We start from the raw sequence: 144,179 nt of genomic DNA on the forward strand, positions 1-144,179 counted from the left end.
ATTCAACGATGGAGGACTGGTCTCGACATTCCGCCCGAGCAATTTCCAGCGAAGCGGAATTTCGACCGGGTCATTATTGTTCTCGGCGGTCTAGAGACAATTTCCATCGGTTTACTCAAATCTGGCTGGCCAACTCTCTAGGTAAGTAGAAAGAGGGACAATGGAGAGCGAATAGGTGGGATAGAGAGAAAGAGAATGAGGGAAGGGAAAGAGGGTGGATAGTGGCACGTGAGGTCTGCAATCGTGGCATCGTGCATGGGGCAGGAAACAGACGAAATTTGACATCAGGCTTGACCAGTGGTATGTAAGAGATAATTGATGACGTTACGGTTCATCGCTCGCTACTCGGTTACCGGACATAGACAAATATTGACAGCTTCCGATCACAGAGCCGCTAGTATCCTTTGTAGGTAGCTCACGCACACGATCCTCCGATGTCTGTTCGGTTTTCCTGTCGAATCACTTCGCTTAGTCTCTGGTACGTTAGTAAATCAATGTCCCCTGGACGTGCATGTCGAGCAAGTTTCGTAAATTAAAGTGGCCTCGTTTGTTCCTATAAAGCTTGCCTGTGGCTATTGGTTGCACGTGACGTCGCGCTCCACGCTTTGAGGACAAAGTGGCAGTTTTCCCTTTACCTTACTTTTATTATAGTCGGTCGTGCCTGTCTTCGTGCCACTCCGGCCGGAACACAAAATTGCAGCCGGAAACTTAAGCCCGGGAATTTGGAGGGTTCTCCGGCCAGTAAATCGGAGAGGAAGTACAGGTGACCGAACCTTCAGCTCGGGCATAGCTTCGAGAACATCAGTGACTGTACCGCGTTGCATTGTTCATCTTTAATTGTCTGTGCGGTTCTCACTTCGGTATTTTGCAAGCGAGTGCACCTTCAAAGGAAGCACCGTGGCAAATCAGTTCATAACAAGTTTTGCAAAATTCGATTAGGTACCTTCCTTATTCTGGATCGTTTGCGGTGGGACAAAGGGACGCTTGTTATCTAACTGTTATTGTTCTTGTACTCTGTATAAGTGCTTAGTATCTCTATCAAATTCATTCTAAAACTTGCATCGTTAAATTCTGTCTAACGAACAATATCACTTATTCGTTCAGTATTTTGTTTCATTTTATGACAATAGTATTATCAAATAAATCTTGGAGGCTGACATTCAACCGCTTGAAAATATTCGAGTTAGCTTGTTTAAAAGCTACTCTCGAGCTTTGAAAGGAATATTGTCAAGGCTGTCCTTGGCTGCTCCATTTTCCATTCCTTTAGGTTCAGCGCCGAAAGAAAAGGAGAGCTTCAAAGGCTCGACCGGCTGTCGAAAAGGCTCATGGTTTACACATCGTGACGGTACTTTCTCGTCAAGGCTCGTAAAAGCTCTCGGGACGATCGACTGTAAAAGTCGGCGACACGGTCAAGAAGATCCTTCTTGATTTTCCGGTTCTCAATTCACGAGCTCGTGAAAAACCACACTCCACACATTCCCGGTCACTGCCTCGTTTATCCATTCCTTTCTATTCTCAACCTTTTCATTGTTCTCTTGACTTCAAGAGACGACAGCAAATTATTCGTCGGTAGTTGAGAATTTTGTTCGCAGTAATAAATTCAATTCTTGATTCTCTTTTTCGATATATTAATTCGAGAACTCGTTTGGAAGTTTGCACGGTTCCATCGAAATTTTCTACAATTTCGAGAACGACCTTTTCAGCGAAATTGATCGTTCGAATAATTTGAACGAACAATTGAATTAATTTGAATTAAAATCAGTTTGCTCGATTTATTTTTAGTACCTTCTCTATTATTCTATAAATGATCGTTCAATCAGATTAAAACGATGCCTAAAATCTATTAAAGTTTAATACATTTGAAAGTAGCAGGAAAAAATAGTGTATCATAAAGGAATTTGATCATCAGCATCAAAAATATTATAGAAGAAGATGGAAGCAAATATAAAATAAAAAGATGAAAGAATGGTTCTTAAATGAAACAGGGGCAAGGTATGACAGGTTATACGTTCTTTTTTCCGCATGGCTCCTTTCGCAAAACTTGATCACACGAAATTAGCTCGTGTCAACGTCGTATCACAGAAATTGTACGGCGAGAAACAGTGAAGATTCGTGTGTGTAGGTGGTATAACGCAGCTACGTAGGTAATAACGGGAGATGTTGAGCTGTTCTGGGCGACGTGGCGCATACGCTCTGCCTATTAGCATACAATTATCTTTATGCTTCTTTTATGATTCATATTTAGTACCAGTCTCGTCCGCTTTTCGCTTCGTCGACCAGCGCAGCTTCAAGTTTGCAACTTTTACGATCGTGCTTGTTTCTAAACTTAACGTCCTCCGGTTCTCACCCCTTATCATCGTTTCTCGGTGCAACGCTGGTATTCTTGCTAAACGTGCTTTTGCAAATATTCGCAACATCGGGGGCGAAAGGGGGAGAAGCTCGAAAATTTGTTGTCGTACGTGCTGAAAATCAGCAACAACTATTGATTTCGTTCACGCTCGTTTTTGTCCCTCGTTACGAACCAGACTCATCCAATGGCAAAGAAGTTCACCGAATAGTTTTTATGGTTTTACATTATTCCAAATATCGATAAAGCGACGCATAAAATATTTAAAATTGGAGAGATTTTCTTCTGTATTTTTTGGTAGAGACAAAATAATTGCACCGTGAAAAAGATTAAAAGAATAAAATTGGATAACAAAGAGGTAGCTACGCATCCCCAGAGTACCATACCATTTCGTACGGTGTATGGGTTTGATCGTGGTTCCAATGACCCGACATTGCTACCGGCTACAGTTGAACATTAATTTAATTAATTCAGATCCATTTGCAGTTGCACGCGAGCTAGCCATTTCGGCATTTATTTTGCGCCATTTGGACTTTATTTTTTACGAAACCCGAGCCTACTATGATTGTCTAGAATATGTGTATAATGGGAAATTTTTTTACCTAATCTAGGTTTTAGCCTCGTTCGTATTTTCATCGTTTTCTCTACTCTTCTTTTTCTCGTCTCACCTTTGTGGCATTATGCCATTTCACGATTCATAAGTAGATAAAGCGATAATTATTTTTTAATGATGAAATGATACTAGACATTTTTTTAACGACACGTGTAATTTTCTAATTATTTTATAATTGAATCTTTAATTAGTTTGTAAAATTCCATTAAAATTTGGTAAGCTGCCCGAGGAAAAACTTTCAGTCTGTTACAAAGCTTGTGACGCTCTATAAATTAGCAAGGGGGGTCGTCCTAGATCGTTGAGATCGATTCAGATTTTAGTAGTTTTAGACCACATCCGGCCGAATGGCTAATAACGGACGTGCTCTGACTACTAATCGGCTTTGTGGAGATTTCCTGATGTACGAAGGGGTGTATGGGCTAAACGCTACGGAGAGTCAAAGGGCAAGATTAGATGCTTACGATGGACTTCTACGGGGTTTGTGCATAATGTGTAGCTCCTCGATAATTTGTCCACTCCTAATAATATTCATCCTATCAAAATACATTCCATTTTCACGTAATTTATAACTAACACGAATAAAATAGGGATTTCTTTGCTAAATCGTATGAATAATTCCTGTAATTTTTATCCGATTACTCTCTTCTTTTTTAAAATCCACTGACTTCTTAGAACCTGATACGGAAAAAGAAACTTGCGAAGGAAATTACGGCGAATCACTATTCCGATTTTCTTTTCTTCCTTTTTTTTTTTGCTTTCTCTTTGAATTAATTTATCTAATCTGAGCAAGTATTTCCGTTGAGACTTCATTTACATGTAATCCGGGAACAGTTGATTGTATCTCTAATTGCTTGGCGGCGAACACTGGAACCGATGCTCGTGAAGTTTGTTATAATATTAATTTCTTATCGTTGATCTTGCGCGGCGACGCTATTCTCCGAATATCGCCAGTTTCACCTTCCATGTGCAAACATACTATGGGAACTAGTTGGTTGAATATCTTGCGATCTCTACGAAGCAGGAAGGTGTAAGTACCGTGTTAGTCTTTGGGGTTACGTCGCTGCTCGCAGAGCTAACTAATAGCCTCTTAGCCTCGGCTTAGGGAGGATCATGCTACAGGCAGCCGCACCCTCCATTGCTCTAAGACTCAGACCGCACATCCTCAGCCCTTAGTGCAATCCTTAAGCCACGCCAGGCCTGCAAACAACCGATCTCCTTCTCGAACGTAGACGATGGATTAACGATAATGATTGATTGGATTCTACATTCTTACCTATCTTTCTTTCCAACGACATACCGAACGACCTGGTCTTAAACGACTTAAATTAGGTTGTTACTCGGATTCTGTTCGTAGATTACATGGACTTGATGGGTATCTAGAGAAAACGATAAATCTTTATTTCGAATATACGTACGAGGCATATGTATAAAAATGCAAGTTAAGAATTGAATTCGTAGAGTTTGTATTTATTAAGAAACAACACGAAAACGAGAGATACCAATGATTCCTGAATTAGTCATAGCTTGATTAAACCGGCATGCAGTTCTAATTTTCATTCGCATAAAGAAGCGGCGCATTCGATGTAATAAATTCTCACAGGAGATGCAGCAAAGATTTTCATTCGCCCGGTTATTCGCTTATTCTCGTCCGGCGTTTCTCGTACAAATGAACCTGTTACCGTAGGGTTTACGCGAAATTTACATTCGCCCCGGAGGTGAAACAGTCCGAAGGAGATTTCTCCCGTTATAGTTCAGTCAACGGAAGGCTGTCTGTGCTTCTTCCCCATAAGCAGACTTTCAGCGAAAGCTCAATCGGTGGATTTGCGGTAACAGTTCGCTCTGTATGCGTTCGCGTATTTCTCAAATCCCTCGCGGATAGTAGGACCATTTCCTTTCGTTCCTCGGATATCGTTCGCTCGCGTGGTAAATACGCGCGTATACGTATCTGTATACATATGTACATATACGTATTACGAATACTCAGAAATACGAAGATACCAACTAGACATCCATTTATTTGATACGATCCCAAGATCGTACATATACACAATTATGTAAACGGTAGTTGTGTAAAATCGTGAAAACTGAAACGTGTAGCTCCATGTAAAAATACATCGATTGAATCCGATGTGAGTGTGTAGCGTGTATGAATCCCACTAAGCGGTAGCACGGTTTCCATGAAAAATCGTACACGAAACTCCAATTGGGCGTGACTGGGTCTAATTTATTTAGTAGCCCAAAGGAGAGACAAGTACTGGTGTGGCTGGACGTCGTCTGTGCCATTGTATCGGCAGCTTTTCAGCGCTTTGAAATATAGTCGTCCTGCGGGCTTGTTCGGCCCTTTACCACGATCCCATGGGCTCGAATTAATTTCGCGAAGAAACAACTGTCCGCTAACGCTGTCTCGCTCTATTCGAGGGAATTCGATCCCAGAAAAATAAATTCCAACCCGCCGGTGAACTCCACCGCAAAACGCTCCACCGGAATCGTTTTTCTCTTTCCTCTCTCGTTTTTTCTTTTTTTCTTTCATTTAGTTTCGACGTGAAATTCGCGAAAAAGTAGGCAAGCGACGAATAGGTACGATCATTTGCAATTCCACGAGGTCAATAACGATACATCAACGGGCAAGTTTAGGTATCGAGAGTATTTCGACAACGTGGTAAGGAGCGCGGCCGGATGCCACGTTGCACGACACGGTTTCTGAATACAAAACGCGAATCTCGCATACGGTCGGTCACCGAATCTATTTCGGTGCTGGTTTACAGAACAAGAAGGCAATAATACAAGGATGGGAATGTTTCGACCAATATTGCGAAAGTTTTCGTACACGGGCTCTTGGTCCGTTAAAGTTCCGCCGAATCTCCTTTTCTTTCGAGCGACTGACGTATGAATAGAAAGGAAAGAAGGAATGCCACTTGATGCTCGATGGAATCCAGACACGTTTCGACGTTGACAGATGTTTGCGAGACTGTACGGCCAACTTCTGCAATTTCCTGTACACGCGAGGATGATAATCGTTAATACGATTTTGTAACTTTTCTTGTTTTACCATTCGAAATTTAAACGATCATAGACTGGAAATTTACACGTTAACCGCTATAAACAAAACATTTGTTTGATCGATGCTACGACGCTACGACGTAGAGGATATTTTAGTCGCAACATTTTTCCGCGTGATCGGGACTTTGACCGCTATCGTCCGATCATTACAATCGAACTATGTATGAACACGGGCAGATCGTATCAATGCTGTTCAACTTGCTATTCGCTGCTTTTATTCCTCTTTACAAGAGTTTCGCGTGTGACGTTTAATCACGCGAGATCATTGGGCACGTAATCGGTTGTAAACGACCGCGACGATAGGTACGGTCGTTCTCGAAGACGATCTACTCGAGACGCTCGTGAAAGACGTTTAACGAACCGCTTAGTAGCCAGATAACGGGATCACGTCACATGAAACGTTACAAGGCTAGTTTCTTTGTAGCCGCCCTGGGTTGGCGCCGAGAATTACACCCTTCGGTGCAACTTCAATGACGTTTTCCAGCATCGAACGATCATTCGATAAAAATCACACTTCCGTACTGGTAAATTCCTTTTTCCCTTTTTTCTGTCGAGGAACCTGCGCGAAACGTGCTATTCTTGCGAAAGATAAACCGTAGCTTATTTTTTCTGGCGGTTCAGCGAGACGAGAGAAGCGCGTGGTGCAATTTTAAAACGCGTCGCCAGAGAAGATCTCCCGTGGGGACACGACCGCGCTAGGTATCGTTTAATCGACTTGTCCATGGTTTCACAGAGGCTGCACGTTCACCAACATCCCGGTAACGACGCTTTTTCCCCGCTTTTTGCCCTCCGCACAATTTTCAGAATTTCCCCATTTCCCACTCCTGTGTCCCTTTTATTACGGTCGTTGCGTGACAGGGTTTTTTAAAATCGAGGACACTGTCCCGAGGATATTAGATACCGCGGTCGGTGCAAAGTGGCCAGTAAAAGGGGCCTGTCGAGTATAAGCGCTGCCGCCGAATCCTGGAAACCCGCTCTACCGTCGGGTCGGCAGATGTCTGTGGAGATCCTGTCGACGTGTAACTACGTATGTAGAGTAACGTGCTTGCCACCGTGCTCAGTAATATCCGTGGTTGGCCATAAAGGGAGTTCGTAAACGACTGGTACGGCTTTCCTCCTTCCAGTCTGTATCTCGCTCTCCCTACATGGAAACGACTATTCGAAACGTACATGCCAGCGTACGGGTGGAAAACGAGGCGAAACGGAGAATGAATATAGACTTTGCTTACTGTTCGTACGTGCCAATATATTCGCGCTAGCTTTCGCGGCTAAGCTGTTCCCTTTCAGCCTAAAATGCAGGTTAAATTCGCTGCGGTTAGGTACAGCAAACATACGATCGGCTCATTGTATTCATTGGCTAGATTGTATTTCATTCGCGTGATAAACGAAACCAAGGAGAATGTGTTTTGATAGAGCACAGTCCAATTTAATTGAGCTCTAACTTTACGGAACACGCTTGTTACTGTAGGAACGTTGAATTGCTGGCAGGCTTTTATTAGAAAATACAAAACGAAATAACGACAATTGTATTTATTGGTGAATTAATAACGATAGCTCTCAGTTTCCTCTACTCTGTAATCATTTATGCAGAACTTTCTCTCGCTTCTGAATCATATCGTATTTCTAAAAATTCCACTTGCACAGCATACATTCTTACCACGTGCTGCCAAAAGCGCACGTAACACTATGCATGTCAAATCTCCACGTGTATTCTCTGAATTGCTTCTCATTCGTTCCTGATATTCCAATATAAATATCCGCTTCAGTACCAATCTCTCGTCATTCATAAATAATTCCTATGAATTCGGTGTATCCCTCACATTATTCCTTGATTGTAAGAATGAAAGGAAGTATTTAACGATTACTTGTCCGTTGCCACTATGCTCGTAATTTATTCATATTGCGTATAGGTGTTTATTAATTTACTGTTTCTATTATAGTTAAGAATGTATAAAAATAAACGACAGAAAAGAGAAAGTTCGTGATTCATTCTTTAAAAATGTGATCCTCCTTATCTTTTTAGCAACTCCTATACTTATCATTCCCTGAATAGCAAATCTAAAATTGAACTGGTCATAATTAAACTTGAAAAATGTATCGGCTGCCTCTAACTACTTTACGTCAGACTATTCAATTTGTTTGAAACGAATGTATTATGTAACGTGAAAGTGTTGTTACAGTTGGCGACGTGAGGTGGTTACATTTGGCAACATTCCGCTTCGCGAGCTCTGATACATCGTGGCTGAAGATAATTAGTAACGAGCTTGATAGCGTTTCACGACGATGCTCGTCAAGAGACGCGCTTAATTGTGAATCCTCAGAAGTGGATGCATCGTGGCATTAGGGATGTTTAAAGGGACGGATTTCCTGTGCGTTTGTCGTGGATCTGCGGGTTTCCGCCCTCGAATACGCCACTTTAATTAGCTTTTCTTCCAACTGGTGTCTATCCTCGTCTTTTCAGAGTTCGACGATCCTTCAGCTAAGTCAAGGATTCGAAGAGTCGCGTAATTGACACGCGAAATTGTCTCACGTGTTTGGCCACCAGTTTATTTACTCCGAAACTTTCGACCGTTTATTGGAGTTCCCGGGTTTCCACGGCACGAAGATGCAGACGAAGCGAGAGGGGACTTCTTCGAATCGGCAAACTCAAAAAGCAAAGCTTGCGATATCTCAAGTCTTAATGGATATTTTGTCAAGATAATTACCGCGTGAACACGGATAAATTTCATTAAATCATTCTTAACGATTTTCCATGGTGATATTATATTTGTGGAAATGATACTCGTGGAAAGACAGTAGTGAGCGAGTAAGAACAAAAATAAATGTTATTTTATCAACAATTAAAATTTTCTTTGATAATTTGAAAATATGTACATGTATTAACGAATCTAAATCGAATTGTAATTAAGCCATCGTGTTTCTGACAGAGCATATTTAATGTAAAATCCCTCTCTCTCAATTATTCGCTTTGTACATATTGTATATATATCTTTTCTCATTTAAAATACTCAATTTCAGAATATTCAAAGGAAGCAACGAACGATACATCATTGGTTTCCTTATTCGATTGTGAAAACACAGGTGAGGGAATTACGTTTTATTACGAGAAACAGAGGAACAAAAATGCCATCAAATTGTAACTACCACTGTAAAATACGAAGTTTCAACCCGTAAAGCCGGATTACGATACACGGTAATTATCCATTTTAATTGCGGACTATACTCGCTGTTATCCGAACGACTGCAAAAATGGACGCGTCCAGAGCGTGCGCGCGTTCATCTGACGTTTAAGCCCTCGAGATTTTCTCTAAAGATTATAAGTAATTACCTAATTATTCGTGTCAAGTTCGCGTCTTAAACGTCATGAGCCGGTAAGAGCAGCTTCTTTCACCGGCGAGAACCGGAGAAAGGGGAACATTTGTGAAGCTGCTTGAGCGCGTTTGCGTTTAAAGTTACAACCTTGAAGAAGTTAAATTACATAGCGCAGTCAGGACACAATTACACAGTATGTTTAATGAATCGTGCTACAACTGACAACGAGGTAATTGTTCGTGACAAAGCAGCTACGGCAATCTGATAAAGCAAAAGCTGGCAAAGCATTTTGTATAAACTGTCTAGCTTTTGAGAAGGATGATCCTGACCATCTAGTTGATGCAAGCCAGCTAGAATATAAATACGTTCAGCACGGTCCATTTATGGTGTAGTCCGTTTTTAAAAACAGACATTAATTTTTTAAGAACGACAGATCGTGGCAGAATGATTTGCAAATATAATTTTCGAATTGCACACGGCCTTTTATGTACGAGACATTACAGACACTACGAAGTATTACACTACAACTGGTTAATCATGTAAGAAGAATTTATAGTACGTCATTCCATGGTATGTTTACTTTTCCTGTTAGTCACTTCAAATTCATCTTAGTTAATCGTATTGTTTATTTAATATCTTTCTTCTACCAAGCTATATGATAATAATCAGCCAAGGCAAAAAAAGAGGTCTGCATATTATTTATTTTTTTTTTTACTCAAAACATTCGTCTTTTATTTTGCCGTAATACAGGTAATACAAATTGTGAAAAACTTGTATAACCCACCATGAGAAAACAAATTGGAAGGAGCTTGTATAACGCGCCGAAAAAAACAAAACACTGATGCCCTCTATATTAAAAAATACATACAAATTAGAGAACGTGATCGAGAAATGGTCCTATGAAAAAGCGCAGTTACTACTACTTGTTATCTATAGGAGACAAAGATAAATACATAACGGACCGAGAAGACCAATGAAAGCCGGTAGTATCACCGTGACTGTCTATTCGTAAACACGATCGCGTGTGTGGTCTGCCTATATAAAAACGCCAGAGATTAAGTATACCGGTCTAGCTATATCGACACTTTGCAGGTGAAACAGACCAGGTGGAGCTATAGGATCTTACAGTTCGATCTGTAAATCCCTATCAGGTCTATCGCGTCATCAGTGAAAGTAAACGTTTAGTTTCGATCAGTCTTTTTCCGGTTTCGCTTCTTTCCCTCTTAGTGTAAACGCGAAGTGTGAGTCGGCTCACCGAGTTAATTGCGCGCGTGTGAGTTTGTGTGAGTTTGTGTGCGATTGTGTGTGAATCCCTGCACAGCATAGAGCGCGTGTGGTGCTTGTTCCTCGTCGCAGAGTACCAACATGACGATAGAGCATGAAAACGACACGAAGGTGAGGTTAAGGAGGACGAAAAGCGTGACACGGGCCGAGGAGATCCAAAAAGCGGAAATGTTGGCACGTAAATCACAGCCTGACAAACCGTGAGTCTTCCATTTTTGTTATACACGACTGTAAACAATCTCAAGTGTAAACGAACCAGAAGTCGATTTCTGTTACGGTTCACGTATACACTTTGTCGTTTCTTCCGATGATCGTTTGAAACTGTCGGTAAAGGAGTATCGCCGAGAAGACAATGATCAACGTCGACGAGAACACAGTTACACAAAATTTTCTGATCCTCTCGAGTTGCTCCAACGTAACAGACAACTTTACGAAACAATACGCATGCGCGTTTCGTTTCTGATCGTGCACAACTGTGAATTCACGATCCCCTCCTTCGAACGCTGCATTCCTTTTCTCGTTTTAGCATACGTTCCTCCACACCGTTCTGTCGCACATCATAATCGATGCGGAGGTCAGTCGGTAGTGTAGTGCGCATACATTTCCTATAGTTCGTTTTATAACATTTCCCACGTCCTTCGTTAATTAATCTGTTCTATAAGTGATCTGAAATGACTCAGGTTAACGATAAAACACCTCTCTTCTATCCAATCGCGATCAGACCTTATTTACGCTTATGGCAGAGTCGTGCTGTTTTTAAATATAGAATAAATAATAAGTAATAAAAAACAATAAAAATATTATATCCTTTTAAGGCTAGCGTTACATCAATTGAAAATTAGTTTTCGCTATTTAAACATTAGATTTGTAACTTAAGTCGTACAAATTTTTATTGATATAAACTCTATATTTCACTACTATTGAAGAGACGATAAGATAAAATTTTATCATTTGGGACAGGGTTAAGGTTCACCTAACGTCTTAGACGTAGTATATATTTACGTTGACAAGTAATTGTTTGATTTCATTCATGCACCTAATCCGATAGAAAGTAGAAGTAGCGACCAACACCGTAACGTCTGAACCGTATTATTATCGAAGAATGTCTGCATAGAAATATGGAATATCTTGGAATACCTAGTGTAGAAATCGAAGACAAATCTCGTTTCCAAAGTTACCAGTTTAAACATCGACAAATTAAGGACTGGTTTTAGGAAAGTGAATAACGCGATAGTCAATATTTGCAGTGACGTGGATGATTTCAGAAACAAAGTTGGAGGTGGGAATAAGCTGTTTAAAGTTCATTCACTAGAACGAACACGAGGACAGACAATCGAATGCAGTCTTGAGTGCACGTCGTGGAAATGAAAACTTTCTTAACGAGCCGTTCGCCTCTTCTAATGGAACTGCACGTCAAGAAAACACAGCTAGATAATTCGTTCTCTAGCTATGGCATAATTATTGAGTTTCGCTCTCCCCACGCTTATGCGTCAGTCCCCATTCCTTTGCAACAGGGAAACTTATCTCGATGCCAGGTTCGCGATAACCGACAGTGATACTCGAGCTTCATGCTCGAAAACAATGGGAACCTCGGCTGAAGCTTCATTTAAAGTTCAAGCAAAGTGAATGACAATTAACTGTCCTAACTTTACGATCAATAAGATCTCGTTAGACGTCTGAAATAAGTAATGAACGCGTTTCGGAACGTGTTGATCGACCAATTTTAATCCGACTACATATTTTTTCCTCGTTCCTTGCATTTTGTAATAAATCAAGCCTTGTCCGTTTTACGCCGAACGAATCGTAATTGTGTGTCAATACTTCAGGCGTTTGCTTCTCGAGTTTTAACGAATTGAAGAAAATATCGTAGTGACGTTTAGTCATCTGATCGTTTAATTCCGTTTTATGACTTAATACGACAGTATTGAACGATAAGAATATATTATTCGATATCTGTTTTGTTATGATAATTCATTCGATACTCACGCGTTTAGAACGAATTTAAAGTAATTAAGGCAATTCTCGAGATTTCAATATGCAATTGTAAATTATCCTACATGTCGTAGATTGCAAGAAAAACGCAGAATATTCTAATGGCGACTTAATGTCGTTAATAATCCTGAAATAATGCTTGCTTTTCTTCGCTCAGAAGATTGTATGTACACGGAATTCTATCATGTTTAGCCGATAACGTTGTTGGTTTATGCACTGAATTGTCTTAAGATATATTTGCACGCTATTAGATTAGACTTTGCTGATATATAAATAGCAATATATCAGGCTTAATCGTGGCTCGCTTCGGTTACACAAACAGAAAGTTGTTCGTGTGCGGACTTGATGGTATTTTATAGCAAAGCGCAGTATTAACATACACGCGTAAATTTTACTGCTACATTTCCTGTTCTATTCGTTGGAATTAATTATGATAATAGATACGCTTAAAAAATCAATACTAATCAAGATAATATTCATACGATAAATTACGTGTAAATACAAATGTATTTAACATATTGTGTAAATTAGAAATTACAAAATAATATTGTATATATAGAATATAGTATGTTAATTTACACAATTCTCTAGTATCATAATTTCAAGGCTGCAAACATTTTATAATCTTATTTTATACGTAATTAAAACGGCAATGCAGCCTCGTTCAATATCGAATGTTATGTTGCTTGTAATAGAATGCAGTCGCAAACGGTTTCTATTAATTAACAAATCAAACGCTCAAAAACCGCGTCCGGTTGGGTCACACAGTATCGCTGTGCACATTGGGTAATGCGAATCGGAACAACAGAGTGCTGTGAATTCTCTTTGTACGAATTACGGAATAATTCCCATAGGTGCGCTTGGAACAAACCGCACACTTCTGTTCATAGTAATTAACAATCTCCTGTCCACTTTTTTTACGCGATAAGCATGCCGTAATTAATTATTCCCCTTTTCTTGCTTTTCCATCGAATGCTATTTATACGAGCGACAATGAGTCGTTTAAACTGCGAGTTAGTTACATAACATGAGCTTTATAATTCAAGGCTGAAGGAATTAATCTCTGAATAAAGCTAATCAAGATATGGCATATCTTGTTTCAATGAGAATCGTAACGTATATATTAATTTGAACTTTTGCCTCCCAAGCTTTTTCGTAACGTCTTCTAAAATAGCTGACGAGGTTAATATCTACTATAGAATGGTTGGCAGCGCGTTTGCTCTAGCATGCTCTTAATTAAAATGTTAATTTCAGTGACGAGGTAGAAGCATATTGTGATAGAGAAAAGAGGCGGCGGTAGACGAGGAGTGCAGGATAACCGGGATATATCGCGGAAATACTTTCGTGAATTCGTACGCGTTCCCGCGAGCAATGAAGTATCATAAATTCATGATCGGTTTACGGCGTATCCAATTCAAAACGTAGATTCCGCGACCTGCCGCGTTCCTGCAATCAGAATCGCTAATCAAAGAATCCTCGAGCATTCGTGAAAGTACCGAGGGAAAGCTATAACTCGCGTTAATATTTCTCCGTAAACAAAAAGGGAGGATGGTCGGCGGCTGGAGAAGCCAGAGCAGTGGGCAAATTCCATTTGTTCAGATTTATGAAGTTTCGCGCGCGCGTGTGGCTTTAATATCTATCCGCCGTGGAAAAAAATTTAATCAAGTCCACGGTCTAATCGAGCGCACGATCAAAAATTAATGCGTTAAAAACAGGATTAAATCTGGAGGAGCGTTAAGACTAAAAGAAAATTCACGAGGCTTTCTCTTTGGATTTTACAGACGCTATGAGACTGGCGGGAAAAATGTTGCGAACAAGGCTCCGCTAAAAAAAAAAGAAAGAAAAAAAGAAAAGAAGTAAAAGGAGACCAAAAGAAATAAACGTAGTCACTTTAGATGGAGTTATCATCTCGTGCAAGCGGACGTTAATTAGCGAAACGAGACGAACACTGGCGAAGGTTGATGATGCCAGAGGCGCTTTATTTCAGAACACATCCTTCCGGCAAGTTCTGTTTTATTAGCGAGAGGTCAGCTACCGAAAACACAGGGAAATCTTCTCTTGCCCCTTTGACAAGCTATAATGACCTGCAAACAAGTCTCTTTTCTTTTTTTTCTCTCTTACTTTTGCTCTCCGCGAAGGAACACCTTTCTACCTTTAGTTGTTTCTTCTCCCCATCTTCGCACTCCTCCTCCACCTCCTCCCTCGCTTCTTGCCCGAGATCGTCCATTATGCCGGAGAATCAGAGATGGCACACCACTCCTCCGTCTCTTAAACAAACGAGCCCTACTGTATTTACCCGTTCCGTGTTTGCCAGATACTTCTTGTTTTCGCCAACTTTGCAATTAGGCGCGAGCGCGTTTGGGTTCGTTGGACGCGGTGAATATCGAATGATCAAACCCTTTGGTCGAAGGAATTCACACGGAAAGCTATGTCTGGCTTGCACGATCTTTCAATTCCAGATTGATTTTAAAGTTTCCGTTTGCACGATCCTTCGATGCGAACATCCAGCTCGCATGTGTTTACTCGTAAATTGAATTTAATCCCCGACGACTTCCGCTCTGGTGGTAGAGCCAGTGCCTATCCGTAAAATATTCACCCAACAACGTCCATTTCAAAGCAAAAAAGTTTGTTATTCTCGCAGTGACACGGCCTGTAATTACACGTTATATAGTTAGACGGCAAAGAATGCCATTAACGTCCAGTATGAACATTTTCCAATATGTCTGCCTGTGCCCTGAAATGACATGCTATTGCTGAAGGGCAATAATCATTCGCTAATGTATAGTCGAATGAGAGGCGGATAACAATGATATCCCAGCTATTTTCCTCCCCATCTTTTTCTCGTATATATCGCGGCCCCTTCTCGGATGTTATCGGTACGTTCTCACTTACTATTTGCTAATATTTCTGCAGTATTTCCAACCGCTGGACTGCTCTTATCCAGTCCCTAGGCTCGATATTCGAATCGATAACAACTTCGAGGAAGCAGAAGGAGAGCAGGTTGGTGATCATTTCGCGGACATTCTTTTGCCTTCTCTCTCCTCGATATGTGCATGTGTATGTACATGGAAATAATCATTCGGTGTTACGGTATTGAACGGCTCGCGAAGGGAATGCGCAAGATTTTCCTCGAGGATTTTAATTTGCCGCTCATGCACATTCATCATCCCCATCCCCAGGCTTCGTATCATTATCACAAGCCTTCGTGTTCGAACTAACACCTCCTTTTCGTAGCTTGCAGCGTGGGGTGTTGAAAAAGCACCAGTATCTAGCGATACTTGAATCTCGTTATTTTCGAAGTTTTCCTCGCTTTCTTATTTCCTTCCTAGAAAATGCATTATTTGTTATCTACCAGTTGTTTCGACGTTTGATTCCGTCTTTTTTTTTTTTCTTTTTGAAGATTCGTCTAGTCAGGCAAAAACTTTTTAATCTTCGTCATCGGACGGACTGGACGACGCGCCACCGTTTCGGCTGACACGACTTCGAAACGAATGAGGATTAACGGTATTGTGCTGTCAATCCGGCCGTCGCTTTCTAGTTTCCTCTTGTTTCCTCCCTTTTCATCGTACGGCTCTTTTCTTCGCGGAAGATTGCGGCGTTGGTGTCGAATCTCGCGCGTGAAATCAGCCGGAAGAACAATGGAAAGCGATTACGTCGACAGAAAGGGACTGAACGAGCGTTGGTGGATTAGGCACGAAGACGATTGCGGTTTTTGAGGCTGGATTCGGTGTTGCCCCGCACGATCCACATCACCGGCCGCGATTCATTCGTCCCTGGAATTCATTCATTCACGGAATCTACTTGTCAAAATCGATTATTGAAAACGGCTAAAATAAACGAATCGCTTTAACTAGAATTAAAATGGTATTTCGCTGCTCTCCAAATGTTAGGCAGGAAATATCGTGGTATTGAAATAGATCCAGTTAAAAGCCGTATCTAAATTTCCCAGCGAAAATTTATTGACATTATCGCAATAAAAATAGCGGAATGTGGAAAAATTCAATCCAAGTAGCCAAGAGAAGAGAATTCTCTTCAAAGTCTAAACGTTCCTAACTTGGACTTTACCCTTGTCGAACAAGGATTTATATTTCCAACAACGAGGCTGTCTTCTTACAACAGGCAAGGGGGGAACCCTGATGAACCTCGGGGATCGTGAACGAAAGGAATGCAACGGCGAAAGTTAGGGATGTCGCGGTGAAAGGATGGGGGACAATAAAACAGGCAGACAGACATGCGGACGGAACCGACAGACAGACAGGGGGCGAGAAAGACGGAATACCGTGGCTCCTGGTAATCGATTCCAGTGTGCTTCCAACTTGGAAGAAGAACAGGACGACGAACAGAAGGAAGACGAGGTGAACGAAAACCGGGCTAGGAAGAAGATCTGTTTAAGGCGCCATTTAATTTTCCTTCATGAATCATTTAGAGTATTCTTCTACCCTCTACTGTTCCTGCTACTGCCCGTTCTCTTTCGTTTGCTCCCGATTCGCCGGTGGCGGCTGGCTGAGCGGCAAGTTTTCCTCCCTCATTACACGGGTAATATATGTATATCCGTCTATCGTTTAAATATTCACGAGGGTTCCGGTGTCAGGAAGATTCGCAAGGCAGATACGGGAATCCTATGAACCTGCTGCCCCGTTCTGCCATTCTACGCCCTTTCGTCTCCGTCCTTTTTTACCCACCCTCCTCTCATCTTCGTGTCCGCTCTTGTATGTACAACGGCTTCCCCACTTCCGTATCCGATGAGACTGACTTGAGATTCGAGGAACAGCTAAGGGGATGAAAGAGAAACGCGAGTGCCGTGCTCCCTTTTGTGGGTGCTCGTCTTTCCCCTCGTCTCTCGCATTTCGGCATCGCATCAAGTGTTACCTACCGGTTTCTTGCGACACGTAGAGTAGCTGTATCGATGCTGGTTCATTCATAGTTTGCGAGATAAAAATATAGAAACCTTATTGAACTAGAGTTGAAAAATAGACTCGATCGAAACATCTTTTATGGATACCGAACAGTTATTTGAAGACGATACCTATAACGAATTGATAACGTCAAGCTTCCCGATAAAGTTAGTAGAATTTGTAAATTGCGATAAAAATGAAAATGAAAAGTTTGTGATTTTCTTCCGTTGTTTCAAAATTATTTTCAAGTCCGTATCTGTAGCCTGTATCTTGTTTAGTTGATTAAGCGAAAATGATACTTTAAAACAGTGAGTATCATTTCTAGAGATTTGGAAAGATCTTCTTATCGAATTATTAATTTCGAAATTGTCCTATAACCGACCGACAATCTACTGGCAGCCTTTCAATTCCGGTCGTATAATAGAAACCACCACGAATGTTGACAGCGTGTAATATACTTTTCATGGACTTGTGCGGTTTAGATAATGGCCGTTGGACCTTGTCCCTTATCGTGAAACGAATTATGAGCGGCCGGATAAGCATGACTTGGATCGTGACGACGCGTATCTCCCGGTATAATGGCATTTTGGTTGCGTCAGACGTTCGTATTAACTTTACGATTCGCCGTGCGTCAAATATGGATTTTGGTGCGTGCAAAACGTGCGCATAATTCACCGAGCAATAAAATGTTACCAGTATACGCCGTTTCGAATATTAATTACGTGGATAGAACTACAATTACTCAGGTTGGCACTGCGGGACCACGGAGCACGTCGCGCTTCGTTATCAGTATCGATAATTTTAATGAGCGTGTAATTAACTAACGATACGCCCGTTCATAGGTCAGGTTTTCGAATTAGACTTTCTCTGTTTAGAGACGAAATACGGTTAGTTTCGAACAAGCCAGAGACTTAATGGAGTTTTACGCATTTTTAAATATCGATCTTCATGTGTTTTTGAGAGAGTTTACCGCGGACAAATGGAAAATTAACGAACTGAAATGAACAAATGGAAAATCGAGGGTAGTCGGAATGATCCGGATTTTTGGACAGTCCGCGTAGATCGGCCAGTTTACAAAAACTTTTCCAGACTAAACCATATTACTCGGTTCGATCGCACGGTTGGGTAATTATACCAAAACATCGTTCGCTATTTCGTTTCGGTGCACCATGCAAAAATACGTTACCGTTCTTTATTCCGTTTCGTGCTACTGGTATGCGCCGATTATTCCCTTCCCTTTCCATTCACGTTTTCACGCTCGCATACAGCGTGTCTGGTGGATGGAAGATTGTTCCCGCGTCGACTTGTCTAACGTGGGAAACAACGATCGGCCACATTTTTTAATTAGCGGTCACAATAACGTCGAGCCTGGTAACGTGATTTTTATACGCTTCCATTTACATGTTTCGTGACGTGAAAATAAGTAGGATTATATTTATGATACAGTGAACTTTTAAATTAATACATTAAGCAACGCAGTAATTTTTAGTACTGCGTAAAATATTTCAGATTTCTCGATAAAAAGTGAACACTAAAATATTCACTGCCACATAAGGTATTTTTCGGTAGTTGACTTTATGTTTGCAATTCTTCTTTATTATATGACTCTGCTGTTAATTCGTTCGTAACTGATTTTTCCTTTTGATATCGAAAGATACATCCATATAGTCCGTCATTTTCCAACAAAAAACTAAATCGGACACGAATGAATCTTAATGACATCATTCCGTGAACTTGATATATACGGCAAGGGAGGGAACGATTCTTGTTACGTTTTCTCGTAAACGAGTCTACCAAGATTATTTTCACGAAAATTAAACCGTGTTTTTGCGTTACAGCGAACGAGGGGTGTCTCTTGTTATCGAATGCCTACGGGCAAAAAGTTTGCCGCCTCGTTTTACGACATCAATAATCGAGGGGCTTATAACACGCGCCATCGACGAGTCGTGTTGAAAACTGCCGTGTCGCGAACTTTCTCACCATGGGAGCGACCGTTTTTTCGCATCTACACGAAAGAAGTCCCCTTCCTTTTAGCAGTAAGAAACAGAGATGCCGGTCCAAAAGCAGTATGCCGAGTACCCGAAAACTTTGAAAAGTAGACGGTAACTTGTGCCTTCTTGTCAGGGGTCATTGGGTGGATCGTCTTCAGCCTCGCGGAAATACATTGTTTCTAACTGATATCGCGACTCTGTGCTCCGAAACATTGCCCTTCCTCTCGCCAGTCGTCAGTGGAATTTTATAAAACAAAGGTTTACGATTATTTCAATTCTAAAGGAATTCTCCGAGCAAAGAGATTCTTCCGAAACAGCGAGTTGCAAACTATTCTTCTCTAGCGGATATGAGATGACTTCTTTCCAAGTTTATTAAAAGATATTTCGCAGAGAAACGAGCAACCTTCATAAATATTAAACACGATCGTAATCACGCCGTGTTTACACCGAATTATTTCGTCAGAATGAAAAGACGATGTAACAGTTGTTAGACCACTTAAGATCTCAACTCGTGCGAACGCGTATAGGTCCCTGTGGTACACCTTAACCATATGCAAGTACTCGAAAGACCGTTTACGCTTTTATTGCTCTGGCCCTATTGTTCAGAGCAAGTTGGTCGCGACACTTTGAACACCCAGTACAGTAGCACTCATGCATATGGAAGTTCTCGGTGACACGTCTGCATCCTGCCATGCAGGCCGTGGCCAGTATCAGAAGTGTGAGATAGCTCTTCCTGTGCGGCTCTCCGGCCGACTCTGTTGGCTTTATCGCGGCTCTATTAATTACCACGATCTGCCATAAATTCAGAGTAATAGTTAGGATTTACTCGAGACAGCGGCCAGGTTAAACGATCACATTAAATGCACATAGTTGCTGGAAATAAGGGACTTCTGTCAGGTAATTACGAGGGACAAACGGCGCAGTATTTCAGGAAAGACTTCCTTTCGCTGTCTTTAATCTTTCGTGGCTTAATCGCGGCATTACGTTCACGGTGCAACTTCTACGCCACTGTACCACTTTTTCATTTTGTTTTATCCAGTATCGTATTGTTCCTTTGAGATTTGGTAGACTTAACGTCAAGGGGATTGAACTCTCCGATCGAGTTGCTCGTAGGATCTTCCCTTGTAAATACTTAAGACTGGTGGCTTCCTGCGATGGTGGCTTAGAAGCCGTTGTAGTTTCAACCTTAATCATGTCCTAATGTAAAAACCAGTTAGAACTTGGTAGACGGACAGTAAGAAGATCGAAGTTTAAACACTGAGTAGCAGTCTATTTTTTGATGGCAGAGAAAATTTCGCGAATGATTTCTATCTAAGGCATAGGTTAGAGTAGACCTATGTATTCCACTTTTAACCAACGCCGTGAACTCTTCGTGCTTTGTTTCGTCTCCCTAAATTCTCACACTCAGGCAAGCACGTCTTATCCGGAGGAAGAACAAGTGTCTCTCTGAACGCTTTATGCTTCGAGACAAAACGCTTTTGAAAAGTTTACATGATGGTCCTTGTCAGCCCTTGTCGCGCTCGCAGTCACGAAGGGATGATACCAGTAGTCCGTGGAAGCCGATTACTCAGGTTCACCCTGTGTATTATCTGCGTGAGAGATACCTAAGGCGATGACGGGCTTTTGTATTTGCCACTCATCGCGATGTTGTATATGCCATTGAAATTCCATGAGATGGAGAACTGGTGTATTGTTAACATTGTCCACTTAATAGCCATAGAAGTTCCATGTCGTAGGTGAGAAGGAATCTCGAATGTGCCGACCATTTCTTCCATATTATACAGCGTAGATATGGTAGCGATATTCCTTCGAAGATGCAGAAATAGAACTGTCCTTAATACTCTTGTCTGACATGGCCTGTTCGTTTCTACCAGCATTCGTTTCAGGTGGTATGGATCACGAATCGTATATATTTGCCGAGAGAAAAGGATGAAGGGAGAAAAAAAAAGGAAGATGGAGTAACTGAGTGGATAGAAGGAAATAGGAGAAGCTTGAGCAAATGTTTTCAATACGTTGCATAAATCGTGTACCTCTTCGTAAATTGAAATGGAAATGCATATAACTGTACGGGTATGGAAGCGGCTTTATTGTTCCATTCTTATTCTAGTGATGTATCTATGATGCCTCTCCTTCTTTATATCGCGGACCAGAGGAGTATGATATCGATTTGAAATGAGAATTTCTTTTAACTTGGACCGTTCTTTTTCCTTACAGATGTCATCGTCCCAGAGACAGTCTGTTCTCCTGGAGCTCGGGCTTCGGCAACTTCACGGGATTCGTCAACTGGGGCTTCCTGTTGTTGGGCATCGGCGGAATCCGATTGCTCCTCGAAAATTTCATAAAGTGAGTGTATACCGAGAATCTTGATAAAACCACTAGCTTATCAAATGTATCGTGGACGACACGTGATCGGATTCGTTGAGAATTTTAGACTTCATACTACACCGGACGCAATACTACCCTGTAATATCGTAGAGTCAGTAATTTATAGGATTTACGATGGATAAAAAGAGCAAGAAGAATGCGGAAGATTCTCGAAAATCTCGACGTTCAATTATTTGTAGCAATTTACGTGGCGCGTAGTTGCGAGCGTAATTTATCAAAGAAACCAGTGTCATTTCGTGACACTGATGTCTTTATCCGCTGCAAAGATACCCGAAGCTTGAGCGTTCGATATGTCCCCGGGGTATTTTTTCGAATGTACGTGCGAGATGGATTATCGAAGCGTAGACCTCTCGATCACACCATTGGTCAAGGGATGGGGCGTGAAAAACACGAAGGAAAGCCCCTAAATGCGAAAGGTTTCGCTCGAGCCTCGAATAATACCATAAAGGGGGAAATATCCCTGGGAACGACAACTTCATCAAACTGTCACGGAGACCAGGGAAAGAGACAAGGACGAAAAATAAATTACGAAAGAAAAAATATCAAATTAAATTTTAATTAAACAGCATGGCAACTTTGAACGACGGATAAATTTTAGTTAATCAACGAACTGATGAAGCAAAGCTTGAGATACGTTGGAAGGATTTTCCCAAGCTTTTTTTCATCTGAAATTCGTGCGGTATGGTAGAAACAAAAAAGGGATCAATCAAGTCAATAGTGAAAAATGAGATTTCCCTTGTCATTCGGACACAATGTAGAATTTCTGGCTGGATCTATTGATGTCATTCTTGTCGAAAATCAAAGTCATCGTGACAGTCTAACCCATTTCGATAACTACATCATTATCGATGTTCCCGATAAAACCTTTGCGCCGTTATAAAAATTATTACAAATACGTATGTGCGTATTAATTAACACGTGAAAAGGCGAATATAATTCAACTACGCTAATATGTCAATAACATTGCCAATAAATGCATTTCTATATTTCGCAGAATCTATGTATTTACGAGCTGGTTGAATCTCAACTGAATTATCGGATCGATTTTCGCGAAACTCGCCATATCTGGATGTATCTTGCAAAATGTAGATATTTGCCGCAAGAGAAGAGAGTGGGAGCTGTCTAAAAATTAATTAATTTATGAACGGAGTAAAGGAGATTCTTTCGTTGCCGAATTGATTAAAATTAACAGCGTGTCGCGAGTCTGATCTCGAACGAAAGATATCGCCGCGCGAGAGACACAACCTGCCTCCCCCTGCTCCTCCTTTACCAATTTTCTGGCCGTTGAATGGAGAAGGGCGAAGTACAAGCCCGGCCCATGAATAATTTCAACGAGATTTTTATCGCCGTTGTAAACTCTCGGCCTCGGGTCCGCTAGCTCCTGGGAGCGCGTAACAGAAATTTATCACGCTCGTTAAGCGCAGAAAAACTTTCGAAAGAAACTTTCGCGACGTAATTGCTCGGGCTAGTCTCGAAGCGTTTTCTAAAACAAACGCTGCTGCAGGTCACTTGAAGACTTTCCGAACAAACACAGGAAATGATTCCACGCGTGACTAGCAGCGACAATTGTTCTGTTCTTGAGACAGTCGACACGATTTAGCAAATTATTCTCTGATCGTAGAATTTCTAGGAAGTTTCGACCTGCTTTGATACTGTTGCCTTATTTCTTGAATCAACAACAGCGTCTTTTTAGACAATTTCGATGTCTTTTTAAAGGGAGGTTTCGATTACAAAGGGTGTGGGTGCGAAGATCCTTCTAACAGACACATTAGATATTGCGTTTGTACATATAGCGATGTAAAAAGAGGATGTAATTGAGCTAAAAAGTTGTTGCGTGATCCTCTTCCACGAATTACCATCTATCTAGAAGTCCGAGCAACTTTCTCGAGGAAGACTGACTTGCCTAGGAAGTGTTGAAATAGTTTGAAGCAGTTTATTCGATTCAAAATATGCTAGCCTTCTATATCGTGATAAACTAGGCTCAAGACGAGATATTTTTCTTATTTACTTCCACAAAAAAAAAAGAAAAAAAAATTAAAGAATATCAAGTAATAATTGTTATCGTTAGTACGAACCTGTGTCATAGACTATTTCAAATACATCTCAGCCGATAGATACATTCGCCTATATTCAAAGAATTTCCCGTGCCTCCTTAAATTCCACTTGTTCCATGATAATTGAATTCGTAAGAAATCTGTTGAAGCCTGGAACGGATACAAGAAAAAGCGTTCGTTTGTCGAGTCACTAGAATAGGGCGAAGCAAGCAACGCGATTTCACGGCGATCGAGATTAATCGACGCGGAGAAACGTGGGTGGAGGTGGATGGAGCTTGAAAGAGACACGACAGTAAGAAAGTGGGAGGACGTTTCTCTGCGAAGTGAAAAAAGTAGGAAGAAAACTCAATTAATCGAGACTCTCGGCGAAGGACTCCGGTTCTATCGATAAAAGTCCGTGGAAAGGCATGGAGATAGAAAGACAGAGGTATCGAAGTTTCTATCCCTCCCCTTGTCTTTTCTCGTAGCGGCGTCCGAGAAACTTTTTGAAAGGTCCACGATCTGCTCATAATTTATGCACTTAAACTAGAACTGTACGAAGCTTCGTGCAATTCTTAATGGGTCGAGTTTACGAGGACGCGATTCGTGAAACCGTGAAGATGGAATCAAACGGCGAAATAAGACGAACGTCCTTCTATATTTAACATTCCTCGCGGAAATTCATGGATTCACGAAAGATCAAAGCAAATATGAGATAAAAACCGCGGAACTTGTTATAAAATTATCCGAAGGGAAAAATAAACGAGCGAAAGCTCTTCTTCTCCGTCTGTCGAATAACGAACGCGCACTATTTCCCTGTGATTTTTTAAATCTCCGCCGTATCTGTTAAAAGTACTGCGTGAAATCGAGAAAGAGCGAACGCAAAGAGCAAAAATACATTGATGTGTCCGCCGATAACAAATACCCTTGAACAACAACCGTGAAAGCGTATAGAGTCGCGATAAAGTTTCAGCCATTATTTTTTGAAGCTTCGTTGGCGAGTTTCATATTCGTAGGAACGATTACAATGTCCGGCTTTGGAAATTTTCGACGATTCGATATCGGGTTCGTCGTGGAGAGACAGTCGGATTCATCGTGTCACGCTCACATCTCCGTCGTTCTATTTTGCCCGCGATTTTCGCAAGGATTCACGTCATACCGAGAAATAAAACTCGTCCACCGTTCATCCGGATTACTCGAGCTATAGTCGGAGAATCCTCGAAACTGTACCGTTGCCCGGTATTACCGAGCGCGAAAAAATGGCATTAGTCGTTTCCGGCATCGCGATAGCTTCCGTTTCGCACTGTTTCCGTATCGTTCGGCTATCTTCGTTCTCAATTCCTGTGTATCGATATTCCAGCGCCATAAATCAATCATCGGAGCCTGGAGATTCCACAACTGTATCCTTTGGGAACGGAGGTCGCGGTGCTGCCGTCATGAGATTTATTTCCAAGTAGCTTAGAACGACATTCTCACTAGGAAGGCTCAAAGTGCGTTATCCTGCAGAAATAAGTTTACTTTAGAGTTTGGCCTAAAGTGTCCGTAGCTTTAGGTCTGTTTTAAGAGGATTTATTCAGGTTTATGGGCACGCTTATGTGTTGGTGTGTGACCGTGTGAATGTGTATGCACGAATAAGCACGCGTTTAAGTGAAAGTTGAGTACGCGTTGTACGACGAAGAGTTCCTACAAACTAACTTGAAAAATGAACACTTACGCGCTGTAAAGATTACGGTTCTACATCCTCGTGCTTGTACCTGTGTTTCGTGTCGAATTTAATTACAATAGGACCGTCGTTTTATTTAATTATATCAATTTCTATGCGCGTTACAAATAATCGTGAACGCAATTTCGTTGACAAGTCGATCGCTAGTCGTCGACGTGCTTTTGAGTCTAATTGACGATACTACTGTTGGATGTTTACGCCGAGTTGCATGCACATTTCGCCAGCACTTTAATCCGATTAACGACCCACGGAAAGTGATTTAATCTGACAGATTGCACGGTAAACCTTTGTACTCGTAATCGGATCGCGCCAATTACACTATGAACTTGAAATTCCATTAGATGATCATGCGCTGCCGGACAAAATCCAGGTCACCGGATTACACCCCTAAACGAGGTTTTAAATCGTATCAATGATGGCACGGCCGACTATACAGGTCACTGATCTTTCTAGCTAGTGGCCTCTCTAGAGAGACAGCCAAGGCTTTTTTTACATGTCGTTCGATTACACCGGAGTCTCGACTGTTTCGATAGGAGAGAAAAATATTGCCTGCCCCGGTTTATATAGGGACGCGAACGTGTTGGTTAATGCGTGTCAATGCGCCCCTGCTCATTTATAGCTCGATCGCGTAAACTATCAAATCACCGAGCCGTGTCGTGGCAGGCGGCCACTCTCTTTAGACCAACGATAAAAGGTAACAACGTAAACGTGCTCACCGGCTGCCGGTGTAAGATAAACCACATCCTCATCCCTGACCTCATTTATTAATATTTAACGCGAACCATTCGCGGTCGCGTTTTTACACCAAAACGTTTCATATTAACGTCGTAACTCATTCAATCTAAACTTCTCCAGCCATCATCCTCTTTCTCTTCTACCTTTCCTCCTACCTATCTTTGTCTAGCTCGACACGAGTGTACGACTCTTTTCTCCATCACCTTCTTTATCCATCTCCGTTCTTCTTCTGGATCGACGTGGAATTGGGGATTTTATCGTGACGCTGTATTAACGAACTTCGACGAGCAAAGAACGGGCGCGGATTTAACGGGTGCGCCCAGATCAGAACGGCTATTCTCGTTCGGCAAAAGAAATTTAATATCGTTCCTACTCACGCCTTAGATCGATGAATTTCGATGGTTCGGATATCTCCTCGGGTTCATGTTGTTTCGGTTACTTTATCAGGCTTATCTGGAGTAAACAACCACCGATCATCGTATTTTTGATAAATCCAATAAACTTTTAAGCCGGAAACGTACACTTCCACGCCTCTAAAGCCGAGACAGTCGATTGGAATTTTTGTACGTACTGTCAGTTTTACGTTTGTGTTGTAACGACGAGGGATGAACGCGAGCGGCGATGGGCTAGCCTTTATCAGATAGGAGATAGAGCTATCGTTCAACGATTTTCTCATAAATTTATATTAGTTTTGATTGCCAGAGTTATCGATTGTTTTTTATCAAGCATGACTTGTCCAATAAAAATGGCATATTTATATATAGAGTGAGCTTATTTTTCTCTGACTATGTTTCTTTTCAATGTCTATTGCGTATGTTGATGACATTGATAAGATAAATAATTGAGGCACAACGCAACGAGAATAGTAGTGTGACGCAAATTACATTTTCCTGTGACAACAAACGCTCGTATTAGAAGCTAGTCCTACTCCCCAAGTAAAGAATATGCTTGAAAAAATTGATAGGTAATTTAGAAACCGTGGTGAATGAAGACTGATGAAAATGAGAGTTATCGTAACGCTCTTTTAACCGTGCCCTTTTCTTAGCACATGAATGTATCCCTAATGACAAGCTTCGTGTTTTATCGTAACTAGCTTCCATAGTATGAAAGCGGATATTTTTGTTATAACTTGCGGTAAGTTTATTTTACAATTTCCGCAAACCAGTCTCCAATAAAGCATCGGAGATTAACGTTTGAATAATTCATACAATTTTCATACGACTCCATATCGTGTCAAAAAAGCGGCGGGGAAATATTACGATTGAAATCAAGATATTTATATTACATGTTGTCCATTGGTTTCGAAAAACAAAATACCTCGTTTCCATGCCGCGTCATCCTTTCTCTCGCAACATCGGTAAAGCGCTTTTCGATGTCTCGTTGCCTTCACGGCTTTGTATGTTTCATTCACATCGCCGATAGGAATTAACTCGTATTACCACGGTCAATCCTAGATAGACGGTGACGTGTATCGATTTTTTTCGTGGTCCAGCAAAGTGTTTAACAATTCAATCGGTGAAACTGCACAAAGATACACGCGGCATTCTATCCGACCAGTGATTTACCGGATGGTAATATAAGAGGATTGATGTTCCCTTTCGAATCACTTTCGGCTCGCCACCGTACATGGAGTACGCACAGTAGCTATCAATTATAAACGTTTGATTTTTCCAGCTCGCTCTTCAATTATAGTTGCCTGCGTCAACGTGACTGATTGCGTTTGTGCTGACAAAAAGCGGCATGACGCTTTTGGGGTGTGGAAAAGGAGTGGTTGTGGACGTACATGGAGAAAAAAAGAACGAAATAGGCCAGCGATCGCGTCCCAATAAATATCGTGGCCCCATGTCGAACCGCGCCCACTTCAAATACTTTAATTACTTCACCTATAAGCCTCGTTCATCATCGTTAGCCGACGCGTTCGACCTGAAGCCATTAGTGTCGGTTAACCTTTCGGCTCTATTTTTTTTTTTTCTCCTTCGCTAGCCGACCACGAATGTAGTTCGTTTGTCTTCCATGATCGCCGGCGGTCGTGTGCAACAAACGTTTCTGATGGCTCGGATTGATACGATGGCGCACGATAAATCTCGTCGATATAGAGCTATAAAAATTGGTCACGGGGCGGAGCTCGATGTACTGTGAACTGGCGAGTCGTTTTTCTTTTGGATGAAAGTATGTTTAATAGACAGTGGAACGACGATTTACAGGATTTACACGGATCGAGAGAGGAATCAGCTAGTTTTTCCATAATCGAATCTCGCTGACGTCGATTTATTTATCCGCGAGATTGCTACACGACAAGGGATGGTATAGGGTTGGAATAGAGAGGAAGAGGATCGTTTTCCATTTCTGCTCCCTCCGTGTCCATCGCCCTCTTTTAAATTTTAGAAGCGAGCGTAGGGCGTCGTTTATTATTTGCCCGAAGAACAAAGGGATCAAGGGGCCTGTGACTTTTTATTTCGCTTACTCCTCGCTCTTCCCTTTTTCGTGTCTCGAATCTTCTTTCTTCAAGGACCCGTGAGAAGCATCGCACCGAAAACGGACGTTAATAACGACGCCTTTGCCCCTCGACCCGTATCGCGATGTAGACACTCGCGTCACGTGACTTCGTAGATAAAACTACAAGGGTGACAGCGGGATGATAATAACGAACAGTGCGTTCCTTCATTTTTTTTCTTCCCGAAGTGTTTACATACTTTTTTCTTTTGTCCTACCGTAGGTATGGGCTCAGAGTGGATCCGTGGGAATGGTTCCTGTTCGTCAGCGGCAAATACGAAGGTGGCGAAGAGCATCCGTCGATTCTACTCATCATTTGTAAGTCGATCGATAATATCTAATGGTGAAATTCTTGAAACAGAAAATTACGAAACACGCAAGATGCTTGTATCTTTATAGATAAAGATCAAACAGGAAATATTAGACTACGTATTATACGTAATTATCAGACACGTAAAAATTGCAATGTACGCGTGCAGGAAAATTCCTCGTATTTCTGCCGTCATATTTTACTCGACTTTTCTCGAAAGCGCGAATATAGAAACGTATTACGTAAAAGTGAGGCGGTGTAAAAAGATAATATGTGTCGGGAACGCGAGCAAAAACTGCTAATTTAAATGTAAAAGTAATTAGCGTGTGACTCGTCCGTGCGGATCTACGTTGGACATGCGGGTTGAGAAGATAACAAAAATAACTGTTGTATAAGAATTTTGACCGAAACGCTTACGGAGGATTGAAACGATACCATATTTATTGTAAGTAAAAGGGATTCTGGATAATTTCGACTGAGATTACGGTTTTACATTCTGTTGTTGCAAAATCAAATTAGTACCAAGACCAAACTTAAATTAGAATCAAAAGTTCAAACGAAACTTCAAACAAAGTTCAAACCAAACTGAATCGATGTAACAACTGGTAAACAATTGATTTCGTACGATAATATGTCTCCCATGAACTCGTACAATTACCTAGCGAATTTCAAAGATCTGCTTGACTATAATTCTCAAAAGCATGTTTCTATAAAGCGTCCCGCGTTTATCGTAACGCGTCAGTCGAAAGCCAAGGTGGCCACGAGGGTCTGCTTCGTAGACAAACTGGCCATCCGAGGCAGTGATCCTGGCTGAATTCAAATTTATTACTGAAAGGACGACCCTTTATATCGTCGTTTAAAGCTTGACTTAAAAGGCACGAAATTTAGCGCGGCAAAGTGGCGGTACGCGTAAATTTCGATGCTCTACCAAGCCCGTTTTTGGAATTGCCAACCGCTGCCTGCGCATTGTCCTTTTACTACCGTGCGATGCAGTCGGTTATCCACGTTTTCAACTGGAACCACGACATTCGCTCCCAATGCGAGTACATGGAGTCGTGAATGTTTGGTTTCTACCTTTGGTTGAGCTGTGGAGAGTCCGGCTAACCCGGCTGAATTTACGCGCGAAGAGGCGAATTTTCACGACGTACGACGTTAAGAACACGCGAGGAATATTTTTGTGTAAGGTACCGATAAATTTCTCTTCTGACGTAGCGTTCGAAAGTAATTGTTTTAAATGACGATCTGATATTTACAAAATGCTCCGAGTGATTTGTTCTTAAACATTTTCACCCCTGTCCGATGTTGCCCGTGGGTTCAGCTCGGTAATTTATTAACAACCTGTACGTCGTCATTAATTCTCGCGTTGCACAACAGTCGGTCACGTGGAATTTGCACGATGTGTCGACTCACTCGATTAACGGGTACAATGTTTCAAATATTCGGCCAGTTACAGAGTTAGCTACGCCTAGAATATCAGGGCTAACACAACAAGTAGCCAACGCAACGAAGTGACCTACTAAAACTGGCCTCTTGAGTTGCATCAATTTGTCGATACTCCGCAACTCTCAAGGCTAATTATCCTCGCGATTAGGTAGCGAAATTAATTTCTCCCTGAGAAACTTTCCCTCTGTGTAACGCTTTTACAAAGAACCTCCGGCGTCTGATTTTGGAGAAGGGGGCCTGGATGCTTCGGAAACACCTCGTGAATATGCGTTTAAACTCTCGTTCCGCAGCTGCGCCGGCGGGTTGTACGGCCGCGTGCAAGTCTGCAGATTACACGTACAGGGTCACAGGTACGAGGTTAGGGAGGCTGCAAGGTAACAACGGTGGAAGAGGAAGGCGAAGAGAGAAGAAGCGGAGATCCGGGGGAGGTAGCTTGCATTATTTACACATGAGGGAAGGTAATGCTCATAGGGAACTACGGTTAATAGCTCTCATATTTTAGAATTTTCGTCGTGGCAGCCCTTCTTTCCTTACTGCAGAGCCTTAACATCCTTTCCCTTCTTTTTCCTTCTTCCTCTTTTTATAGTCTGGCTCGTTCGTTGAAGCGAATACAGCCCTCCGGCGTGTTGCCTCCTCTATCCGGTGGCCGTGGGTCTCGCATAATAATTTTCACGGCTCCTGTACGGCCTGGCTGCCGAGATTGCTTTTTAAACGGCGCCCTGGCAGGACCTCCCTGAGTTCGCGGCTCGCTCTTTCGCGATTAGAGGATTAATTATTCCATGGACGTCATGAAGCGCGAATTATACCGTTTAAACGGCTGACCTCCGTGATTTATTCTCGGTTTCTACGTTGATTAGCCGTCCGACACACTTCTCCCGTCAGGTTGCTAGCTGTTTTTTCACCAGTTTTAATTAATCTTTTCGAAGTTTGAATAATAGAGGACCAAAGAGGTTGACAGCTTTACGAGACCCGGTGAATTTTCATTGCTTAACGTGCCGTTGGCGCTTGGTCGCTACTCGCATTCTGATATCATTTTCAACGGAATTGTTTCGTTGATCCGACAGAATGACTGCCATCTGATAGGCCGCAGGGAAATGTATTTTTCATATGCGCACGCCAAGCGTTAATTGCATACTTTACAGGGGCGCGCGCCCGCGGTGGCAACGGCGCGATGCAATTTCGCCACAGCACTCGGCCACGGGAATTGATGTCGAGAGGGTCATCGGGTTAAGGGATGCGTTATGACATTATTGTTCGAGTTTCACTGCTAGTACTCGAAATCTGCTTTTCTTCGCGCCGGAGAATCCGGTCGTCAAACAATCGTACATTGTACAACACGCCCGCGTTGCTTTTCTTTTTCGGAAATTTGAAAGCATCCTGGCGTCGACAGAGAAACGAAACACAGACCTTGCATTAAGAGTATAATTGAATTGCGTGAAAAAAACTCGAACGCGATAAAAACGTCCGCATTTGTACGTTCCTTTCTCTCGAATCCACATATTCCGGTTGAAGAAACTGCACAACTTCGACTCACCGGAATTGGAGGTGGAAGAAAAAGTGGACCAGAGGGGAAGAGAATAGACGCACTTTCAGCCCTTGCGTTTCTTTCGAGGGAAATGCTCCTTCTGGACCACCTATAGCAAGCGTCCGTTTGATGGTTTCGCAGAAGTTTTGGGTCGACAAGTTTCGAGAAACTTAAAGTTAACTGTAACTCAATGCGCACGGTTCTCAAGTGACATAACGAGTGAAGAGCAAATGCGAAAGGGTGCAACAAACAGATGGCGTTAGACTTGCTACGATCTCGCTTTGCAGTCTTTGTAACGTTGCGCAGAACGTAACTAAATCCCCTTAACTTTGCTAGAAAAATATCCTTAAAAAATAGTCAAGAGCAGACTGCTTGAAATCAAAGTAACCGTTGCCCGTGGAAATATTAAATCTTACAAACCTCCTACCTTTTCCTTCTTATTTAAAGAAACCCGATCTTTCGAAGTAAGATTTCAGATTCGACTTGGCGAAAGGAAACTCGTACTTCTTTTACCGACAGCCTTAAATCAATCTGTCTTGAGTAAACTCCAATCAATTCCTTAAACGTTTCAAGATTCTTGCATACATTCGATCGTTCCACCGTCCACGCTAATGGATGAAACATTATGAAGGAATGGAAGAACAGAAATCAGGGAAACTCGGAAGACCGAGCGCGATTTAAATTAAGCTGGAAGTGACGGTAACCGGAACAAGGACAAATTGATATATGAAATCAATAATTCTTCCAGTATTTGGATCCATTGGTGCATAGCTCGCCTGTATAGGAGCGACACAAATCGAGTGGCGTTATCGTGAGCAACTCGTGCGCGAAAAATCCAAGTAATTATCACCGATATCAGCCACTTGAAGCAGATTTCTGCTGCAACAGAGAGGAATTAATGGCATCGATGCACTCGCATCCTGGAATACCAGTCATTGAAATTTATTTTCGGCCGAGGATAGAGGAACAGGGATGGAAAAAATACCCCGAAGTTGAAAACCGCGAGAACGTTATTACCCTGTGGAAAGTGGTAGCTGCAAAGCGGCCATTGAAAGAAATAATTCGGCGCTTTTTTTCCATGGCCTCGTTAACGGTCATAACCGTCATTTCAACGATGGTCGGCCTATGAAACAATCGACGGTCCGGTAAAGTTGGGCTCCATTTTGCGCGATGTACCGATTCGGTTGGAGGAATCGCTTTCAAATCGAATTACGGCTCCGGTAACTTTTCCCATTGATATAGTTGCGCAGAAGGAACGAGGATGGAGAAGAGAGAAGAAAAGAAATAAAGGAGAGAAACAGCTGGCAGGTATCACTAGCTATTCTTGGGCTACGAGGAATGTTCAACTTTCTCCAACACTGGTAATTGACGTGGATATGAAAAATTTCTCGACTTTGGTCGAAGGTAATTCGAACGAAAGGGTGTAATAAAATTTCATTGGAGAAGGGAGAGAACAAAAAACCGCAACGCCAATAGCGGCGACCCTAATTCATTCTGTGGCTGATTTTATTTCTCCGCGGCGACCGTAGAGCGTCCTCGGTTCGACTGTGCATCGTGTGTACATCGTTCCTGTGCGTTCGTAGCGGTGACAAAATCGTGGAAACTGATTTTCACGTAGCACCAGGGAAATTTGTGGGAACCGTAGTCTAGTCGCGTTAGAGGCACAGCCTTTGGAAACGATAGAGACGCGCGCGAATCAACGTATGAATTACTTAATCCACTGCCTATACACGGGCCAGGCTATAATAATCGAATTATATGCGAGATTGCGTCTGCAAAAAGCCTTTCACGTATCCACCATCCGCGTATTCGGCTTAATGTCGTATCGTTGCCGACGCAGTCGGTTAAATGCCGTGCTTATCAGAAACATTTGTCGACTTTGCGTTGTGCAGTCGGCTGGCTATTCATCCGGGCATGGAAATCGAATTCCAATTACCCACGCAAGAAACATATTTGCAATTCAACGGGTTTCGTCGAGGGAATTACCCAAAGAATGTTTAATCTTTTACCACGAACTCGAAGCAAAGGGTGTTTCGTTAGATCCTTTATGTTCTTATTAAGGAGTAATACGTTCGATTTAAAAGAAAGAGACTTGGAGGATTCGTGGAAACTCAATGGAGTTTTGACTGATAAAATCTTTGACGATATTTTTTACCATCCGTTAGTTAAATGGGTATACTTTTCTGTTTTGCTTAAAACACGATCTATAAACGTTCGGTCATCCGAGAGACAGAATTTTCATTGATAAAGAGAATCGTCTAAAATCTTTTCGAAGTTCGATAGCCTTTTATAAATTGGTAAAGCGCATCGTGGATAATTTTGTTACGGATATATTTTCGATAGTGACAATTTGTTTCATCCTGTCGAAATTTTCGTCGATATCTCATCGTCCATTAAATCATTTTTACATGTTAATCCAGCGCTTATTGCAAAAGTAGCAGGGAAAATTGAAAAACATGGAAGTAACAGCGTGTAAAGTAATGATTAAATCGCGCTCGATTTACATAATTCCACGTAAACGAGAGGGACAGAGTTTGTCCCCGGTGCACGTGAGAACCCATCGAAAGTTTCGTGTTTGCGGGTACATTGCGTGTCTTCAAAGCTGATCATTTCTATGGTGTTAGCATGCGTTTAATAGCGCCGTTAAAGCACGGGTATATTATACGTACGGCTTTGCTCGTAATTCGTGCGCCGCTGCAAAGGGAAGCCTTAATTAGTACTCATAATTATTCGTAATTAGCACTCGGCACCCCGTGGTTTAGGGTACTTGTGAAGCTCTTCTGGTTGATGATGACGCCGCTACTCGCAATGGAGAAAAAGAAAGAAATAGAGAGAAGGGGAAACGCGGACCAAAAGAAGGAAAAGAGGAAGAAGATGTGAAAATGAAAAAAGAGAAAAAGAAACTACCGACTGAAAATCATTGCTTTCACTCCTCATCTCTCGAGTCCAAGCGAGTATTTATATCTCGAGCGCACCCTTTGTCTTTCTCTCTCTCTCTCTCTCTCTTTCTCCCTCGTCTTCAACCTTCAAAGTATTTCGTTCTCTTTAGTCAGGCCTGTTTTTCCATGCTATTCCTCTTCATATATCCCTGATCCTGAATCGAGCTCGCACCATTCAAACGAAGGCTTTCGCGGGCTCATGCGACTTTAACCCTCTGCTTTTCCGACCTCGCTTTTGCGAATCGTTCACCGTCGGAGATTTATGCGCGCAATTTAGAATCTCGACGCCGATATCGAAACCGTAGGTATCCTTGACGATCCACGCGAAGAGCAGGTTACTCGGATCTCTAGTTACCATTATTCGACACGATGGGACCTCGCCGAGGGTAGCAACGTGATTCCCCCATTTCAAAATCTGCAGCCCTTTTGTAATTTATCACGAACCGCGGAATGATAAATTGCGTTCGAATTGATAGAGTCCCCGTTGCGCCTCCACGTGATTCATTCCCTTCGAACCGGTGATTAAATACGCCAGATATTATTAACGATATTTTGGAAATTTCGACGGACCGATTCAAATTTTCTTGCACTGGAATACTAATTAAATTAAATAGCTACAAACAGCTTCTCTCGTAACGTTTTTTACCAACTTCTCTATTCACGTCATTTCATTCCGTTTTCAACATTTATTCACGATGCAAATCGTTTTCACATAAATTATAAAATGCAGTTGGCGCATTGCATGGCGAAGGAGATCAACGAATGAAAAACCCTTCGGCTTTCCTCCCATCCTCTGCCATTCTCCAGTCTGTTCTTTTTTTTTTTTCTTTTTTTACGAAAGTTTTATTAAAAACGACGGAATGTTGCCAACTCGATGTCGGGATATAATTAAAATTTGCCTGCTCGGATTTGATCTTATCTCGTCGGCCATCCTCTTAGTCCCGTTCCCGACAGCTGTGCTCTCGCGCCATCTCGCTCCACGGTTTTTCACGAACCCACGTCCGCAACCAACACCGGTTGTCGTCGTGCCCTCCTTCTACCACCCTCCGGACACTCGAGAAGATAGAAGAGACTTACCAAGGAAAAAGTAAAAGTCTTAATTAGCGGCTGAGATCCGAGAGGTGCTCAAGAGTGGAGGTCGATTACCCTCGAGGCCCCAGATACCACTGCTCATCTCGTCTCTGTCTTTTCCTCTTGCTGGAAAAAAAAAGGGACAAGAGAAAGAAAAAATTTTTTCACTCGTGCTCGCTACCTTCCCGATGAATTCCCTGAAAAATTTGATTCCGTTAATACGACGGCTGACTCGTTAGGGAGCAACCTGCCGTGGCTCATTAGGAAATTCGCGGAAGAATTTCGGCGCCAGAGAAACTCGAAAGTTTGCGTCTGGCGTTTACCACAATTGCGGACACGTTAATACGCGCAGGATTTAGGATCACCGTACTTTTTATTTGGTTCTTTCTCCGAATGATATTCGCTAAACGACGATTATGAACAATTTATGCAAACTAGTAATATGATATTCTATTTGTAAGCACTAATAATCGATCTGTAGTGGGTTATTGTTCCGTGTGCAGCGTAATTTTGTTTAATCAGCCTTGGATAAAATGATACACGCAGCTATTCATTGTTGTGCCTGCGTATTTATCGTCGAACACAATTATTCATTAAAATAACATGTCGGCCTGTTATGCTAGCAGATTTTTAGCAGGGCATAAAATTTGATTTTATCATGACCGTTATGCCGTGAAAACAAAACTGTCGCGAGGAACCAGGACGTGTTCGTTTAAATTGTAGCCGTAAACATGGTATCGGAATATATGTAACCAATTTCCTGTTAGTCTCGCAACATTTAATCGGCTTCGTAGCCGTAGCTGTGTATCATCGACATATTCGATGCGTTTGTCGTGTAAACAGAGACTGTCTCCCTTCGAGTTTCTTTCTATCGTGATACAATAAATTCATCGACGAGATCAAAGAAATGGACGTATACGTGCGACGATTCAATTATGCGAAACGCGACGTAAATTCGATAACTAGATGTTATGTAAATGCATTGAGATCGTGAAACTCAAGTCGTATGCTTCTATTGTGTATAATACTGTGCGTATACTCTATTTTTCTTTTATAACACGTTCCGATGGTTATTCCTGTCGTCTAATTTTTCCGGATATTTTTCTCCAGCGTCGATATGAACGCGTTCTTTTTATATTCTTTAGTATCTTTACTCGTATTTTTAGTTCCCGTTTCTTCTTTTATTCACACTCGATACGAAGCAACGAAGATGCCCTGCTGTTCGTTCGCATGGAAAAACGGTCGTATTTCCACGGCAAAAGGGGTTCCATTAATATCTATTAGCAAGCCGTACTCAACGTCACTTGAATTTGTTCTTTCTCCCTTTCCCGCCGCGTCGTTTCCATAGCGAAGAGAATCGAGAGTAAAGAGGGACCCAGCTGAAGGAACAAGGGATTCGGTTGTACCTTCAAATATGAGGAATCGTTTGTTCTCATTAAGTAACAGGGGAGGATTGAAGTGGCGATATGTTAGTGTCACGCTGAACCGATACGGTTCTTGAATTATCGATACACCCACTTTGCTGAAATCGGTGAAATTTTCATGCGTGTTCCCGTAAAACTGCTTTCGCGAAACGTCTTCTTAAATGGTAATGCGATAAGGGACGTGTCTTTTCTCATTTCGAATAATAAATTCGAGACGTTGAATTCCTTTGTTAATAGTTTAGTTCGATTAAAATTATTATTACGATTGGATAACGAACATAGAAAAATCCGACCGTGTGAAAGGAAAATTGAAACGCAGATTCTTGTGCGATTTGATTTTTTGAAAATTACATTTTATACGAACCACAAAAGCTTCGCGTACCTCTTTCGGAAATAATGACAAAATTTTTCCAGTCGAGGCGCACTCGTAATAATTTCACTGAATTTATCGAACGCCACTTCAGAAAAAATTTATTTCCTCTACTGTGTATTCGTGTGTTTTGCATATTTTCCGATAAAATATAGTGAAACACGCGAACGCTATTTATTCTATTAATTGTCTTTTCTATAATTAACCGACTTTTTCACGTCTCCCTTGTTTAATGCAACGCATTTGATTCGTCGATCAAGTCTATTTGTCTTTCTTGCTACAGGCGGCCGCACGTGCGCGTAATTCAGCACACAGTGAATACGCGTGCACGAATCGCTGTGGTACGGGCCAGAAAAATGCTGGAAACTCGTAAAACGCGTACGAATTCAAAGAACTCGTAATTAGTCGACGGGGAACACGTGTCGGTCATGAAAAAACAATCGTCGCCTCTCCCTTTGCCACTTTCCCTACTCTCTTCTTTTTTTATTTGTCGCTTTTGCGAGGTTCCAGCCAGGCTGGACTTGAATTTCCTTTTTCAACCGAAAAACGCGAGGATATCGCGTCTGTCAACGAAAATGTTCAACGCGCGATGGTATCAAGTTGGCGGTGGTTGGTATCTCGGTGACACTGTGTGTTCGAAATATAACCAACTGAATTAAATATTGTTGGTGAAAAGAATTACGCATTACGCGTACAGCCAGACGACTGTATTTTCCAGCTTGGCTGTTCGATTTTCTGTAAATCGGATTTCACAATGCATTCCTTTCAGCCGTTGGAATCAATTCGAAATCGTACAGTTGATTTGAAAAATTAACGCTGTGCGATCAAGGTAACCACACGCGCAAATATTTTAATCAAACAAAAGCCGGCCTACAACGAGATCGAGCGATTGTTTGTTCAAAAAAATATTTAACGAAGTATTTGCCGGACAGACTCATCGATATGTGTTCTAGCCGTTCCCGTTAATAATGAAATAAAATAGAGAGGAAGAGCCGGAGGATTGATTTCGATCTACTCGTTGGTGACTAATCGGAAATTGGCGAAAGTTTAGCAAGATATATTATCCATCATTCGCCCTCGTTCGTGATACGCTTTTTCGATTTTCGAATGTCGCTTCTTTGACGTTTGTTATCCGGCCCTGGTGTGAATACGATCGCGGATGAGATAGCACGTTGGTATCGACTTGTTTGTAAAATAGCAAAGAATTCATCGGCCAGCAACTGTTTTCATTTTGCCAGTGATAGCCTGTAATTGTCGTTAATTCCTTTTTAATTATCCGTTTTATGTCCCCAAGTGCCGTACGTGCCATACGCTGTACTCTTCTATCGAAAGCAGTTAAAATAAAATTAATTCGACGTTCGTGTAATCGAAGCTTTTCCTTTCTTTTTTTTTTTTTTTTTTTTTTTTACACCTTTATTCTATAGTAATATCGTATAGTATATAATTATTGGACTTAACGTCGTTGGTTAAGCATTAAGATGGATAATCACGTCGGTAATGTACGACAAAAAGTCACAATACCTTTTTATCATAATTAAAACGTCGCGGTTTAATTCACGTCGATATTCCTAATGCAAAGAACATTTTCATTTGCAAATGTCGGAGTGTTTGAGATCCGTGACCTGCTTCCGCAAGGACCTTGCGGCTCTCAATTTTGCGGGTGTGCCTATCGTACAGTTGCATCTCTTAAACTTATTTAAGTTTCGTCATATTTTATCCGCTGGGACGGACGATACTTCGAAGAATGAGGACGAACCGCTCGAAATGAAATCGTACGAACGTACCTGTGCTATGATGCTGGTTTGCGTTCAATCCTGCATAATCTACCAAAGTGTTTTGACTCGGCAAATCCTAGAAATTGCTTAAAGAATGATAAGAGGAAAGAACGGGGAATGAATTTCGTATTTTATGAAAGTTTCTATTGCAACTCATTTGTGGGTTCGTATTTTTGGAAAGTTTTCCAACTTCTCAATATTTTCGTTATTTGATTTCCGATTGGTTCTTATCCATAAAGGAGTTGATTATGATACGTTGCTAATATTAAGCAGAGTTCTACTTATTTCGATAACCATATTCTTTCTCTCTTTTATTTTACCATAAAAAGCTTATAACGTAATAAAAGTAAGATTGCATGATGAAGGATGGAACGAAGCGTATAAAAGCAGGCTGAATAAAAGCACAAAATAGCGGAGGAAAGAAATTTAAATGTTAGAAATTATGTAACGCTTTGAGCTGCAACTGAAACGAGAGGCGCCTAAAAAATCAGTAGTCACGGCTCATTACTGGCTAGAAAACCGTGGCGAACAATATATCTCTACATAATCCCCGCCTATTTTTCTCAGGTTTAAGTTTACACTGATTCTTTATAGGGTGGAATGAAATTTCTTTTTTTATAAAATGCTACATATTTATTTTTAGCATTTTAAATTCAAACGGTCGTCTTTAAACTTTTATAAATATCAATGGCTTTTAGATATTCAAATGTTAGCCAGCGCTTTGAAATATTCAGGCTATAACTATCATTTTGGAATTAACAGATTTTGATGGTTATTAAAATTTAACGCACGAATTTGTTAGGTTTTACACTCGTTTTTCAAATATTTCGAGAATATTTTCAAAATCTACAAATTTCATTATCTACTACATAAAGACCGTAATTATAAAATTACCGTTTTCGAAGGTACATTTATCAAAACCACCATACCTGTTGTTTCTTATACCAAAGAAGATACGATCTGTTTTTGCTACCTTGTAGAAACACGACTTTTGATCAGGTTTTCGTTTCGTAGCGTGCGCTGTTTTAGCTGATTTATTGGTGAGTTACTTTCGTCTCTGTTAGCTCGATATCGGTTTTTCCTCCTTTTTTTCACAGGGCTGTTCGTGTATGATGGTATACGTGTGTGTCCTGTGTGTTATCCCTTCCAGTCAACCAACCAACGAGGCGCTCGATCACTAGTAACGTTTATCCTCGATGCTCAGCCTTCACCTCGTGCGCTACTGTTTCTCCTGTCATCCCTTTCTCTTTCTCTATTTTGCTCCCTTTTCCCTATCCTTCCGATTGCCTCTGGAACGTCACATCGTGCGACAGACCCTCGTCACTTGCTGTCTGCAGTCAATTGCAGAGGACTGGAACCCGGGTTACTGACCTTTTGAAAGTTTGTCGTTTCGAAAAAGCAGACAACGAACGAACGAATGAACGAACGAACGGGGGCCACTCGCCAGGCGAATGGATTGTCCGGAATTCGTTCGTTCTTCCTCTCACTCGTCAGTCGGCATCATTGAATTATTTGTTTCAATATATCTCTTTTTTTGGCCTGTTGCAGATTCTACGGTACCCGTAGGCCTCTGCTTGTTGATCGAAAAGGGCCTGTCAGTGGTGAGTAACCCTTTTAATATCGCCGGTAACCTAACCACTTTTTTAAAACGAACCGCAGTAAACGTATTCCTCGTGTTAATACAAACGACACGGGATGCGCGGTGATATTAAAAAACTTTCTCTTACGCGTGAGCGTGCAGGAAAATTTATACATTTTTTCGTGGCACATACAGAACAGTACAAAAAGTGAATCGGCCGAGTATAGCGTTGAAAAGGGAGAGACGAACGCGTGCCGGCTGTTTAAGAGAGAAATAGACGAAAGTTGGAAAAATATTTTTCACCTGTTTTGCGGCTGCCTTTTTTCCTCCTTCATTCCTCTCCTCCCCCCCCCCTTTTGGCAAGAAGCACGTTGCTAAACTAAACTAATAATAATATCTGGAGCATATGGCGTCGCTGCCGGAAACTTTACACGTTCGTGAAGCAAAAATGGCAGACGTGTAGAAGAGACGAGCTGCTGCGGATCGTTGCATTTTTCTCGTATTAAAGCCGACCATGTTGCTTCCGATTCGGGAACGCCTTTTACAGCCTGCATTGCTAAACTGTCGATTCTCATTCCCGTGAATCTATCGGGAAGCGTTAACGCCCGTCGTTCCCTTTTATTTTTCCAGAGAATAATCGAACGAGGCTTGGTTGCTCGCGATACGACGCGAAATCGCGTTTCAAACGACCCGTGGATCGATAATTATCGCGCTGCTACCTCACAAACAGAAATCTAATTTCTAATTTCTCTTCTTTTCCGCGGAAACGTTCGCAGAAACGATTGCTCCGCGAACCAGCTCGAATCGTAAAGTCAACACGGACGCGGCTACTTACGTTTTGGAAATTACATTTTTTCGTTTATAGTTCCTCAACGGCACGAAAGCAATTTCCTGGTCAGTAATTTTGAAACTTTATGAGTTTACGACTCCAGTGCAGACCGTTCTTAAAGAATATACGGATTTTCTGTACGTGTCACATAATCACGCTGCTATCAAATCCACCGGTAATTCTATTTCTGCCGGAAATAATTTTTCGCCAATTAGATCGTCGTACAAAAAATTTCTTCATATTTGAAACAATCCTTGTCTCATACTAAAATCTCTTCTATAGTACGTTTCAAGATATGCGAGTCACGTCAGTTCCGTAAAAATCACGAGAATTTTATGGCTAAAGCGTACGGTTCTTCTGACCAAGTAGAAGCTCCAGTTCTAATCAAATCAGTGTGGAAATCGAACTAACTCGTAGAAACCTTGCTCGCAGCTGGATCAGCATAAATTGCACCTAGACAGAACTCGCGGATTAAACGAAGTTTATTAAGTGAAAGCTTGTTGATATGCAGGTGCAGTTTGCGGGATATTAAGTCGACATGCTATGTCGGAAAAGCACGTAAGCTAACGCCGAAAGAAACATTTCCCCGAATCTATTTCAATTAGTTTCTCTCTTTTACAAACTGTTTGAAATTCGTAACCTGCTAATGTAACGGATTATGAACCCAGCTAACCAAAAGTGGAAGTTTCATTGGTTCGAATCGATTCGATCGACAGTTTCAGCTACGAACCACAGCGGTGATACTTATTTCCATGGATCGAACAGGGAGGTTGGGACAATGTCGTGAAGGCTGAAGTTTTATCGAACGCGATAATAGCAAGTTTAACATAAAATCTAAAGAGTTTATTTTCTTATCTCGAAGCCGTAAAGATTGTCAGACTAGGCTATGAAATGCACACCGCAGTTTTGATGATCGGCCTAGCGTAAGGACCACGTTGCAAACCGTGACTCTCATCTTCCTCTCCCTCTCTTTCTCTCTCATCCCTTCTATCTACGGCGAGGCGAATTAGCGATGCTCTGGCTAACGTCTATATACCTTATATCGTATATTCCCCTTGGCGATGACGCAAATACACGTCTAGTATCGTGTCAGCGTAAACATTGCTCGTGCTGACTCCGCTCAGGGACTGCCTTGTACATCGATCAATGTACAGCAGAAATCCATCCTCGTAAATCTAAATTTTGCACGAATTTTAAAAATCTGACCGGAGAGCCTGCCTCGTCGTTAGGCTTCATTGTTTGCAGAAGGAAGAACAGAAATTTTGTTAAATTCGCGTTGATTAATAGGTTTATGAAATGAATTTTACGTATATTTAGAAAGTAAAATTTCATCCAGATGAATGGGTTGTTTTCATTATGGTTTTTCTGCATATTCTGAAATATAAACGTATCGTGTAAATATTTACGTGTTCGGATCGCTCGTATCTATTCCAGGTACGTAAAGGAGACGAAATATTTACCGTCCTTGTCGCCTAGCGTATTCCTTTTCGGGTTAAATTTGTTTTAAAATCAGTCGCAATTCAGCTGTCGCCTGGAGCAGAGTGGAGTTCAAATTCCTGCGTCGCTAATTAGAATGGATTCCCGTGCTTTCTGTTCAAGTTCAATATGCGTATACGTGTTTGCATATCTACATATATGTGATACCTCAATTTCGGTAATTCGACGCGTGCAACTTTTAATCAGGTGAGATTCATTAACGATTAAAAAGATCTAGCTAATTGTAACACGTTGATAAATTACAAACTGATCGGATGACGATTGTTTATCATCAGGACAATCACAGGGACAGTCATCGTATAGAAAGTTCTACCTGTTTCTCCCACGTTCGCCCCCTCAACAAACGGGTAATTGTATTTACGTTTTATATGAAACGTGTGTGGTTTAATTAAATTTTGTCAAACACATGTATATACATGATTCGCTTGCAAACGATATATTTTATCGTATAATCAGTATATCGCTCGGAGTCAGCGGTCGAAATTACATTCTTCTGGGAGCTAATTTCCTGTCTGTAACAAATAGTACCAATGGCAGTACCGGCCTGCTGAACTTGATAATTACCATAGCCTGATTAATCGTCGGCCGCTAATCGAGTAATAATTCGACTAATGACGATCGCACGGCAACAACCTACTATGAATAATTTGACGACACGAATAATCACCCTATGTATGAATAATACATGACAAATTAATCCCGAAAACTAACGGGAATCCGCGCGGTGCAATTTTCAACCCTGTTTCGCGTCTCCTATCAATTTTCCTGGGATCAGTTTCTCTATCAAGCTCGTAAAACGTATCGCGCGTAATATATATGAGAAGACATGACGTTAAAAAGGGAAATAAAATAAAAATGGGAAGAGAAAAAAAGAAGAATAGGTTGAAGGGAAAGGGGGGAAAAGAGAATAGATTAAAAAAAACGCGGAAGATTGAAGCGTGCTACTAATTAAAATGCAAATGGCCGCGTTTTATTAACGTCGAGAGTACAAGAGGACGCGTCGTAAGTAATGTCACGGTTTTACGGGACGAGTATTAGCGTGGCTTTTAGCTCGCCTGATTATCCCGATAGATCCATTTGTCTCGATTAACATGTCCTGTTAATTCGATCAGGCGGAATTCCATTTCCTGTTAATACCTTTCTGTCACCGTGATCGTTTCGTCGCAGTCAAAGAGGTCTCTACCACTGTTACAACGGAATTATTATGCCAGGTTCGTTCCGCCCTCGTGCGTTTTCTCTCTTTGTGCCCGCGAAGACGAACGGAGGTCGCCGCGTGTGCTCCATCCGTGGTCCGCTGCACGCGCGTAAATGTTTCAGTTGTGCAATTTGCCGGACCTCCCTTGAAATTCATGGTATTCTTTTGTCCCACGTAATTGGGTCAAGCGCTTCGTAAATATTTGCTCTGACGTACCGGTCGCCGCCGGTTTAGTTGCGGACTGGACAAATACCCTTTCAGTTTAGTCCGGCTGATGTACGGCTTCGTCGATTATCCGGACTCTGGTCGGTTCATAAAACTTGAAAGATCGGCCTGGCCAGCAGCGAGAAGGTTGGTCTCGAAGAAAAGCAACCGGCGCGGCATGTTGTAACGTGTTTTCATTGGCGAACGTTGTAACGTTCGTGAAAAATTCGCATCACTGTCTACCTTAAGAGTCTCGTAGCTCGTAAATACGGAATGTGTAATGAACGGCTCTCCTTATTTTTCTCGTTTGTACCTTTTTTATCTTCCTCTCGAGCGGTCCAACGGCGAACAAACAGCGCAACGCACACGGTAAGGCCGACAGTGGGAAATATAACGCGGAAACGTGCCTAGGAATATTTTATATCAGATGAAAATGTTTCATCGCCAGCATGCTGTTTGGCTTTACCACCGCGTATCGTGTATTTTCAACGCGTAATCTCGCAGGCGAGGTACCGTATTAAAAGCAGCGGTACGACGCCTTTAAACAACTAACCCTGCTCTGAATATCGTTTAATTTTTCACCGTGCTATAGGCGTTGAACAGCTCGTATCTCATAGCCAATGATTTAAACGCTAGTCCGACTGTGTAATTTCACTCTGCTGTCTTCGCGTACATCGGTGTATAACTATTTCGGATTGTCTGCCACGTAATGCAAAAGACTCAAATCGAATAAAACTAGTGTAGTATCGTAAACTATTATGATTAATTTACAATGAATGGATTGTACAGATGTTGATTAAACAGGAAACAGTGGTTGTTTAACGGGAACTAAATACAATAACGTACTATAATTTAGACAACTCAATAGTTAATTTGCAACTCTCGTCACCACGAATCCAACGCTCTCTCTCACGCGGACCACACTCTCTCGACAACGCAATTCGCACTCTCTGATTTCTCGATTCACACTCTCTGGCTTCTCCACTGACACTGATCGTTAATTCGTCTTTCTCCTGTCACGTACCAACTTTCCTTTTTGCCATGTGGTACGCCAGATGTGACGGTCCTTGTAAAATTCCACGTAGTCCGGACGCCAAGACCTATCTATTGTTCTATTAACTCGCAACAGGCCTAGGAAGACAAACATAAACCGAATCTGTTCAGTTTCAGTTTCCTTCACGTAAATATTTTCGGTTTATGTTTGTTGCACGCTCTTACCTAATACGGAGAAAGCGGGTGTCTGGCAAGATAAGAATTTTTCCACGAACAAGGATGCCCACGAGCCATATCTAGCTCTCCTTGTCTTTACTATCTAATTCATTTTACCAATGGGCATCGCGGATCGTTACCCTCACTTTTCCACCAAAAAGTGTGGACAACGAATCCGCGTTCTGAGTTCCAAAGGGAACACCCACACCGAGCTTTCTTCTTTGATGGTACGAGTCCGTTCAAATAGTTCTATTTCTAATTTCAATCCGGTTCTATTTCTAATTCCAATTCAGTCACAATATTGACCTCTGTAATAAAACACTGAGTCTAAAGAATAAAGACTATACTAAAAAAATCAACAGTCGTGTAATTACTTAAAAAATTACGTGACACTCCCTTAACATCCCTTTGTCTTTTCTTAGGCCCACCACACACGTGTTCCGCATCTACTCGTAGCCAGGATCACGTAGGCCTTTTCTACGAAACTATTCAATCGAAGGACTGGCGATACATTGATGGGCCTGACGGCACCTCGACTCTCTCGCGACACTGTCCAATATCTCTTAGGCCTTTTGTCCACGATACTACACTAGTAAAAGTAGAATCGATCGAAGAATCCATCGTATCTAATATAACACCAATGTATTTAATATATGACCAATGTAAGAATGTAACGGCATCAAACGAATGTCCTTTAAATTCAGCTAGCGAATAGAAGGTCCTCGAACTCCTGTCGCGCTATATTTAAATAAGCAACCCTCGTAGCAGGAACAAGAACGTTTCATTTTGCAGTGGATTCCGCAACAGACACGGCCGGATACGGGGCCTCTGCATGGATAATAAACGACTTTCGGTAGTTCAACGGACTGCATTTCAGCCTTCGTATTTTGAGAAGCTCACCGTTCTCCGGTCACCACCACCCTCGCGCGTCTATCCACGCTGAGAACGAGGATGCCGCGTTTCCCGTTCAACCCTCCTCTTCGCTTTCTATCTGTCTCTCCTCCTTCTATTCCGTACCGTTTCATGTGCCACGCGCTCTCTGCAAGCAACTTCCGCTCGTAACTTGTACCTCTCTATTTTGTGCCGCAGGATATCATAGCTCACGGGCCAGGAATGGTGTTCCACGTCGTAAACCTCATCGTGATGGTACTGGTGCCGATGGTGGTCATCCACGTGAAGGATTCCGGATTCAGCCTGTGTAAGCGCCATTTTACGTATCATTTCGTTCAACGTGATTCTCGGTCTCGTACCGACGACGCCGCTCGTGTACGACGACCACCCATCGAAATGAAATATAGGAAGTAGGAAAATAGTGTTGTGGCAGTGTCTTTGCGTGGTGTAACGACGTTCGGCTTCCATGGACGTTGATATAGAGACCGCTTAAGCTGGCAATTCATTGCCGAGCTATAAATTTTAATTCTACGTTTAATACTATATTATGAGAGTCGTGATATTTTAAGAAGTTTATTATTCGCGTCATGTACGGTAGCTCGCTAGAATATTTGAACGCTTAATGCAGGCGATTTTTGTATATGTATTCCACGTGTATATTATATATACAACATTTCGAAATTTCAGCATTGTTCTGAAACTCAATTGTCATTATTCATGATCACATTGGCTTGCAGATTTGTTTTAAAATCGTTTATATAACGTACATAATATTCGTAATATTCGTAAAATGATAGGTTTCTATAAGTATTCGAATGCTTTCGCGAGCTGCTGTATATAGCGCCAGTACCTGAAGCACTTCAGGAGAACGTTTGAAAATATTTCCTTTTCCTAAGACGATTTTACTTATCGCGTGGATCGAAAGACGTTTAAATTTTCTTCATCACACTAGCATATTTTATAAATTTTTATAACGAAGTATGGTATTACCGATGGCTTTACGGAATCCACGACTCGACGTAGAAGATAATAGCGCGAGTTTTCGCTGCGAATCTTACTTCCAACCACGTGTGAAAAGCTTCTAAGTCCATTTACGAGTGCACACCACGTACGGTTACGGTCGAATAATTTTGAATTATTCCGTCGGGCCGGACTTCAAAAATGCGAAAGCTTACGAAGTCGACGACGAACAAAGAAAGGAATGTCGAATCGAAATTTTCAGCTGCCGTAAAACCTTTATAGCATTCCGTGAATTGCGAACATCGCGTCTCTTCTCGCGCGATATTGGTGTCTGCTAATCTGTTTAATTAACGAAACCGTTTCGCGCACGACGCCAATATTACGCAGTGCCGTTTAATACGTCGCCATTGCAAAGCAGGATATTGTTAAAATCGAACTGCTACCAGCTTTTTTTGAATCATCTCTATTTCCTTCTTTCTTATTTTAATTATCCGGACCAAGGTAAACCGAGTCGTTTACCTGTTTACCACTTCTACGCTCATGCCGATCGCCAATATTGCGTTGATTAATGAGATATGATTGATTTACGCTCGTCATTAGCGCAAATTTTCAATTTTCAACCGATTTTGATTAGTCGTTTCTGACCGGCTCGACGTCGCGTGACGGTGCTTGAATTCTCGTTACGGGGAACACGCTGGACATCGTTGTAGCGCCGTATCAAAAATTCTATTTAAATGCAATACGCACGGTGATCCGTGAGATTCGATGGTCGAGTGTCATCGTCCACACGAATGCAATTACACGATGCACCGATTGATCTACGACTCGATCGATCGTTCGATTACGCCGACCTGCTAGTGGACTTTGAAACTTGAATTACCACGGAAACAAAATTTCGTTATTTGTAGGATACAGTTCGATCATAATATTTCATATATTTCAATATTTATTTTATATTCCATCGAATTCTGCGTAACGTTCTTTAAAAATAACTTCTCATTCAAACAGGTATTCTTACTTATGAAATACTTTCAGTGATGTTTCTTAAACGTGCAAATCATTCAGCAAATCGCGTTGCTTCGTTCTCGAATAATCAAATTTACACCGCTTACCAGTTGGCCCGTGTATGTATATCCAGCTGTAGGTGAATGCAACCCAAACAAATAATTAAAGTCGGAACGGCGGGAGTCGGTAAAAAAGTTTCTCGCCGATCTAGTTGATCGCAAAGGGGGCTGCAGCTACGAATCTCAATTAAAAGACATTTTATTGGAACGTCTTTCGAGATCGTCGGAAACCGCGCGAAGCGCTCTGAGAACGATCGAAGAAAAGCAATTAAAGAGTAAGCACATCGAGGAATACGGGGAAGACGGCACTCTAATTAAAGGATTTCGGGTTAAAACATCTTCAACCACAAACACGTTCCCTGATATTTCCATCTGCTATCGGTGCAAGCGGCTCGCGATTCTTCAAACGAAACTCGATCCCGAATTTCTTGACGCATTATCATAAACGGCCGCTTAAAGTTTCACAGGGTGGAAACAAGCGAGACAGATGTTTCGCGTTGATTAAAGAATACTGGATTAAAGAAACTAACAAGAGGCGCGTATAATAAGAAAGTTACTCCACCGGAGCAGATGCTTTCGTTGGGGAATTTCCTTCTTCTTTCTTTTGTACACGATGTTACAGCGATTTGTGTTCGTTGCAGGGTTTTATGATGTCTTCCGAGTTATTCTTCCTTGACTGAGACATCCAAGTTTATTGCGAATCTTCTATCTTGAGCAGAAAACTGTAGCAATTCTTCCTTCATGCTGTTGCATAACAATATATCAGAAAAGTTTGATTATTTGCCGGATTTAAACGTTTTATCTTCTGCTAGAAAGCCCTATGGTAATAATAAAGTGGCTTTATTTAGATAACATTGGTTTTCGTTCTAGTATTTGCATTTTAAAAGGAAATTGAAAGACCGTTTATTCTGTACAATTGCATACACCAATATAGGAATGGAGAGCTGCAAATAACTTTCCACATAGAGTAACGTATATAGAACGACGACAATATGCAATAATAATTAAACGATACAGTAATAATGATTCTTAAAACGACTCTCGATTCTTTAAAGAACTGTATCTTTCATAACTTAAGACCGTGTCAATTTACAAATGATTGTTGCCCACGAGTCTTCCCTTGTTCTCGATCATCCCGCATTTTCAAGGATCTTGAACACGCACAAACTCTTTGTGTTGCGACCGTTCGCGAAGAGACGCGGTCGCGAGGAAACGCGTCAGCGAGAGGCGTAAATTCTCGCTACGATTCGGCTAATCGACGCCGCGAAATGGTCGCTCCCCGTGTTTCGTTTAGGATAACCGGGGTGATTCACTGAATGCAACTTATTCTACGGTTGTAGAATAAATATATATTTGTATCACAGTAATACTTACAGTTTATATAAGGTGTCGGTTTAAATAGTATCGGAAGTTACCACTAGAATGTTCGAGTTATATCTTATACAATGTGACTGATTTGAACGCGACCGTACAGAGAGTTTTCGACTGCGACTGATCGGTTAGAATGTTAGATTGCGACTTTACGATGCTTCTCAGTGAGTTCGTTGGACTGAGCGATCGTTGTAGACGTGTTGACTGAATTGACGACGAAGACGAACTGACTTGATAGTGACGATGCTGTGTCGGAGGTGAGCTAAGGAAGGGTGTGTCTAACGCACGGAATCATCTGATTTGTTGATGACAGTTTTTGGTTGGAGAAGTGAGGGTAATAGAAATTGTTTCTATTGGTTAGTAAGACTATCGATGGACTAGGAAGGGTATTAGCCACCCTCGATGGAAAGTTGGGAGTAGGAGGCATCGCACGTGTGAACACTTAGCGTTCACGTGTTTTCCAGACGCTAACCAGAAACCTTAGAAAACGCTTTCGTGGAAAAGCCCTTGTTTGCAATGAAAGACTTTCGCCAGTTTTCTGAGATTTATAGTCAGGCTGCGAGTGTTTTCAAGAGTACGCGATAAGGATGTGCGGACATCTGGCTGCCATCCGTCCGCGATGTGAGGTCCGGCTCAGGTAGAGAGTCGGCCGACGTAACACTTTGAATTTGCAATTCTCGAGTCTCTAGCACAAACATGTAGGTACTTGTTCTCGAGTTACTCGTCATTTAGACGAATTGTACCACTTGTAAGCTATAGCATCTTCCTCTATAAAACTACCTGCCCGATATTTTTCAGGCGCGACAAGGAAGTTGAAAAAAGATGGTAGGAAGGATAGAGATAAGTCGACGATGGAACGAGCGGGACAAATCCGTGAACACTGGCGAGAAAAGTCTTCGGGCCGTGACACGTGAGCCACATAGAGATTCATACGTCAACTAGTCGGTACATCCGGTTGTGTAAGCGCTTCTTAAAAGTTCTGAAGTCTGACGCGAGTGCGCCTGTAGCCTAAAAGTAGTACGATTGAAGTGGCTGTGCAGGAGAACAAGGGCCGGCCTTCTTTTCTTCTTCTTCTTCACGTTCCACCTCCTTCGTTCTCGTCTTTTCTTCGTTCTTTTCCCTTCTCGGCTTCTTTTCCACGGATTCGTCGAGGTCCTCGACCACCGGCTTGACACGCGAGACGACTCACGTACGCGTGAGAGGGTGTGCAGTGTGCACTCGAAAAAGAAGAGAGAGAGAGAGAGGGAGAGACAGAAAAAAAGAAGCGTGTATCCGGCTAGCGCAGACACGAGTTCGCCGAGAACCTGGAGGTCTTTGCGCGAGACTGGCGCGCGCCGCATTTCAAAGCAGTTTTGTCTTTCGATTGCCGGCATGAAAGGACGCAAAGCAACCCTGAGCCTGCGTAATTATCGACGAGCGGTTTTATTCGAGCTCTCTTTGCCGGCCCCCGGAATTAAAGACGCCAATGCTTGCCACTTAGCGTCGCCTCTCGGGAAAAAAGCGCGGACAGCCTTTCAGTCGGTTGTAAATTTAATGAAACGAATCTTCCATTTGTCGTCAGTGCCGACCTGAAATTATATAAAGGTTCGAGTGATTTTTCTTCTGACACCGGCAGAATAACTCGCGACAATTCGCTATCGTGGAATAAAGAAAAGTTCGAATCGATCTTGTTAACGATCCTTGCGAGACAGATGGAAATTTACTTTTTATGAAAGTCGTGTTTCACGTATATCACCCGTCCGTATGAACAGAATAAATAGAAATATTCTTAACCTTCTGTTTCGTCATCTTCATTAGAAATTAACTGAACTTCCATTATGTACGATCATAAACGGGATTTAACGTGTGCGATCACGCCGGGAATATAATTTGCCTCCAAATAGCGAGCAATTGAATAAACGATAAAGCCCAAGGATCTCGAGGACACGTTGATATTATGCGCCAGAGAGAATTGTCTGGTGGCACGTGATTCTCGTACCGCTCTTTGGAGATGCAGCGTACCATTAAAGTCAGAAACAGAGGGTGTGCGACTGGTCGAGGGAAGGGAGATTCGATCGCGTCGCATATTGAACGCTGGTCCCGTTCGTATCGAGTTTTTCAGTGAACGAATTGTCCAATCGTTTGTCTCCTTCGATAATTACCGCTTTTACGCCGCATCCCTTGCCACAGGCGATCCCTTTCAACGATCAGAGACCGCTAGAAAGCCCTGGCAGCCGTTGGGAAATGGCAGTCCGGATCGACGATTTAATTTTTGCGCTCGCGTACTTGCCAAATCGCGCGTCTCGTTTGGGCATGATGAAGCGGAGACGTAAAAGGTGCGCGAGACAACGTTGCGAAAATCGTTGGATTTTGGCGAAGAGTCGAAACGAAAGAGATCCGTCGTAATTACGAGACCAGGGAAATATCGTGGAATTCCATTCAGCTTCGATATTCCCCTATATCATGCTTTCCTTTTTGTCATTACGAAACGCGACACCCAGTAGAAACATGGAGCTATCGACCTCCGCCTGCGCCCTTCGCTCTTCGCCTCTCTTTCTCTCGTTGCCTTCTCTCTTGTCCTTCTTCCTTTCTTTCTCTCTCCTCGCTTTTGACCTCCCATTTATTCCCCTTTTCGGTATCTCTCGCGGCACCATGTTCACCTCTCGTCTTTGTTGCTCTCAGCGTCTCCCTGCCATTCGCATAGCTGCCGCCCGCAAATGCAATAAAAGGCGTCGAGGGTTTACTCGCACTGTTAAGTGGCACTCGGTATCATATTGTGGCAGGACAAGTATTCTCGTCTTCGCGGACGCGCGCGTAGCCCGTGACGTACGATACTCGACGGGCCGCTGGAATTTTTGTGACTTCTTGTTCGATGGCTGACATAAAAGGAAAAAGGGAAACAGACAGACAGCGAGGAGAAACGAATCGAATGAAAGAACAGTGCTGGATCGAGCTGGAAAAGGTAACAAATGCGCATCCATGTTTCGTAATTAATCGCGATTTCATCGGGATTAATTAGGGCAGCGAGAGAAACGCGTCCGTCGAACGAGACACGCGACCAGCGTCGAATGTTTCACTGTCACTGTAAAAACGCTCTTGCTGGTTTTATAATCGTATTATCGCGGAAACGAATATCGGGCGCTGCGTTTTTAATGCAAGTCCGATTTAATTGCGGAAAATTATTGGAGGATGCAACAAATGTTTGAGTTTGTCGATATATAAATACTCATTTAAAACCCTTCTTTTCTCATCAGTTTGTTTGCATTCAATCAATTACGCGATTAAATATCGTCAAGTTTTTTACTTTGGCAAAAAACAACAGCTGCCGTGGTAAATTCGTGGAAAATTCGCTTCCGTGGAAACGATGATATTACTCGAAACAATGTATTTATTTATTTCCTGTCTGATATCTTGTAACTATAGATACATTTTACAACGTGCTATACGTACAGCGCACAATAGTCGATATCTCGGCATAATAACGAACCCTGTCACTCCGGACGTCACTTAGAATTTCATAATTCGCGAATTCTTACCCTGTCACTGGCAGCGAACGAACGCGTGGAAATCTCGAGCTCGTGTGACTCGCGCATACTGTGCCTGCATCCGCGTTCTAATAATTCTCAACGTCTTTTGATTTCGCCGTCGACCTATAAATCCGAACCGAAGCATGCACTTTGCACGCACCCTACGTCTCGATATGCCATACACCCAGCATAAAGTCGTAACGAGCACGCGACTACCCTCCAACCGTAAAATCCGAACGCATAACGTCAGATGGCAACGTAATAACGCGTCGGACGAAACAAAGAGGCGAGCCTTTACGAATCGAGCTGACGATATCGTTGTGTCTGCCTGGAAAATTCAATCGTCGTCGTCGTCGTCGTCGTCCTCGTCGTCGTCATCCAACGTCGTCGTCGTTGTCGTCATCTAACGTCGTGTACGCGCGTGACACGTTAGCGTTAAAGACGGGGCGGAGAAAGCAAACCGCCAGGCGACATATTTCAAGATCGTGCCGAGAATAAGGCGCTCTCTTTTCCCGTTTAGCTTAGCCACTCTTTTGTTCGTCTCTCTGTCGCTGTACAACGCCGTTATAGTATCAGTATCTACGTTCTCTAGGTGAAAAATTCAGCTGCAACAGGATGGATATTGGATGCGAATAACGTAGGCGTGCTTTTGGAACTAGAGGAAACTTTTGTGAAATCATTTCAAGAGAAGACTAGTGGACGATGACTCCAAGAGTTGATTAAATGGACGATAACGAAAGTTTTTTGATGTGTAAAAATAGGAAAGATAGTTTCATGGGAAGTAAGTTTGAAACTTTCGCAGGAGATAATATTTGGAGCAGAGAAAATTGTATGCGTAGCAAACGTAAATGATTCTCTTGGGAATGATGTTGAAGAAATTCTAATATAGGTTTTCGAGTCTTTTTATCTCATAAGACTTTGGTTAAAATAATTTTCTAATTAATGATATTTACGAAAATCCTAAAGAAGGTTCACCCAGTATAAAATTATTGCCAACTTGAAATAGTTTCCTTAAAATTAAGTACGTAGCTTCAAAATTAAAATCACATTTTGGTCCAAACCACTTTGGTCCGAACTAAATTACCTCTCACAAATTTCACTCACGTCCTTAAACCTACTAATCTTAACCTACTGGCAGATATCAGCGAAGTTTAACCACCGTAAGAACGAATGAAAATTAAAATCGCTTGACACGGCAAAGTTCAAGTTGGTCGAAGCGATAAAGTTTAAATGAATCTTATAATCTTTAGGTTCCACGAGGTCCTGAGGTGAGTCGTTTTACCTCATGACGTGGGCGTCGGTAACTGTGACACAGATTCCGGGAAAATGGCGCGACCTAAACGCTTCCCCATTCACGATAGATGTTCTCGTTTGCTCAACTAGATCCTAGTGGATTACAGCATGATAACGAAGTAGTTATTCCGGCTGGTTCTCTCCCTTTCGTCACAGCGAAAGGGACGGAGTGGTTGAACGGCTGCACGAATTAGTCGGCGGTCCACGATTTGTTATTCAAAATTCGCGGAAAGGCGCCCATCTGGCCACATATCCGGCTGCGTTCGAACGTAATTTCCGTTTCGCCCAAAGCTTCTCTACCTCCGGTGTAAGCCTGTAAACGTTTAAGTGCAGAACCTGGCCTCGATGGAGAAACATTTATGATTCAAAGCGCGTAAATGCCTTGTTAGGTAAATATGAATTGCTGGAAACTGGATAATCTCGAAGGCCAACGACGGTCAGTAACCAAAGATGTTGATGATAAATATTGGAACTTGGAACTCGTTAATTAAGGAACCGTGTGATTTAACAGTTCGTTAACGAGAAGAGTCCAGGGCTATGTTAGGAAAATTATGCCAAGTTCCGTTTCTTCGGCCGTTATTTACAGACGAATCTCCATCTTCTCTTCCTCTCCATGTGAACGTACAAACACACTGATTGCCTCTTACGTTCCACGATGTACCACGTCTGCAGCCTCGACCGTTCTGGCGCGAGACTCGCCGAGATCCTAAATCTGATCCAGCGTTTCCTTTGTTCCAACCTCTACCCTATTCGTTCCTGCCTAAACCAACAGTAGCTCGCTTCTCGCTCTTCGAAGCGAATCTCTCTTGTAGACTGAGAGGACGATGTCTGGACGTGTGATTTGTAATTCCTGAGGAACTCATGCCGCGCTAGTCGAACCGTTCGCTGCATAATTTGTAATTCCAAAGAACACGGCCAGTACGAAATGGTCGATAGGATCGGACGAGGAACGGAGAAAAGAAAGAGAAAACGATCTAAGATGGAACGAGGATGAACTGACTTAAATAGTCAGAGAGCAGGTGGATAGAAAAAGAAGAGGAAAGTAGAAACGAAGGAAGAAAACGAAGAAGAAGAGGAGGAAGAAAAAAGAGAAGCGGAACGACGAAGAAACGATGAATTCAGCACTCACACTCCGAAACCGTCAGCCCTTATAAGCAGCCAATTTCGTTGACTTCAAACGAGCACGGTGTTCGACGTAGCGTGAAACACGGCCGAGCCAGGCTAAAGAAGACGCGGATGGTCGAGCATTCGAGCAGAGAACGAGACGCATCCTCGTGTGCGTGCTTGATTCGCTTTCACGCCGCGCGTAATGGCGATCTAGGGGTGCAAGAATTCCATACATATCCTCGCCGGCAAGCAGCGATACAGGCGCGCACGGGTTTGAGATAGAAACGTCTGGAGTCCAGCCAGCCGGTGTTAGGCTAACTAGCTCGTGGCAGTCGAATGCACAAAGGCAACCGTCGGTGTGCCGTTTACACCGGATAATCCACGCAAAATTAGGATGGTAAATTGGTTACCGCGCGAATAATGCGAACGAAGTCACGGTTCTAAGCAGCATCGCTGGGGGATGTCACGAGTTACACGTCGCAAGCGCCTGACTCGATACTCGAGTGCCAGCCTTTATGGATGCCAGATAGAGGGGCCAGTTCAACTGGCTGGCAGGTCCGGTCAGACTGCCCCTAACTGCCGGCAATATACTTGCAAAGATATAACAACGATACGTGGAGAGCCACTTTGCAACGTTACGAGACTGAGCTATTGAAATATTAACGTCGTCGCGTGACGATTCGCGTTCAACGCCGGCTTTGATTTACCACTCTTGACGCATATTCTCATGGAGTAACTCCTAAACTTGAGTCAGACACCATCCGGGCACCGTTTAGGACGTAGAGTTATTTGATATGATTGTCAGAAAATAATACTTTAGCATATCGCAGTGGAAAATATTTTTGGCCAAAAGCATTCTTGTATGTCTATCAACATAATACCAGGAGGCTTTCTCATACTAATTTGTAACCAAGAATAGTACAAGCAAGTTGGACACTTGGAATATCAAACATACAGTTGGATTCTCTGGCAGGAGGCTTTCTTCCCGCAAACGTTCGAGGTAGTCGCATAGAGATGGCAGCGCAAGTGTCTCGCAAGAGGATATCCTGAATTTCCAAAGGGATTCGGCTAGCCAGGAACGTCGCGTTCTAGCTGTTTCTCGACTCCGTAGGGAGTGGCTGGATCGAGGTTAAACTCATAGGAAGGATGTACAAAGCAAGAGCCACACGTTAATGCGGTCACGTTTAAGACCGTTGTGAATGCACGTCTCGCTTTGATCGTCGTTCTCCACGCCGATTTAATCCGGTGCATTTTTAACCTGTGTCTGACCTCGGTCGAGGATACGTCTGAAAGATTCATCGAAATACGAAGTTCGCGCGCTGTGTTCCGCGTCTGGAAACAAACTTGAGAGGAAGCGGTCGCTTTGTGCCTCTTTGGTGCTCGGGGAATCAGCTTCGTTGCAACAACACGTTAAGATGTTTAGCTCTCTGCGAAGTTACGGCGTGGAATGTAAGACGAAATCGATTCTCTCGAGAGCGATACGACGATTGAACTTTGCGTTGGGAGATTGCGCGAACGCTGAAAGAGAAAGCGCAGGACCGCCGGTCAAGTCGCGGAAAAAGATACTTGAAATTTAATTCGAGGCTATTCCAGCGAATTTCGTTTCAGAGAGTACCGCGCCGATCGCTGACGCGTTTCTTAAACGAGTCAGAAGAAACAGAATCTTAGGAAGATGTACGGGGAAAACAACTATCGGAAATAAAAATTTGAAAGAAAAGTTTGGAACCTTTTTAAGTTGGAGAGGGAGCGAAATGATTGCCTGTGTTAGAAGAACACCTATTGCGAGGGAGTATCTTTGTAGCATGGAAACAAACGTGTTGGATTTTGCACGCGCCACCACTGTAGTTAAACAAAGAGAAAGAGAGAGAGAGACAAAGAGTGAAAGAAAAAAACCGATATGGAAATGTTGTACCAGTTTACGAACGCACCAATGGAAGAGAAAACGCTATTTTTCGTGAAAGGAAAATCCTTCGGATATGCGTTTTGCTCGCCTATTGATTCAATTGAAAAAAGCAGAAACGACGTCCTTCCAACTGTATCATCCTATCCACCCCATAAACGCGTGAAAACAAACGTACACACAGAGCCACGCGATCAGCATAGTCGTGCGTGAAACGAATGCACGCAGCTTGCCAAGTTCCGGCTTCACGCACGGTAACTTCGCGAGGTGATTACAAGCTCGAGCCAACTGGATGTCGTGCCAGGATCATAGATGTTCCTCTGGAGTGGGGCGGGAACAGACTGTGGAAATCGAAGATACGAGCAGAGGAATCGTCAGGACATAAGTATGGAATTACGCGTGCCAGATGAATTACGGCCGGGCGATCGATCACCAAGCACGTCCGTGCAAAAGACACGACTTCCGGAAGCGAAGTCTCCGGGAGAATTTATCGACGAACATCGTCGAAAAATAAAGACAGCCTCGTTTTTGCTTAGCAGGTATCCTAGCCTGAAGAAGATTCTTATTGATTTTGTTGTTAGCGAATACCGGAAGGTCGCAAAGAGATTCTTGGTTTATTCCGTTTGATCAACGTCAGATTGACTGGTGTTCACTTTATATCAACCAGACGAAGATCGGGTTTGAAAGGATGTTGTATTAATTCGATGGATATCCGATCTTTGATGTAACTTCCGAAGACTTTCCGAGGCTTGTTTTAAAGTATTGGTTTTAGTTGAAATCGTGTTCTCCTGTCCCGTTTAGAATTCTGCTCATGAATTTCTGTCTTGCTGTATCAAAAATTGATAAAGATCGAAAATGTCGAAATCCTATCTCCTAGAGAATTAATTAGGTCTTGTCGAATAGACGTAGGTCGATAGTAATAATATTTAAAACCATTTAAAAATTGAAAAGCACGTTTAAGGAATTTTATTATCAGAGAAAATATCTCGTGACTTTTTGAATACTTTCGTTGACAGAATTATTAGCGAAGCTACAACGCGATCTCTTAATTGTCTGTGTGTATCGATGCATCAAATAATAATCTCTTAAAATTAATGGCAAGGGCATTTCACAAGTTCCCCAATTACGATACGGACAGAGGTTTCGTTGGAGGAAACTCGATACCAGCGATCGAGGGCGCCGATATTGCGGAATCGGTATAACTGATCATGTTATTGTCACACTACTCGTAGTACATACATATATTCCATCTGGGCGCATTGGAGCGGAGATATTGACACGAGGCACTCACATCGCCTTACAATTGCACGAAATATAGTATCGTTCCACCAGATAATTATTCTTCCAGCTAATTAACGAAAACTTTGGACGTTTTGTTTCAGCCAGCAGAATTTTGAGAACTCGTCTAATTCCTAACTATCGTTTGGTAATTCCCTCGGTTCTCCGAAATTTGCTTATAATTCCCGTGTATCTCCTATTTTACTGAATTCACATAGAATCGAACTGGGACTCGGATCTTGTTAATTAATAACGTTGAATTTTCGTGTTAATTAGTGGAACATCTGGGATAGTTGGAACTGTTAGATCGTTTAATAATATAGTTTAACTGGACATCGAAGCAGTCGGTCGTGAAGACAATCGTAACAGCGAATCACATTTCATGCTCTAATAGAAAGAATGACCGTCACATGCAACCATTTAAAAAATAACGTTTCGGTTGTCGTTCTTTGTTCCCCGACAAAAATAAAAGGAAACAATTCTCCCTGACGTGCATATTCACGATGGCACTGTGTCGCGCGTCTTTCATCCGTGAAACACCTTTGACATTTTTATTCCGAACATTACGGATTTTTATGAAATCGTAATTTCGAAGGTTTATTCGATTCAGTCGCGTATGCACGCTTGAATAAAAGTTTCTGCGTAAAACACGTTGAAAGAATAAATTCCAGACTCGACGGGTGGAGTAAGAAAGTGGTGGGAATAAAAATACAATCGAAATATCTATTTCCTGCTACGCTTTTTTACGTTTTTTTATCAACCACACTTTTTCTAAATTGAATTATTTTAATATTGTACACGCATATTTATATACTACCTTTCTTTACGTTTCATTGTATATACACCATTCGTTATATATTCATTATGTATATACATATATTTGATTTTTCTTTTAAAGTAATGTTGCACAATTATGAATCCAGGGGAATGTAGTCGTTGGAGTAAACTCGATCGGCCGTGGTTCATCGAAATTCAGCGGATACGTATTGCAGAAATTTTAACGACGATAACGATGAGCGTCGTCTTACTCACGAATTCTGGCGGGATAGTAGGTAGGCGAATACGTGGAATTGGAAGCGCAGTCGCCGTTTCTGATTACGATCGCGAATCGAGAATATACCATCGTCCTGGCTTGTATCGTCGACCTTCCGCTGCTCTTTTCTGATTCCGCTTCCCGTTTTTGCTTTTTATTATCTTTCTTTTCCCTTTTGATGTTTCTTTCCTAGGACTTTCATTCTTCTTTTCCCCTTCCTTCTTTTTTTCTTTGATTATTTTATTCAGTATTCTCAATTTATACGTTAGAGTAGTTCAGGTGTGTCGCCTACACGCATCCGCGTTGTCACGCTAAATGCAACGTGCACGCTAGGCGAAACAAAATTGCAGACCACGTTCGACGTAGGTGCGACATTGTTCCGCGAACTCGCAGTTACCTTCTAATAGCTTCGATGAAACGATTAATCCTCGACAGGGAGACCAGGTACTACATCGCGCTCAATTAAGGATTTTCGATTCATTGTACCGATATTTCGTGTTCATTAATATTTTTTTTTTTTTCAAGTTCACGCATCGCGCGTATGGCAATTTGTCGAACGGCAACTCGAGCATACACTTTATGCGATCAAATATTTAGGATATGAAATTGAGCCTGAAATTTGTATTTTAATTAATTATTCGCCAACTGTTCGTTACTACGTATCAATTCCATATGCATGAGTCCTCGAATTTCATGGAATAAAAAACGAAGGAAAAACAATCCTCGTATATTCCTTCCGTCTAAATTACAGACAGGATCAATATCGAAGTAATTTCGTTCGATTTTTATCCGGATATATATAGGTAACGTGGTATCTCTGAAAATATTGAAACGTTTCCTTGTCTGGCGATCGCGCTGTCTGTCTAATGGCGGGACAATACTACTGCCAGCGAACCGAGAAATGTCACTGTATCCTACGTCTGTCATAATTTCTCATGCGTTTGCCACGATTCTTGGTTCCATTAGGAGCCTTAATGAATTTATATTTACATCTTTCAAAGCACCGCTTTTCTAACGAATTGCCTGAACAGAGATGAAAAATGAAATTAAATACATTGATATGAAAATCAGGAGAAAATTACATATCCAATGAAATATCGGATCATGTTTCATATAAAAGGCTATTAATTGTAAAGGAAGATTTATAGCAAATTCGAATTGTTCGAGGTAAAAAATATCTACTTTATTTTTTCTTTTGTTACATTTTTACTTTCCAATTAATAACTGCAAACAATCATTGCATAATCACAAAAACCTGTTGACTCACAATACATCACAGAGCTTCGTTGTAAAGCGGCTGGAAGCAATCGTGGCGTTTATTCCGTAGAGGAGAATTGCCGCGGATGCGGGGATGATGAAAGGGAATCGAACCTATAAAAGATGAAGAAACTAAGTCGACCCATGGTATGAGCGTGTTTCAAAGAGAGGACGTTCTCGATGACACGTTTCCTAGGCGAGGGTGAAAGAGCCCTGGAGTCTCTTCCGTTCGAGTCGGCACGCGGAAATGGATCCTGATCAAAATGCATCAGTCTGCTTTTTCTGGCATCAGTACGATCGAAAAAAAGAGGGAGAAAACGGTGGCGTAAAGATAGACGAGAACGACTGTGTCAGTTGACAGAAGAGGAAGGAGGAATCGTCGTACTACGAGCCTGGGATAAGGTGAGAAGGTGGAAGGGGAGGCTGGTTGAAATCGAGAGGAGAAGTAGCGGGTCGAAATGGGATGGCGAAGATCGGGAGTTGCGGATCTTGAAGTATACCGAGCGACAATGGGGTCCGAGGTGAAAACTGGCAATTCCTCAGCTCGACGAGCGGCCGAAGAAAATGGAGAAACTATTTTCAGTGGTGGAACTTTCGCTATTGTTGCACGCTGGCTGCACAATGCAACGATCCTCTTGGTCTCTTCATCGTTGAACGGCGTGTTCGTTGCAGCAAAATCAGTAGAATAATTCTATACGTTAACCGAGGGCGTAATTTTTGTTTTATTTTTTCTTTTTCGTCCTTTCTTTTTTTGCGATCTCTTTTTTATAGTTCCTCTTTTCTACACGTCGACGCTATTGTCGGAAATGAAATATGACGGTGTCTTGAAAAATTTTGGAAAATTGTTTGCCACCGAACGATATATCTTCGGGGGTTTATCTCTCCCGCGGACAGCTGAATCGAGAGCGGAGTAATAAAATCATCGATACGTATTCGAGTACGTGAAAGAACGTGTTTGCATATAAATAGTCTTACTCATTCGCTGTCTTTGGCGTTGCGGCGCTTTATAACTGTCCATTGTATGACTGTCGATAGTTCGGTATCGGCGAATTGGAAAAAATATTGTGTAATAGGAAGAATCCCGTTTCCGTTGTTGGGCGATTTAGATTATCCCACAGTGTTTTATAATGTCGTAACATCGTCGCTCGAAAATTTACCGTCACGTAATACCATCGATGAAAAGTCTACCGGACAGCGTATCGTTCCGTATAAATCTTCCGTGACAGTGCGCCTTACGGTCCAACATAGGGACAAATTGTCGCGACTCAATTGCGGCGTGCTCGTATATTGCGACCGGACACGAAAAACGTACCGGCGTGTGTCTCCGGCGTAATGTCTCGTGCAAGAACGGTGATTTCAATCGACGTAACTCGAGTATACTATACATCTTAAACCTCGCCAGATATGTTTTCTATGGTTATAGAACAATTAAGGCATTAAGTTATTTAACCGCTGAAAAATTGCTGGACATGTAATAATTTTCGAGGGAGGAAGGTTCAAGGGTATATTTAAGAAAAGAAAGGAAAGGGGGTTAATACTGAGCCTACCGACCTGCATATAGATGACTATAACGAAAAGAATATTTCCATATTTTAAGAGAAATGAATTATATCGTCAAAATCATTTTTTGTAATAATTATAGGTTTTGAAAAATTAGAGATTTGTTATTTTTCTAGGTTTGCTAATTTTAGTATTAACAATGGAAGTTTAAGGTAAAGTAAAATAAAAATACATAGACAGTGAGATTCGAATGACAAAGTCTCTTGCTTGATCCGAGGAATTTTAGAGGTATTCCGTCGTCTCGTATTTACCATGACGTCGATCCAAGGCAATTCACTCGATCGTGTCAAAATCGCATAAGAGGCGTGCACACGCATAATGTATTGGAAGTGACGCAGCGCGTCCCTCAGCAAGATAGATTCGTTTCAACGTACTCGGTGTCAAACTATACTAAGCGTGTACCCGCGTCACGGCATTTGGCAATTATCTTGCCTCGTACAGGTATATGGCGTACATGTATTATATTCCGGCGTTAGTCGCGCGAACTTTCGTGCGAGCGATAATCTCAGAGCGAGTATAAGCGACAAACAGGGACGCAGATGTACTTCCTTCGTTTTGCGATAACTGCCACGCAATCCTGTAACGCGTGCTCTTTTTCAGTTTCTTTAGGAATTTCCTCGTTGATTCCACTTCACGCTCGATCGATCCTTCAAAGTTACTCGGGGTCGTGAGTTTTAAACCATCGTTTGATATACGGTAGGGACAGATCCCCTTTTCCCATACTATCCCGTAGCGAAGATTGATTTGTCAGGGGCGTGACAATGGTAACCCAAGTCGGGAAATTAATATTTATATCGTTTTGATAGCTTTTTAACGAAGTCAAAACGAAGAAACTCACGCTTGAATCCCAAAGCGGGTAAACACGGAATCTGTTGAAAAGTTTCGTCCATTTACGACAGTTATCGGGGAAATTACGCTCGGGGGAAGAGATGAATCAAGGGCTTCCTATCTTGTCCCTTAATGCTTTCGAGGTAAAACTCCTTCGATGTTATTAACAAGGTCTGACAAGAGACGCTTTCTCGTCAAAGAAGTCGCGTTGTAGCATCGTCAACGGTATAACGGTGAGCACTTAAACGCGTCCACATAGGAATCTGAGAATCCTCCTAATTAGCACTGTAGCTGGGTTTTCAGGTGTCACCGTGGCAAAGAAAATATTTCTCGCGCAAAGAACGAGAAAAACACGGGACCAAAGGGAACATCATGGTTGAATATATTAGTATACGCTTTAACCGAGTAAAGGACATTCCCGTGGTTATTCCGGAAGCTCACGTACAACTCTGAAGGAATATAGTGGCAAATCCATGCATTCGTGCATATTTCCTGGAAATAATGTAGCCTAGCCCTTCGTGGCATCGTTGTATATCGTGGCCATTAACGAACGATAGTATCGGCCGATTATGCTTGTTACAAGCTTTCTCGCTTTCTCATTATCGTAGCTTCATCTCGCTGTCTGACTCGCACGAGTCAGGCGATTTCGATGCATTAATTATCATTCTTTCGAATAATTTAAACAACGGGTCGTTTAATGCGCTGCGGGAATACTTTGTGTTTATCGTCATAGAGATTGGAACTAAATTTATGTCGAAACAAGAGACAAACAGTAAGTTGATCAAAGAGTTGTGTTGAAACAGAATTTTTTTTGTAGGAGGAAGAGTTAGTAGAAATTGTAAACGTTACGGACGAGCCGTATACCGATGATACGTTTTTAAGTTTCGCTCGAGTAGTGACAGATGATTCGAAGGAACACGCAAGTTGTTGTACCTCCACTTCGTTTAAAACCGTAGGCTAAGTAAGATCAACACGAAATACAAGAAGCATTTGTTCTGATTAAAATTACGTTTCCTCCACAGTGTGTCCTCGTTCGCCATTATCGTTCTTGGACTGAAAAGTTGCAAATTTTAATAAAATCTAGCGACGTGATTCGGGGGAGAAATAAAAAGCGATTTATCTCATCGTTTTGTCTTAACGAGACCATGTTTTATGGCTACTTTATTCCAGCTGCTTAGTTCTCATCTTCGATACGAGAGTTCGATATTCCGTTCAACGACTCGCTCGTTTAATTCGTCGAGTAATCGAGAAAAGTTGATCCTATTACATGTGCAGTGCTCTTCGTTGAACAGAATAACGTTCGTCACGATGCGATATGGTATCGAAGAGTTAAAGAAGCAAGTGACCGCCTAGCCGCGGCTAAAGTTATGAATCCAGCAATTAAACGTTTATTCGAGGTCGAAGTTTTGCTGCCGGCCTTATTTCAACCGCGTGAACGCAATGCGTTTTCGAACGTTATTTACATGCAAATAAAACTTTAATCCGAATAAATATTTATTAAAACTGTTTTGCCTTTGATGATGGACACGGGTCAGCCCTGGCCTGGGAAAAAGTTTCACGATAAACGTAGGAACAGCAAACTATTAAAAACGAAAAAAAAGCACGTAAAAAATAAAGAAACGAACATTTTACTCGTGCCCCTTGAAGAGCACGTCCCATTAATGTACGGAATCTCAGCACACCTGGATAACCAGGTAGCAAACGCGATTTAATTAAGATACGAACAATCCGGGACGAAGGAGGTGGCCAGGATCGATGGAAATATCGGAAAATATGAGCTTCGGGCTTCGTCATCGTCTATAATTCCGCGCCATTAGCTGTAGCAGCCCTTACTGGCACCGCATAATAATAACTGACATTCTTAAAATCGCGATGCAAATACCGTTGGCTATAATTAAACGCGGACTATGTCGCACGGAGTCACGGCCGAGGCGTTGAAAAAGAAAATGTGTTCGCGTCCCGATGTTCCGGTCAACGGAAGGAAAAATCGCGAGAAATGCTTCTGAGCTTTTAATCATTACACGTTCGTTCAGTCACAGGCTTTGTTGGGACGTTCAGTGTAAAAGAGGAAGTATAAAAAAGAAAGAGTAGGCAGGAAAAAACAAGGATAAATTCAGCGTGGATGAAATTGCCGACCGTGAATGCGTAATACCGTGCTTTATAAACCCTTTAATTGCCACATTCGGACACGTACATCCGGTGTAACAGCGTATGCTTTATTCACGCAGACGTATCCGCTGTCACGTTCCCGGAGGCGCGTAAAATTGCGATGATTAAAATGTACTTGCACGTCGTGCACCAGCTTGCACATGTCACCACACCGTTTTCCCTTCTCTCTTTCTTTCGTCTTTTTTTTCATCTCAATATTCATCTTTTTTTCGTAACGGTGCGTCTCTTTGTCCTTCTAACTTGTTTTTTTTTTTTTAATTTGGAAGGAACGTAGTACGCGCCGGAGATAACGAATGCCGTGGATTTTTCAGAATTTGTTTAATGAAATTCTCGGAAAGTAAATTTTGCTTCGTCTCTCCTTATTCGTTCTTCTTGATTAAAGATCGGTAAGCTCGAGGCTATTGTTCGGTTTTTACTTTGTTTGAGAATCGAATGTATATATCGATAGTCACTCTCTGAGTAATCAGTTTTTACAGATGGCAAGAGGGCGAATTAATTATCTTTTACTCGACAGTAAGGGTACTAAAAGGAAACGAAAAATTGTATTAATATCTCCTCGTGTATTTGACTTTAACAGCGTAGACGATCGATGCACTTGTAACTTCTTTCTTTGATTCAAAATGTAGACAAGAAATCACGTGGAGAAATAACGATTTTACTAAGATTGCCACGAACATTATCTTTTGAATTTTCCAGACCATGATACACGAGACAAAGTTGCGATCAATGACAAGCTGCTACGATAATTTGCGATATTATATATACAATTAATTTTGTCGGTTGTTTCAGTCGGTGCCATGTACGTATGTATGCTGTATGCCATCCTGTTCCTGAAGCTATGGTCGTACGTACAAGTGAACATGTGGTGTCGGCTAGGCGGCCGAAGAAAGGCAAAGCGCCAGGGCAGAATGCGACGGAAATCTTTGTCGTGCGATAATCTACAGTGTAAGTAGACAATGCTCGCGTAATTTCGGTTTGACACCGTATTTTCCACTTCCTTGCTATTGCCGACGTTTTATATTCACGAGACTTTTGTATCAATTTGCGGTTGCATAATAACTCGACGGCGCGACGTTTATTTCTATCAACGATATCAATTTATCGCGTCGAACGAAACGGCAAACGTTATTTCGGAATGCATGGTACGCGCATCCCGGCATTTTCGATAACAACTATTACGCATTCCCTTTACATTGTTTCGTGCTTTCGCGTAACACCCTCTAATTTTACGCGAATACCGCCCGAAAAACGTCGACCATCGGGCGTGTACACCGTGTGCGCGTGGATTTTTGGTCGGCCGCCTCTGTGACGGGGCTCACACGAAAATGCTTGTTACAAGTTTTTGGACGACTGGTTAAATCCCGTGTGCAACGGTTATACACGTTTCGCGACCAGCCGGACTTGGTTTCTATTCTAAGCGAAATTAATTAAAGGAACGCGACGAGTAAAAAAACAGAACAGCGTGCAGAATTTGTTGCCTTCACTCTGATTTATTTCTGGATATCAGGTTCATATATGTTTCTCTTGAGATCGATATCCGACTGACTCTGTTTCTTCTTCCACTTTACGATGCATTCACGAGTTCAAAGTGTGCGATGAATTTATCCTGAAAGCCAGCCGATGTAAACTGCAAATATTCGTGACGCGTAATAGACTCTGACATGCATACATTACAGCCTACACGCGCGTCTTTTGAACGTCGCAATACAGTCCTCCACGTTGTTGGTATTTGTTCGCTCCTGAAGTTGCATACAGAATGTCCTGCTTGGTCACAACGCGTGTGCACATCCCAGCTTGCTACGCACACAGAGAGCCGTAGTGGAAGAGGCGAATAATTTCCACCCAATTTAAACTCTCGATCAGCCTCGCCTCTGTTTCCGGGTATTGGCCGGTTAGGTGGTGGTATATCGATTATTCAGCCCGGCAAAGTCAAATTATACGAGCGACCTTTCCCCAATAAACTCACCGCATGGAATATTAACCCTTCTCCAACCTCCTACACCACAGTCTCCTTTCGTTTCGCCTTCCCTCTGTTTCTCCCTATACGGGAGATTGGTAGTACTGCAAAGACCTCGTGTATCATTGTGACGCGTTATGACCCTCTTTCGTGCAGTGGAAATCTGTTACACAACTCTTCCGGTTCCATAGAGACGCTTTAAGGAGACTTCGAGGGCTGTAGAAGTCACTTAGAAAAAATCAATCTGAAAAAATTACTCGCTCTATGTTCCATAAAGCCGCGTTCACCTACACTCGCCCGTTTAATCGCGTTGTATTTCTTTTATGCTGGTATTATCGTTGTCGAGATTGTGCTCCTTTTATTCGTGATTCCGCAAATAACGATCTTTATTCGGTAAATAAGCGATTACTAAAACTTCTGGAAGTAGGAGATTCGGAAAGAAGAGAAATCTTTTCTTTCCTCTGCTATAAAGGCAACGTTTACCGTTGCGTTCTTACGTTTCTCGTTGGTATTATTTGCTCCATTTATTTTTAGTCAAATAATCAAGTAGAACATGGAAAAGAGAATCTCACAATGATGTCTGTACGCCTAGTTCTATGAGTACGACGTACCGTTACGTTCGCATAAAGAGACATACCTCTGACGTTGCTGTTTGCAAATTCGATTCGAGTCCATTTGGTAGCCGGTTCTCTCCTCGTTTCCTGAGTTCCTGTTCGCGGCCTAGGCTCGTTAATCAACGCCAAGATAATGTGAGAGGAAGACATAATGGTGGATGCATGTGAATGGTGAGTCGCGGTACTGATACCTTTCCCGGAAACACGTGGTACAGATGTTGAGAAATGGTCGAACGTTAAGTATCGCGCGGTAGGATAATGTAGTTGTTAAAACACTTGACCATAACCGACCGCCGTTTCCTTTCAGACATAGAGGCGCAATTGCCATGATTATTCATCGGGTTAAGAACGAAAATTTCAGACTAAGAAAAATTAGACGACTGTTAATTCCTCGCTAGATCGGTTCCGCTGTTCGATCACACATAACGTTACCAAGCGAAGTATGAAAAGCGCCGCGGGCTGATATAATTATCGAAATTCGATGGGACGCCTGGGTTGCGGCGAGGAGAGCACGCATCACGGCCTCTACGATCGATTCTCTTGATCGATTCGAAGTGGCGCGATCGACGAATGCACCCTAGCTACGGCAGAGCCACGAGCGCGTGTATAATCCTCCCTCTGTACCTCGTGCCGTGTAATTTTCGTCCTCTGCACCCTTTCTGCTCTCTATCGGGTGAACGCCAAGGCAAGCCGTATTATTGCGTCGCATAATGACGGTGTTGACTTTTGCGCGCGTTACGTTGCCGCGCGTACGCGACTTTCGCGGAAGCTTTTTATCTGTGACATTTAAATGAGGATTTAGGACAAAGATAAAAAAAATGCATATAACGTGCAATTTTCCTGATATTCGATATTAGCGATTCAATGTGAGTAAAAATGTCTGTAGGGTTTCCCCTACTCTCTGGTTCAAGCTAAATATCTTGATTATTGATCTCTTTGTACAACTACACACGTTGGCGTATTTTAATATAGAAAATTGTGCCCATGTCGGGAACGATCTTTCCATTTTTACGTAAGTGCCATGCAGAAGTCATTTATTCTCCCTTCCGTTTCATCGTATATTGTACCGATATTTAGAAGAGAACAGAGTTTCTGTGTAACTTTAAAAATTTTCTTGGAATAAATGTAGCGAATATCTACTGTTCAACCAAGTTGCAATCGCGAATAGGATTTCACTAAAAAGATGACATTGAGTGTAGCAGTCGTAGCAGAAAAGGATTACATAGCAATGCTATACAATACCTTCTTGACACAGAACAATATCAATTACAAATATCACAGGATGCTTTGAACCACTTTTTAGATTGCTCTTTAAACAAAGAAATTTTTTAATTGAAATATTAAAACTATACATACCTTTGCTCAAATTTTCCATATCTGATACGTAGCAAATGCTATGTAACAAGAATTAACAAACAAGAATGTGTAACGAATGAGTGAGCTAATTTTTAAGTAATTAGATTTTGATGTACGAACGAGCTCTACTAATTAATCCTCTATTGATTTTGAAAGGAATTATTGTTCACACTTATATTACTTACCTACAAACTGATGATATCGTCAAATAATGAGATCAAAATCGCACTAGTGATTATTAGTTCATTACATGGCGCACTGTGATGTTCGTACCAATCGATTGGTTAAAATGAGTTCGACGGCCTTTCTCGCCGAGGGTTACTTTCAATAAGCAATCTTCTCTAATGTCTCTCTTAGCCAGCGCAAAGCGAGAAAGTCCTTTCGGAACGTAGACACGAACAAACAGACCTTGCCGATCGGTCGAGTAAAAATAAAGCGGAAACGGTCCAGCCTTGAGCCAAACGTGGTTCGTGGCTATCCTTTCGCGTGCCACGTCGCCATTCCGACCAACGAGTTCCTGGTGAACGTCGTGGAGTTTTCTTAGGAAGCCCCTTTTTTTCATCGCTTTGTCGAGAGAAGACCACGCTGTCGTGTGATAGTTGTTTGCAGAGAAATTTGGAAATTTTTGCAGCAAGCGGGATTAATAATGTATGAATGGCGAGGGAATTTGCAGAAGGTATTCATTTTCGAGGGGTTTTAACATCGTGGCGTGACGTTCCTTTTTGAAATGTTGGCAGTTTTTAGAATTAATATCCTGTTCATCGTCGTAGTCATTTTTTGGACAACCTTGTGTAAGTGAATTCGCGATAAAATATTTAAAGTATCGTGCTATTTAGCAGTATGAAAATGGACTATAGTTGGATGGAATTTTATTTTTCAATTTTCAATACGGGGATTTATTTAATTATATTATCTACACTAACGATTTTATGTAGTAACATAAAACTCGTTTGCAAGCTTCGCCGAGATATAAAATTTTTTGTGGATTCAGGCCTCTCATGGATGCAAAAATCGGCTAGTTAGTGGTAATCCTTTACTTTCACGTAATGAGGAATACGAAAATCTGGAAATAATTATTCGTCTGTAGGGAACAGTTTGTTCTAAAATATCAATGTTATACATAGTTTCACATTCTGATCAGTTCGTTCATTAAAACATACTAAAACCACAGCTATTGGTATTAATGGTAGTAGCATGAAATTCCAAACCCATTGTGGTTATACTGATATCTTTCTGATACTTGATATCATTCTCACACATAACCCAATAATGATGTTCAATAGTATCTTAAAATCCTTTTGTAATAAATGTAAATTTTTTTCTGTAAAAATTTTTCAGAACATGAAAAATTTAGTTTTTTTTTTTAAATATCATACAATTGACTCTATTTTTGCAACAGTTTTTGTTTTCTGGTTCTTCAAGGCCACTGTTTTCACAATTTCTATCGCTTACTGTTTTAAATACTTACGCAACGTTAAATATGCCGTCATATATCATGTGTCGGGAGAAGAGAGTCGTTTAATGCTACTGTCGGACGAATTTCCTCTAATTTATTACTCCGTTGACGTCCAACCTTTCATACCGCGAGCTCACGGAAGCATCTACGCGTCTAAAATCTTCTTACGTGCCGGTATCACAAGCTTCGCAGCACTCGCGAGAACTACGAACCCAACAAGTTCGCACCCCTCTGTTCTTATCATCGTGGGGTAGGAAGCTGGATGTTACGAGATCGTGCAGGCTTCATTCGGGGAAGCAATTTCTATTTTTTTCTTTTTTCAATTTTTTCGGTAGATTAGAATTTGTGTTATTTTAGGAACTTGTATCGTGCATGGTATATCGATACAAGTTCCTAAAGTAACAAGAATTCTAATGTTCAAATCTATATCCGGAGCTTTCGATGTTCTTCATCCAAAATTAAAAGGTTTCGGTAGAGGTCAGTTACTTAGAATAGTTATTCAAAGTTACAACAATTATACGCGATTATATTGAAAATGAGTCTTTGACTGATAACACTTTTATACAATTAATCACGTGTCGATTGCTTGCTCATACCTGTTGAGAATTGTGGATCCTAATTGCCGAAATAATAGTAAAGAAACACTAAGGTTACACTTAGAATTCATGTTAAAATAGTTTCAGATTTATTTAATAAACGATTTCCAGGATCTTCATCGATATGCATTTGCACGCATCTCAATGCTCTCTTTGTCTCATCATCTACATCACACTGCCAACGGAACAGTTACATTCATCTGTTTTGCCGCGCACATTCACTTCAACACACTCATATTCACATACGCGTGTCACTACTACGCGTCCAATCTAGTGTAGCAGAGAAAATTATACATAACTCAATAATATCATTGTTTGAGTACTGCCGATCTATGATACATTATAACTCATGACGTGATAAAATAGAACCGGTTGGAACTGTGAAAGAGCCAGCAGCAAGTTGTCGAAGAAAGCGACAAAGGGAAAAGGAAGGCGAACGATCGAACGGAAGGATCGCACAGCGAACGAGAAATCTCACAAATTAAGCTTGAGCGGTACAAGAGACGAAGCTTCCGACCGATAGGATTGGCTGCAATCTTCGACAAGGCAATCCGGCGAACCCGTAAATTTCCTGGAACAGTGCGAACCGAGCCTAACAGACCCCGGCTGTCTCGATACCAGTTGGCCACAATTTCCCGACGACATGGAGATCTAATTCTAGAAATTTATTTGCCCGATAAACTGAAGGTGTTTTCAGGCGGATCCTCGAAACGTTCGTGATTCATTAGCCAACGGACGGTTTCCAATCCATGGACGTCGTTTGCAGAACATTTTCTTTCGAAAATACCCAGGTCACAGTTACCAGCCACTTTCCGACGTGGTTGCTCCCGCGAATTATTGCACGCTGATTCGTATGGTAATTAGAGGAACAAAGTATCGCATAGAAACCGGTTATCGACCGTAATAAATTTCGAAAGTTCCCGAGACTTTAACGACACTTTTCGACTCCTTCTGGTTATTACATTCGATATTGGTCAGCAAAGCGATCGAACAGTCCTTCGATATTTTGACAAAGAGGTCGGTTATAGCAATTCAATTCGATTAATATATCTCTCACTCATTGGAACACCTATTGCAAATCAATCAACAAATTTCGACGATGGAGCAATCGCACCGGGCACGAGGATCGTGTATTAAAAATTCCAATCGCATCTCTGCAATGGCATTGCTCGCATGGAATCCTCGCGATATCTCACGGTTTATCGCGCACATCGGTTGATCATCGCGCGGCATCGTATTAACTCGAACAACGACTAGACGAAACAGGGAATTCCGTGCTGTTCGGTATTGAGTACCAAGCAGCCAGCCACCGTGCTGGGAAAAAAACATGACGGAGAATAAATGAAGCAGCTATGAGATCAGTGGAATAAGAGCGAGAAAGAGGGGACAAGAACGGAGCAGAAAAACGGAAGTGAGACGAACGAAAAAGAGGCAGGAGGAATTTAATTTGGACGAATTCTTGGGCACTTATTACCCGAGGCGAAGGCTCGAGGCCCATGGAACGTCGCTAGGCGTCGTTCCGAACGTCTCTCGTCGGCACGATGGTACTCGCGGCAGTCACGTCGATTTCCTCCCGGTTGCAAACAGCGTTTTGGACGTTGAGCGTGTCGCAACGACTCGAATCGGACCGATCGCTCGGTTCCACGGCCCTTCCCGGGTAACAGCCGGCGCGTAACTGAGCTTATTTGAATTCCAGATTGGATTATCCGTTGGATTTGGATAAATGAGGGGATTCTATCAGTTATTCGTGCTGGCAGGGGATTAGGCGCATAGATGAGAATCGGTCGCGTTTCGAGTCAACCAACGAGGAAAAACTTTCCGCCGATCTTAGCGAAATTTTGTCGTGGCATACACTACCACGCTTTAACGTGTTCCATCGCCTTCATATTGAAATCGTGTAATAACGATGACTACCGTAACAGTCGCGTAGCAATTTGAACTTACGTCGCACGAGGGATCGAAGTTTAAATACTCGTTGGTTTTTCTTGGAAAGATTAAACTACACCGGCTCTTCCCGGTCCTTGGGGATGCACGGAATGATTCTCGAGCACTGCACGGCGGAGCAACTAACTTCCCGGGTACCTTTTCATCAAATTCCCCGTTGAAGCTTTCACTTTCTTCTTTTTTCCTTTTCTTTCTCTCTTCCTCTCTTCTTTCCTTCCTTTTATTTCGTCGATTTTTGCTTTTCTCCGGTTTTGGCCCGGTTGCAAGCACGAGAGGCTGTCCAAGGGTTCGCGAAATTCCTGTTGCTTGCCAGCCGTGGCGTGTGATTCATCGCTGTAATCTGTTTTTTCTCCCTTTAGTCTAACGCGGATACGATTCGTTGTTGCAGCTTCCATCGCGAAGCAAAACGGCGACCAGGTCGACGACTTGAAGCACAAAGTAGACGGCGTGGTCTTGGTGCAATATCCGGACAACTTGAATCTCCGTGATCTTTACTACTACATCCTGGCGCCTACCCTCTGCTACGAACTGAATTTCCCCAGAACACAAAGGATTCGGAAAAGGTAAATAGCGAGAGGTTGAATTTTTTTTTCTTTTTTTTTTTATAAACCTTTTGATCAATACATTTTAGGAAATATTCGAACGTTTTAGTTTTCCGCGCACGGTAAAATTGTCGGAGAGATTTTTAAAATAACGAGAAGAGAAACTCGAGGTATATTTTAGAACTTTCGGTATCATTGGATATTCTACGCCTGGAATATACGTTCTATAAAACATCCATCATGGAACCAAAAGACCAATATTGCTTTTTTTCCCTCTCTTCGTATATTCTATTTTTAAAAATATAAATTTAGTTTTAAAATGAGTAAAACCTGTTCCAGTATCCTGTTTTTGAGAAACAACCTTTTACTTAGTCATCTTAAATAATCGACATCGATCGCTTTGAAAAAGGTATGCTCGGTTAAGTTGTTAAAATCACTAAATTTTTTAACTGCAGTTTACGAGAAAATTGCGCAGCTGAAGTTACTTTCCGTTCTAATCCCTGCAGCGTACACATTTTTCTACGTAAGAGTGGTAGATGTTGGCCAGGTTTGCACGGCACTTGCCGAAAAAGTTTCCCTTCTTCCTCGGTTTCGGTGGTGCACACTTCCTTTTGGAAGAGAGAAACGAAAGGGAAGAAGGCAAAGTTGGCGAGCGGAAATGTTCGCGAAATTAGATTTAAGTGGGCTATTGTTGGGAAAATAGAGAGAGGGTACGTTTGGATGGACTCGCCCGGAAGCAAGGTGATGTATTCCTTTTCGTGCTTCCGGGTTCGTACTTCCGATTGTATCCGGAATCCCGGAGATTTTCGTGGAACACTTTCCTCCGTCTGTACGGACGTATTTCGACGATGCATACAGCCGCCGCCGCCGCCGCCGCCGCCACTGCCGATTCAGTCGGATGGAGTGCATCGGCGAAAGAGAAGTCTGTGGCTGGCCGACGTTTCTTGCCACCGGCAGTTGTTGGCCCACGAAAATCCCTGGGACGAATTGCGACGGGGAAAAGAAACGTCATATCGCGTGATTCCCTCTTGTCGAGTCATATTTTTGGATTTTCTCGGCGAGCGTGGCGAATTTTCGACATACACGAAGTGTGTATGATAAGAGAAATGTAACCAACGTAGCTAATGTATTATTTGCAGAAAAGTCATGACGTAGACTAAAAAGACGTGGCTGACTCTGTTTGACTAACGTACGTGAAAATGGGTCATGCTTTTACAGGACTAGAAACTCTCGGTACATTTTCTACGAAGCGAAATAGTATATTTAAACAAGAGACAATATTTTTGTTTTACTACATCCGTGTTGAATGAGTCTGTAATTACGTAATTCACATTTTACTTATCTGTGCAGATTTCTAATTAAACGAATCTTGGAGGTGGTGGTTGGCTTGCAAGTAGTCATGTCGCTGTTCCAACAATGGATGATCCCGTGTGTGAAGAATTCGCTAGTCCCATTCAGCGTAAGTGTTTCATATAGTCTTTCATATAGCCCGTTAAATCCTCTGTACAACGGCGCGATGGAAAAATCTCATTACGCCTGGAGGAACGGCCCTCTCGAACCTCGTACATCATAGAAAACAATTTTCCATTTTCCTTATCCGTTTTACTTTCTTGCTCGTTGAACCAGTACCGCGGTACTAGTATCGCGGTGCTATGCATCACGCGTTTATCCCTTTTATTCTCTACTCGAAATAAATAATAATCTATCGTTCGATATATCGACGTGTATCGCGAACGTTATTAAGGTGGCTAATTATTTATACGAACGGTCGTAAATAAGATCTAGGAAACTAGCCATTGGGAGCAAAATGGCTCCTAAGATAGTGAGAGTGGAGATGAACAGAAGTGTAATTTGGTTTCAGCAAATAGGTACGATCAATCTTTCTTGTAATTCCCAGACTGCTAGCTACGATACGCACAAATATATGGTCGACCGACCCCAACCTGTTCCATCTAGTCTCTCGCACGCCCGTTGCTCACAGAAAATCCCCATGCACCCCTTGGTAATGACATGTTTCTACGCACACCGCACAATAATGGCCCTGACGACCCATCAGTTTTTATCTCGTCAGGCTGTTAAGCGGCCTCTTTGCTCCTCTTTTTCCAGTTATATTTGACAGGCTGGATCATTTGTTAGGGAACATGGCCATGAGGCTCGGCTCTCGCGAAAATCTACCAAGAATTGTACGTGTTTCGCCAATGTATCGCACCACAGTCGACTGTAATCAGGCTGAAGCTGTAAATATGGCGGATAAGCTAGTTGGACAATTTGGACGGAATGCAACTTGGAGAATACGATTGTATCTTTTATTATTGCCGATACAATGGCGCAGGAAAATAACGTCCGTCCAGGGAGAATGATAAAGTTAAATGAACAATGACATTGATGGGCAATTCTGTTTGATAATTCAGTCGATCTGTGTAATGGTGTGGTGTATTTTCGGTGTAAATTTCGTCGATGGCAGGAACAAGAACGGAACTTGAGACCGTGAGCTGGCAATTAAACTCGTTCATTCTCGTCGATTGGTCGATTTACTCGTTGCCTCGTTATTCGTTATCGAATCGCGCCGTATCTCGGCGTATCTGTTATTTACAGCCACCGAATCGCAACGTTGCGTTGTCAAAAAGTCGAAAGGGAAGAGTTACGTCGCTTTCATATGACACGGTAAACCGCGGCCGTGTTAACTCGAAAAGGGTGAGGGGCTGTAATGTCGCGAAATTATTTTTCACCTAGCATTGGTCCGACATGAAACAGCCACCGCGATAAAGACAACGGCGATCTCGTGCGCGTAATGAGTCGACGGCAATTTTGCCAGCACGTGAAATTAGCGTTGCGCGAGCAGCAATTGCGGTGGAAACAATACGAAGAACCGGCAAACAACGTACTGACGTTGCCACCATTTTTCACTAATTTTTTTCCTCCTTTACTTTTTTGCTTCATTTTAATTTGTTCGTCCGTTCTTTTCATCTTTTATTCCTTTCTGGTCTTTTCCATCACGTAACTCTTTACCTTTGCTTAACGGTTAAATCGCAGACGTTCCAGTTCGTTTCACGGTCAGTGAAGTACCGAGGGTAATCAACAATTTGACGTTTATTCGTTTAATTCTGTGACATTAATTGAAAAAATTCAACCAGGCTGCGGTTTTGATTGTTCGTTAACGAGGAGATGAATAGCTCCGCAGCCAGTGTGCATCGGTGGCAGAAATTTCCCGCGCGTGTTCGCCCAGTTCGTGGATTTAAATGGATCCTTTTACGCGGACAGTTTTAACCACGGCTGATCCGCGCCGGACATCCGCGGTTTACCAGCTATATCCATAGATGGCCGTATAATGTAGTCGGCTGTTACCCATGCGCTACCATTCTAAAACGTTGGAAATTTTGGTGATTTCTTTGTTTCGAATGGTTCGTCACGTGTATGTACATTTTTCTTTCCCGCGAGAAAGATCAAGAGTTTTACCCAAATGGAATCGACAACAGGAATTAGTAGATACGTTTGTGTATGATCGGACGTATTAAAATTTAGAATGTCACAAATACAATTGTTTCAGAGTTATTCTTAACGTTTCTCCGTACCGCTTAACGACGCTTTTCACTGAACACTTCATTGACAACCACCACACTCCACTTTTATTACCTTCTTCTCTGTAGAGTGTTATAAAACCATTCAAGAAGTTTCCAGCTACTCGTATTTTCTTTCATAATTAATGGAACTGGCTAAGAGAAGCGTATTCACGATGTCGTACATTTTTTATGAGTTCCAAAATTGAAATATTATCATAGTGGAAGGTACTTAGGGAAACACTCTCCGGCAAATCTAATATGCCACTTCGCGAGAGTAAAAAACTGAAACTTCCGGTTAATATACTCTTTTATTCGCTTTGTCTGCGCAACAAAAGATAATATCCGGATAATGAGTAGCCAGTCCAGTCTCGCGGCAGCTTTGGAGGGTGCGCGGGGCGTGTCGCCGCGAAGTAAAAACGGAAGGCGAAGAGAGACGGGGCGTAATTACAATGTGATGAGCAGCGGGCGCAGTTATCAATTCCCGTGGATAGCCGCGATTCATTGGCGCCCGCTCGCAGAGGAAAGCAATATCCACGAAATCGATTTCTTCTCGATGCCCCTCGGTGTCAAGCTTCACGCGACAGTGATAGACCATCGCGAAGTAGGTCGAAAGACGGAGACATTTCCCCCTGCCAGCTGGCCGGCAACGATCAACGACGTGACTGTCGTCTCTGCCATCGTGATTCGCAATTATCGAATCCAATTTGTCGGCTAGAAAGGCAGTCGAGGTGGCCAGACTGAACGAGAAAGAGAGAAGATGTTGAAAAAGGGTGGGGACCGGCGTTGCGATCGAAGATAGAGAAAATGACGAGGCGGACGACGTGGAAATGGATAGAGAAAGAGCTTGCCACCCCGGAATTAACTCTCGTGCACCTTGCACGGTAATTACTTGAGTTCGATCGATGTCGTCAGTTTCAAGATTCCTTTATAAGCTAAGGGAAAAACGAGACCGAGAACAATATCTCTGGTTAGTTCTATTGTTACGTCAAGATTTAACCGTTCCTATTTCTATTTCTATTTCTTCGACACCGTCTTCTTTACCGTAGGATCTGGAATCTTACAGTTACAGGGAATCTCGAACAATTTACCAGAAGCAATTTGTCCTCGATTGAAAATCGTGTACCGATGGAGCTCGGCTTGTTCGGGATCCACGCGGAATCTCTTCTTGAACGCCGGTGCTTACGTCGATCTACTGGATTCGATGCTATGGAAACGTTTAATAATCCGTTGGAGAATAGGTTGAGCAGGAAGAGAACTGCTCGAAAAGCACCGGCGGGACAAGGAACTAGCGAGAACTATCTAATCAGCGGTACCCAAGTTTTGACTGGCTGTCTTGGCCTAAGGGCGACTCCTGTTGTTACCAAGTTCTGTGTTCCAAGTGTCCGGTTCTAGTTGTTTAAGGGCATGCTACCGTTTAAGGTTCGCTCAGTATTCGAGGAAAACGAAAACATTATGCGTCGCTAGAGTTGGAATATTCTCGAAGTTTACTAGAAATTATATCGACAGTATTGTAGAATTTATCGTTGTTTATAAATATAGATCTCATATCGTCGTTGTATTTGAGATTATTTTTATCTCAAAGGAAATTGAAATATTCTTTTTAAGATTACTATGTATATCACTCCAGTACATTTTATTGTACCATATTCTCAATACTATGTATGTATATATATATACCACATTTTCGTAGTAACTGAAATTTCTCGAGCAGTTCTGTCGAGTCACACTTTCTAAGAAATAGTCTGCACGCTTCTACTTTTCTTACATTGATCCCATCCATCTTGGAATCTTTTTGTTCTGACCCTCCCCCAGATCTATATGTATGCTTCAACTATAAGTTACAATAAAAAATTGCCCGTTTTCTCTTTGGTTTCAAACTCCAATAAAATGATCTGCTATTACAATTGCAATTGTTGATTACGTATACAATTTGCATGCAACTTCGCTATTGATACATTTACATTTTCCACTTTTTAATTACAAGAAATTTCATTAAAGCGTGTTCTTTTCAATTAACAGTATACATTAATTTACTTCTCCTTCAGTAGCTTCGTTGACGAGCCACTGAACGTAGATTGCAAAACAGTATCGAAACCGAAGTTAAAGTCACCCTACCTCAACTATCAGGAGCATCATCGAACTTGGTATTACTAATTAACACGAGCACAACTGCCAAACGAACTTCTGTTAACAAACTTCTCGTTCATTCAGGTATTAATGGCTATTTATCCGTACTGAGAATAATATTATTAATTACACCTGGATGGAATCACGTGCTTGTTATAGACGAGATCGCACGTATATTCGTCGTAACGCGTTCATTGTAAGCGAAGGCCAACGCTTAATCAGACGTAGCCACTGTTTCGTTCTCTATATGGTTAACATAGCCGGATAATTAATTATTTGAACGTTTACAGGTTGACAAGGATAATTTTTTCTAACGGATTTTACTCAGTAACTTCGCGCCACCGGGCTACCAACTTATTAATCTCAAATGTCATTAGGATTCGTGTTGCGCCATAGAGGTGATTCATGCCATTGGCGATTAAAATCATTTGCGGGTCACGCGAGTCATCGATGTCGTATAATTTGTACTCCAGGTCGTTTGTCTGTCGGAAAAGTGGAGAAAGGTAAATAGGAGTTTCACTATGTGAAACGGTGTTCTGCAAGGTGATAAGATTTTTCAGTCTGACGCGCATACATAACATTGATGGTTAATAGCGCTACCAGCAAGAGGCCATTCATCTTATAGGTCATTGAATATTTTCTGTCTGCCGTGACGTGTAAATAGCCGGTTGTACGTTTCGCCTATCTTTCACGGCGCACATCCCTGCACACGAATGACTTCACACTGTAGAGCAACGGTGACGGCGTGGTCGCATCGAACGTCACCTTATCGGCTCGACGACGTGCTACTGCTTAAAGGGATGAACGTTTAAAGGATTTTCGAGGGTGCTGGAGAGTGCACAAAGGATGGTGAGTCAGTGGGTGCAGGCTCTGCAGCTTGGTTGTTCGCACTTTCGAGGCCGTTGACGACAAAACGGATGAAATATCGTATCGATTTCCCATCATGAATGCTCGTAAACTGCCTCCTTTCTCTCTCTCTCTCTCTCTCTCTCCTTCTTTTTTACTCGCTGTAGTATGCAATCTTCTTCGGAGGCCGTGACTGCACGCACGTCAACGAGCAGTTGAGGAAGGAAAAAAATCGTGTCCGACTTTTCTGTACATCGATGACTTCCAATATTTTTATTTTCTCCCATTCACTCGTTCTTCTTCTTTTTTCCTCCTCGTATCGGCTTTGAGCTTGAGTATCCTGCTGAACATTGTCGTTTGAAAGGTATTTTCAGTCTGTCAGATATTTGTCCGGTTCCATCTAAGAGGTGAAACGATCAACAGTGACTGGAAATGACGGAAGGTAAAATACGACAGGTAAAAATATCTCAGCTAGTGATAGCTGAAAAGCCGATCGTCCATGTTCGGTTGATAGCACATGATTATTGCAAATGAAACGGTATCCTTAATAATTTCACCCGTGACACGGGCAAGAAACCAGACTATTCTATTTTGTCGACTCGACGCTGTTTCCTGATATCTTCAACCGGAAATTGAGGTTCTGTTCACTCGATCGTTAACGAACTTCCATGAATATTCCTTTCGGCATTGGACATCGAGTATCGAGGGTTATACGTATCGAACCGTAACCAAACGTCAACTCGAGAGCAACCGAGACGGGAAACGTATCGAGAAGACCTTAATTCTTTCAGCTTGTTCGTGATAACAGCGGCGTACAGCTGACAGACGGGAAACGGGAAGAACTATTACTTTCGTTTACACTGTGATGGGAATTCAATTACGGAACGTAGTTTCACGGTTGCTCAAAAACGTATCTCCACCGTCGATCTTCCCTTCGCTTTGTAGAGAACTAACGTCATCGCTGAATGGTACCGTTGCGTCCGTTATGACATTTAATAAATGACAAGAGCTAGGAGAATTGATTCGACGAAAAATAACAAGAGATGGAAAGGAGGGAGAAAGAGAGAAAGAGAGAGAGAGAGAGAGATCGTGTGTGTGTGTGTGTTCTTCTACGTCGTTTGCTCGGGCTAACATCGGATGTGCCGCGACCCTTCTCTCGAAATTACTCCTAATTTTTCTGCCGCGAGTGACGGAACGAGATGAAGGGAAGATAAAACGCACACATAAACACCCTGTGTATAGCAACGATTCCCTCGATTGCTCCGCCATTGTTGACTCGCTCGGAATTCAATTCGAGGCTAGTGAATTGTCAGTATCTCGAGAATAATCGCGGCAGCGCGACAAGAAGGTGTTCGTGGATGCAAAGTCGTAAATCTCTGATCGCTAATTGAAACGATGTCGAAAGAAGGAAACGATATCGCACAAGCTTCCACGGCGGAGATGTCCTAGTGCGAGTAAGAAGGAATGGTTTCTTCCAATCGTTTCTCATTCCTTCTTTTTGCTACTCGTCCCTTCTTCCGTTTCTGTTTCTCTCCCCCCTTCCTCTCTCTTTCTTACCGAGTCTGAGAAGGCGCTTATAGGTACCCCGCGAGACGAAAAGTACTCGTCGCGTTCCATTCTAGCGAAAGCTCGTATTCAGTTTCAGTGGCGTAGACAACACCGTTCGTGGGCTCGAGTTACGACTACTTTAGTACCTCGAGACCGTTGGCGTTTCCGTCCGAGACGGCTTATTATAACCCTTTCCACCCCAAGGTTTCTGGCCTTTGACTCGGTCAGAGACGATCGATCCACATGGCACACCATCTCACGCGACAAAGAAAGAGAAGAAATAGGAGAAGACGAAAAGATACGATACATTCTCTTTTTATTTTCGCTTCGAACGCCTCTCCACTTTCCCCTTCTATGCACGCGGTGAACACGACTCAAGCTGTACCATTCATTCGGGAAACCTCTCGAGCCAACCAAGCATCCTTTCAACTGGAAATAGAAACGCGATCGTTCAAGATACCGTCGGTTTTTCGGTGAAGTTCAACAAGTCCTTTTTCGTTTCTTGGACGGGCCACGCGTCATCGAATAGTGACACAATTTTTTGCAAACACAGAGGGAAGATAAAGCAGTTCCTTTCGGACCTTTGATCGCTTTTAGGGTCAAAGGGTTTCTAACTGAAGTGACATTAGCATGAAGCTTTATAACACGTACTTAATTTTCTCGAGAAACGCGATGCCCTGTTACAGTCTCAGAGTTAAAAAGTTAAAAAGTGAATGCCAAAGGTATTACTTTTCCTAGAATGTAGTACTAATGAAAAAGGACGATGTCGAGGAAAATTGTTATACTTTTAATCAGCGATGTCTTATCAAAGTTACAAGAACTTTGTTAAACAAGATTTTGTTTAGCCATTGACTTTACTCGCGTTACATATGGTTAATTATTCGCCTGTAAACTTAATTAATTCTGTCGAATTACTACTCAGAAACTTCGATAAATTTATATTTATAATGTTTTATTTCTTTTCGATAAAATTAAAAGTTCATTGGGTGTTTCATTGACGACGGTTCTCATTATAAAAGACCAACATGAATAGATCACTTGTTTATTGAACTTTTCTTTATTTAGTATATTTAATTTTATAAAAGGGTGGTATAAATATAAATATATTATTTTTTAATTTAATCCTCCATTAACGTGCAAAAGTCGATTCATTCTGTATTTGTGATAGTATTTAAACTCCGTGAAAATTCAACATGATGCTTAATTCAACGCTTCCTTATCATCCGTCAGATTCGTAGACTAGAACAATCGAAAGAGCTTTCACACTTTTTCCGTTAATTATATTCATCCACGAATCTTGATATTCGCTCACGAAACGTCAATTATCTTCTTTGCGAAATTTTTATCGGTCCGATCAAAACGATTATTTAAGCCCGAATTCATGGAACATCTCGTTAGCCAGTTCGAGCGTTCCCAGACCGTGCGGGTCCCCTCAAATTAGAATATTATATTCCGGGTTTATAACGAACATGCATCAAGCACTGTAATTACGAATCCCACGATGCATATAATTATACATAGTTTCGTTTTAATCTGCGAAACGTTGGCGAAATTGCCGTCTCCGAAACGGAATCGAATTACATTCAAATTGCACACGCATAATTTCATATTTCCCCGAAACTTTGCACATTCTTCATTCGAACGAAATTTTATTCCACGAATCGTTATTCTGTTTTTTTCTCACTCCCACATTTTTCCATTCATTTTCTTCCTCGGCGATTTTTATCCTCTGTAAAAGTCTAAAGATTATGTAGTCACGAATACATCCGCTGTATTTCTGTATTTACGTAAGCCTGAGTGTATGTGTGCATACAAATGGCGTGTTGAAATCGACAGGAGGCTCTTTAGGTATTTATTTGTAAGCCTGGGTATATAAGCACCGTGAGTTCTCGTGTTGTGCCATTCGGAGAGACCTCGACAAACCGCCACTTAAGCAGAACGCCGGAAGGGTAGTTTCCTTCCCCTGTATTCAATTAGTACACCGCACGAAATATCAATTCCATTGCTGGAAAGCTCCTTCGACGTTTTCGAGTGTGGGGGAATAAGAGGATACTTTCCAGCGACCACAAGTACTCATTGCGCCCAGTTACCGAACGCTGTTAATCTATGGAACTTCGTGCTCTCCATTTGGTTTATCAGTCGCCATTTCAATTGACGTACATTTGCATACCCTTTATAAACCGAGTATTGTTACCTCCATTCCTTTAAATGGTAGTTTTTAAATTCTGATGTATCTGAATCTCCATTTTCAATTTTTTTAGCTTTCACTCCGATATGACGTTAAGAACTACCACTGTCTTTTCAAAAAGAAAAATGGTTAGCGATTCGTGTTAAATAAAAGAGATTCAGGGATTGTAGAGTATAGTATATAAAGTGGATTCTTTAAACGTGGAATGGTATTTCAGAGCTTTTTACATGAACGTTTTTCTTTATCACGTATAATTACGATGCCTTGCTACATGACGCGGATCGCAGGGAGGAAACATTGGTAGCATTATATTTTCATTGGAAAATATACAACGAATATAACGCAAAGTATGATAAATTTCGAGGATATATTTACATTGTTTCTACCACAATGAATAAATATAAATATTAATAGTTACACAATTGCATCTACGTATCTGCACCTATGTATTTCACACGCTTGCCGAAGATATACTCGGAATTTATTTTCAAAAAATACCATTCTTTCAAACAAAAACATACCATCATATATAGTATATTGTGATATAATTTAATTTTTCTTGTAGCTATGGCAAATATTCTTCTACCGGCCAAATATCGACATGGTCGAAGAATCTTTAAACATCTCAAAATATTTTCATATTCCATGCAATTGTGCTTACATCAGTGAATTTGCAAGAATTCCACGCCAGCTAATTATTTCGAGCTAATTTTAATTACGAGCCACTACTGTTCATCGCGATCATTGTGCAAAAATTTCTGCTCGTACTGGGCGAATTCCACTACATATTCCGCAGGTTTGAATCCAATTAGGAACTTTCGTTTCGTACCATTCTTTCACCCACCCCCGTCTCCGTCCCTGCAACTCCCAATTTCGGTCTTTTAGTTTATTTATTTTCCCTTATTTAGCGCTCACGTGACTTCCTTTGTATTAATGATCGAACTTCGTTTATTTTTCAGAATATGGACGTGGCGAAGGCTTCCGAGCGTTTGCTGAAACTGGCCGTGAGTATAATCCAATTCAGTTGAAAACAAAGTAGGCGCGTGCTGTGGACCATAAACACTTCAGCGCTTGTATCATCGAAGCGTGATTAAATCTACGAGAATTCGTATCTTTTAATGCGAGAAATCTAAATTTTTTTTTAATGAAATGCCAACAACGAGCACAAGTCATTTGTTTTTAAATTGCAATCGAAGACAAAGGTGGACAGGTACTATAAGCATACATATGGATCAATGAAGTTTAATCTACCTATTACTAGTGTTGTATGTTTAAGTTCTATTTATTATATATACTTGTAGCACATAAATTATCTAGTAATTGAAATTAATTTTGTGCAAACAAATCGTATTTGACGAAACTTCATCGATATCTATTTTCGCTACTGTCCGCTTATTTTTGCCTGCGACTGTATTTCATTGGTTCGCGATAAGAATTCCTTGAAAAATAGTAAACGTGGAAACCACGTTCTCTCGTTAGAATTACTAAACCTACCTCAAATGAACGTTTCCTGTTTCCAGCTAGACTCGTGGCGCGTATTTTCTCTCAGCAACGTACGAACTTATACCGACGCCTGTGCGAAACATTATTGCACCTGTGTTCTCCGCGAGATCCTCCTAGAATCGTTTGCCATCCCGTCGCCATCCGCTCTTAGGCGGAAAGCCTCGGAGCAATATTTGCGAATTCAATCTCCTTTCCTGTTCGCGAACTCGTCGGTCCTCGCTGGAACAGTGAAGGCGATGTACGATCTCGTAACGTCGAGGACCGGGAACCGTGTCGTCGATAAGTATGCCACTTAATACAGTGCGTCGTTGCAAACCCCTGGCGCGAATAGACACGGTGAGAACGTTTCAGTTTCGATTTGGCGAAACATAGCTACAACCGTTTCAATGCACTCGCTTGTGAAACTTTCGGCGGAAAGTACGAATTCATGATTCAACTTTCGTCCTATGTACAGCAGGCCGTGCACCTTTGCGTCGTCGTCTCCGCGTGAATTATACGCTCGCAGAAGTCGTAGAGACTGCCGGGTAACGGAGTTTTCCTGTAACTCGTGCTGCCTTTGCCATCGATAATCGAGCCAGCAACTCGAGGCAACCGCTTGAAGGGAGAGCTATTCCCCCTCTTAATAAGATATTCTTTCCTCTGTCGTGCCGGAGGCGACGTTTTCCTCCGCGGGGGAAGTTGCTTCGTCGATTCCGGAAGTGGAAGGCTATGTAACTCCGATGCGGCACGTATACGTATAATTCTCTTACGAACTTCGTATTTCCTGGCCGGTGTTCCGAAAGCAGTGAAGAAGCTCGGAGCGCGTCGTCGACGAAAACATATAACAGCGGGAGGCCACGTCCGCCATCTCGTATTCGGAGTACTTTCGTTGCCTTTAAAGCGCGTACCAAGGTAATTTCATGAAGCTTCTCTCGCATCTTCATTTTATTCGGGTATCCCTCCCCACCCGATTGTTTCACGTTGGAGGCGGTGTTGCTGCGTGACACCAGAAACAGCGATCGCGAAATACGGATAGTTTGTGATATCTCCTGGGCGTCGTTCATTTGCAAAGGGCTTGGGAGCTTTAACCTGCGTAGTTCTACGTGTATGGATTTTATCGAGTTTCGAATGGCGAGGGGAAATAGCCGCGTTATCCCATAACCGGCGACGTAAACTCGGAAAACACAGCTTCATAATTTGACACGTAACATTTGCGGATACCATTAAAGCCACGATCCGATACTCTACCCCTCCACCTCACCCACCTCCCTTGGACCGCGCTTTCAATGCGTTAATTAAAATTTTCACTTCGGGTTTACAGCGATAACAGTACACAGTCTCGTGTAGCATGTTGAAAGGGGTCACACGATGCGTAAAATACGCGTCGGGACTGGCGTATCAAAGGAACAACGCGTCCATCATCAACGATAAAAACCATTAGATTAATTCTGTATAATGTGATATCGCGGAACGCTGTTATTCGCGTACGAAAAGCCGACGGCGATGTCGGGTGAAAATGGGGGATTGGGGGTCACATTAATGGAAGGGTAATCAGAAAAATGGATTTTCGAGTTGACCCCGTCCACAACATTTTCCTGTATTAACGTGAAAGCCATGTTCGGCTAGAAACAAGTGTCGTGCAAATAAGCAACCCCTGTCGTCGATAATGGACGAAGGATTTTTAGCCCCGCGAGCGCGGGAAAACCGTAAATGTAAATTTATGGTCCGTACCAGTGTTTCTGTGACAGCCTCGTCACGTATAACTAATATGCCTGACAATTGAAATGTTTAATATCGGTCAACGTGTTGGAAAGAGCCGTGCATTTTCGAAATATTCGTCTTTTTATGCGATATTCGTTTGTAGTTGATATATTAATCGAACGACGAGCCAGCGCTCGCCAAACAAAGGATCGATTGGCACGCAAAGAAGAATATGTATGTTTTCTCGTTTGAGAGAGAGGAAATTTGAACAAGCACTCGCGAATGAAATCGTACAATGTGTACAGCATGACTCTTACAAAATGATTGATGTTGTTCCCTTCGAATCTCGGAGATTCCTGATGGAATCTTTCTTTTCACTGCGTACTTCAGGATTTTAAATTATGCAAATCGCAACGAAAATCTTCCCATATCGATCGATGCTTTTCAAAACTCTAGAAAACGTGTCCTTAACATTCAATTTCATCGGTCTAAGAAGATATAAAAATTTGGAGTTCCGATGGAACTTTTAAATTCGTCGTTTCCGATACTTCTGTCTTTCTTAAAAATCTACCCAGCCAGGTCGACGAATCGAAAGAAGTTTGTTCAACTGGATAAAAGTTCGCTTGTCTGTGTAAAAGGCTACCAATGTAGTTTATCGCAGACATTTAACAAATATTCTGCATTGTTTACCACGCAGCGTTCGCCAAAATGGCATAGCTTCGCTCATCGAAGACAATCGGCTGTTTGCCAAGAATCACCCTGTATATTTTACTCGCGTCTTCGCTGTTGTGTTGGAGGCAATCTGCCATGGCGTCCATCGAGATCGTCAGCCCGATTCCATTCGATCGTCGTTACCCGTGCTCGTTATTCTCTCGTTAGTCCGAATGCTCCAGATCGAAACTAGCCAGCCGTAGTGTTTCGATCAGTGAACCGGACTCGGTGAACCGAATTCAATTATATGACTTGGTCCCAAAGCGACTACCGCGAATGTCCTCCTGGAGCGTGTATAATAGTCGTGTTGTTCGTTGTTTGCGATTAAAACACGCCAGCCAAAAAGTCACGCATGGCTGAGCTTCGCTAACAAATTTTTGCCGGGTGCCAGTTAATTGGACCCATCGCGTCATTAATTATCGACGTCTGCGGCTCGACGTGTAAACAACAGTCTAGCTGGTCTGACGTTTTGTGGAAAAATCAACCACATCTCCCTCTCTCTCTTCCTCTTTCTCTTCACTGTCGAGGATTATTCGATTTCTCTGCAGGAAAAAAGCTCGATCACGCGATCAAATAATTTTGAAAAAGGGGATTACTGGGAAAAATCGAAGAGCAGAGGATCGAGTCGACTAGTAATAACCTTCTCCGAGAGCGATATCGACGCAAGCTTTAACTGGAAGATATAAGTGGTTCGGTCGAAGGTTCCTCGGGGCGAACGCAACGAAAACTCCTCTTCCAATCTCATAAGTCACGCCACGAGAAGGATTGCTCATTCTTGAAGCGCCTCTTTTGTCCCCTTTTGTTTTCTACCTTCGCCGTATCACGCTGAGAGCGAAGCGAGAGAGAGAAAGAGAGTGGAAGAAGTTTGAAGCGGGAAAAATAATTGTTTGCCGATCGAAGGAGCGAAATCTGCGACAACGGAGGGTCTGCAGAAGAAAAGAAGCCCTCGAGAGAAAGAGAAGACCACCTCCGGGATACACGAGCCTGATACAGGATCGAGGGAATCCTTATTTTCGTTTACACCGCAAATAACTGCGAGGCTGTTCGCACAGACCACTGACCATGATCGTCGTCGGTTAATTGCGGTTCTTATATACGAACCTTGGCTGAACTTGGAAAACAGAGGGTGGCAGTGTTCGACCAAGGGGATGGATCGGTGTGTATAGAGATGGTCGCGAAGAGGAGGTGGTTTCGGTACTGCAATGTAGGACGAGACTTTAATCTCGTCGTAATGGGGAAACGCAATTTTCCTGCAGTCCGTTGCCAACGAGGTCGTTTCCTTAGATCGATCTACTTTATACGAGCGCGATCCTTCGCCCCGTCCACTCGTCGCTCGTTTCGGAATCTCTTTGACGCGCGACAGCCCCTCTGACGAAAAAGACGAAGTACCAGGTGAAAGGAGAGGAAGGGAAGACCATGGGATACACAGACACTCTCCTTTTGCTCTTTTATTCGGTGTCGACCATGTGCAGATCGTGTCCCGTCCTTATTGCAGTTTCTCCTACGTTAGACTCTAATGTGTACTTTATGTATATATACGGAACGAACGATCGATCGATTTCTATCAATAATGTAGGCATATTGGATTCAGAACTACGACCAGAGAAGGGTCCATTGAATTTCCGATATGTACTTACTCATGGTTGAACGTAATATAGACACGATCGTGATGGCTGGTATCGTTAGCCGATCGGGTAAAAGTGGCGGATGAGTGCGATCAACGATCGTCGTAACAATTTATGTATCCGACTTGCGCTGATTGCTAATTCTTTGGAAAGATTTATCGTCGTTTATTATACCATTTGCAATATTTTTGACTATTTTTGTTGTATTTTAATCCTACATTTGTAACTCTAATAACGCGTACATTTTGAAAATTTTTGAATTAATGTTAATCGATACTCTTTCCATTTTTCTCGCAATCTTTGCTACGTTTCAGCTTCGTACTCTCATTTTTTTCGGTTTTTCTTCTCACTTTTCGTTTTCTGTCTGCTCATCATTGCCCTCGTGGGAGCATGTCACGTACTATTTACTGCAGCGGCAAGGTCTACGCGGCTATGTAATATAACGGGAGTAGCTGTTATCGTATGAAGAACGGGATATAAGAATAACAATCAGGAACGGAAGAAAAATTGAGCAAACTTTATAGACGTCTCGTCGAGATGACGGAGAAATTGCCCGATCCTTTTTAACCTTGTCATTATTTCTTCTCCGACGAGCACGATACGATTTCCCATCAGGAATCGATCTTCCATTCCGCTCTTTGAGCCACAAGGACGATCTCTTGAAAAAATATTGCTTTAATAACGATACAATCTTCGGTAGACTAACATTTGATACGAAACGTAAGCACGTTCGTTCTGTTTGGTTAAAGGACTGGATCTATTTGAGCACAGCAAGCTTCGCGTAATAGTGATTCGATCTTTTATTAAACACTTGTTATATCTTCGATATAAGTTGGCACGAGCTGTGAAATTTAGACTCGTGTAACAGCATGGTCCTCGTCTTGTCCCTGATGTATTAAAACAACGTTTATCAAGAGGAAAGAATGGTTTAAATCTTTAAATAGATTAAAACAACTTCACCGAGGCAGGAAATAATTTTTCGTGGGTTCTCGGGAATAAAAAAAAGAAAAAAAAAAGAAGAGTGAAGTATAACAATGTAACGTAACTGGAAGCAGTTCGTTGAAAAGAGCGGGCTTAATAGGAAAACTTAGTTGCCACGAGCCGACCAAACGAACCGAGAAAATTCAAATTCCCGCGGGTCTCTCGCTCTGCCGCGTCACATATCACCCGCCAAGATTTTTCCTCCTTGATGGAAACTTGGGGCCACGGTAGAAGCCGTATCGTTCTTGAAATAGCCGCTGGCCAGGAAGCCGAGACTCAAAGTTCTCCCGACCGCTTTTTCCTTTGTGGTATCATTGGCGTGTCTCAAACGGTTCAACAAGGTTTTATCCCGCCCACTCCTGTGGGTGATTTCGTGCTCTACCCCTTTCTACTCTTTTAACCGACGTCATACCCGAGGTAAACGAAATTAAAAGAGGAGGTAAGTTTTTGCGAAGTACGTGAACTGCCCATGAGGGAAGAGAGATGCAATAGCGGTGTGGTGATGGTGATGGTGGTAAAAAGGAGTGATGAAATGAGGAAAGACAGAGGAGATCCTATCTTCTGCGAAGAAAGATGTGCTCTCCCTCTCTTTTCATAAAAGTGCCACGAATGCCTGCCGGCAGAAGAGACTTGACCTTTGTGCCTGGCAACATTATTAAGTCCTTTGGAGCGCGTAAAGGGCCAACGGAAGCAGCGAGGGTGCTTCAGGGGGAATTAGAGAAGACATTCGAAACGAAATAACTTCAAAATTCTTCGTTGAACCGAGTGGGGCAAACCGGAAAGGAAGATGGTTACGCCGGAAGAATCCGTCTGATCTCGCTGCAGACACGATTGCCTTTTACCTTCCTCTGTGTTCTTCTCTGCGATTCTGTGCAGCGATTGCACTCTCCCGGTGATATTATTTCGTCGCAATTTTTCGGAAATTCGCTGCCAAAGACTCGGCAACAAGAAGACTTAACAAGACGCGCTGACTCGAGCGTGGAATTACCTCTCGCCCCGGAGTCCAATGTGAATAACGCGGCCCACTAACTTCTCCTTTTTTCGTATCACCCGCAGTTAATTCTTTGTCTCGTCATTAGCAGGTTATTTTAAATATTCTGAAACGCGAAACAGCCATCGATGTTCCTTTAGTAGTTACGCCTCGGCGGCTATCATATTTTCTTCCTTCCGTCGCGTCGTTCCTCTTCCCAGCCAGTTTCTGTACTCGGCGAGTGTGCGCTAACACTGGTTAAGAATTACACGAAATTGCACGGTCGCCTAAGGCTACGGGAATGGAATATCGAGAGACGCGAATTTGCATTGGATTAACGAGCCGCCCCCGGACGAAGATACGAAACAAAGGGAAATAAAATATTGGCTGGCGTCGCTGTCGGCTATCTGGCCCTCGCATGTTGTACATTTGCGATCTAACAAAGATCAACGCGCGCGCGAAACGATACATCGCGTGAAAAACATTTCACCGCCGGTAATAGAGAAGATGAAAGTGACTTCCATTTGCACCCGTTCTCCGAATAAATGTTCACCCTTCTGACATACGACTCTCGTTATAATCCCAAATGCTCTTTTTTAACTACGCGTATGAACGTATATTTGTTTTCGTGCGTTTTTGTAGATACCGAACCATCTGGTCTGGCTGTGCTTCTTCTACTTGACGTTCCATTCGCTGCTCAATCTGATGGGTGAACTGTTACATTTTGCTGATCGAAATTTCTACTGCGACTGGTGGAACGCGGATAACATCGACACCTTCTGGAGGACATGGAATATGCCTGTACATCGGTGGGCCGTGCGGTAAGTATCGCTGATACGATGTTCCGGGCGCCACAATACGTTGAGATTTCGATCGTGCGACGACCAGCCACTGTTTGGTCGAGTAAACGATCCTGCGCACACCCTATTTGGTTCGATCGAAAAATACCGGTATAAAAGGTTAGATCTTAGATTGCTACGATTCGAAATGGAGCCACCGTTTACGTTTAAGCGATAGCCTAGGCTAGATTACACTATTTTGATTCTATCTCGCAGCAGGCTGCTAGCATACCTACAATTTTGAGGTTCTAAGATGTTGAATCTTGTATTGTTTCGTGACAGTTAATCGTGTTATTTCGCTGAAAAGTGCAGATTTGGTAAAACTTGAAGTTCGTGTAACGTTGCAAATAAGGGCTATAGTAATTTGAAGATGTTTACGATTAACGATATAGTATAGAGACTTAATTTAGCTTCGAGTTAAAAGGTAACTACTTGGAGTTATTTCTAGTAAAATCGATGGTATGATCAAACTTGCATTGAGATTCAGAAGAAGATGTCGCGTTTAATCGAACACGTTACAGTACCTCAAATAGCTTTGTAGATTGTCATTTCGAGCTTGAACGCACAGAAATGATGAAACTTAGCTTTCCTGGCGAATAGTTTCGTAGTAGACGGTGTGAATGATAGGAGTAAAGTCAGAGCGAGGCGTGATACATAAAGGTAGATCAGCGAGGAGAGGTAAAAGAAAGAAAATAATATCCAGCCGCGAGTCGTACTTTTGATCGAGCTTCTTTTCGCCTAAGCGGCTAAACTTCGTTAACGAGTGTGTCCTGCTTTAAGGAGATTTAATTACATTTTTCGCGAGAACCCGGGACCTGTCTGGTCTCCGAATAGGAAGAGAAATTTCCGCGAATCAGAGACTTTCCCCCGTAACCTGTACACCATCCCTCGGACCGCCGCCTCTTTCAACCCCTGTGGAAACTGCTCTGCGGCTAATTGTTTTAGCTTCTACCGTGCACTCCCACCTTTTCTCTACACCCTTCTATATATATAACCGCTGCCACTCTAAGTAGTACTTTTAATGTCTGTGTAACTGGAAAGGGTGTCGGACGGCGGCTGCTGTTTGAAAACTATTCTGCCGCAAAATGAAACTACCTGCAGATCCGTGCGCGTCGAAATCTTCTGTTTTAACGTTCATTTCGGAAAATTAATTCGTAGCCGCATTTACGCGCGTAACACCCGACCATCGATGTCACTTTTAATTAGTTTCTATTTTAAACCTTTGTCATTTCCATTTGGCTCGAATCATGCACGACTGTTACAATGCTATTCTTGTACTCGTAACAATATGGCAGGGTGGTTGAATCATTGTGTAGCAAATGAAATATTCACATCTGTACACGTCGAAAACTAATTTCAATCGAGAACAATTAGGCGTGATATTCAAATCCCAGTATATAGAATTTTGTAGTACGTGATTTCATACGTTTTCGATATGGAATCACGTTTTAGTACTCTGACGATTGTTCGAAGGTTAAATATCTTTTTTTTTCCCAGTCACCTATCGTCAAGTTCAAACTCAGTATTTATGATTTTCCAGCAACTTCTGGATAAATCTTGTTCAGGGTACACTGTCAGATAAGCGCGAGCTTACGCCCTGCTTGGCACTTTTTATTCCCATACGTCTTACCCGTCATCGTTCCATTGGATTATGCATCGCTCGCTCAATACAATCAGCAAAGTTGCGAGAAACTTTCCATATAGGGCCTTCCACTTTTCCACCGGTTTTGCCGGTGCACGTGCCGCTAACAACTCGCGCCACCGCGGTGACGACGGCCGCTTTTACTTCGAAAGTAGCTCCGCGGAAAGTTTAAATCCTCGAAAAAGGTAGCCGTGGAAAAGTTGTTATTGCGGGGCCGCGGGAGACGAACGGTGTCGTGTACGTGGAAGGGTTGGAAATCCGAGGATCGAAAGGATCTTGTGAGAAACGATACACGAGAAAACAATAATTCTTTACTGTCTAAAGATATAACTCTCCAAGGAGAGGAGGTGCACGCCTGTGCATGAAGATCGAGTGAAACGGCCGAGTTTCGACAGATACGCAACGCAGTTAATGTTCCAGGCCTGTGAACGTCTCGGTAGATTAATCGGGAAAGAATCTTATCAAGTTGCAATTAACTGAATTCTATACAATTAACCGGGTAAAAACAAAGATCTGTTTCGCTATTTGGAAACGTCGAAATCGGTGACGTTCCCAAGACTCGAATTTCATCCCCGTCCCTCGACGTTCTTCGAACTGCACCTGTGCTCCCAACTCTTCTCCGCGTTCTTCTCTTCCTTCTTCCCTCTTTTTTTTTCTTCTCTGTCTGGGCCGAGATATGCAGCTGCAATTGCGAGCTGCAACTGGCACGCAGCCATGCGACCGCGGCGGCAACGAGTGGTAGAAAAGCGAGCGAAGGGCGGGGAGGGAAATGGGCGCGAGAGGTGAAAATGGAAAAGCTGAACGGAGGAGGATGGGTACAGGGAGAGGACGTAGACGGTCGCAGACGGCGGAAAGGGGGAAGGACGACTGTCGACGAAGACGACGTCTTTTCAGGTTTGTAATGGGAAAAGCCGATACGCATCGTGGTGCGCGCACTTAAGGCTGTTTATTCCCCGCGGCACTTATAATGCCTCTATAACTGGAAGATATTTCGAAGCGTCTTTTCCATGAACGACGAGAACCACGAGCAAGGGAAGTGAAGAGAAGGAGAAAGGCCGAGATTGAAGAAGGAATGGTAAAAACGAAACAGAAAGAAGAAAAGGGGCCGCTATTTCGTGGAGCAACAAGGAGAGTGGACCTTTAAGGAAAGGCATCTCTTCATCGCGGCGACGAAACCGTCCACGACGACAGCTTCCCACCTTTGAATTTCCTTCCTTCCTTCCTTCCGTTTCTCTCGCTCTTGTATGCCGGCTCTTTTCTTTGCGCCATTTTTTTCCTCTTCCCTCGTCGTCTTGCAGCTTTCTTCATTCCAATGCACTGCTACTGATAACCAAGCCGGCTAACGATCTCTTCCTGTCTCTCGGTGACTCGTGTCGTTCCCCTCCCACATTCTGTGAACCGACACACACCACAGTGTCGCTATTCCGGCAAACTTGCACAGCCATTGCTTTAATTTTTCGAGACGATTCCGCCCACGCTGATCCTTAAACGCCACGCTCCTTATCTACATCCTCGTTCTCCTTCGCCTCTCTCGCCCTTTTTTTAACGCTTGCGCGCGCTATTTTGCGGTACAACATTGTAATAGGAGCGACTACACGCCGAGGAGACGCTCTCTCGGGTATTTTCGCTGCACAGAGAATCGTCGAGGGAAACGAGCCAGAGAACGCCTCGATCCTTTCTATTAAACGGCCGCGTAATTTTCCTCCGTTTAATCGTAGCCAAGCTTGAAACGTTTTTGCGCGATTATTTTGCTTCCAGGCACTTGTACATTCCCATCATCGAGATCGGCTATGGGAAAACGACCGCGTCCGTCATGGTGTTCTTCATCAGCGCCTTCTTCCATGAGTATCTCGTCAGCGTGCCGCTGAAGACGTTCAAAACGTGGGCGTTCCTGGGAATGATGGGACAGGTAAAATTTACTCGTATAATATTCGACTCACGATCTAAATTATGTCTATGGAGCCGATGTTCAATCTTTTCGGCACGGTGGGAGACTATAATCACCCATCGCTGGTGCACTCGCTAGCTTCGAGAATTTTGTCCTCATATATTTGAATAAGAAAATGAAGAATAGCTGCCGAGTAGCTTTGAGAATTTATTATTAACTCTACAGAAGTCGCGAGAAATCTGTCACTTATATAAGAAATCTTTTTATAAATATTTTTATATATTCACGTTGTCAAGTTTATTAATAACCAAGTGCTTTTATATTACATATAACATTTCTACGTGCCTGTCGCTCCAAACTGGACGTTGATATTGCAAATTTCTTAGAATGACATCGACATTTTTATATTTCTGAGATTATGACAAAATATATCCCAAACATGCTAATATTATTTATAACGATCGTTATACACATATACATGCATCAATGGAGGATTCTGGTCACTGTATTTAAATGATTATTACGAACTTAGTTACTTTATTAGTTCATTTTTCACATTCTTTTAATATAAAAGAGGAAACATTACACCACTGCGCTAAACATTGTCGCTGTAGCGCATATTATTAAAGTCACTGCATTTCTCAGATACACCGCAGCGGGAATTTCTAGGATCGCGATCTTCGCAGGCTTAAAACTTTGAAACGTTCATCTACGTTCAGCCAATAGCCACTCTCCTGATCCGAGCTGTACTGTACCGAAAGAGTTGAAAGAAATTTTAATCAACCAATTCCTTCGTCAAACATCCAGTCACACAAAGAACCAAAGAAATCCTCCGACACGATATCAGCTATCTCAGTCGCTCGAAAGTTTGCCGCGGAAGAATCATCTTCTCGGAAGCGATCCAACTGTCGAAGGATTAATATTAATTTGCAGTCTGCCACCCTCGATGAAGAAACTTTTTTAATTGATTTTCCAGATACCATTATCACTGATAAGTAAGAAGGTGCAGAAGCATTGCGGCGCCAGATGGGGCAATATCACAGTGTGGGCGAGTCTCATTATCGGACAACCACTTTGCATAATGATGTATTACCACGATTACGTGATAACTCACTTCGGCGAGAACCTGATCGAGGATTACTCCACGGTATAGGAAACAAGGAATAGAACGTGAAACGAAGATCACCGAGAGGTCGGCAAGAAGAATTTCAGTCGGTGAATGAGACAAACTCGCCACTGTTCCATCAATCGTACTTTTCCTCTTGTTTTTCACACCTCGCAGACTTTACCTTCGATTCGTGTATAAGCTATTTTTCAAACGATTCCTCGACGTTAACGGGAGTCCAAGTTTTTTATTATCTCGATCGTGAAAAAGGAACGGTGACGCTTCATAAACGAAATTTTAAATCACAAGCAAATGCCTTAAGTATTACGCTTCGATTCAAGGAGTTTAGAAATTCATGCGCCTAGTTTATATCGTTGTTAACATTTGTGGGTGTAAGCCGGTATCCAATAGGAATTATATCTCGATGTTTTCCTAGCATTGCAGTTATCTTTTTAAGGTGGATCGAGTGTAACAGTATCAATATATTACAATTCCTAGTGGATCGATACGTTAATACATTGATGTTTAACTCTGCATCATGAGAAACTAGCCTGATTCAAGTTAAAAGTGAGAATTTTACATGAACACGCGATATAACGCACTTATTATATAATTATTATTATAAGATGGGATAAAACGTCGTACGACGTATCATATTCTATTTCTTTTCTCATTGGTGGTGATGGTAATGTTCGTGGAATTGTTGCTGTAAGACTGTTGTTCACTTTGTTACAAGCGTTTTATAGATTATTGCATCTCATGCGCATCTCGTCTTCGTTGATGCTGAATCAATCGCTTTTTCATAAAGATTATGATATTACAAAGCGATGAAATTATGAGATTGAAAAGACCAAACACTGTTTGTCGTGTATCAATGCGACTGGCATTTTAATCGATAGCGTGTGCTGTGCAAAATGTATATTTTATCTTTTGAAACAATTTTATATTTGATCGCCCCCGTGCCTCATAAATCCTCGAGCATCCTTTACTTCACGAACGGCAAAACTCGCACGAACGGTGATATTATGCGTGCATTAAGACAATAATTCAGCATATTTTTTCTATCTGACGATGTTTTATTGCTTGGAAGGGAGGTAAGAGCGCATCGAGGGAATATTAGCCGTAATAAATTTATCCCGGGTGCAGTTTGCTGTTGCGTATTCGGTAAATATTTCAGGCCAACCGTTGCGTATCACGAAGGAGCAGCTGCCGAGGATTTAACGAGGCAACTTGGTGCCAGTTGTATACGAACATACGATTTTGTAGATTTCGTCCTGCGCTCCCGCTCGCGTGCCGTACGAGCGCGACTGGTTGTCGAATAAACGAGATCTTTGTTACCAGCCTCGTTAAATTTACTTCCATCCCTTCGGAGAAGATTTGATGGAAATGTCGTCGACACTGGGGTAGAAAGCAAATCCAAGTTTAACGATATAGTATTAATACAAAATATTCCATTTGATACTTAAATCTGTAATACAAGTAGATCCGTGAATTATAATTAGATTGCGGATTTTTATGCACCTTCTTTTATTTTTATGAACATAACTAAAGAAATAGAATTAGAATAGAAATTTGCTTCATCTACTAAATATTATAATAAATACCTTATTCTGGATATTTTATATATTATATTATATGTATTTTTGCAGCTTCAAATTTCTCATAAATGTATAAAACTCCGCAGTTTAATAGTTATAACATCTCGGGGATCCAACATTTAAAAAATCTCTTCAGGCAAACCATATCAAATGAATTAAATCTGATCTCCTTAAGACGAATCCAAGACGCGTATACAACTTTCAGAATATATGCAAAAGCCTACAATTTGTCAAATTACCTGCTTCACTAATCACCTTATAATGAGAAACAACTCAGGAGGATCTCACGTTACTCGATGTCTCTCAATACTCGCGTCATGTTTTTAAACTAAACACTCTGTTTCGTCTTCAATTTTCTTCGGCTCTTGAAACGCGAGAAAATAAGAAAGAAAGGACAGCTGGAGCACCTGGCAGAGGTATGAAACAATCACCTTCTCCCAGATACGTTCAAAGCAAAGAACAAAAGACGATGGAATCATCTTCAGGCCAAAGATGCTCGGAAAAGGATGTTTTTTCGAGCCATCATCCCCTGGGCTTTCCTGGTTGTCTGATGAGCTTGGATGTCACGACCCGTTTGCCCCAGAGTAGTCTCGGCGATGGATAAATTAATGATGCGGGACGTTCACCACCGACAGTTGGACATACGTCTGCGTCAGAGAGACGCGATGTTATATACCATGCAGGTACGTGACAAGCGTAGAGACTTACGAGCAGGCAGATCCAAACGAGTTGAAGCGGATTGACGCGCATTCGAGCGGATACGCGCGGCTATCGCTAGATCAATTGACACGAGAGCGCTGCGCGAGTTAGCGAACTTTGGAAAGAGGGTTGATGCGAGTTCTGGACTTGAGGAGGTTAGTAGCGGATTAATGTGAATTAGAAATGGACACTACGTGATTTGAAACAGATTCGAGGGGACGGAGAATTTGGCACGAAGTGAAATTGGAAAATTTTATGTGGATTCCTCCCTGGATTAATATGAGTAATTTAAATTGTATACAGCATAGAAGAGTAGATTTTACGTGAGAGAAGCTCCGATTTGTTTGGGAAATTTAACATGAGTTAAAGCGTGTGGCGGAATTGCAAAACAGTTGATAGGGAAATTTGCTATTGGCTCCTGTGTTAATGTGAATAACTCGAGTTGGCTATGCTAACGGTGATTAGATGCGGGTCGTGCGTCAGAGAAGCTGTGATCTATTCGAAGCAGATCGAATTTAAGAAATTTAATATGATTTAGAGCGAGTAGCAGAATTGCGAAACAGTTAACAGAAGTCGAGGTATCTACGAGTTTCTCAGTACACATCCAAATAGGTTCGTGCAGGTCGGTGTGCTTGTGGGAAAAGTTAGCACGAATTGAAACGATTCCGCAGGATTTCCAGTGGATTCTAGAAGTTCGCTCAAATTGAAACCGGTCCTCGTGAGTTGGAACGAATCGAAGAAGGTTAGCGTGACGTTCACGCGCGGTATGACGAGCACTGGAGCGAGTCCAAGTGATTTACAGCGGGATAACGCGAGTGCCAGTGAGTTCGAGTAAATTAGAATCTGTCTAGACCTTGTGCCATCCAATCTTTTTTCGCTAACAATCCTTCCGTTTACAAAAAGCATAATCCTCGATGTCAATCAACGTAATGATATTCCGAATTCCATCTGAAATATCTATCGGTAATTCTCGAACGAAACCAAAAAAAGAAAAAAAGAAAAAGGACAAAAATAGATATGCTGATACCAATCGTTCTATCGTTGAAATCAGCGAAACTGCATCTCGAACACGTTCATTTCTCAAGCCGTTCGATTTTCGCGCACAAGGTACCGAAGCATACACGAAGAATGCTTCGGCTGGTCTTTTGAACGCTTATTCCAGAACGCTTGCGTTATCCTCTAAGGTGGGTGGTGGCAATGGTGACGGTGCAGAGTACGGGGATGGAAGGGTGACGGTATGGGTGGTCAGGGTGGCGGCGTGGGTGGTCAGGGTGGCGCGAGGGGTGCACGAGGTTCGCGGTACGGTGCAGAGGGTTGAAACGAAGGGTGAAGAGCGAGAGAAACGCCGGAGGAGGGGACCGAGCGAGGGGAGGGGGCACGGTGTGAGCGCAACACGATGCTATAAGGGCGGGTACGCAGCGAAGTCTCCGCAGTGAGCGCCGCGACGCCTTTGGAGACGTATCGTATGAGACGGTCGATCGGTGATCGCCGGTAACACGAGGCGGTCTCAGCTATCTCTTAAGGACGATTGTGCTGTGTTTTTGTGCTTAATTTTTGGTTCTGTCAGACTCGAAGAGCAGATTTCACGGGAAACAGGGAGATTTCTACGAACGAAGACGAGCACCTGCGATTTGGTTTCGCATTGATAACGAAAAGCAGAAACGATTTGGCCGGGACACACGGCGGGTTTTTGGAGCTGGAGGATGTCCAGGCTGCTCCTGAACAGAGACAGGTATGTGTGAATTCCGTATTGATGACTGTAATTAGCAACAGGGAAATTTAAAATCAAGCGCACGTTGTTAGCAATAGCAATCGGTCATTAACGAAGGTTGTTGTTAGGTTAATATTTCGTTTAGTTTCTCTAATTTTTCAACGCTACTGCGATATTATTCTCGTCCACATTTATCTCGATTGAATACAATTACAATCAGTCATTTGTGCGTCAATTAACTCTCTGTACGTCAATTAAGCTTCTATATAATTTGAAAATTCGATTTCGTATTAAAAAAGGAAATGGATCGATGTGTTTCGATAAAGTATGTATACCGGATGTCATTTAAAAGTTAGTTTAATTGGAAGTGACGTTAAAAAATAATTCGTCTGGACCTCGCTCGAACGATACCATCAAGTAGATCGTGTCAAGTAGAATAGGACATTGCAGTCAGACCGGGCGTACTTCACCCAGTTTCGTCTCCTATAAATTCGATCCAACGTCTTATTTATTTTGTTCACCCGTGTGTTAACGGGAACGATCGACGTTCGAGACTCGACGATAGATGTGGCATCCAGCGAGGTTCCGCCTCTGCTTCGCCCTCTTGGTTATCGCGAAAAAGCGACGGACCACGTCGTTCCCCGGCGCGATAACAATGACTCGACGTTTGTTAAAGAGCTGGGTAGTAATTTCACGTCGAAGAAAAATGGTGCTGCCGTTGCCTCGGTCGTTCGTCATGATACGACCAAGTTCACCGGCGGAGAACAAGAGGCCGACGCACGGGAAATTGAAACGATGCCCGGTCTCTCGTAGGATGATCGGCAATATCTCACGCGATGGAACGTGACGCGGCGTTGCACGACGTTTTTGCAGGTGACAGAGGAAAATTATTCGCAGTCACGTGCCGATATTATCGTCTGGTGGTCGGATACGCAAATGGTATGTGTCTCTGGCGTTCCAAGAAAAGTAATTGCATAGCCCTGTTTTTAAGATATAAAGAAGTACTCCCTTCGATTTCATGTTTGCGTAATTTTAAGAGTGTCTCGAGAACTTTAGCTCTGACTGTGATACGTTTCGATTCGATTTGGATTCTTTTATGTTGGTTTAGAGTTTATGAGGTGAGTTTAAGTTATGGGAACATCGGTTTTTGTAGGAACTCGAATAATGGAGCGGTGTGTTCCATAAAGTCGTTAGGTAAACTATCCGAATAATCATTGATCGGAGCATCGTTCTTTTTTCGTACATAAAGAGTCGCACTTTCTAAAGAATAAATAGCGTAAACTTTCCTCGCTATAGCTTTACGCGAAAAATATACGCGACGTGAAAGACTTAATAGGAAGTCAGTTTCCTCGCAGGATGTACCACTGTAAACAGAGAAGAGATGCACACCAGCCATTTGACTTTCAAAGTGCATTTCGCGAGGGAAATATTAATAGAACGACTCGTACCCGAGTTAAAATTCAGTTAGGGAAAGTTTTTGAAACTTACATGTTAGGGAGAACATTTTTCTACCGATACCCCGATTCCCTGGAGCGTACGTTCGTTTTTTTTCCTTTCACCCTTTTTCCACGGTAAAAACTTTCCTAACCCGTCAAACGCCGAATCATTGCCCGACTCAAGGTTTTCAATCCCTGATTGCCGATTCAGGATTACACGGTGTTAATGTCGGCTCATCGAATTGAACATTACGCGATCCATTCGCGCGTAACCGCAAAAAACTGGCATCGATTTTTCTTTCGTCGCGGAAAATTAGATTCTCGTTACGTCCGTGACTATTATTCCCGTTTGAATCTCCGATGATGGGTACAAACCCGTTTCTTGCAAATACGATGATCGTATAAAATCGCTTTGATTGCTATTTTTATGCGGGTATTTTTATAGAGACAAAGAAGAAACGAATTGGCCTTGGAAAATCGGAAGATAAATAACGCGGCTGGCGAATCTGAGTCGTGTGAAACATTTGACGATTCAACGCGAGTATGCGAAAATTTCGAAACTCGTGCTGTTGCCTCTTCGCGCTCTCTCAATATTCCATTATTCAATTATTATTCAGTTCCAGTGGAGAGCCAATTAGTCAAGTTAGACGCCGCAGACTCGGAACGTATTTGACGAGCGCGGGTAAAGTTTGCGAACGATCCGAAGGTCCGTGACCTCCGTTTCAAATATCTCGCTATTTTCCGATTTCCGTCGTTTCGGTGTTCATTTGTAAATCTCTACGATTCGTAAATGCATTTCCGTCGTATATTAAGCAATTCGTGTTACGCAGTTCTTTAATCATAATCTAGCTCGTCCTTGGCAAAAATAAGAACTGGCATCTGTTTCAACTATATTCGAGAGTTATGTTGGAAAAAGAGAATTAAATTTTATCGAACCGATTTCGCTCTGCGATAATTGCCGGGACAAAAAATTTATGAAAACTATCTTGCTGAAAATTTATGACAACTATTTTCAATAATATATTATGGAAATTTACAACGTACGTCGAATAATATATTAGCGAAACGTAGAAACCATGTTATCGCTTGTCATCATTTGTTAAATTTGACCACTATTGTTGCGTATCGCGTATCGTTTAGCGGAATAATTGTCATTATTACGGTTCAGTATCCACGAGATTTATATCTCTGATCAGAATGCTCGATAAAACCTACTCCTTGACCCAGTTGTTGGGGACATAAATAAAGTAATGTACTTTTTTTTTTCGTTTTGACGGGGAGGATTCGTGAAAGATAGCAGAACAGACCGTTGAGATATCGAAAGAACAGAGAAGGCAGTGTGAGAAAGGGTGCAAAGGAGAAGCGGAAGCGCGAGGATTTATATATTGAGAGCACGAAGTAAAAAGGGGATGAGACATAGAGAAAAATGAAGACAAAAGAAAGTAGAAAGATGACTGGAGAAAGGAGATGGCGAGAAATCATGTTCAACACGTGTTACTCTTATCACGTTCATTTTAAAACACAGAGCTCTCGCCGTTCTTTTGACGAGGACCGTAATAAGAACGAAAGGCTCGGGATACTCCTCGCGAATTTCATCCGAATGTTACTCGTTAATACGAACTTCCTGTATCCTACGTGTTCTTTCGAGAGGATTCTATTTTTCTTCTCTTTTGCTCTTGTAAACGTTCCGAATTATCCAGCGATATTTCGTCCCGGGTTTTCCACATTAAATATAAAAAGATGTGTCGATGTTGTACCGCGTCACGTTTTCATTCGTTCTCCCTTTTATCGTAATTATATAAAATACGAAACGAAAGAGCATGTGTTGGTATATCAGAGAAATCTGCGTGATATATTTTCTTAGAAGGTATTACATTATACTTTACCGTGTACACTAAAAAGGCAAAATTGTTTTGGTATTATGGAATAATGGAGCAATCTTGTGCTTCACAATGGCCATCGTTGAGAAAAGACGGAATATCGTATAATGAATAACAAAATTGTAAATATTAGAACAAACAATTGAAACGCAAGGAAAGGAGGACATTCAACCGAGAAGAATTAAATTGTAGGATCTTCAACGTAGAAGCGTGTTTGTTAATAATTCCAGCAATTTCTATTCCAAGAAGAGACAATATTTAAACCAAGTCATCGTAACGACACAGAAAATCATAATACGATATATTGTGGCTTTCCTTTATCGAGAAACCCATCATCCACGAGCGAAACTCATACCAACTATTATTATCCACGATATCAATGAAACAACGACCAAGATATTTCATATACTTTCATCTTCTGCTGTTGGCAGGGGCGTGCCTTCGTCGAGCAGTAGATATTCGATCTAAGAACAAATCAGAAAAACACAAGCGTGGTGGAGGAAACGATGACGAAGAGAAAAGGGGTTTGTATATCGAGACAGCGGAAGATGAGGGCATAAGAAAAGAGGGTGAGAAAGCGTGCTCAACACGTGTTTCTCTTATCGCGTTCATTTCGAAGCGTGGAGTGCGACCCCTCTGATACCATCATGGCCTGTACTCGTCGCAGAAACAGCGGCAGCATCGCGAACACACACCAGGGCCTGATTTATTTCTCTCCTCAATAATTCTCTTTTATTTTCTTGCTCGCCCACCGTTGCTTGGCCCGCAGCTACCTTTTGATCTATCGTCCTCCCCCCCGCGACGTCGATTCATTTTTATTTACGAGCCGATGCCCTCTACTCCATTCTACGTTCTACATTTCTTCCCCCCTTTTTTTTCATGCGCTTCTCTTTTCCTCTCCTTCAACCCACTATTGGAATCATTATCGACGTATCGGGTATCGCGACACACGCGACCATCCTTTTGCAATCGAATCAAAGCAACTCATCTTCTCGATGAATTTACTCCTCGTTATTTTTCGTTTTTTAATTAGATCGTCCTGGGCTCGAGTTGCTTTTAGACCTGAAGCTTCTTTGATGGAAATGGAAACTGCGAAACTCGCGAATAGATACAGAGATAAGTCGGCTACCTCTGTTCTCAACGTTCTGTTCTCTAGTTGAATTTCACTTTATGTTGAAACGTACATATACAGCGAGAGTCAAACGGGGTTACTTTGAAGGCATGAAATTTATTCGAGAATTCCTAAAAGTATGTTGCATCGATTGAAGATTGATTGAAAAGGTATAAAGTATGATGCGCTATGGAATATCAACTAATAGCAAAAGATATGACTAAACTTGTAGATAAATCATTTTTGTAAGGCGTACACTCACTTCCGACTCTCGCTGTATCGCACAATTTTATTCTAAATTTCGATATCTACGATCAAATTATTAGCCAAGTCATTTATTCTTTGTTAATCATTCCCCTTAGATACGATTCAAATAGATAAAATATACGAAAGTATTAAAATCGTAACGCGTTTACCAATCCATAAATAAGCTTAGAAACAATTATTTTTATTTCAAGGGTGTTTTTTCGTCCAGTCGCGGGGAGTCGTGATCGCGTTGAAGCGCGTCAACGGGAGTCGTAAATTCCCGTTACGATTATAATAATCGACACCACGAACAGGTCGATCCCCTTATTTCTCGTGGGATAATAGGGGTGTTTGTTATGTAATAAAACTATAGTCTACAGTTTTATATTGTAAATATATATATATATATATATATATATATATATTTACAATAAATTTTAACACTTGTTGTCGCGTAGACTGTAGTGATGACGATATCCTGTTATTGGATCAGGAGTTGAATGACTTCGTCGTGATGGAAAGTACAGTATTTGACTATTCGAATGTTTGGAAGAACAGTTTTCTTGAGTTGACTGGAATACCCGACGATTTGAAGAACAGTATTTGACTTGACTGCCCGAAGATAGGAAGAACAGTAGTTGACTTGACTGCCCGAAGACCGTCTTGTAGAACGGTAATAGACCCGTCTCGTACTATTAAGAAAGAAAGCTCGGGGTGGGTGTGCCTCTTTGAACTAAGAACGCGGATTCGTTGTTCACACTTTTCGGTAAAAAAGTGAGGTAACGATCCGCGATGCCCATTGGTTATAGCCAATGTTAATAAATAAAATATGAGGAGAAAGTCTTCTGCAGATGTGGCTCATGGGTGTCCTAGTTCATGGGAAAAACCTGCTATTTCCCTAGGCAAACATCCGCTTTCTCCGTAATTAGTAAGTGCGTACAATAAACCTAAGGACTGTTTTAAGGACCATCCATAACCCGAAAATATTTATATGATTACAGATTAAGCTAAATAGATTCGGTTTATGATGGTTCCTTGGGTTTATTGCGAGTCAGTGTAACGATGTGTAGGCCTTGGCGGCCAGACCATGAGGGACGTCGCACGGACCATCTCGCGCAACGTAACAAAGGGTATTAATCCGTTACGCATATCTGATCAAATATAGAAATCGTTGCGTTTGTTGAGAACCGAACTCGTTAGTATCCTGGATAAGTCGTGCGTTGGAATACAGGAGATTCCGGAAGGTGACCAACAAAACGAGATTTCAAAAGATTTGTTTACAATCGATGCACGACTCGCATTGATTATTAAGAAAAACAGACTGTCGGCCATGAACAGCGTGATGGGAACAACGCGATGTTTTCGACACGAAGGAAATATTTGTCGAAGCAAATTCGTCCGCGTCGAATCAGCAAACTCTAATTGGATTTAATTGCCACGCCAATTCTGCTAAAGGACGGGCTTTATCATTAATTGTCCGACCTGGTAATTAAGTTATACGCGCCAAATGCAAGACCAAAGAAAGGGAGCAAAGGCGAAAAACAGAATGAGCTTTTTATTGTTCAATTACAATCTGGTCTCGCGTGAGGCGATGAATACCACCACATCAGCCACGTTATATCGAACTTTTATCCCATGGTTTTCAAGATCGAGCTATCGGTCGAAAATCGTCCGCATGCAGGGAATCTATTTACGCGTCCACGGGGTCAGAAATCGCGATACGCTGTTTATGGCGTTTTTATTGCATCGTCGAAACGAGAATCGAACTCGCCCATCGACGAAGAAGCATCTCGTAATCGATTCGATTTTGCACGAACGAAAAAAAAATGTGTTACAAGCGCACACATAGACAGAGAGCGACGATAGTATGGAGGAGTGGGGAAGATCGAGATCGATGCGGGAAATGTTGCCGAAATTCGAGGTGTGGGAACAACGTGCATTCCCCCGTTTATTTTTATTCAATATAACCAGCCGTTGGCGACGATATTCGAATCAGGCACGAGCGATCTCTTGAACCCTGTTAAAAATGGCGTGCGCGTTAAAACGAGCAAATAGAAATAAAGGGCAGACAGCTGGTACAACAAAAATGGTGGCTCGTAAAGAGTCGACGATTTAGGATCGCGGCTCTATTTCGATCAACGACGGTCGAATCGAAACCGAACCATGCATATCGTAATGCTTTTCCGGCCGAAGTGATGCACATCGTGTTCCATGTTCAGCGACGTGTTCCCGTCGCACCGGGTGAAAAAGTCGCGTAAAATTTCGACCGACTAGGCGAACAATTCCGCTACGTTCAGAACTTCATCAATTCGCGGATTAAACAATGAACGAGATGAAACCCGACGGAGTTTTCTGCCTGTTGGACGCTGCAAGAGCTTTGATCGCCTTTTTTCTTTTTAATTTTTTGTAAATTTTTTTTTTGTTTTTTTTTTTTGCCTCTCTGAAGGCCGGAGCCCGTTAAATCGACCGAATTTTTCCACGTTGATTTCGCTCTTAATTACGTGCGTACGCTCTCTAGTCCATCTACATATTCTACACCGTTATACTATGTCGTGTTGAAATGTTTCCAAAGTAGAATTTCTCGATGGTTCGATACCAGCGAGGGGGTGTTATTAAAAGAATATTCAAGGCGACACGTGGACAGGAGACGCGGAAATAACAGCTGTGAGACATCTGGCATCTGGCATCTCGTTGCTGAACGGTTGAAAGAATCTTTCTCTTGTAGCGATTGCCTCCTCGTCGATGCGTTTTACGTCCGAATGAATTCTCTTTATTATTACTTGGTTGCCAGGTAAAACCGGTATCTGAAATTGAATAAAATTAAACGCGTTTAAAAACGATTCTCTGTTTGTATACGACGAATATCGGGAAATGAATTTTTCAAGAGATATCTAATTCAATTGGGTAGATTCAGTCGGAAGAAATGCAACAAATTAAAAATGTAGAATGGCCGACGCGAGCAGTTCGTTCGTGTTTGTTAGAATCTTCCCCGGCTTAAACGATGTCACGTGTTTGCGGTGACGTTAATTTTTCCTGGGAAAATATGACGAGAGAGGGCAAATACAGGCCGCTTGAGAATTTCAAACTCTGCAAATCGTGAAACATTACGCTGAACGATGAAATTTCTTTTTGCATAAACCATCGGTGAAATTCATAAATTATAAATTTTAATCGTCCGAACGTTTCATGGTGAATGAGATTCGTCTTCTCTGCCTTCGTCTCTGCCACGGGCGAATAACGATACTTGTTTGCATAAAATATTCGTTAGTCATGGGGCTAGCGGTTGGAAACATTTTGATAACAATGTGGGCGATTATCGAGCTTCAAATGGAAACTCGCAAAGATCCTGATTCTTTATAAGATGCTTGTTAAGACGTATCGAAAATTTGTGAAACTTTTTCATATAATAAAATGGGTATCGTCTCTCGAATACGCTATATTTCATACTTTCAGGTTTGGATAATATTCTCATGAAGGAACGGGCTAAAAAGTTAGTTTATTAAAGCATCATTTTCTAATAAGCTTGTTTATTAAAGTTCCATAAGATTAAGCTCCTGTGAAGTTTGTTCGTTAAAGCGTGACTTACTCGAAACCGAAACTACTTTGCTCCGGACGACAAGACACCGATCTATTTAGCCGTTCCTTCGTGTTTCGTAACTTTTTTAATATGACATCGTAATTAAACATTATTCCACTATGAAAAGTACTATACATGTTCTATATTATTGCTGCTCGTAGAAACGTCATTTAGTTAGCTATTCATGATTACACAATCGGGGTACAATTACAGCGGTAATTAACATCCAAATATCACACTCGATGTTGTTCTATGTAAGTAGAATAGGTCAGTCATTTGTCAGCCATTCTGATCGTACGTTTGTTACCGATCTCTCAATTATCTATGCCGCTTCAAAAAATGGACGTGGCACTAAACATTAATCAATGTTGTGTCGTTAATGCCGTAAGAGATTTATAAAGCACAAAAATCCGTAATTTTTCATTGAATGTAAAATCACACTTTCCACTTGTTTTCGTGACGTAATAAGTTTTTCATCTTACAAACGCGTTACTGAAAAATGTCAACCGACGCTTCACAGAGTAAAGTAGGAACGCAGCATAGTTCAAAACCGTTGGTCGTACGAGTACACGAATATGTATATATATATATAGACAATCGTCGACGAAAAATATGATTATACGACATCAGCTGACAAGTGAGGCATGCATCGTCTTGCGACGAACAACGCCTTATCGATTCTTACCCAGTTTCTGGGTACAGCGTGCTTAAGGGTAGCTCGCGACGTCACGTATCCAATAATTCTCCAGGGCTTTCGAAACATACGGTCCATCGCGAGCAACTTCTGTCCCTCCTGTAAATCACATTAAGCCCTCACAGTCCTATGACCGCACGTTACTAGACGATATATCAATAGAAGGCGCGTGGTTACAGAGGCAAATTTCTCTTTCGAACTGTCCGCATTTCGAAACGCGTTTAAGTGGACGTAATGCTCCGTCAAATCTTTATGAATGGCTTGATTCACGCTCTTCAAATCTGCAAACGATAGGACCACGACTGGTAACGAGAAAACGATATAATTTCCCCGACGCTCGAGCGTGGTAGACGAGGCAGTAATAATCCTGGAGAGTAAGACAGAGATAGACAGACAGATAGATAGAGTGAGAGAGAGAGTGAGAGGGAGGGAGGGAGCGTGAAAAAGGGTAAAGGATGAATTCAAGAGACAGCAGAGCGGTATTGGCTCGAAATATCTCTCGTCTCTGCCACTTTTCCAACTCCGACGCGTGCATTCTTGATATACGAGCGAACTGTCCTCGATTTTCTCGAGTGCATTCCTCAGATCGGAAAGCCGATAGCGTGTCGATAAATTACACCGGCAGATTCCCCGACCGATTTTTATTTATTCATCGTGGCAATGGGCTACCCTAGCCTTGCCTGACCGACATACATGGAAACCCTGTGGACGATGGGGAAACTCCGGCTTTGCCTTATGGACCGACCATGTACGTGAACAGGACGAGGGGCAAGATCGTGGAGAGAGAAACGAAAGAAAGAGCTAGAGTGGAGGGAATTACGGGGCGAAGTAAACTTCTCTCGCGTCAGGTCTGATAAGGATGAAGCGGCTTCGACGCTGTCGCCGGAAAAATACGGGATCAACCGTGTCGATGGTGTAGTGTACGTGCACGTGGCCATTGTTCCTATTTCGGGACCTGTGAAATTTTCACGCTACTGCTTTTAACTCCTTCGTATCCGTGAACAAGACACTTCTAGATGCAATTTCCTCTATAAATTCGTAAATATCGTGAGATATCACGTTTGTGTATGTGAAACAACTAATCTTGTTGAACGTAAATTATACACAGTGGCCGACCAAAGTATTTCAACGCTTATAGAAACTTTTTATCAGTGTATTGTATACGCTGTACAGAATTTTGAATATTAGCATTGTAACAAGACACGACTACCATAATTTCATTGGTAAAATTTGAAACCAATCACGATAGCCCCGTCTCATTAGAGTGCTGGTGAAATTTCAGGAGGTTTCGTGTAACACATATTGTTGAAGTGGTCACCGACAGCGTATACACAAAAGACTGCGTCGAAGGCAAACCATAAACGGTACACATGCAACGTTGGCTTCAGGGTTTTTCAGTCATAGCATTAACACTGCTAGCGTGCGGATCTGGATCAGCTCAATTATATTTCGAACTTTGTACTTACACTTTCATATGCAAAATATATATATTTTCTACCTTACAATTTATCCACGCGTTCCTTTGTATTCACATACAATAACCTTAACACATATATAATATACTTTACGGTAGGTGTTCGAGTACTTTCACAAGCCATTATTAAAATGAATGAGTTGTAATCTTGCGTGAATTATTAAAATTACAACGTTTCGCGATAAGTTTGACAATTCCACACCTTTTTGACTGCTCTTGTACGATGCTTTTCCATACACGTTTGTGTCCTAACTCTCTTATGACACTTTAATAGCAACTCTACCACGATCCCTGAACGATCTCATGATAGGAACTCTGGCAACTCACGAGCGGCTTTAGCTCCTCAATCATATATGCAATACATTTTTACCACATACAACCAAGTCTCTACGTAGATCTACGCATCTCAATTCTCAATGAATACCATAATCTAAGAATCTGACCCATTTCTTTCAGTTTGCTCATATCTTATTTTACACTTCATTCTTTACGCTTATCACTTACTCTACAGATATGTTTGATTTTTGGAAACAAATTCTCCTTTATCTTTCCTTACTCCAATTAATATATGGCGGCACTCGGCAACGATGTATATCGCCGGAGAGAAGTACCTAACGAGCCATCAATATCCCAACGGTCCTTCCGCCGAATGTTTGAGAAGAAGGCGTGCGTGGCAACAGTCGCGGACGCCTAACAAACGCGTGGATAGTGTGGACATTGAGGGGCGACAAAAAGAAAAGAATCGAATCCGATCGACAGTTAGATTCGAACCAGGAAGCGATAAAGTCGAGTTGTAATCGGGCAGCGAGATCGACTAGCGAAACCGAGAGCGACACGCAACGCGATCAAAAGAAGACACTTGTTAATAAATATATTGTTGACCTAAACACCGAGTGAGTATTTAACGCACTACACCCAATAACACCTCAAATATTTAGCCTTAATCCTCGCCAAGCGGAGACTAGATCACGTACTGCCAGAAATATTTTACTATATACGGATAAAACGTAAAGTCGACTGAATGTGGTAATACAATTTACTTAAAAAATAAAATCTTCGTATAAAGATCATAAAAGAAAATCTTGATGAGTACTTCTGTTTCCGTGTAAAAAAGTAGAAGGTGTAATTTATCGCATTCTTACCTGCACTGTTCACATAAATGTAACGGAAAGTAACGAGTATAAAATTAGTCTTCTTTATTCGAGTCTTAAATATTGAAAGATATAATGAAGTATCTTGTTCATAGCGTTATACGAAGAAAATTACGTCGCGAGATACCTGATCCCTGTGACTGTATAGATGACGAATGAACGTTCGAAGAGAAGGAATAGATGAAATGTGGTGGCGATCGAGGGAAATGGATCACGGATATTGCTGGAGCAGTACGCGGCTGAGAATCGGTTTAAAGGATAAGTAAAAGAGGGCGTAAAATTTTACGTAACGACGGTTTCGTAGCTTCTTCCTTTATAGCTGCGTAACGAAGCACGGAACGGGCAAGTTAGAACGATTCTTCTGATTCGAATCGTACCGCGTTGCGGCCGTGCATTTTATCTCGGCCGTATTTTTCTACAGTTTCACTTTTAAGCGCGATCGTCGCCGCGATATTACGGCGCTCGGTCGTGATTGAAAGAACGATAGAGCAGCAGGATTGTTTTTAGTGCATCCGCCGGGGGTCACCGAAGGGAATTTATGAGGTGATTTTAGAATTCGAAATGGGTTGTAAATCTTCTTTAAGTGAGAATGGTGAGATATTGAAGAGAAAAGGGCTGAACGGGTTAATCTGTTTGTACGACGTAGTCACAGCTTCTTGATACCCTTTCGCTTCTCACGTATGACGCTATTAAGCTTAACATTATCGAGTAATAAGTAGCACGCAAAATGTCGTGCTTTATACTTTGGTAGTAAACATGTTATCGACTGGTGTTAAGGAATCGTACTGAATGCTTCATGGGTCGCTGTGATAAACCAGGCTTCTCGTATAAACTACCAGGTACTTGAAAACTTCATTCGCTTTTTAGTAGTGGTATTTTAACTGTTCGATATATATAAAACAGGGGGGAAATTCGATTTATTATATTATATGCTGGTCTCGTAATAAACTTTCCACGTTGTCGTTAAACGAGAAACAAGAGAAAAAGTATGATTATCATCCAGGTGGAAAAGCCTATAGTGGAAATTCCGAAAATTCAATTGTTTAGACGAACCGCAAGCTAAACGAAACAACCACGTTCCATCCCTACGTTGAACGGGTCCCGAGGAAATTTGTAAACACGAATAATCGAGCCCGCTTAAGCGCGCTGCGATACTCGATGTGTTACACGTTTTAACAGTGCATTAACTACCGAGAGGGGGCGGCGTGGTCGATGGGAAACATTGGGTGCGAACGCGTGCTAACGCAAACGCGTTGATTAATCTTCCCTCATTCGTTGGGCCGCGACGCGTTACTCTTTCACGGCTAAATGAAAAATCCACACGCCTCCAACAATGGCTCATCCTGACGGATACCTTTGAGTGACCCACGCTTCTCGTTCTCGTTAAAGAAAAATCTTCCGTGACATTGTTACGCATTTAGTTGAGCAACAAAATATACGACATTTCTACTAAAATTTGAAGTTCGAGTAAAAGAAGTAAGAAGTGTAATGCAATGCGTGTAAGAAAAAATAAGAAAAAATTTGTCAAAGTGTACAAGTTATTGGAATTTAATATAAAGAATAACAAAGAAACAATACAGAGCACATAATAGTACAAGAACAAAAAGCTCTTCTGCCTTTCACGGTATGCTATTTATAGACTTTCTTAGTCGATTAGTCAGAGTACGATCTTTGCCTTAACCAAAGACTTAAGGTTTTCATGTCAGGTATCGTAGAATTTGTAGAACCGAGAGTTCTAGATGTGCACCATATCCTTGAAGAAGATACATTCTGACGTTTCTCCGGAATTGTAGCTAGTTTCATCGTCATGGAGTCGATTGACTTTGGCACATGTATCTGTGATCAGTATCGATCAATCGATCGCCTGAAGATGAAGTCACCTGGAATGTTCGCGAAACGTATCTTCGTATCTTCCTGGTATCACAACGTACTTTCCTGAAGGATAGGTATGACTCACATTGGAAAAAACCACGATTATAAAGATTATAATGTCTACAATTTACATATGTAATTTCCTGGTAGCGAAGCTACCTGCGGTAGAGGTGAAATCTTCTTCAAAAGCACATATCGTACAACTCACATCTGAAAGTTTTGATTCTAACAATTCTACAATTTCTGCTCTACATACTCCGAATATCGTTCGAGAGCTACTCGTCAAAATCGCGTGTTACCGTTTGTTCGCAATAATCTACGATCTTACCACACAGTAACGTAATTACAAGCAGTTTATTATAGTGTACGATAACATCGTAAAGATGATCGTGTGGGTTTCGTCGACCAACCGCATAATTAATTTTCTTCTACGTGAGAAAAAGACGATAACAGGTCATATCGCATAAAATGTAGCTTTTCGATTGCCAGTTCTTTCTCCTTGCCTCTTGGTGTAGTTTAAAATATCATGGTTGTACGCGGAAGCGCACCCCCTGGCAAATTCTTCCGAACGCATTTTTGCCGGAAGTAAAAAGAGAAGAGTCCCGGATGGAGGGAGAACGAACGGGTTCCTGGTGAAGCTATCGGTATTCTAATTACTCGCAGCACGAAAACAGCTAGCAGGAAGTCGGAACGCGTAATTACAGTCGGGGACGGCGCCTTATTAAGGTATCTCATTTTCTTCGAGGCTGCCGGAGGTGGGGGGAGGGACGGGGGTTTCCACCGACTGGTCGATGGCTTCTCCGTACTTCTTCATCGAGTTTTATCCAATAAAGCCCGCGCGTTGATCTTCGTCGTTGGAAAATACGATCCACCGAGCTCGGTCACGAGCGAACAGCCACGATGGTCAACATCGATGGCTAATACCGTGAGCAAAAAGCACCCTTTCCGGCTTAGTTAGTTTCTCCTGGCTGGTAGAGAGAACACGAGCTCGTTGGAAACGAGCGAAGACACTTGGCAATTGAATTAGGTCGGACGTGAACTGCAAGATCCTTGTTAACAATGAGGCGAAATTTCGCAATACGTTCGAACGCGTCCGCCACAAGGAAAATCTAGTTTCCGTTGGGTTAGAAGCACAGTCGCTTTTACGCGGGAAATTACGATTCGGCGAGATTGACGCGCGGCTTATAGGCCATACAGTGGTCAATGCATTAATGTAGGAAACCGCGAGACTTCATGATTTTCATAGTCGGCGATGATAATTAGTTTCAATTTAGTTCAGAGCGCGGCGAACAGTTCCCGTCGTGCGACTATCATCGCTCTGAATTAGACGAGCCGCGGCGACTTTAATACGCGAAACGATAATCGCGGATAATTCAGTCAAATGGAAATTATCACTCAGGAAAATCAGGGGAGCGAATTAGCACTAAAAGCGACAGATCTTTTAAACGGCTGACGTGATTACCCAGCGAACCGCTCACGGTGCACACAGATTTCTCTCGCAGTTTCGATCTCGCTTTTCGATCTCGCTCCTCGATCTCGCATCTCGATCTACTCCCCCTCGATTCAAATCCCGCGTCGGATTCGACTTTTAGTTTTGTGCAACTTCATCACCGAGATTCCAGGCTTTAATGACAGAACTTTACTCGTCATTTGCTTTTCGACGCACGCCGAGTACGTTGGCTTTTACTCTCGGTAGAGAATTTAAAGGCCATCCCCTTCTCGCCTATACTACATCGTATACCGACATCTACAAGCTTTTGAGGGTAACACAGCCGTGCAGATCAAGGGAATATAAGGACGGGACTGTGCTGGCTTGTGGGCGTTTCAGGCTTACATCAACGCTGATTAATTTTGGAAGATTAGTAAACGATCTGTTCTCTCTCTCTCTCTCTCTCTCTCTCTCTCCTTCTCTCTTACTGCTATTAAAGAGAAACCGTGGAATGGTGTACGAATCAGCAGTATGTCGGTATCGGATCGCGTTAATTAGCCAACGCCTGTTAAAAGAGAAAGAAGTAGAAAGAGAATGAAGGGAAAGGTTGTGACACACGAGGGTCTCGAGAATCTTTCAGCAATCTGCGAAACATTGTGAAGTCTCGCGGATTGGCTGAGAGTTTAACATGCTTTCAACCTAAAGTTACATACATTCGCGATTAAAAGGAAAGTACTTTCGAGTTGCAAGAACAGTTGCGAGCCTCTGAAAACGGCGCGCTTTCTTGGCACGTTCTCATACGCGGGCTTTCATGCGAACGTTACGACTATTGCAGTCTGGGGAGTTTCGAGCGAGAATTAGCTCGGCGCGATTAAGCTTACGCCCCCGGATCGAGATAATCGTTAGCGCCAAGTGATTTAGATACGGCTACGGTCGCCATGGAAAACTTTGTATGTATCCCCGGCGCCGTTCTTAATCCTAACGGCTCTATTATGGGAAGACAATAGACGCATGCTGCGATTTCTTTTAAATAAGATTATAGCGAAGAGAAGATTAATATCTTTTATGGTTAAGAATTTTATGATTCGTTTTAATTGTACCGTTGGCCATCCCATTATGAACCAAGCGGTAAAGTAACGTTTAAATATTACGTAAATGAAATATTATTAAAAAACTTAAAGCAACTAACATATTCTTTTGTAAAGGTATATGAGTGTGAAGGTATTATTTATAAAATAATATAAAAAAAAAGATTTTTAACAAACGTTTGCAATTTCCGTTTAGAAGCATAATGTTAGAAAGCGGAAACTAATAACGTAAATAAATTGAAGAAAAGGTTGCAAATAAAACGTTAATGCAATATTGGTCCTTTATAGGTCAATCGCATAATTTGTAGTATTGGTAATTGCCATATTTTCAAAGGATCATTTGTGTCAGACAAAATGAATGGATTGGAAAGAATTTAACAATGAATATATTGTTTCAGCAGCAAATAACACGGGTTTAATATAATTTATTTGTGGAGGTATGATTTATTTAATGGTAATCTGTGTTTGAGTATTTGTAGCGTGTGTTGGAAAGGGTGTGTCTGGTTTATCTTTACGTACCGTGATTGATGGAAAATTTCTAGAAAAATAGTGATGCGTGTAGACGTGAAGTAGATATAAAGTTCACAGTGGTGAATGATGAACTGGGGAGTGACTTGTGCAATAAAATTATTAAAGCTGGATCATGCAATCTGACGAATTAGGATATGCGTTTTAAATGGCTCGAAGTAGGTTTAATTTTTTAGTTGGTTTAATGGATGGTTTTATTGCTGTTACGTGCGTTGGTAAAACGATTTAGAAATTTATGGGAAAATATCTGTGTTTTGGAGAGTAAGAGGTTAAGAAGCTCGTAAATTTGAATCACAGTTTGGGAACCGTAGAGTAATTTCTTTTTGCTAATTAAATCTTGTTGGTCTTCTATAACTCGATTTCTAATTAATCGTAAAGGAAAATCATATTTGACTTCAATTTCTCTTCGACTGTTTGTTAGTATAATAAAATAGTATAATAGAACCGTAACAAATAAGCAACGTAAAATTTAACACTTTCGGAGGGAATGTTTCTTTTAATAACGAAACCGATAATATAATTGTTGAGGTTATTAGACGTATGTGAACAAAGGAACGCGTGTATAAATTGTAAGGTAGAAAATATATTTTAATACAGAACTGTAAATACAAGTCGGAATATAATTTGAGCTGGTTAAGATCCGCACGCTAGCATAATGACTGAAAGCCCTGAAGCCATCGTCGCCTGTGTACTATTTATGGTCTGCCTTCGTCCCAGTCTTTTGTCTATACGTTGTTGATGGCTTTTGAGAAAACTAAAAAGACCAGATGTAGAGTTTTCTTAGAAGTGGTGACCACTTCAACAATAATGCTACAGATTATAGTACACTCAAATTAAAGAAAGGGAAAGAGTTACGTGTAATTTTTATATTTACAATGAATCGTATAATTCAATATGTTTCATATCCTGGAATTCATCGTTAGCCTTACCAGGATTAAAAACATAGATACACGATTTCACGAACCTAAAACTAATGCAATCACCCAAAAGAAATTCACCATTCTTAAAACAGTCTTAGCTCGTCTTTGATTCTTCGCTAGATTCGCTAGATAAACGATCAGTGTAAACATCTCGGCTTTCTGTCTAATTGTACAAAGTGAATTATTTAAAACATCTATTGCAACCGCATTTTCTGATTAATCATGCGATGTCTACTATACGATGCATATAGGCAACAGACGAGAGACGAAAGTAATCGGGGATCGATAGAGCCGTGGTGCGATCGGTCTTTGGGGAAATATTTGCAGAGGCAAGGGGTAAGTTCTCGGTTATATAGACGCTGGTGATCTTATTTCTGTCGAAAACTGGACGTACCTTCGGACCGGATGGATTTTGAGTGCATTAAAGATGGAGGCAATATCGGCGATGGGATTATCTTTGGACGGGCGATATCACGAACGAAAATACTCTCGTTGCAGTCGAACGGAGCGAACAGTTCGTCGCAGGACCGTGTCCGAGGATTAAGCGAGAATTACCTTGGATTCCGGATCTCGAATTCCGCCCACTTAATCCTGTTTCTGTCGGTCTACGTATACGCGCGCAACTTGAATGCCATTTTCTTGTTCGTATAATTCTTTGCCGGTTAATCTTAAATCCTCTGTTAATTGCATCGTTGTAAGAGACACTGCGAACGCCACCCTCCGTGGAAATTTTCTTATTACCTTTTTCCTTGCTGCGTTTCGAGGAATGAATAACGAGACTCGTGTTTTCTAAAGAGATTGGGGCTCGCGTTGACTTGCTTTAAAATTATTCTTGTGTCATATTCGCGGCGGGCCGAGAGAAAATTAAGCGTCACAAAAACCGCAACAACTTTCAAGATAATAACATAAACTCAAAAATCTCCATTTTTATTTAAAACGCTTGAAGCAGTTTTTTAAATTGTGTGTCGCTCAGCCCTGTTCTTTTCTTCTGGGCTATAAGACCCGAAATGAATGTATATTTTAATAGGTAGTGTTAAAATATAGATAAGTTTTAAATATAATTTTACTCTCTTTTATATGTTCCACGTTCTTCATGAATAAAATATTGCTAAAAAAAGATATCTGAGGAAATACAAAGACAAAGAGGAAGTAAAGAGAATAGCAAAATTAATTATTAAATTATACATTTATTTTTTCCAAGAATTTATATTTTTAAAAAATAAGGAAAAGGAATTCACGAAGAAAAAAGTAGTAATTTCCCAAGTGGAATTTCAAGGATCGGACAATTAAGCACGGTTCCGTGGTGCACTCGACGACCACGCCAGCCTGACGGATATTTTTGTTTCCAGGTGAGACTGTGCTGAAACGACACGTGCTCCAGGGATGCGAGAAATCGCCGGCCCATTAGAGTTCCATCCCGTGAGGCAAGCGTTGCCGAGCAGAGCGTAAAACGAAGCGTATCCACCTAGGATTCTTCCAGAAACCATAAGAGAATGCAATCCTCTAGAACGCTGGAGGGATAATAAAACAGCAGAGTATTCCTTAAACGACAAGGCCATGGGAAGAAGCGCGCGGTTCCATCGAATAACCTTCGAATAAATATGAAGAAAGTGGAGTTCCACGAGATTTCACGAACCGAGAGGAAAACATCGTCTACCGTCGAAGGATCTTCCATTATCACATTTCGGGTGAAACGAGCGTGTTCTCGGTTGTCTTAATCTCGGTTCGATTCATGCAAACCTCGAAACGACGCGAGAATCAAAAGAGTAGCGAGCTGTTGAAACTGGATGTCGTGAACACGGTAAAGATAACCGATCGAACGAGATCGTATCGAGCCTCCTCATGATCTAGCCAATCGTTTCTCATGAAAATAACCGTTAGAATCGAAGAACGCGGTGAAGCGAACTCGAAGAAACCACGAAGAGTATAGGAAAGTGGCATAAGAACGAGAGTAACCCAGTTCTCGTTGGCTCGCCGGTTTCATTTGGATATCTCGATTCCCTTTATCTTGGCCGATTTCCATTCCTGGCGACGAACGTCCCGTCGTTTCACATCCTCCCACGTCGTGTACATAAAAATATAACGAGCACCGGCACGGCTTATGGGGGACAACGGGGGACCAAGGGTGAATGGGAAGAGGATAGAGCGAGGCTACGCGATATACTCGCAGTATTGGCCGGTATAATGTCATAAAACCTGCAGAACAGTCCATCTACGTGAGCGGTAAAGCCGTGGACGACGTCCTAACGCTCGGAATTGGTACACTGCGCATTCGTCCCGGACACTTTCGACGGTTGCTCTATGGTATTTCACGCTATAGGCGAGGACTGCTTCTTCAAAAAATCATCGTCCATCTCGACGAATTCTCTCGGTCACTACCGGAATCGGATAAACCTTTCGTAAACAGTTCTCTCGTGTTTTTAGGCCAGACGATTCCCGATTGATCCTTCGTAAAACGAGGCAAGAACTATTTTATACGAGCGTTACCATCGTTCGTTGAGTGTGATCACTTTCAACAATTGATGATACCGAATAAGGAAGTCAGCGAACTACCAGAGATTTTGAATTTTCCAGTCGTTCCACATTTAAGAAGTATACTCGTAATGGAATAAATTCTCTTGCTGCAAAAACTATTGCCCATTCCAGCTTTCAAGTCTTGAAGTAAACAGGTCGGCCAAAGATCTCTTAAGAACCATCAAAACTTTTTATACGAAGACAATGCTTAATCTCCGATATTCTTCGTAAAACTATCAAAGAGATAAAACAATTTCATAAAAATTCTAAGAGTATCACTGTTTTTATCGTTGTTATGTCCACGTGCAAGTGTTTCCTGTACTCTTCACTGCACGTTATCTGAGTACGAATCACGAAAAATGGATCAAGTGCACGTGAAATCGTCGAGGTCGACCTCGAGGAGCAATCCGACGAAAATGGCGTGCGAGAAAGCGAGCAGGCGGCTCAGGACGATCTTGGTGAAGGCATCCCGTCTTGGCGTCTCGACGACGGAAGTTGCCAAGCTGCCCAGCGCCAAGAAACTCATCCCGCAGAGAGATCACGGATGGAAGTTGGCGGTGTTTCTCCTGGTGATGTTCGGCGGTGGCGTGATCGTTGCGTTAGCCTGTACAGCGAGGAAAGGCTGCTCGAAGCTGGAGGAGATCGTAAGTAACATTTTCAGTGAGTTTCTTCATCGAAAACGTCTGTTTAAATTTTATCGTTTTGGCTGAATTTCGGAAAAGGATATATAGATCTTTATATGTATATATAGATTAGAGGAAGCTTTCGATATTTTTGGTGAATTAAAATTTTTCGTATTTTTCATCCTAGCGAAGTTTCAAAACTGATGTGTTTGGCAACAAATTTTCTATGTGAAAGATATTATTATTTAATTGAAAGATTTACAGAGAAGATTGTTTGACTATATATAGACTTTTATAAAGAATTAATAGGACATTACATAGGCATGAAATTAACTTAAATATCAGTGGATAGAATAAATTCAGAGTCGAAAAATATTATCGTGGTTAACGTAGAACTAATTTAAACGTTCGACAGCATAAATTTAACACAGAGAAATAATAGAAAAAGAGATTCAGTTCGAATGTTTATATTATCTGACCTTGTTTGCGAGTTAAAACTGTTTTACTGTTTCAATAATTCCCGTTGGATAGCGTGCTTGCGTAATTAATTCCATTCAAATATTTACGAGCCATACTTTCATATCTTATGTATGATTCCGATGAATATTTGCAAACGCTCTTTTGATATTACGTGAATTATATCCCTTCGTAGCGCTCGATAAGAATAACGTATATAAAAATTGTCGACCGATAATTTTTGCTAAAATACGAATTACCTCTGATATATTTTTATCGTTCCGAATTTATTCACAAAGATTTTCTGTGTTTCGACGCTCGTTTCACCTGAATTAGTATCATTTTAATGTTTCTTCAAAAATGTTAAAAAAGAGCGATGGGAAAACTTTCACGAGCAAAAAGAATTAACGGGATAGACCGACTTCTCCTTTCTTTTAAATGCAATGGTATATCTTTTTCGATCTTTTCTTTTTTTATAATGGACCTTCAAACGAATCACTGGACGCACGAGAATAGGATAATTGAAGGCCGTTTTAAATCCCTTTGTTACGAGGCAATGTTATACATACTGATGAGGCGAATTAGGCTCGTACGGTTACACGAGTGCTCGTAAACGAGAAAATGTTGCGCGTATAAGTACGGAGGGATTTGAAAGCATGGTCGTGGCAAAAATATGTATAGACTTGAGTACAAAGAGATCTAAAATGGCCGTCGATGATCTGCATTCATAAATCCTTGCATTCGTCTGTAGGAATTCTTTGTCACGCGAAGAAAAGAAAAAAGAGAACGCATTTAAAATTCACTATTCTTTCTCACCAGTAAAATCCGTGCTTTATTTCAAATTTATGGAATAAATCTTTCCTTGAATCCTGTCTCTCGAGTGAAAAACATTTTGCATTTGGGAAACTTGAAAACGGCAGTCGCGACAAATAGCCACTCTTCTAAATCTACTCTAATATCTGTTTTCAATCCGTGCTGCAGACAACGCCTATACTTTACCGCATCCGACGGAAGCACGATGATAAAACTATATTCTCAACTGAAACATCCCGATAGGAAACTAAAGATCCGGATCAAACTCTGCGGGGAGATTTCCATCGATCTAGGGAAATAACTCTTTACGTCTGACTACGGTCGCTTTATTCTACTGCCGCGGTTCAACGTGACACTAACACAACTGCGTTGTGGAAACAGAAGGGGCATGCGATTAAACGTGACCTTTTGCGCGACAACTCATTGGGTTTTCTCCTCTTGGAGCCTAAAACTTTCTGGATAGTGGTTGTCCGACCACAGGAGATGGGACGTGCATGCGCGAGATATCGACTAGAGTGTCTGTGCCAAGAGAGAAAGGAAAAGGGCGAGAAAGTAAAGCGTCGGAACGGCGTGGAGAGAGAAAGCCATCGAACGGAGTGTCTGGCTCGTGTACAAGAAACTAGCATGATGAAGAGAGAGTGAGTGGAAGTGGGAGAGAGATAAAGAGTCAGAGTGAAACGGAGCGAGAGAGAGCCGTGTTAACGATGTTTCGTGTAGAGAGGAGACCGGGCGCTGAAATTACAGATCAAGGGGTTTCTAAACAATTACGCTGTCGGCAGGAGGTCAGACCGAACAGCGTGAGGTTAGAGGTTACGGCTCGCAGGAGCCGAGGCTTGCGGCCTGCGGCTGGTTGCGGACGAGGGTCGAGGCTAACAGGAAGTGCTCTCTCACCGCTGGCCAATGGCCGGGTTGGCTACATCGGCGACTAGCTAGAGGAACGGAGCACCACTCTCCTATCCTCTGATATTCCCTTGGGCACCGACCGGGTTCCATTGTCCCTTCAGGGCAAAGAGAGATAGATACGTCGAAGCGGGTGAATTTCGGAGGGCGATGGTAAGAGTGGGATGGTTTCAGCGGGTGTGGTACGGCGGTCGAGTGTGTGCTCCGAGGCGAAGGCGAACCTTACCGCGGCTTTCTCTATGGGAAAGCCTGTACACAACGTTACGCGCGGATCGATCGGTCGCAATAACCACAACTTGGAAAGTTCTCTCTCTTTGAATGGTCGGCAGGATTGGTAGCGATTTTCACTGACGCGGCACGAAGCCGGTCTCGTGATCATCGGGGCTAACCGGCTGATTGCCGGTCAGAAACATCGCCTCCGGGCTTCTCCAACCGAAGCTTTCCCTGACGCGTTAGCAAACCGAGCCCCTTCAAGGTATTCCCTTTTTCTCCTTCTCTCTACGCTTGTCCGTCTTCCTCGCTCCCTCTATTCAACCTTCCTTCCTTTAACCTCCGTTTACGTCACTAAGTTACCTCGTGCTGCTCGTGTTGCACGTGCGAGTCTGGTTTCTTGAGTTCGATTCAGGGTCCTTGACGTACTAGTCTGCCCATAGACGGAACCAGGAAGCATGACCGAGACCCTTTGATGTCCGCAAGCAGATCGGTCTCCGGGCCATTGCTTATATAAAGCTTGTTAACGCTATCTCGCTACACGGTTGATGGACGTACATGCATATTCGGTTAGGAGGGCCGAGATATGGAACACCGGCCGAGATGGAGCGTGAAATGTAAAGTAGGACGATCTCTGTTATCGTAGTTGACCATATCTAAGCAAGTATCTGTTCGGAACCAGTGCAAATTTCGTTATTCCAGTATATCACGATTTAACCGATTCTCACCTTAGTATCATCTATCAAAACTGATATACCGAAGAAATTAGAAAGAAGATAGACGAGAAGTGGGAATCCCATAATCGTTATCAAAATTCCATAAATTAACCGACCCTCGCTTCATCATCATCTATCAGAAATATAATAAAGATATGAAACCCAAGGAGCTAAAAATGTAAGAAAAGGAGCAATATTACGGAGATATGGGAGAATGTACGATGTCGAAAGGTACAAAAATTGGCACGATCGAGAATCCAGAGAAAAAGGAAGAGGGAGGTAATCGAGAAATACGAGGGCAATGAAACAATAGACAGGGTAAAACTGGACTGGCCGCGTTTCCACTGGCGATTCCACGTTGAAAATCCACGTCTACGCCGTCAAATCCCATCACGGGGACGGCATAAATTTCTCTGGCGGCTGAAACCAACCTCCCTTTTCATTCCCTGGCTCGCCTGGCCCTATAGATGCTTCCTCGCAATGTCATGACTCGCTTGCGTTCCCGCAACCGTGTCACACGAAGCAGAGAGCGGACATTTATGATTCCGTTCGTTCCTCATCATGCGTGGAGAACGCGCCTGGCTACCGTTCCACACTCTGCACACACGTACGCGTAGACACGGGTATACATTCACGAGCATATAGCACGAGCTTGCGTGAACGCACAGCTCGTTGTATATAGGGTGTTTTTCGAAATTCTGGTCACGCTGACTCGATTGCAATAATTTCTAGAAATTGAAGCCACGAAACAAAATCTCGTTCGTCCCAGTGTCCCGAGGGAAGAGCGGATAGGTGTATATATTTTTTTAATTGGACCTGGTCGAGCGAAAAATTTGCAACGCGAATACCGTGGCTGAGTATCGCCGTCAAACGAGAGAACACTGTAAGCATTAGTTTGAAAAGTTTAATTTGGTGAAAAGGCTGGCTCGAATAAGTGGTGTCTGCGACGTGATTGGTAGATCTTTCGCCATTGGAACTGAATATAGCACGCAATCGATTTTTTATAGCATTTTACGTATGCGCGACAATGGTTTTAATCGTCGTACTGGTCGCTGTTTTCTCTATTTTCCATACGTGAGTTCTTTTGTCACTCTGAAATTTGTCGAGGAGGTCTATAGATTTCCTTTTAGAAATCCTGAACCTGAAATCGAAAGGTTCGAAGTTCAAATGAAAGAAAAATACGAATCTCCGGATCGTCGCTCAGCGATTGAATCGGTCGATTCGTTTCCACTCTGCAATTTGTGTTTGTGTTTCAACGTCAAACGGTACTTGGTCACGGAGGAAATTCTCTCTGAAGAATACTTGAATTAACTCTTTAAGCGGCGAGAGTGGATATATCCGAGAAAGAAGGTTTTTCATACGATAGATCGAGTGGATATATCCATCACTGTCTTTATTTGTTTGGGGGAACGTGATTGCCCGTTCGGGTGAGATCCTTTCCTTTATTTCCTTGTCTGTCCACTCTATCACCAATGGAAGCGTTCTTAACAACTCTCAACAACTCTCAATCGAGTACTTTCAGTTTAACTATCCTATAAAAAAAATTAATAAACTCTCACACTATTATCTCCAATTTGTTATTCAATTTTAAAATTAATACTCTAATTAGAAACTCCATTCTTTATATATATTTAATTTTATTCATACATAAATATTGATTTTTAAAATATTGGTTATAAAACTTCATGAATTTATCGTCTATTGCTAAAAGGCTTATGTCTTTGGACCGCATACGTTGATCCTCTTCTTAATTATGTCATATTAAATTACACTTTTAATCGCTAAAACTATAACGATATTTTACCATCGATACAATCTTACTCATCGTATCTTTCTCTTACGATCTTCATTTTTCAAAGCGATATATATATATAAAGTGGTATATTCAAAGTCATATGATACATAATTTAATCAGGTGAAATTGTGTTATTTAAAATCCACTAGATATCAAAATAAAATTAGTCAGGGGAAATAACAAGCACCCTCCACTAGACGTCACTCGATGAATGCTCATCGACCAACGAAAAGTCAGCCCCCATGGTTAAGGCCATAATGATCAATTACACGGACTAGCGTTGTATGTTGTCGCGTATGGACGTACGCTGGTACGACTCGTTAGAGAAGACAGGTGGCATCCACGCTGTCGGGCGTTGCACGCGAATCAACTAGAAATCACCCGATTCGCGGACAGATTCACAGAGACCAGCACAATTTCGAGGTAACCTCGGGAAAGCTGTGTGGGATGTCCGTCAGTAGTGTCAGGAATATGATCCTCGACTGCTCGTCGCATCAGATTTGTCTCTGCGTCTTGTAATTAATTAATGCATTGATTTACCCTCCAGTTGCGCCGTTCGATCTCCCAGCTTATGATTAATCAACGGGAATACGAAAGAAGGCGATCCTACTCGATTTCGATGAAATATTCGTCTTGGTGGAATTTCCACTGGCAAATACTTGTGACAAAGGATGACAAATTGTCAAACTTGCACGAGGATTTATCAGGAATGGAAATATGAGTAAACTAGAGGATTTCGATCTGTGATTAATGAACACGGATTTCTGTTTTATTCCCCAACACGCGGGAAATATTCTTTACAGATATAGTTTTTAAAATATGTAGCTATAAATTTATGAAAAAAAACAAGATTTTAAATTTGGTTGATAGCAAATCTGCCGCTTATCTTGTGATATGAGTTCAGAATCAAAGAAGATACGAGATTTGCACATGTCGAGGATAAAATTCGGCTGTCACGAGAATACGTACAGATCGTAGATACAAACGAAGTTGCAACTGGGACACATTCTTGGCAACAGTGCGATACGAATCAATAGTTGAACTAGTTAGAAATTAACATTCAACCGAAGGGCGAATTTGGATTTGAGCATGACACAAATCAGTAATGGTGTACATACATTTTATGCAACCAGTCAGAGTTAACCCACGTTTGTTTGACTGTAAACTAATGCGTATACGTCACAAAGTATTAGTACACTTCATCTACGGTGTTCGCATGTTTCCATTCGTTACTTACATATGTACGTATGTTTCTAAGAAATTGCCACCAGGAATATCCCGCACTATCAAATTAAACTGCATTAGACGTGGTCGATTAAAATGAGCCTGGGAAACGAGGGGCACAAGCACGACAGTTAGTTGTTCCGTTGTTTCGTAACAATAGAACGACAAGTGTCATTAGGAGCAATTTTCTTCGCTAAACAACGCGATGTTGGATGTTTTACGGTGCAATCAGGGTAACAAGCAATCACTCAAACGGATTAAACAAAATTTCGTAAAGGTTAGTCGGCCCAGGAAGAACGTCGAGGGAAAACACAGATAGAGACATAACGAACGAAAATTGGAACGCTCGAGCAGCAAAGTAAATCACATTGAAGCCGTGCAAAGGATCCGCACGACCTTGTTTCGTTTCCTGTCACGGTATCGAGAAGGCCGACATGACGATGGCGCGCTGCGACGCTGCTCCGCGCTAGAAAAACGAATGCAAATGGAGAAACGCTTTCGAACGAGCCACGTCGATCCGATTACCGTCGCGACCCGTGGACGGGTGTCACCGGCCATTAGTGGGAACTCGAATTTCAAATCCCGTTTCCGTGATTACCGCGCCGGAAACGAATCCGTGAAAGAGAAGAGGTACGAAGAAATGGAAAGAGAGAGAGAGAGAGAAGAACAAAAATACACGGTTGGAAGGTGGTTGAAGGGAAAGCACGGATCTGTGACAGCTGCTGATCATTCCGTGGAATCCTTCTGTCGGTGATCGAAAAGTCGAGCTTCTGAATATCAATTTGTCCGCAGAGTTGCCGACATTCTACGCCATGTGACTTTAATCGGGGTTCGGGATTATCAAACGGGAGGGAGGGAAGTTTTTGGTCGCTTTATCAAAGTCGGCCCTCGGTAATAAGTCGTTGCTCGAACGAATCAAAGGAAGAGCAATTTCGAAGTTGAACCAAGATGGATATCGTTGAATTCTCATCTAAGGAATAACGAAATGTTTTTTCGAGGTCGAAGAGATTCGATGGAAATTTGCATGGGACTTACAGGGTCGGTCGATGATTTTATCACCAACGATTAATCTGTCTTTGACCTTTCCAGTCATTCTTCCTCCGGCTAATAAAGGATGTTCGCCTCGACTGACGTAATTCAAAATTTCAGTAGATTGATGCGAAAGGCAGAGAACTAAAACTGGGTAAGATCTCAGAGCCAAGATATCTTCAAAGATGGATAGGAATTCAAAGAGAAACATTGTTGCAAAGATCTCGAGTAGAAAAGGAACGCGATAGTCAGACAATCGAAACCCACGCTACTATCGTTATAAATATGGCATCACCGCAAAAAATACAATCTCCATTTCAACAAATCGACCTGCCCTAGACCCATCCATCACGCATCGAATCGAAATCAAAATCAAAATCCACGCGGCATCTTTCATATCAGCCATAACGCTGAACGATCCTACAGTGAACGGCGTTAGCAGCATGCAGTGTTCCACGATAATGTCGAGCCTTCGTGACATAAAAGGTGGCAAAAGCAATGAGGAGCGGAGGAGGAGAGGCGGAAGGAAGCAGTGTAAATAGAAAACGAGAGAGAAGGTAAAAGAGACAAGCGTAAGAGGGAAGAGAAAGAAAGAAAGGGAGGGAGCGAGAAGGTGGTGAAAGAGCGAGTGGAAGCTGGCAGGAGGGGTTAGGTTCGTCGGATGGGTCGAATGGGTGGTGGATGGGCGGTGGATGGGCGCTAGAGCGTAACCTGATATAGCTGCCAGCAAGCTGCCGTAGACCGGTATCGTATCCTCCTCCCGTTCCTCCCTTCTCTGAGTCGGTGTCCCACCTTCAGCTTCCATCCTTCTTTGCCTCCACTCTTCGTCTGACTGCATACGCTTCCTAGAGATGCACGGTTACCCAGGAATATTCCCAACGTAAATGCAGCATCGATGTTTTCTCAGCGTCGAGGCATGTAGACGATTCTCCCTGTCTTTCGCCTGTTCCTTTCTCTCCTCCGTCGTCCATTTCGTATTCTTATTCTCCTTATTCTTTTCCTCGATCCTGGTTCTGGTTTATCAGCCTTTCGTTCTCTTCTTTCTCTTCTGCTTCGGATGTTACATCGTACCGATGCCTTTTTATTCGCTGATCCAGAATACAGCAGCTGTTACAGCCAGGAGACAGCCTAATAGGGCAACTGCTCGATATTCGCTCGAGACGATCGCGGGTCCTTCGACCTTAAACCTGAGCGTAGGCGAGCCGAACCCCGGAATTGAATATCGTTTTGCAACGGCTGCCATCCGGTTAGAAGCGCGCCGTCTTTTATCTTCGGTTGTTTCATTGCTCCGAGAGAAATTTGTAGGAAGTGGTCTGATTACGTAACACTAGGTGGCTGTAGAAATAATCTCGCTACTCTGCGGTAAAGTTTCTACGAAAGCCAGGCTGCCGGAATTGTGTCGGAAGATTCGAACGCTACAGCTCTACGATCATGTTCTACTTCTTTTCACTTGGTATTCTTTTCCGAATCGAAGCACGGTAAAGTTTTACCCGGGATCTTCGATATCTAAAATTCATTGTTTCCACCCTAGCATCTTCTTAGCTTAGAAGAATTTCTGAGCTTTCATCTTGAAATTACCTCGTTGCTCTTCTTAACGCGGAGAAACAAGAGGAAAAAGGAGCAACTATCGAAGAACTTTGCCGAGATGAAAATTGATTACGCGATTTCTCCTCCTTCATACCCTCCCTTAACGCTTACGTTACGTCATAATATTACGCAAGGGATGAAAAAGGAAGGAGGTGCAGCGAATAAATAGTAAAATAGCGAGATTGTACGGTCTCATTATCGCAATTCACCTGTGATAGTTATGAAATATTCCTAGCGTCATTACGGTTTCTGCAAATACACGCTAGCAAACTAAGGTCGGCAAGTTCCGCGCGGGCTATCAGCGCGTTTTCGCCGCACGCGCCTGCTGATGGAAGCTGTTGTACTTGCTCCTTTTGTTCTCGGTTGTTTCGCGAAATTCTCGGGAATTCACTGCCGACGCGCGGTAGACAAATGCAGCAAATAGAATTACCCTACTCGCAGTGAATTATTAAACGCATATTCGTGATGTATTCTTAATTAAAGTCCCTGTGATTCGTCGCGCAGAACGTTGATGAGTACTCTTAGCGTTACCCACATAGGAGGGTGCATCTCATCGTATGGTCGCAAGTATTATGAATTTTAATTAAAAACAAATTAATCTTGACGTTCTTTTTGACAGTCGGTTTAGACGTCGAGAGGTTACAGGTCATTCTGGATTTAACATTTTTCATGGTAAAGAGATCGAAAGAAAGACACGAATCGCGGTTTGTAGAACGTTTGTTTATTTATTCGCAGGCTCGATGAAAATAAAAGTTCCTGTGGTAGGAGGGAGTGAAATATTTTAACCACTATTCTACCGCTTTCTCTTTTATATTTCAGTTGCGTATGACACGATTTCATACTACGTTCCATAAAAACGCGATTGCCTTTCAAGGGAACGCTCTCTAATTAAACTAAAAGACTATTTAAAATATAACCTGCAATTTTTCTGAAAAGCACCACGCTATACCGTGAAAACCAAGTCTATAGTATTCAAAACCTCCAATCCCTTTATAAAAGCAACAATAGAAGTAATCTTACATCATTAGTCAACACGCTAACTGCTCCATTAAACCAAGTTGAACGACTTTATTTAATAATTTTCCTCGTAGATGAAATTAATTCTCGTTTAATAACGCCGAGTCAGTGTTGGCCGTGAAGTTTCATTTTCGATATTTACATCCTTTGTTCCCTTCTTGTATTTTTTCCCGCGGAATTGGAGCGCTAGTTCCGTGAGTCACATGTAGTGGCAGCCACTCAAACAAGCGTAATTTCTCGTCGATCGGGGGAAAGGGGGTGAGCCTATTAACCTCGGTAAAACGCACCGGTTAATTAGCTCCGCCTCGTCGATACTCGTTATAAACCGTTCTTATCGATATCGTAGGTTTGGAACGACACCATTACCGAAGTTCAGTCCGTGGGAACGGTTTTGTCCTCCGTTTAGGGCAACTTGAGAACTCCATTATCCTCGTGGACCGCTCCCTGCAGGCATTCCCGAAAACCAAGCAACACCATTGACCAAGATCCTCTAGAAAGCGGAACGAGGATTGTTGTAACTAAATGGCCTTGAACTCTATTAGATACCGGAATTCGGGTATTAAAATCTCTTTTTACACGTCCGCATTCTCCGCCGGTCGTGTCATAACGACGTAATGCAGCCGATTAATGTTAAGGTTACGCAACTGGTAATTAGACGGTGTGGGTATTCGTTAAGCGTTAATGTTGCTTGTAACGTGTGTTTATTATGTTGTTGGAACACGATCTCTAATGGGCTATCGCGGTTACGAGTGTTGGAATTGTTTTCGAGAATTGGAGGATGGTCTTCTGTTTCATTAGTGGGTACATTAATAAAAGAAGGATTCATAAAAGTAATGCATTAGTAAAAATCGTCATTATCGGAACATTGAATGATATACTAGCGTTTTAAGGTTTAATAGTAGTAATTAAGATAGTTGGAGATCTCGTTGCTTGGATCGAACATTGCCGTATAAACTTGAAATAGCTGGATATCATAAGAGTAGTAAAAGTTTGAACTACTGTGATTATCTAAGTGTTCGATTAAAGGCTACGCTCGTGTAACGCTTATTATCTCATCGGTAACTTATTAGAATTATTTTCCAATTTTTTCGGAATACACTATGCTACTTGTATCATTTAGTTCAGGTAAAGAGTAGAAAATTATATATCATTTGGTTTGTTAGATTATGTATTATGCAAATCTTTAGAAATTAATTATTCAAAATAGGAAAGATATTCGTATAACATTGATCATATCTTTTTGATAATCTATCAAAATTGTTTCGTAATTCTTTTAAAAGATCCTACATAATTTTGTCATATTACTTGTAAAATTTAATCGAAATGACAAATAGAATATATTTGCGAAATAATATATATTTCAATGAATATATTGATCCTGAATTTTACAAGTATTATTTATGATAGGAAACACGTTTGTTTAAAATCTCCTCAATAACTTATCAGAATCATTTTGCAATTCTTCCGAAACATCCTGTAAACTTTCACTGTATTATTCATAACATTTGGTCCAAATAACAAATAGAAAATATTTGTAGCGTGCTGTATATCAATTGGGAAGTTGAGTCATGAATTTCACAGGTTTGACATTTTATTGGAAGATAGGTAATGAAAGTGTTACAGTCCATATATTCGCGTAGCTTCCTTGAATAATAAAATTACACGCAAAATTAATTTCTCTGCCAGGCGCTTCTGGCGCAGCTTGGCGGCTCGTTAATCGCAGTCCGTTATGTTTACATCGCATTAAAATTACATCCCAACTTAGGAAATTTATAACACAACGAATTTTCCATCGGTCGATTCACACGAGCGCACTGAGCCTATCTTTTACAATCATCAATCATCCTTGCCAAGAAATGAACCACACCAAGAAGACGACGCGAGTGAAGCCTTTACTTTACTCTACCAAATTCTTAAAATTTATCTTAAGTATAATAACAAGAACTTTTACGAAGAGGAACTTTTTAACATTTTAGATTTTCAACCTTCACAAGGAATAGATAACATATTTGTGATTCTTAGGGTTTCAATCCCATTCTGGTTCATTTGTAGACCTGAAACTGTATCTTAAAGGAACAAAATTAGGTACCCGCGGTGAAGAAGTGAACTGAAATATCACGAAACGTCGAAATAAAGACACAGCGTACTGATAACGCGATTGAAACCCGAAGAATCGCAGGTATGTCAATTTTAAATGTTACGAATCTTACAAAGCTCTTGGAATACTGACTACCGAGGAAAGATGGATTATCTCAGGTCTTTTACGCTTTAAACTTTCCACTAAAAACCCTGTTAAACCGGTATAAGCTGAAGTCAGTGAAAGTTACCAGTGTAAGACAGCCATCAGTAGCGATTCACTGGCTGCAAATCTTGGAAAATCATAATTGGCTACGATTCGTTAATGCCGGCACCTCGAAGAAGGAATGTCACGTTAGGCGAAACATCCGATTCCCTGTCGATCTATCGATATTCCTGTAAAAATACGCTTTCGCCGAGCGTGGCTGGCAGCTCGTCGTTGCTCAGCCGTCCATGGCCGATAAAACGACGAGACGAGCGTGGCGGACAATTTCGTTTTCGCCTGACGAGAGTTCCAAACGAGCCCAGTAACAGCATCGGTGCCAGCAGCAGCCAGCATCGAACCGATCTACGTAGGATCTGGCAGCAGCTGCAGCGGCGCCCGTGACTGCAGCTGCATCGAGGTCGGCCGTATGGAGGAGAGAAAGAGGTGTGTGCACGTGAAGAGGGAAAGAGAGAGAGAGTGAGAGAGAAGGGTGTGAGAAAGGGAGAAAGAGGAAAGGGTGCGGGGGAAGGGTTCTTGCATCCGGCAGGGTGCAAGTGCTGACGTGTAGCAGCGTGCACGTATTGCAAAATAGAGGCAGAGAACGGCTGATGCAGGGTAAAGAGTGTGTGCAACGATGGAAAAGAGAAGCTTGGACGATGCGCCAGCCGTGCAGCCTACCACGTGGACCGCCCGTTTTTAAAGAGCTTGTATCGAGATTCTTTTTGGACCGGACTACTGTCCGGGAGATTGCCTATTTCAAATCGTTCTGGATTATGAATTTGCAATTTACATTTTACACTTCTAGCGGAACGCGTTACTATGAACAGTCTGGCTATTGGAATATTTGGAATTCTTATACGGTGTCAGGCTATTGAATATTTTATCGTATATGTAAATTCGCATAAATGTTTTGATTTCTATTGGAAATGTTCATGAACTTTACTTGCACCGGGCACACCAGTTCTTTGATAGATAATTAAGTTAGTAATTTAAAAAATTTCATTTTAAAGGAGGAATTGTGACATAGCTGAAACTTAAAGGAATATGTTTATATACCATTTTCAATTTTTCGTTTCGCTAAGAATTTATTTATAATTTTCAATAGCATGAAATTAATCTTCCAATTTAGAACAATTTTATTTGGATATGTTCGATCTTCTGCGTTAGAATAAAAAAGTGACTGTATCTGATAAATAATTGTCGAAATAAGAATTCCTGAGTGCAGCCTGATTTCACAAGAATGGGCGAAACCCGTAGAATTTAAACGCGCGTATTTCTCAAACAAATTCGAAATGAAGAAAATAATGTATTTCATTTTTAATGAAGTATTGACATTTTGTTTTATTGGCTAGAATAAGTACTTAATAAATTAAATTAAAATTAAAATTGAAGCACTTAATAAGTCTTAATAAATTAAAGTATCCTTTGCTAGTTGAATCTGTTGCTTAGATCCAACAGGTATGTATTGATATTAACTTCGAAAAATGACCAATAGGAAAGTTGGCAAAGGAGGATGTTTTTTAACGTCCAAGTAATAGATTCTTAATTCTAAGGAATTTCATATGGAGGATGTATGAATTATCTCCGCGAAAAGGAAAACAGAACCATTAAAATCAATATTTGCGATCTTCTTCATTCTTTATTTAGCTCGTGAACGATGTAACGAGATATCAATATTGAATTTCCGTACGATATAATTAGATTTTCTCGCACGAACCACCTGCGCACTGTTTGATGAATGAAACGTGGAACAGTCTCTACTTACGTTGACGTTTCATCAGCAGTTTATTTATTTTTTCATGTGTCCCTGTACAAGATAGGTCTCGCGTATCGTAAAATGTCGACAGCCGGTGTTCCCAGGATGAAACTTTAAATTCTTGATGAAAGCGGTCGGAACGATGTAATAAGAAACTCCCTGAGAGGAAAAGAAGTCTCTTCCGCTAACCTCCTTCCTTTTCAGGTGCTTCTTGCATAATTCGCGATTTCGTAATTTGGCAAAGAGTGTTAATTAAACCGGCAATCTGTTCCCTCGTTTCTCCAAAGCAACGCAGCTGACGCCACGACAACGCGCAACTTTCTGTTTGACACTAGATACGTGATATTTCGCGAAGGCAATGAACCCTGCAACGAAGGGTGTACTGCTCAGCTGGAATGAATTTCAAGCTCGTAAACTTGCTTTCGAAGAAATCGCATCGACGAGCCTCTGAACGATTCCACGCTTCGCTAATTATTGTGTCTTGATGCACGTGAGATTCTTCGTGGAATATTAACGCTTTCGTGCGTTCATTCTCTCTCTTTTCCTATATTTCTATGTATGTATACTATCGGCTATAAGTTTTAGCATATCCGCTCGTTACATTTATCGAAAAACTGTGATAAAAATTAAAATTTTACAGAATAAGGCTCATACGATGCGAGCAAAGTGACAGTAAAATAAAAGAAAAAATAGAAGCAGTTGAGAAGAATTAATTGTTTCACTGTAGACATATCTTATGGCTTAACACAGCTGGCTTAACTTTGTTAACTTGACTTGAAAAATGCATTCCTCTTTCATAAACGATTACGATATTAAATTACAATGCAGTAGTCCTAAATTAATCTCTTTGTGTTCTAGTTAACGTGCCTTTACCTGTAGTTATCGTACATTCTGAAAGCTCTGTGCTTGAGTTTTTGGAATCTAGGTTAACTTGCAATTATTTATAGAATATAGACTATAGGATATAATGTAGTTAGCTGTGCATGATTCGGTCTGTTTTTTGAAAGTTTGACCCCTGAAAATGAAACTTTTAATAAACAGTTTTTTAGGAAATGTATCAAGAGAAATTTTACTATCATTTACGGCTGATTCTGTTTTCGTAATACGTATGACGATTTACTATCTAAATTCATTCGTTAAAATAACAAAACAGGCTTGCGGATTGTCAGTCAACTCTTGTTGAAAATAGACGAAGTTTGGCCTCTGGAATGAGTAAACTTCCGCCTCGACACGTCCTACCCTCCTGGTTAATTCGAAACCCGCTTCAACTCGAGATACGTGAATTCGACGCGACGTACGGTGCGGTGTTTGACTAACTGGCTGATGGTATCATCGAAAAATAAGATCAAAATCGAAGAATGATTGTTTCGATTTTTGTTCGCTTCATGCCGCAACGAGAGAAGAAAGTTTCAAATACATAAGCAAGCCACGCCAAACCATTACGCCCAATTAGAAACGAATTTCACACATACGTCTCTTACTCGTGTACTCTCATTCGTTGTCTCTCGAATTTCCACGCGTGCGACGCACGACTGATCGACGGAATTGCCGTCGAAACTAGTTGAACGAACTGTAATTACGCGCACACGGGACGGTGTCGCGCTTCGATTCGAGTCGCACGGGAGACTGGCCTTGTTTCGATGGTACGCAATCGCTCGCCGCGAATTTCGTGCCTCGGATCCGCGATACACATCACTGATCACGATGAACCAGACACCCACGAAATTATGAACGCGATAATTAATTAACTCTCGTCGTTTGGAGGAAAGTTGGAGCGCGGTGAACGCGACTCCCGGCACAATGCATCGACGAGAACTTGCATCGGGAAGTTTGATTCACACCGTAGGAAATGATTAGCCGTGTAAACAACCACTGCTGAATTCTGTCGAGGCCGTGATCATTTGATAATTATCAGCTTAAATATAAGACACGACCTGGAAAGCGTAATTTGTATCGGCAAATTTTTAATAGGAAAATAAAGAATATTTATTTAATTACGGAATTATCAAATCAAACAGACCAATTCGTAATTTTTCATAGAAATTGTCTGGAATTACAATAGCTAGAAAAGGTATTGCGTACATTCCTATTTTCCAATAAAGCAAGTTTTTCATTAGGTTCTACATTTCATTTTCATATTACCAAATTTTTGTAGCCTAATGAAAGTAATTTTAATATATTTAGAGCTAATCAATTGACTAATTAATTTCTCTCTTGCGCAGCTTATTTTGATTCCTTTGGAATTGATTTTATATTTTAGACGTTGATAATTACCAGGCTAACATTGATTGAAATTTCACGAATATTTTATTCATCGCTATATAAATTTTACGAAAGCTTTTTATAAAAAAAAACATCGTGCATTGAAAAAGTTGCGAACAGTTCGACAGTTCATTATTCATAGTTCCTATAGTTCCATTCCATACTGAAATCAAAAGGGGAATTCAAAATGACACAAGATCAGTTCTAATAAAAACCAACGAATACGCCAAATAAGCGTTGAGTCGAAATAAAAATTAAAATATTAATAAGCATGTAGGAAAAAACGCAGAGAAAGTTTGAAAAACATTGAGCCTCGTAAACGTTCTATATACGGTGTCTCATCGAAGATATCCATAGAGCTAAGAAATCGCCGCGTCAGTGGTTCAGGAGTGGTTGATAACGCGGTTGGATGAAGGAAAAAAGAAAGAAGAGAGAAAAAGAGACACACACACGGAGGGTTAGAGCAATAATGTAAAGATGACTGGTTTCTAAAGAGAGAGCAAGAGTGCGCAAAGAAGGGAGGGAAAGAGTGGAAAAAAGTAGCGAAGGACGTGGTCAGAATAAGAAGACATCGCGGAGGCAAAAATCAGTCGGTGGAAATATTTTAGCACCACAGGATGAATCCCTCGATGACAATTGCAGCGCGTGAAACCTAGTCCCGCGGCTTTTTCCTTTTACGGTGTGGTCGTAGAGCATCTCTTTTTGTGCCGCGACAAGCCACGCACTTCTGGCCGGAAGCGAAATTTCCGTATTACGCTCAGTGGTATGTCTCGTTGCCTCGATATCGTTTCGCGTTCTTCCCATCCCACCGGCGCAGCGGCTCGTTCCTTGCTTTGATCAACGTTCCTCGGGAAAAGGACATCGTGTTGTGTGGCCCTTTGTGCGGTCCCGGCGTGGCATGGTAACCGTTGCCTGAAAGGTTACGCTACTGGCTGTGCACTCCCTATCGACGACACGACACAACGATGGTGCGCGATTCTCTCCGCCGGAGAGGGAGGTAGTAGGGAAAGAGTCGACCAGACCCGGAAGTCGGGACGCGAAATTAATATTAAAATATGCATGAAGCGCGGTCGCGTATTGCCGTCACGGAATTCGTTAGCGCGTTCTTATCTCGGGCTGGTTTTCTGGCCCCGGCACGAAAGCAATATTCTAGTGTTACGAGGCACGAGCAGCCCAATATACCCCGGTTCAACTGACCGGCTCGATGGTTCGATCGGCTTTGCTCGATCAAAAGACACGATGCAACCCTTTGCGCCTGCCGGTCCCTTTAGGGGTATAGCATATAAATTGCTCCCATCGATTCTACGTCAGCGATTGTGCGACGTCGATGCAACCAGCTCCCGTTGTAGCCTTTCTCGTCTATGTATGTCGGGCTGGATGAGCTTAGGCCGGGTGGGAGTATGTGTTTCGTAAAACGGGGAATTGCTGCGCGCCGTACCGATTCTATGAGGGGACCTTTGACCGAGAAAGAGAAAGAGATTGTGATTAGTGTTTTAAAAGGGAAGCCAAGTATTCAGCGGATTTTAGATTGCTACGTATAGTAGTTTAGTATGCTGCGATAATTTGTTGATAATGTTTAAAACTTACTGTATGAGCTCTCGTCTTTTTGTTTTAAACGGCTTTCGTTTCTGCGTTACTCGTCTTTTGAACGAACGCTCAGACGAAAATAATTGTTTCGCCAAAAGAACGTACGGAGGTAATTTAACATTATAAAACGCAGAAACACGCTTTAAGCAATAATTTTTAACTAGCGCAAACGATACTGGCACTTATGGTATCTCGAGGGATTGTTTAAAATGATACTATTTCCTGTTAAAATGCTAGGTAATGAATAAAGTAAGTATTCAGAAGGATAATATTATACGGAACACTACGCGCCTTTATTCTCAGCATATTTCTACCGTTATATTCTACGGAATTACATACTAAAATTATTAATCTACTTCTTTATTCTCGTACTAAAACCAGCCGTTTTGTTCCCATATTATACTCCAAAAAAATATTCTTGTCTTCTTTACTTTATTAGTCAAATAATACAGCGTACATTTAACTCATTTAGTAACAATTACAAGATTTATTATGTGAGTTAATGAAACGAATACAGCCAACTTGAATAAATGAATGTTGTTGTTGTGTATGCTACGATTTTAAGTTTTTCTGATACGCTTTTTAACGTTGGTGTAGGTCCAATCGAACAGAAGATCTACTGCTAAATTATTTATTGAGCAAACAATTATAAAATATAGAAATACGTTACAATATCCAGAGTGAATATGCACAGAATATGCGAGGATTAATTCCAGACATCAGAACAACGAAAAATGTTTCTGCACATAAACGTCATTCAAGACTTATTTTCAAAGTTAAAAACCATTTCATATTACGCTTGAAATATCTTTACATCTCAGAAGAATTTCCTGTTTCTATCCAAATACATAATTAGTACCTCAGCCTCTCAGAAAGCCAGTAACTCACTTTCATACATTCATTTATTATAAAGAGATAGCATAAACAATTGTAAATTCGAAAGTAATTAAAAAGTAATATTTGTAACATCATCACCTTTTTCTGACTTTCAATTCCTAGAATTGAATATCTGTACGACCGTGTGAAATTTCAGTATAAATAATATCAAAAAATAGCTGCAAAATTTTTTCTAAAACAGCGTGAGTATCTTGAGAAACGCGTGCCCTTGAAAATGCTTTCTGTCTCATCCCGATATCTCGAAGTATTCCGGAGATGCAAGGGGTTTAAAGCGTAGTATTACGATACAAGGAATCTGTTCAATAGCCATTGATATACGCGCTATGGCGGTGTGACCTACATTTTTTCCTGGAAATGCGTACTCCGTTCTAGGAGCAGTGAAAAAGCCGTCGAGACAGCATCTGTTACTGACCAGTGTACGCGGCTCGAGTTGGGATAGGTCAGAGAAGACGTGCGAGAGTATGAGGTCTGAGCGTGCGACAAGGACAAAACTAAGGAACGCTAAAAATTCATCGTTTCCTTTGCACGACGATATCTCGAGAACCATAAGTCGTATCGGAACGAGATGAGGAGAATTTTAAAGGGCAAAATTTCTCGCTTCTAAGGAGCTCAATTTGGTTGAAAACTTTCGCCTAACTTCGGAGATATTGTTGTCTAAAGTTTTGGTAGTTTTAATAGGATATAAGCAAGTTTTTAAAGAAAAAATGTAAAAGAAATTTGTTTAGAATCTTTTTCGTTACGACGATATTAGCTTCTTCGGAGACCGTAGAAATAAATTTTTTCAGATTTGGAGAATTTTTAAATCGTATAATTTAAGCAGATTTTTTTGATTTCGTTTACATGGGTTTCACGAAGTTGCTGGTATATTTAAGCGTACCAATGTGTATTTTGCAACTGTATTATTCAATAAACAGGCGAGTACTTTTATGAGATACACCGGCTGTGTCTCGTAGGGTCGGTTTTGCAAAGTTTTCCTTGGCGTAATTCACTTTCATGCGACTTCCCGCAAAATGTTTGCTTTTGCTCGTCGCGCACTAGCACGCGCGTGCACGTGGCTCCATGAAAATTTACGTAAATAAACCATAGAATATTTGCCGGGAACCGTTTTTTCTCCGATATTTTTTAAAACAACATTGAAAGAATAAACTTTTTGAGGGTAACCAAGAAAATACACACGGCTGAAGGTTTATCCGGCGGGCCTACAAAAATTTCCACCTCGAAATTCACGTTCGAGAAGCTATATTCTATAGTTTTCTTTGCATCTGCCCTCCAAAATATTTCATATAAATTCCAACCTTTCGTTTCGCTGCGGAGTTCGTCCAATCGGATAAAGTAGTCTAAGCGAAAATGTACCGACGATCTTCCAGGTTTCTTTTTCCATGAAAATTCTATCGATTCGTATTCATTTATTGCCGTGTGCATTTCGTTTACTCGAGAATTTTCCCCGAAAGATTCAGGCACGCGGCCAAGAATACGGACATTGTCGTTATCATCGTCGTTGGAGCATATGTCGGGCCGAAGGAGTCGCGCAACCGGAATACCGATATTCGAATCGACCAGCTACTAGCGCGAGCATCTTTCACCCGGAGTAAGCAATATATTTGCTGCATCGTGTTCCCTATCAATCTGTTAAACGTACCAAGAAAACGAGTTGTTCGTTTTCGTTTATTCCCTGCACAAATTGTCCCATCGATTTTATTTCTGGAATCGTCAAAACTTGCCTATTCGTCGATGGACCATAAGCGTCCAGCGGCATATTACACGGGAAAATTCCAAGTTGGTATTGGAAGAGAAAGAGGAATATTTCGAACGCAGGAAAGGAAGTAGTGACGTAATTTCCAATGTACAAGAAAGACCGAATGGGCTAGACGGACGTTTGCAACGTGTATCGAACTCGAAGTTGCACGATGTGAACGCATAACAAAGTTACAAAACAGGCGGGGATAAAAATTGATTATCGAACTTGCTATTGGTTTCATCTGTTCGGAACACCTTTGCTGCTTGCCAGTTCTTTTCTTCCCATTTTCCCCTTATTCTTCTTTTTCACCTGTTTCTTTTTTCCTTTCGTTTTTTTTTTTCTCTTTCTTTCGATTTTGTCTCGTACAAAACGAGAAGTTCTCGACCCTGGATGGCCTATATCGTATCGATTCGGAGACCGACGGAGTTACTTTGAAACTTGAAATTGCATATTATTGGATTCTATCGACGTCGAGGATATTTCACGCGAAACTAGAATGACCGCGTCCAAACGTATCAATTTCAATTTTTATATATACTTCTGCGCTTTTTCCATGACCCTCTCTTCTCTCTTTTTCTCTCTTCTTTCCCTTCGGTATCGAAACTCTGTCCCGGCACGTCCGAACGCTTTTATTTTATTCGCATGGCAGCGAGTCGCGTGTTTTGCCTGTTTACTGACTAGAATTGTCGCGTGAATCGAAAACAACTGTACCAGCCACGACAGAATACTTTTTAACTACGGACAAAAGGACACGAACGAGATTGAACTAGTACCGACAATTTATTTCTAATTACTGTCCCGCATACGTAGCAACGTTTTCCGCGGTAGTAATTGTTCAATCGTTAGTCAGTAGGGGCGAAAGAATTGTTGTTCGACACGCGACAGTTAAATCGGCTTTCGTTTATAAAGCCGCGTAAACGCGCGACAGAAAAATCGTCGTGGACGTTGATGGATGCGAAATCAGCCCTAAAACAATCCGAAGAAAATTGCTCATTCCCTTAACTGCACGGTATAATATAGCGATCAACGAAGTGGGATTAGTTTTTTAACGAACCTCTCCTATAATTCAACTCGTGCGACGCTTCGTGCACGGCTCAGAGAATCGCGTTACGTAAACTGCGTGACTACATGCGCACATAGAACCGCTATAAAACAACAGTATTTCGTAGACAATTTATCTACGCATTAACTTTGTAAAATGGATTAAAAAATATTTTGTTACAAAAAGAGAA

At 41.9% G+C, this 144,179-nt stretch overlaps 1 protein-coding gene across 1 annotated transcript; it reads left to right on the forward strand.

Annotated features, from left to right (window-relative positions):
• The first annotated feature begins 10,221 nt into the window (after window positions 1-10,221).
• LOC132911328 (diacylglycerol O-acyltransferase 1) lies at window positions 10,222-99,465 on the forward strand. Its single transcript, XM_060967937.1, has 12 exons — window positions 10,222-10,816; window positions 21,709-21,837; window positions 29,087-29,181; window positions 41,269-41,321; window positions 47,323-47,431; window positions 67,240-67,395; window positions 74,762-74,936; window positions 76,266-76,374; window positions 86,144-86,188; window positions 93,297-93,475; window positions 96,894-97,044; window positions 98,000-99,465. The coding sequence occupies exons 1-12, from the start codon at window positions 10,698-10,700 to the stop codon at window positions 98,174-98,176; spliced, it is 1,497 nt and encodes a 498-aa protein (XP_060823920.1). The 5' UTR covers window positions 10,222-10,697; the 3' UTR covers window positions 98,177-99,465.
• Window positions 99,466-144,179: the final 44,714 nt, after the last annotated feature.

The sequence above is a fragment of the Bombus pascuorum genome, chromosome 10 (genome assembly GCF_905332965.1).
Source record: "Bombus pascuorum chromosome 10, iyBomPasc1.1, whole genome shotgun sequence".
Lineage (NCBI taxonomy): Eukaryota > Metazoa > Arthropoda > Insecta > Hymenoptera > Apidae > Bombus > Bombus pascuorum.

Coding starts and splice junctions, on each gene's coding strand:
- LOC132911328 (XM_060967937.1), top strand. CDS start 10,698: ATGACGATAGAGCATGAAAACGACACGAAGGTGAGGTTAAGGAGGACG. Junction 29,182..41,268: donor GTCGATTCTACTCATCATTT/GTAAGTCGATCG, acceptor GGCCTGTTGCAG/ATTCTACGGTACCCGTAGGC. Junction 47,432..67,239: donor GGATTCCGGATTCAGCCTGT/GTAAGCGCCATT, acceptor CGGTTGTTTCAG/TCGGTGCCATGTACGTATGT.